Below are 140,340 nucleotides of genomic sequence, written 5' to 3' on the forward strand. Positions count from 1 at the left end.
AAATATATATCTGAGCAATAGCTCACCATTATTAAACTGGTTCACTGTTTTTTTAAGGTTAGTGACCCAATATTGGAGCATGCAAAACACAGATTTACCTTCACAGCCTCAAAAGGGCAAGATTTATGTAAAAAGTAAACCTGGACAGGAAATAATGTAAATATAAAGTGTTTTTATGATGCTTTTTGTTGTTGGCATTTATATAAATATACTAGTGTGATAACTTAGTGCAAGTTTGATTGGTTTTGGTATACCTCTATTTTGAATTTATAGCCCCCCCTGGAGAAAACTCCCTGGGCTGCCACTGCCAACCACAGGTCTGACTCCAGAGAGATCCTAGAGGTGCTGTAGCGAGCATTTTCACTCACCTTGGTTATGTTTTCATCATAAGGGCTTCAAGAACTGCTCTCTTTCTGACCCATCGCCTGTTTGTCCCTACCATATTAGGGCTATTTACCCTAACCCTAGCGTCGTTGAGCTATTTGGTCTGGGGATGCTCTCTAAAGATTGATCTGAAGCTGATGAAGATCATCATCCATCTGGCCATCTGGTCCACTTTATGGCATCGAAAAGGAATGAGCATCACTCATATCATCTCAACAGCCAACAGTTTGTTTTACGCCTTTTTTCCACTTCTGTTCATCCGTGCAGAATGTGTCCTCGCTTTTCCCTGTCCCACTGCATTCTCAACCTGGAAACCTGGAAAATTTTATCCAATTATTAAACAATATTTCCATTTTGTCAAAAAGAAAAATGCAATTAACATGAAAACCATCCGCCTGTAGCTTCCACAGTCTTGCAGCAGCGTAGCTGCAGGATCTGGCTTGCCCTGCAACGCATGAACAGTCAGATGTTTGTTTTTCACCTGAAATCAAAACTAAAGCCCAGTTTCAATGATGTGGAGCTTTAAGGCTTTGGCTGGGCTCTATGTCTCCTCCAAGGGAAAAACGATGGTCTCCAACCTCTAACAAAAACACAAGCATTGGTTTTATTAAACAGATGCTGTTACACCTCAGAGCTTTACTCATCACTTCACCATCTGAACAGTCAGTAAACTACTGTAGTGAATGTTAGTAATATCTGTAGGTACATTTTCAGGTAATTCTCCCAACCCTAAATAGCAGTAGCAGCAGTAATATTGCCATATCTGAGCTGTGAAAGCTGTAGTTCCAACATAATCCATGTTAAAAATGCTCAAAGAAATAGCACTCGCTCTGAATGCAGGTACAGAAACACCAGTTCTAATTAGCGACCCCTAGTCTCACCCATGCAAGGCATTGTGGGGCTGGGAATGAGCTACAAAGGTTGTTTAATTAACAATCTAATGTAGGTAACTTCGATTTAGCAAGGTTACTACCAAACTTACCGCTGCGAGGATTAGGGCAAGTGAAAAAAAAAAGAAAAGTTAACTGATTTTTAAAAATTATTGCAGTTTAATATGGGAAAAAAGTATTTAAGCTGTTAGAATTCTGACGTTTTTCTGAGAATTTATGACACCTGATTCTTTCTTCCCATTTCTTTTCTCATAAATGAATCATAAATCTAGTGACCAGAAATGCCAGCATGTGTGGTTTATGCTACGTTCACACCGGACGCAGCTGGCGCAGCAAAATCGCGTCTGCTGCTTCATTTTTGCTGCTTGTACCAGTTAGTGCTGACGTGCGGCTGAAGCAGCTTTGCTGCTCTGGCTGCGCGGTGCAAAGTGTGTCTGACGCGCGTTGGGCGGAGCTTCACTATCCTTTCTCTGCCTTGCAGCTATATTTGCTGTGATCAGTGGGAATAAAGTAGTTTTAATATGTTTTTAAGTGAGAAAATCCACCTGAAAACTTAATCAGTGCAGTCAGTTCATACAGATTATCATCCTGCCTTCCAATATTATTTCTGTCGGAGCCGCTCAGACCCCCCCCCCCATACCAGCGGTGCGCGGTCAGTAGGATCCCATTCATCAGCAGCCTCTGGCCGGGTCGCCTCCTCGCGGTTCACCGCGGCGGCTGGTAGGTGTTTTTCATCTAAATAATCCGATCTTCAGGCACCAGAATAATAAAAGCGAACATATTCTGCCGGCAGGTTTCTGCATTTTAAGTTCATTTATGCGTCAATAAACTGTTTCAGAGGAGTGATCACAGCGCTCTGTATCATCAGCGATGTGTCTGTCTCCCTGTCAGCTCCCAGATCAGCTTCTCTGATTGGTTGACGCGGCGCGTCGAGCAGCAAAAGTTCAATTTTTCCATCTCGAGCAGCAGCGCGTTTGCGGCGCGTCACGCGCGTCAGATGTTTAAACGCTCCCGACGCGCTGCGCCTGCTGCTCTAAAGGCACTGCGGGACCTTTTGCTGCGCCTTGACGCGCGTCAACCATTGACTTTGCATGTAAACTCGCTGCTTCTGCTGCACCTGCTGTGAACGTAGCATTATAGCCAACCATACTGGGGCTGCTCAGTGGAGCAGTGGATAGCGCTGCTGCTTTGCAGTGAGAAGATTCTGGGTTTGATTCCCAACCCGCTGTCTTTCTGCATAGAATTTGCATGTTCTCCTTGAGCAAGCGTGGGTTCTCTCTGGGTACTCCGGCTTCCTCCCACAGTCCAAAAACATAACTGTTAGGTTAACTGGCTTCTCTAAATTCTCCTTAGGTGTGAGTGTGAATGGATGTTTGTCCTTCGATTGACTGGTGACTTGTCCAGGGTGAACCCCGTCTCTCACCCGTAGACAGCTGGAGACAGACACCAGCATCCCTCAAGACACCAACTGGGATTAAGAATGACAGAAAATGGATGGATGGCAAATGAATCCCAATGTTTGAAACTTTGCATGCATGATATATTAATGCAATATTAAAACAGAAGGAAAATTCATAAATGCAATATGCACTGATGTATAATGAATAATATTATTGTTATAGTTAGTGTTTGCAGTCCTTCGTCATGGACTCTAAAGACAAAGGCTGGCAAGCATGGCTTTTTCCAGTGGAGGTCGGGTGCAGAGGATTCCCAGTACAGTCACTGTGGTCTGTGCTCTCTGCACTGGGAATATCTGGCAAGGAGAGGAAGACGGCTGCGCGCAGGATTGGGGAGGCAGCAGAAAGAGCCTCACGCTGGCTGTGGTTTAAGAGGGAGGATGGGGGCTGTAGGCCTGGAGATTTTGGGCAGTGACCTGGCCACCTCTGCTGACCCGCCAGCTGGAGGGCAGGGCCGGTTCTAGCCCTTTGGTTGCCCTAGGCGAGATTGAGATTGAACAAAATTTTCCTCTAAATAAAATATATCAGGTATATTTACCCTGATTTCTGACATTGATTAGTGATTAAAGAAAGGATTAACCCTCTACAAACAAAAGTGCTTTTATGAATACCATTACAAAATTTAAAGTTTGAAGTTGTTGTTTTTTTTTTTGTTCACATATTCTATGATGAACAGCCATAACTTCATATATTTTGATGATTATTTGTACATCCCTTTTGAATACTCAATGCAGATAATCACTACAAAATATTTTATTTATATTAGTATCTTCTACCCATTCTCAAGCTAATAATATAGCACATAATTCTGCTGCATATATACTGAGAAAAAAATGATGTCAACATTAGGGATGGGGATCGTTAATATTTATTGATATCGATACCTTTATCGATACTCCTTATCGATCCGAGTCTTTATCGATACCACTATCGATACTTTTCTGTTATTTGGTGGAAAGACGATGCAACAAAGTTTTATTAACAGAACTGGTATTGCTTCTATTGCTTAACAAGTGAGCATAACAAAAACGTTTCTAGCCTTCAATAAACATGGCTAATGTAATAGGCCACTTCGAAATGACATAAAACTAACTAGAATATATTTTCACAATTGTTGGTTAATGTATTGTCTACTGTCACTTTTCATCATGTTTTTAGTGATTAGGAAAATATTTAACAAATAAATAATTGTATTTTAAATTAAATGTAATTTTTAATAAATGTTGGCATCAGTAGTTTAATTATATATAGAGCAATATACAACTGTATTACTCATGTTTCTCGCCAAAAACAAAATTTCCCGTTTTCTTTACGTTACACTTGAACGCATCATGATTGTCGTTTTACTGAGCCAATCTGAACACATCATCACGCAGCACGTCTGAAACTTTATTTACTTTTCAAGCTAACTAGCTTGTATGCTTCCGATTACAACACGGATTTCACAATTAATATTTTTAACTGACCGGACAAGCTACAAAGTCTGTGTGCGCTGACCAGTGGTACTCTGAGTGGATGATTAAGACGGGCCGACTGCGGCGGCAGGAGGAGGAGGCAAAGTTAACTGCCAGACTTCACTTGTTTTACTTTTAATATCTGTTTGCTTACAATTTCATTCCAAAATATTGGTGTACATGCTGCAGTGATTGACGTCACGACTTCTGGGTTGGAGGGCGCTTGAAAAGTGATCAGAATCTTTTCCGATTTTCTCTTAAATGTGAAAAAATAAATAAAAAAACGGTGGTATATTTATTTGTTCATATTTTGCTATTTATATATACGTAAGGTTAAGTCAAACTGACGGACGCTTCATAACCGGTTTAATTAGCTTTTTTTTCTAATTCTATGATTAATGGGAAGTAAGCCTAAGGGCGACGCTAGAGGGCGCCCCCAACACATTTGTCGCCCTAGGCAATTGCCTAGCTCGCCTGTAGCAATCGCCGGCCCTGCTGGAGGGTGTAGCGGTTAAGGGTCGAAATCATAGATATCCATAATAAAGGCTAGATGTCTCGTCCGCGCTGCTGGCCAATGGGGGTCGACGTCCGCACGTGGCGGCCATCTTGCCACAGGCAGCTCGCTCATTCGTAACATTGTGTTTTAAAGGCGCATGTACTTAAATAACCATAACTTCCTGAATTGTCTAATTGTTTGGTTTGTTAAACAAAAGTCAGACATGTAGTTATGATACTGCACACTTATGAATAATTATAACCATGGTATTTCATATGAAAAGAACATTGAATAGAACATACAGGTGCAATAAATATACACATGCACAAGGTATTTATGTTAAATCAATATATGCTAATAAAACTCAGTGTACTGAATGGCAACATGATATAGATATATCTATAGATATCTATATAGATATAGATACCTATATATATAAATATGTGTATATATATATATAAATATGTATATATACATATTTATATATATATATTTTAATATGTGTATATATATATATATGTATGTATATATATATATATATAAAAATATGTATGTATATATAAATATATATATATAAATATGTATATATATAAAAATATGTATATATAAATATATATATATATATATATAAATAAACACTTTTATTTGGGTGTGATTAATTATTTCACAGTCCTAATTTATTTATATTTACATACATACTTTTATAATATGAATATTATTGTTATAATAAAATATGAAATACTGACAGAAAAGATTTATTGTGTGGCAACCTCTTGGTGTAGCAGCATAATCCAGGTTACAAATTAAAGGTAACACTTTGAAGTTTCATGTAGACTATTCGGATTATATATCAGGGGTAATTACACAAAAGTTCCTATTTTTAAACCATTATAAAAGTGACATTTATTTGCTATTAAAATTGGTACAATAGTCCCCTTCACAAGTATATATAGATGTAGCATGTTGAAATCCCCACCTACACTACTGTGATGGTATACACATGGAAGACAGAGATTTAAAAAATGACCCAAAAAACATAGCTTGGCTAATGCCCTTTTAAAAGGAAGGTTTTATTGAGCTTCTGTATAATGTACAAGAGAGCGTTGTCCACAAGGCCATCAAAGCGGACAGGAAGGTAGCTGTGGTCATGTACCAGCGCAGGAATGTCAGCAAACGGGGATGGAAGATCTTCTCCTCCTCCTTACACATTATATAACCTGCAGAAACAAAAACAAAAGTGACCAACAACAATTCACAGTGTATAAGATTGGTATATCAATATGTGATTAAATTTCAATGATACACATGCCCTTTGAAGATGAGCTGGAAAGTTGAAAATGTTTGGCACAACACCATCTTTAAGTTGTCCAAATGAAACTAATACAAACTCATAAAAGCTTTGAGTCAACAACAATCTTGTAATACTATTATGTCATAGCAAAAGTTTGGCATCTTCCTTTTAATAAACCCAGCAAATTCCTGTAACATAATGTAAGATGTTTTGACAGACCAAATCGATTGGAAATCATGTGCAATTCTGCCTCTTCCACTGATGTAAAGTTGCTGGTTAACGTTAGCAGCTAGCTAAACTGTAACGTTAGCTGCTAACTTACTAACGTTAGGTCTCACTTTGCAGCTTCTTGTTATTAGCCAGCTAACGTTAGGCTAATAATGAAAATACAACAACACTCAGATTATTGTTATTAGCCAACTAATAACTACAACCACATCCACAAAGATTGTAATTTACACCGAAGATTAATTGTCATACAATCGTTATTAGGGACGGGCACAGCGCGTTGCATTCTGGGTACCTCGCCATATTGACAGCTAGTTGCTACGGTAAACAAAGAACTAAAACAGCACAGAGAAAGAGCACAAAGACGAGTAAACAGCGATGTTAAAAGCGAAGAAAGGATGCGGAATATACCGAGACACACTGCAGAGGGAAGCCAGGGACCGTTATCTGCAAAAGATGGGCTTCATAAACGGACTTGATCCCTACGAAGTAGCAAGCAAGGAGTGGTGCGTTGGGGAAGAATTTCTACCGCCGTATGCGAGGGAGGACATATTTTCCTATCTAGTGTGTGGCGTCAGTGCCTACACACATGAAGAATTTCGCTGCTACAAGTCGCTAGAGGCTTACAAACAGCTGACAGATGGAAAAGTTCACGACATGGAAGTAATCAAACCGAATGAGAACACAGTCATTAGATCCAAGGTAAGCTACCGTCTCAACATGGTGTGGTGTTTGTTGTGGTGATAAGACTAGGTGCAGGCACTAACGTAAAACATCAAAAATGTATCTAAACAAATCTTGTGCTGACTGTACGTGTCCTGGGATACTGTAGTTACATTCTGATGATATATGACTGTCCTACCATGGTACTCCATTGAGACGCCTCCAGGTTGGAAAACGGTAAAAAGACAATCCATTTGGGATTTTTTTCCCCGTCCAGTCACAGCTTGCGCTACTAAACCCTACGACACAGCAACGGGTGACCATAACGACAGCAGAGGTAAAATGAAACGGCAAAAAACTAAGCAAACTACTAGCAGAAGAAAGCAAGTCCTTACAGGCGCGAAGTCGAAGTGTAAACAATGGGCTGACCAGCTTTCAATATGGCTGCCGCGCAATGTGTGACGTCATGTGCCCGTTTCTAATTGGTGGCAGTAAAACCTATATAATTGACTAATAGTCTCAGCCTTGATAACTTGCGCAAGTAGCCGTGAAGCACAACTATGCTGCATGATTAAGTCATTTTTCGACAAGAAAATCTGCAATTTCGACATGTTCAAGCATCTAGAATTATAACCACGTTCATAATGTTTGTAAGAAACCAAACTGTTTGTAAATCCGTCAAGAATTCAGTGAGATAAGAGTATTTGTGTTCGTGCTGATCACTCACCTTACATTAGGTACCACAGAGCACAACAGAAAGCCTGCCTGAGGCAAGATGGCCGCCGGTGATGCCGTTTGAGACTCCGCCGTAAGACATCTAGCCTTTATTATGGATATCTATGGTCGAAATACCCCGTGAAGGTTGGGCGCCATCTGATGACATCACCTCCAGGCCAAAACCAGAGTCACATTAGGGAGTGGCTGTATGTAAAGCATCACGTGATGAATTCAATAAGTAATATCGATCTTTCTTTCATGTTCGCCTATGCTACCTATTTTTGACAAAGTTAGGTTTTCTCAGCAACAATGTCTATTATATGATTTTATTACAATCAGTGCCAGGTAATTCAGAATCAGAATCAGAATCGGGTTTATTGCCATTGTTAGTGAAGGAGTTCACAACTAGGAATTTTTTATGGTACTATCGTGCAACATGAAACATATATGAAATAGTAAATAAAATTATAAAAATCTCTAAAAACACTGGGGTATAAGGCATGCAAAAAATATACTAATATATACACTTAGGATACAAATATGGATAAATAAATAAAAAATAAAATAAAAAATGTATATAAAAAGTAAAATGTAGTGGGCAGTGTAATGCAATGTAATGTTCAAGCAGTGGTATACATTTAAAAATAAGTTCTTGACGTCAGAATTGTCTGTTTATATCTTTTAGGCGAGGTTAACATAATCGAGCTGCTCATCTGAAAAGAGCCGCGTTTTTATATGAAATTGTAGCATCTTGGTGAAAAATCAAAAGAGAGCACATGAACAGTCTCCCCCTAATTCTGCTGTTACCCTTATTTTTCTGGGGAACACATACAGGCACGAACACATTACAGAGATCTGATGTCATTGCACAATCTACAAGCTATGTTGGGAACCAGCTGGCACCGTTCAGCTCGCAGATTAAGATAACTGTGGAGCCAGACCTGTTGCTGTTTGTCTTAGACCACAACAAACATGACATATGAAAACACTCAGTGTGGGTTACTATGGATCCAGTATCTTCTGCTTCCCTTTGAGTGTTCTGACCAACTTTATCTGGACTTAAGCTGTCTTATCCTTTGAGCCTCGATTTTCTGTTTGAGCACTTCTAGAATAGAATAGAAAATCCCTTTATTGTCCCACAGTGGAGTAAATTCTGGTGTTTACAGCAGTAAAACTATTATAGAAAAAATGCTCACACAAATGTATAAGAATAACATAATATTTTAAACACTAAAATCCTGTAAAGTGTTTTAACAATATATATGCTGTAGAATAAATAACCTATATGCAGCTATGGACATTTTTCCAGTAATGGATATTTGAAAATAGCAGCAACATCAGAGATGTGTAGAATGACAGCAGCAGGTTATTTAACTGACTAAGGTAGAAACTGAGCAGAATCAGCATGAATGGAAGAACTTATTGAGGTTGTTGGGAACAGTGGTGGTTCTAGAGTCTTCCAGCTGCTGGGAGGAAGGATCTGTGATAACGCTCCCTGGTGCATTTAAGGTGCAGCAGTCTGTCACTGAAGGAGCTCTCCAGTTCAGCACCAGCTGACATTATGGGGGACATTATCCAACAAAAGATTCGATTTATAGGATCTAAAGTATCTCCTTTTTTTTTTGGAAGTGCCTTTATTTCAGGGTTAATCCAGGGTTTGTTATTGGAGAAGTGATAAATCTTTCTGATAGGCACAGAGTTGTCAACACAGACGTTAATGTAATCAGTGATGCAGTCTGTTATATTTTTGATGTCCTGTTGATTAGGAGCACAGAGCTATTCTATTCAGTTTATTTCTATAGCTCCAATTCACATCATGTCATCTCAGGTCACTTTCCAGTTCACCAGATCATCCAGTCAGATTGATTCAAAGTTTTCTATCTAAGGAAAACCAGCTGATTGCATCGACTCATTGACTCTTCAGCAATCCCTCACACTAAGCATGCTTGTAGCGACAGTGGAGAGGAAAAACTCCCTTTGAACAGGAAGAAACCTCCAGCAGAACCAGGCTCAGTGTGAGCGGCCATCTGCTGAGGCCCACTGGGGTTCAAGGAGACAGAAGCAGACATAGAAAAAGAAGCATAGATACAAAAGGCAACTGTCAACACAGTATTGGAGAGACAGTCCCTGAGAGCTTCTTCAGCTTTCTCAGACCATCTCATCTCTGCGTTTCTCAACTTGTTCCCTGCGCACCAGATTCTTATTTTCAATAAATACTTTATTTAGTATTATTTCAGTTAAAATGATAGCAAGTGCAAAAAAAATTCTTAGTGGCGGCCTAAAGGTTAGGTCAGAGGTCACGGATTAGCGGACCGCGGTCCGGATCCCGACTCACCTGCTGGCTAATCCGGACCCAACCTGATTTAAAACATTTATAAATTACCGCATGTTGTCCAACAGTGTCTAATTTTACTTGCGCCTCTTCTCCAGTTAATACGGTAAAGGCCTGGGGAGCGTCCGGCTCCAGGCTGCACGTGATCCAAATGAGCCAATGAGCTGTCAGTCTGGGTTGCTGCTGCTGCTACTTTTAGACACAGCAGGCAAACCTGTGGCAAGCCGGGCGATGGGAAAGAAGGAGAAGACCATGAGAAAAAGAGAGCAGAGAAAGTGTGGACTGCTGGAAGAACTGCGGTGAACTGGTGAAAGAAAAGTGAAATGGCGTGCTCAAAGATGACCCTGCACATTTAGAGGATGTTTGGCTCAACCTGCTGCTGTGAAGCAGGATTCTCCACCATGAACAGAATCAACAATAAATCTGGATCCAGGCTCAAAATGAGCTCCTTGATATGTGCTTGAGAATGGCTTAGTCTCTGGTTAAACCCAGGTTTAAAGCCTTGCAGGGCAGCCTAAAGCCCACTGCCAACATTAAGACAGAAAAAATAAAGAAAATAACAAACGCTCAGTTCAGGGGTGTGAGAAAATATGGGAATCAGGAAATTGTCTATAAACCAAACTGAACGATTGTTGTTCTCTACTTCAAAAAACACTTTAGATTTTAAAATGAAAAAGTGTTCTATTTTTATCTTTTTTTATATTTTCTATTTTAAAAGTCAATGTATAACATTGATGCATAAAAATCCATTTTATTTCAGTTAAATTCTGTTCAAAGTATTTCTCCAATTTGAGTTAAATAAAGTTCAATATATATTTTTTTCTATATAACAAGAAGTATTGAATCTTCTGCTCTTCCCTAAAATCAAACTACTGACTGTTTCTGTGGTTTTCTGGTGCTTTCTACGCCTACATTTTCTCCTCATTTTTTGACAAAGGGAATCTTTTACCATATAATCCTAAACCGAATTAACACTGCTTTTTATTACTGTCCTTTGTATTACCTCCTATTTTCAAACGACAGAATCATTCTCACTAAACAGAGTGAGTTCTTTCACAAATTACCGGTACTGACGTTCTATCAATGCTTTTAATCTTTTTCATAATTTTCAACCAAAAGAGCCAAATGCAATTTTTTGATATGCTATATCACAGTTATATAAATCCCTTATCCATTAGGGAACAACTCTTATGGCTGATGTGTCTGAATTTATCAACTGAAATAACACAACAGGCATTTGAAATTGATATAAAGAGGGCATCAGATGACATAAACACCCTCTCTGTGCTCCTACACCGTCCTCCCTCAGGGTGTTTATCATTTACTGCTGCATCCTTTCAGTTTCCATGCAAACACAAACAAGGAGATAAACAGCGGTTAAAAATACAGCATCACTGACCTCTGAAAGGCAACTCAGCTTGGTTGCCAGTCACTACTTCATATTTCCACTTTCTTTGTGTGTGTGTGTCGGGTTTTGCCAGTATAGCTCTGGGAATCGGTGTCCCAAAGCTAGCTGATAGCCCAACAGATATCAACATGTCAACAGATGACCAGTATGACTATGCCATAAGTTTCAGCTTGGTACTTTTATAGGAAAAGTGCACAACAGAGATGGAAGGGAGGGAGGGAGGGAGGGAGGGAGGGAGGGAGGGAGGGAGGGAAGAAAGAAAGAAAGAAAGAAAGAAAGAAAGAAAGAAAGAAAGAAAGAAAGAAAGAAAGAAAGAAAGAAAGAAAGAAAGAAAGAAAGAAAGAAAGAAAGAAAGAAAGAAAGAAAGAAAGAAAGAAAGAAAGAAAGAAAGAAAGAAAGAAAGAACCTAGGGGAAACAGAACACTGGAAAAAAGATCTAGAAATAAGTAAAAATGTCTTAAATTAAGTGCATTTACCCTTAATTAAGGTGGGTTAATAAGATGGTTTGCCAATGGACTGAGTATTTTTACTCTTAAAATAAAATATTTAGACAAAATGCACTTAAAATAAGACAATGCGATTGCGTTTTCTTACTTTAAACGTAAATTTTCTTGTTCCATTGACAAAATCTCTCTTTTACCTACTTAATCCAAGAACAAATGCACTTATTTTAAGAAAAAAATGCTTATCTAGATTTTGATTTTTTCCAGTGAAAGAGATAGAGACAGCAAAAAGAGTTAACGAAAAGAGAGTAAATAAAACTGCAAAAATACAAAGAAGATCTACAGTAACTCCTACAAGCCTGCTTCCTCATCTGCACCCAGCAGCAAAACCGCCAAACCCAAATGTCACCCTACATTAAATAAATGAAAAGGAATAAAGAAAGAAAGCAGGTTTCTGGTGTCAGCAGATTGAGCGTCATGTCTGCTAGGAAGTGTGTTGGTGGTGGGCGTGAACGCAGGGAGGATCCATCACTCACCTTCTGGCTCACCCTATGATGGGGATGAAGTCTGGAGGACAACTGACGGTTTCCTCCTGTGAACCCCCTTTATACCAAAACGCTGCCAATACGCCATTATACAGTAGCTGGAAGTTAGAAACACGTTCAGCGCTCGTCTGGAACACGTCAGATATGCTGATATGTGTTGGAGAGAAGTTCTGGATTAGTTAAGCAGAGGTTTAAGATCAGCTAGACGCCACGACTGATGAGGAACTGACACTGAACGGACGTCAGCCATCAGATAACTGACCTGGAACTGATGGTTCACGGATGGCAGACACTGGAATACGGCTCTTTTCAAGGCAGTCTGAACAACACACATGATTTTTTTCTAATGTGAACCAGGCCACATGGCTCTGTGGTCATGTGATACAAATCTGATCTTTTCAAATGATCCTGTCTGAACGGCCAAGTTACATTCATCCGACCTGTACACCATTAATACCCAACAAACGTCACTATTCTGCTTCTTGCTACACACAAGCAGCAAGAACAACAACAACCATGGCATATAATAATGCAGAGAGTAATATTTATGTTTAACCATCCTGAAAGGATTGCGTTTTTAAGATTGGGAAAGATCACATGAGGTTCTGAGGCGCGTGATGCACTTCAGAGAAGCAGCTGCTGGAGTTGGAAAATTTTTACTTTTGCTGCTCAACCAGTCAGATGAGCTGATCTGGGAGCTGGCAGGGAGTCAGACGCAGCACTGCTGATGCAGAGCGCTATGATCACTCCTCTGAAACAGTTTATTAACGCCTAAATTAACTTCAAATGTAGAAACCTGCCGGCAGAATATGTTGGCTTTTATTATCCTGCTGCCTGCAGTTCGTAGCACAGACCTGAAAAACGCTAACATCTACTTCCAGCCGCCACCAACAGGAGGGGAAAACCCTGGAGAGGCGAGCGGGCCAGAGGCAGCTGCTGCTGGGGATTCCCAGTGACAGCGCAGCGCCGGTATGTGGGGGTCTGAGCGGCTCCCACAGAGAAATAATCTTTGAAGGCAGGATGGTAATCTGGATGAACTGACTGCACAGACCATGTTTTCAGGAGGACTTTCTCACTTCAACATAGATTCTAACTACTTTCTACCTGCTGATCACAGCTAATATAGCTGCCATTGTTCCAGGCAGAGAAAGGATAGGGTAGCTCCGCCCACCGCGCAGCTAGAGCAGCAAAGGTGCTTCAGAACTTCAGGACTGAACTTGTACAAGCATCAAAAACGAAGCAGCACGCGCGTTTTTGCTGCTCCTGCTGCTTGCGATCTAAACGTAGGATTAGATGCATGTAACACAGTGTTTTAAAAAAGCAGTGGATAAAAGCACTGATGTTCCACAGCTGTATATTTGGATGAGTTTCCTAAAAAAGTACATTTGGGGTTTTTTTGTTCTTTTTTTCAAGAAAATCCTCTAATTTAGTCAAAACTTGCATTTGTTTTTTGTTGTTAATTGTAACTCAAGCATGCAAGGCAAGGAGAAAATACATGTTGGTCTTGTGGAAAAAGGAGACAGAATCTACTTAGAGTCCTTTGCATCAAAGCTGAGAAACAACATTTTCTAGAATGTGATGTAAAGTTTTATGCAGGAGGTAAATAATTATGATTCCAGAGCACTTAACAACACACTGATCAGACCGTTAATTGAAGACACAGAGAACACAGAATTAACTTTTTTTATGCTTTTCCTGAAAAACATCTCCACCCAGCAAAGATTTTTGCCAGGTTTGACGCTGTAAGCATGAGCTCATGACCTGCTGCTGAGTGTAATTTGTTTCTTTGTTATGTGCTAAAATTTCATGTGATGTGATCTGGGCAGTAAAACAGGTGGAGGAGAAAGTTGAGTTAAAAATAAACCATATGAATGCAGATCTGGTACTGATATCAGCAATACAATCATACACCTTCTGTCTTTCCAGGGGTCTCAGTTGTGTAGGTCGTAAAACAAACATCTGAAAATGGTGTAGGCCCCAAAAAATAACAATAAAAAAAAACAAGCTCAGACACCAAACTGAGTTTTTTCTTTTATAAACCCGAGTTGTACCTCAGAGCTCGTGTCCAAGGCTCCACTTCATGTTGGACGTTCTAAAGGAAGATTGGATATAGGTCTATAATTGACCAAGTCATCTGGGTCAAGAGAGAGTTTCTTAAGCAGAGGTTTAATTACAGCAAACTTAAAGGCTTTAGGTACATATCCCTGTAACAGAGATAGATTAATCACATCTAAAATGGAGGAGGAGATCAAAGGGAATACCTGCTTAAATAAGCTGGTTCAAACTGGATCCAACATCCAAGTTGAAGGCTTAGATGAAGACAACTCTGAAAGTTCAACTGGATCAAAGACGTTTCGCCACCTCTCCAGGAATCTTTCTCAATTCAAATGAGTTGAGAAATCTTCCTGGAGAGGTGGCGAAACGTCTTCAAATCTTGGAAACCAAGTCCAGTGGATATTTTTTTTACAAAATCCATTTGTCATGCCCCCCCTTAGAATCGTCTTGCCATTGAAAGATGCATCATGAGTAGACTGGCCTTGAAATGCCTTGACTTGCCTTACTGCGAAATTGGTTTGAAGAGTAGGCTAAATTAATTTCATTCACTGCAAATTTAATGCAGCATACATAGAGATGGCGCTGGTCAAACTCATCAATCTGGAAGACGAAGAAGTGCCCTGTTTGCACATGCACAGTAAGCAAGGTTCTGATAAATTGGTAGTATTATACTAATATTGTTATCCATCTCGCTGTGCCGGTAAGGAGCACAGACAGAATGCCTTAACTTTCTTGGTTCTTTAATTGTAATCAGGTGATACACAGCAGCCTGTCCATATTCACACTGATACAGATGTCAGCCTAGGTGAAACACTTGTGAATATTATTGTGTGGTCCACAAAGGAAAGGAATAAACAAATCAGAAAGGCCTATTGTATATATTGATAAAAAAATAATAAAAACTAATTAGAATATCACTTTACAACATTTGCATCAAGAAAGTGTGATATCTTATCATAACCAAACCTTAAACACTGTGCTTAACAAGGTTCACTAAACAAACATTGCATCGCATTAGCCTGTAGCTTCTAGCATTGAACGCTCTCAAACATTACAGAACTATCAATTATATGCAACATGGATTGAACATGACGTATCTACAGTTTCAAAACATAAAATCTATGTTTCTCTGATCGTGTTACACTTAGGTTTTGTCATCTGCACACACAAGTTCAGCAGCACATGCTGCTCGGCTCCGTCTTCAACTAATTAAAGTGCTGCACAGTTCTGAACAAAAAGCGCACTTACAACTTTTCGCCACTAGATGTTTCAAAACACCTTAATACAGATAAGTGTCTCTGGATGTTTCACTGCCTTTCCAACAGTTTCCTTTTCAAATACTAGGGTTGTTTTCTGTTTAAAGCAACCACGAAGGGACTCGAACCCTCAAACCCTCAAACCCTCAATCTTCTGCCTAATAATCCCTTCTTATCGCCTGTATACTACAAAATGTAGGACAAAAGATGAGGCTTAAAATCAGCTTGATCAACAAGTTTCCAGCACAACTGCAGAATGGGCCTGTAAAGGTCAAAAAGCCGTAAAGTTTGTGCCCACTTTAAGGCAGCTTGATAACTGAATTTTTATGTGGCATTGGCTCCAGGTAACACCACTTGTGTTGCTATAGCCTTTCAATACCAGAGTGCCTGCATATACACCAAATGAAATTCCTCAGTACAATAAGCCATTCTTTCCATACTGTGACAGCATGGATTGTTTCCTTTTCAAATACTAGGGTTGTTTTCTTTTTAAAGCAACCACGAAGGGACTCGAACCCTCAATCTTCTGATCCGAAGTCAGACGCCTTATCCATTAGGCCACGTGGTCCCTGACTTATGATTCTTTGCATCAATGGCCGTAAAACTAATGTGTTGACCCCTCACAAACACAAATTGATGGTATTTAATGTACTTCATGAGGACATTACAGTTAGCTGAAGGATGACGGGTACTCTTTATGTGTATTAAACATAAAATCTTGAAAGGGCATAAGACTATTTGAAATGAGTGACTGTCAAAACGTTTCTTCATTAAAGGAGTTATTGGTAGAAGATATGTCATCTTGTAAACGTCTACAAGAACTAGTCCTTAATTACATAAAGATCTACCTCACATCCAAAAGCCCAACAATGTCTTTTGACAATTCAAGGCAAGCCAAGGAAAAAAATGAAATAAAATACTGTTATAAAAGACTACAAATTCAACAATATTAGGTAAGTTTCCAGTCTATTTTCAATATAATTTTTATCTTGATAAAACTTCAACAGCAGGATTTGCCCAAAAAGACCTTATGAAGTTGAAATGAATTTCAAACATCTTTGATTTTCTTCCGATCTTACGATTCCTGATCGGGAGAGCCTAATAATCCCTTCTTATCGCCTGTATACTACAAAATGTAGGACAAAAGATGAGGCTTAAAATCAACTTGATCAACAAGTTTCCAGCACAACTGCAGAATGGGCCTGTAAAGGTCAAAAAGCCGTAAAGTTTGTGCCCACTTTAAGGCAGCTTGATAACTGAATTTTTATGTGGCATTGGCAGTGATGGGACTAACGGCGTTGAAAGTAACGGCGTTACTAACGCCGTTACCTTGTTTTAGTAACGAGTAATCTAACTAATTACTTTGACTGTAACTATAACGCAGTTACCATTCCATACACCCCGTTACTGCGCGTTACTCAGGTCGCACAATTAACCTTTTTTCATGATAGGTCTCGTGCGCAGCTGCGTGAAGCTGACACCCCACCCACGTCAAAAAAAACTCTGCAAATAGACTGAATGGTTAGTGCAACGTTAGTGCAGATTTGTGCAGAAAAAAATATTGTTTGTGCTACTTTTGTTTAAGAGATATTAAAGATTATTTTTAGGTCATCCAGAGGTGCGCGCCTTGTCATGAGAGAGGGGAGGATGAGAATGGCTGATGAATAGTGAGATTCCATCTGTCAGTTGGGTAGGTGGGTGTTTCCGCTGGCGGGTGTTAACGTACAGCACACACAGAGAGATGGAGAGTGAGGATGACTCCAGCAGCAAAACAGCGTTTTCCTGATAGAAATACCGGTGTTAGGTCGAGCTGCGTTTCCCCATCACATACGGTTTCCCCTGCATCTCCGCACAGCGCAGGTGGCACGATTCACCGCACACGCGACAGGAAACGCGCATGCTCGCTAAAGGCGCGCAACAGTCGCCCTGTGCTCACGCCACAGGAGAACTATGGAGAGCGTGAACGATCAAATGATAGCCTATATGGAGAAAGGGAGAAATCTGGATGGATGGATGGATGGATGGATGGATGGATGGATGGATGGATACTCTGCCTTCTCAACCTACTGTATTTTTTATTTTAAACATTATTTGATGGCCTTTGTGGCAGGGATGGAGATCCATATTTTATGTCACACACAGAGTATAGATAGATAGATAGATAGATAGATAGATAGATAGATAGATAGATAGATAGATAGATAGATAGATAGATAGATAGATAGATAGATAGATAGATAGATAGATAGATAGATAGATAGATGTTGCAGTACACAGGATTTCAGAATTAGACATCCCCAGTTATTAATTTCCTATACTCACCAGTTGCAATAAATGCAAAACTCTCTGCAGGTTCTTGTCTTTGTCGTTCGCTCTATTCAGCTGGCTTTGGAAACACACGGCAAGAAGATGGGGGCTGGGTGGTGAGGGTTACGGGGGCGAGAAACGCAAAAGTAACGTAATAGTTACTTTTTCTAGTAACTAGTTACTTTTATTGTGGAGTAACTCAGTTAGTAACTCAGTTACTTTTTGGGAGAAGTAACTAGTAACTATAACTAATTACTTTTTCAAAGTAACGTGCCCAACACTGGGTATTGGCTCCAGGTAACACCACTTGTGTTGCTATAGCCTTCCAATACCAGAGTGCCTGCATATACACCAAATGAAATTCCTCAGTACAATAAGCCATTCTTTCCATACTGTGACAGCATGGATTGTTTCCTTTTCAAATACTAGGGTTGTTTTCTTTTTAAAGCAACCACGAAGGGACTCGAACCCTCAATCTTCTGATCCGAAGTCAGACGCCTTATCCATTAGGCCACGTGGTCCCTGACTTATGATTCTTTGCCTCAATGGCCGGAAAAGTAATGTGTTGACCACTCACAAACACAAATTGATGGTATTTAATGTACTTCATGAGGACATTACAGTTAGCTGAAGGATGACGGGTACTCTTTATGTGTATTAAACATAAAATCTTGAAAGGGCATAAGACTATTTGAAATGGGTGACTGTCAAAACGTTTCTTCATTAAAGGAGTTATTGGTAGAAGATATGTCATCTTGTAAACGTCTACAAGAACTAGTCCTTAATTACATAAAGATCTACCTCACATCCAAAAGCCCAACAATGTCTTTTGACAATTCAAGGCAAGCCAAGGAAAAAAATGAAATAAAATACTGTTATAAAAGACTACAAATTCAACAATATTAGGTAAGTTTCCAGTCTATTTTCAATATAATTTTTATCTTGATAAAACTTCAACAGCAGGATTTGCCCAAAAAGACCTTATGAAGTTGAAATGAATTTCAAACATCTTTGATTTTCTTCCGATCTTACGATTCCTGATCGGGAGAGCCTAATAATCCCTTCTTATCGCCTGTATACTACAAAATGTAGGACAAAAGATGAGGCTTAAAATCAACTTGATCAACAAGTTTCCAGCACAACTGCAGAATGGGCCTGTAAAGGTCAAAAAGCCGTAAAGTTTGTGCCCACTTTAAGGCAGCTTGATAACTGAATTTTTATGTGGCATTGGCTCCAGGTAACACCACTTGTGTTGCTATAGCCTTCCAATACCAGAGTGCCTGCATATACACCAAATGAAATTCCTCAGTACAATAAGCCATTCTTTCCATACTGTGACAGCATGGATTGTTTCCTTTTCAAATACTAGGGTTGTTTTCTTTTTAAAGCAACCACGAAGGGACTCGAACCCTCAATCTTCTGATCCGAAGTCAGACGCCTTATCCATTAGGCCACGTGGTCCCTGACTTATGATTCTTTGCCTCAATGGCCGGAAAAGTAATGTGTTGACCACTCACAAACACAAATTGATGGTATTTAATGTACTTCATGAGGACATTACAGTTAGCTGAAGGATGACGGGTACTCTTTATGTGTATTAAACATAAAATCTTGAAAGGGCATAAGACTATTTGAAATGGGTGACTGTCAAAACGTTTCTTCATTAAAGGAGTTATTGGTAGAAGATATGTCATCTTGCAAACGTCTACAAGAACTAGTCCTTAATTACATAAAGATCTACCTCACATCCAAAAGCCCAACAATGTCTTTTGACAATTCAAGGCAAGCCAAGGAAAAAAATGAAATAAAATACTGTTATAAAAGACTACAAATTCAACAATATTAGGTAAGTTTCCAGTCTATTTTCAATATAATTTTTATCTTGATAAAACTTCAACAGCAGGATTTGCCCAAAAAGACCTTATGAAGTTGAAATGAATTTCAAACATCTTTGATTTTCTTCCGATCTTACGATTCCTGATCGGGAGAGCCTAATGATCCCTTCTTATCGCCTGTATACTACACAATGTAGGACAAAAGATGAGGCTTAAAATGAGCTTGATCCACAAGTTTCCAGCACAACTGGAGAATGGGCCTGTAAAGGTCAAAAAGCCGTAAAGTGTGTGCCCACTTTAAGGCAGCTTGATAACTGAATTTTTATGTGGCATTGGCTACAGGTAACACCACTTGTGTTGCTATAGCCTTTCAATACCAGAGTGCCTGCATATACACCAAATGAAATTCCTCAGTACAATAAGCCATTCTTTCCATACTGTGACAGCATGGATTGTTTTCTTTTCAAACACTAGGGTTGTTTTCTTTTTAAAGCAACCACGAAGGGACTCGAACCCTCAATCTTCTGATCCGAAGTCAGACGCCTTATCCATTAGGCCACGTGGTCCCTGACTTATGATTCTTTGCCTCAATGGCCGTAAATCTAATGTGTTGACCACTCACAAACACAAATTGATGGTATTTAATGTACTTCATGAGGACATTACAGTTAGCTGAAGGATGACGGGTACTCTTTATGTGTATTAAACATAAAATCTTGAAAGGGCATAAGACTATTTGAAATGGGTGACTGTCAAAACGTTTCTTCATTAAAGGAGTTATTGGTAGAAGTTATATCATCTTGCAAACGTCTACAAGAACTAGTCCTTAATTACATAAAGATCTACCTCACATCCAAAAGCCCAACAATGTCTTTTGACAATTCAAGGCAAGCCAAGGAAAAAAATGAAATAAAATACTGTTATAAAAGACTACAAATTCAACAATATTAGGTAAGTTTCCAGTCTATTTTCAATATAATTTTTATCTTGATAAAACTTCAACAGCAGGATTTGCCCAAAAAGACCTTATGAAGTTGAAATGAATTTCAAACATCTTTGATTTTCTTCCGATCTTACGATTCCTGATCGGGAGAGCCTAATAATCCCTTCTTATCGCCTGTATACTACACAATGTAGGACAAAAGATGAGGCTTAAAATCAGCTTGATCAACAAGTTTCCAGCACAACTGCAGAATGGGCCTGTAAAGGTCAAAAAGCCGTAAAGTTTGTGCCCACTTTAAGGCAGCTTGATAACTGAATTTTTATGTGGCATTGGCTCCAGGTAACACCACTTGTGTTGCTATAGCCTTTCAATACCAGAGTGCCTGCATATACACCAAATGAAATTCCTCAGTACAATAAGCCATTCTTTCCATACTGTGACAGCATGGATTGTTTTCTTTTCAAATACTAGGGTTGTTTTCTTTTTAAAGCAACCACGAAGGGACTCGAACCCTCAATCTTCTGATCCGAAGTCAGACGCCTTATCCATTAGGCCACGTGGTCCCTGACTTATGATTCTTTGCCTCAATGGCCGTAAAACTAATGTGTTGACCACTCACAAACACAAATTGATGGTATTTAATGTACTTCATGAGGACATTACAGTTAGCTGAAGGATGACGGGTACTCTTTATGTGTATTAAACATAAAATCTTGAAAGGGCATAAGACTATTTGAAATGGGTGACTGTCAAAACGTTTCTTCATTAAAGGAGTTATTGGTAGAAGATATGTCATCTTGTAAACGTCTACAAGAACTAGTCCTTAATTACATAAAGATCTACCTCACATCCAAAAGCCCAACAATGTCTTTTGACAATTCAAGGCAAGCCAAGGAAAAAAATGAAATAAAATACTGTTATAAAAGACTACAAATTCAACAATATTAGGTAAGTTTCCAGTCTATTTTCAATATAATTTTTATCTTGATAAAACTTCAACAGCAGGATTTGCCCAAAAAGACCTTATGAAGTTGAAATGAATTTCAAACATCTTTGATTTTCTTCCGATCTTACGATTCCTGATCGGGAGAGCCTAATAATCCCTTCTTATCGCCTGTATACTACACAATGTAGGACAAAAGATGAGGCTTAAAATCAGCTTGATCAACAAGTTTCCAGCACAACTGCAGAATGGGCCTGTAAAGGTCAAAAAGCCGTAAAGTTTGTGCCCACTTTAAGGCAGCTTGATAACTGAATTTTTATGTGGCATTGGCTCCAGGTAACACCACTTGTGTTGCTATAGCCTTTCAATACCAGAGTGCCTGCATATACACCAAATGTTACGTTTTTGTGGTCTCCTCCTGCAGAGTTACCTGCCTTAGATGGTGACACATTTTCACTGTGGCTCTGTTTCCAATAATTGTTTTGAGAAATCTTTTTGTCTGCCATGAATACTGGATCCTAATGTTCTTAGCTTGACACTTTGGGCTGATGTTCTCCACTTTCTTAGTTTTAGTGAGGACAGCGGCAGCAGCATTCTTGATCAGTTGCAGCTGTCTGATTCACTTTTTAGGCTGTGATGGAAAAATTCAATCTATCATTAATTCCATTTTACATATATTCATTTGAGTGCTGAATTTACACTTACTTATTTATAAAGGCATTTATTCAGGCCTCAGATGGTTTGGATTAAAAATGGTTGTTCTCATAACAAGCTAGATTTTTTCTTAGGGTTTATTGACAATATTTTGCTGTAATCTCCAACTGTCTGTAATTGTTTTGATTAACTGTGCTCTTAAAATCTTCAAAGCTTTTCTAAAAGTTTTAAGTTAAAAGAGGAACTTTTGTCTAACCAGAACAGGGTAGAACATTAAGCTATTAGAGCTGCTGTAATGGTCTTGGTCTTTCTTTAAAAAGAATTATAATAAAATGTAGACTGAGGGAATTACCATCGCTCTCCTGTAGTAAGTGGTTTGCATAGTTGACATTGTTTTCCCACAACAAGGGTGACCTGTGGAGACGCCGCTGCAGGGATCAATTCTACTAAAGATGAACAAAGCAGGAAGTAGTTTTACAACATTAGTCCTTTGATCCTGGAGATGTTCTTCAGGTGGTAGAAGGCCCACTTTGTTCCTGTCTCTATGAGCCTCTGCAGGTTCAGGTCTGAGTCCATCACTACACCCAGATTAAGAGCCTGATGCTGGTTTCTAACTGGATTAACTGAAGCTGGGTGCTAACTTTGAAACAATCTTCCTTTGGTCCAAAAACTGTTAATTCAGTAAGATTAGATTCAGCTGAAGAACATTTTGTTCACCCATAAGTGGATTTCTTCCATGCATTTACGCAGAGCTGGAAAGTCACCCGCTGACTCGGTGATGAACAGCATGATGTCATTATTTTCTGTTCTCTGTGAATTAACAGGACACCACCAGCTTTTGACCATACTTAAGATGCCATCTTGTATAAGAATGGTAAAATCAATCAAAGTAGTATCGCAATTTGGAGACATTTTACACTAAAGTTGCAGGACTGGAATTTCGATGACAACATGAGCCTCCGGGAAAAAGAAAAAAGTGTCAAACTAACATACAGTAATAAGATCAAAAGTGGCCGTTTTGATTATGCTAACCCACATGCAGACTGACTCATTTTCATGTTTAGACAAGAAATTGTTTAGTAGCATATTTTGGCACACCTCTGCTTTTTGCATGCAATGTTTGGATCTGTTCATGCTACAGTGTGTGTCTGTTTATGGAGGTCTGAGGGCTTTGTAGGCATATTTGTGTTGTGTTTAAAAGCTGCACTGACGTTCACAAATCTCTGAACTTTAACTCTGCATCCTCTTGTTAATGTTTATAGTGTCTCACAGTAAGTGCTGCAAGTAGGAGTATTACTGATGGGAAGGTTTAAGAAGAGCTAAAAAGACTGCATATAGCATAACCATCATAGTTTGGTATAGGATGGATAATTGTGGAGCACAAATTAAAGTGATAAAGTTTGGATGGAGCTGTGCTCCATCACTGTATTGTGCTATTATACCTTTAAATAACAGTTTAGAATTACTATAATTATTTCAGTGGATTTGAATTAAGATTAATGAAAATACTTTTATGAATTTAGATAGTATGTATGTAAAAAACAAACAAAAAAAGTATGTAAAAACATTTTTTTAATTAAAAGCCAATTTAGACAGGTTTATTTGCCGTTACTGGATAAGAGCCAGACATTTTGTAGACACCTGGTTCAGTACGATTTAATTGTAAAAACTAACCCTAACACTAGTTTCTGTGAAGGATAGTAATCAGTGAATCACACATGGTTTTGGTTTTCCTGTAGATCCCACAGAGATAACAGTGTGAGAATGTTTCAGTGTCTAAAGAGGGCTCAGACAGTTAGACAAGGAAGAAAAACTCATTCTGTGGTGGAGTGTTTTGGCTTGTTTTATAACATGCATGCACTTGATTGGACAGATGTGTTATGTTCTAGTTTAGTTTAACTGTTGCAATGTTTAATGGCAGTCAGAGACAGGCCAGTGAAATACCTTCCACAAAAAGAAGAGGAAACTGAGCATCACATAGCTTATAACTTTAAACTTTCGTTTTGATAAAGCTTCTAGTTAGAGTGGCTCAGGTTATCCTGAGCTATCTCTATAGTTCTGCTGCTATAGGCTTAGACTGCTGGAGGACATAGGGACCCCTTTTTCATCATTCTGCTTCATTCTATCTCTATTCTCCCACTCTGCAGAATCTGTTAGTTCAATCTCTAACGTTCTGCTCTCTCTACTTTTTCTCATAGTAGCTTCATCTGGTCTGTTCCTGTTTGGCTGTGACTCCATCCTGGAGAGAAATATCAGCTGTGCTGCTGCCATCAACACCTTTGTTTCTAGATGTTGGAGCTTGGCCTGTTTTCCAGTGTAGTCCTGTTTCTCTGACTGTGACTAACTGGATGTGCTCTCTTCATCCTCTGACATGGGAGCTGGCTCGGAGCTCGTCTGCCTGGTTGTGTGTTTCCTGGACGGGGCCGCCTGTGGAGCTGGTTGACAGTTGCCTTTTGTATCTATGCTTCTTTTTCTATGTCTGCTTCTGTCTCCTTGAACCCCAGTGGGCCTCAGCAGATGGCCGCTCACACTGAGCCTGGTTCTGCTGGAGGTTTCTTCCTGTTCAAAGGGAGTTTTTCCTCTCCACTGTCGCTACAAGCATGCTTAGTGTGAGGGATTGCTGAAGAGTCAATGAGTCGATGCAATCAGCTGGTTTTCCTTAGATAGAAAACTTTGAATCTATCTGACTGGATGATCTGGTGAACTGGAAAGTGACCTGAGATGACATGATGTGAATTGCAGCTATAGAAATAAACTGAATAGAACTTGTTGGTCATAATTTCTCCAATGTGAGATCAGTAAAGTTCAACATTTTAACACTTCTCCTATAAATGTCTTCCTTCTGATTTGTTTGCAGTAGTTTTTATTATTCATAAAACACTTTGAGTTCTTAAACTAATGAATGTGAAACACGTTTACTTCGATGTTAATTATAGAAAGTTTGTCTGTCTTTAATTTCTATTTTATATACATTTAGGTCGTCAGTTCCAATGTTTTCCTTGATGTTCAAACACTTAAGACATTTAAATGACCTAAACTTTGTTAGAGCTGGAGAGCATAGATGCTGCAGCGCGGCTTCAGGTTCCCACAGACTCACAGCTTCCTGGACTCCTGCTTGTTTAGCTTCTTTTTTCTGCTATTATTGAAGAATAATGTCATCCAGGTCAGAAGTCTTATTTATTGGGTCACATGTTGAAATGAAATAATTATCATAAAATATATTTTTTTTTACAATAAGATGAGAATTGAACTTTCTTTCAGTAGACTGAGTAAATTCTGGGTCATCATGGTGGAAACCAGAGCAGGCATCCAGACAATCAGCTGGTTTTCCTTAGATAGAAAACTTTGAATCAATCTGACTGGATGATCTGGTGAACTGGAAAGTGACCTGAGATGACATGATGTGAATTGGAGCTATAGAAATACACTGAATAGAATTTAATTCTCCAAAGACAAGCAATTCAACATGTTGCTTCCATGAAACCTCTCACTGAAGTTTCATGGAAGCAACATGAAACTTGCTTCACCAGTAAGCAGATCACAGGGGGTGCACCAGGGGGGCCATGATGTCCTGTAGAGGGAAAGACGACCCTTAAAGATTTCAGACGACAGGTATTAGAATGCAGGCTTGTTGTGATCTGATCCTGTGTTAGTGTGTTTCATAGGGATGTTGGAGTGTTTAAAACAGGAAGGATTCCCACATCGTTCCAAAGAGTTGTTAAAGATATTAGTGAATAAGGGGGCGTGTTAGTCAGAAAGCAGGCTGGACTTTATTTTCCAAGTTTTAAGACGTTTTGCTTCCCATCCAGGAAAATTAAATTCTAAATGGAAAAGGGGAGCTACCATTAGATCCTGGAATTTGAATTACATCTTTCCTATTGTCACCGAGAGGAAAAAGAGGGGGGTTGTAAAATAATTTGTTGCATCGTATTTGGATGTGAATTGCATCACATTCAAATGCGATGCAAATGTAAAAAAAGAAAAGGCCATTATATGTGTTTCCATCCACTGGAAGACTTTATGAGAGAGAAGTGTGATTCTATGTTGCATTCAGGATGCCAGTGGTTGTGGAAACAACTGATCAGTCATGTGAGATCAGAACTTATACAGCAAATATATATATATCCATCTCCATCCATTTCCATCTTCCTTGGAATCTGTTGCCCTACAAGAAAGCACTACAGCTGCCTCACCTTCCAGGCTCTTTCTAGTTCCTCCCTGAGGCTGCAGGGATTTCTCCAGTTTCCCATCTTCTTTTTTCCCAATGTTTCCATCATATGGGATGACCACATCAACCATTCTGAAATTCAATTTTTGCTGCAAAATTTTTATTAAGAAAATATATTATTACAGATCAGTCTAGGATTGATAATTTGACCAGAAAGAATCTCATTTTATACAAATGGAACAACAGAGAGGAGAGTGATTTTAATAAATGTAAAAACGGTTCACTTCATATAAACGTAGGCATTAACTCAAACAACAATCTTCTCAATTTCTGCATTAAAATCTCTAGTTCCAGTGGGGTGAATAGGCACTTCCTGTTGCTTGTTGTCATGGTGACAGTGGCGCCTCCAGAAATTTTTCATAGGGGTGGCCAGATGGGGCCACTTAAATTCTTGGGGTGGCACACTGAAGCTAATGGCCATATTTTCAGGATTTTAAGACTTAAATAAACACCTATTGATATATTTTGGGTTATTGTGTGATTTTTAATGTTACTAATGATCTAATGTGCATAGATATAGACCAGGGGTCTGCAACCTGTGGCAAGTGGCTCTTTGGACCTTCCACAGTGGCTCTTAATAACTTTGGCTACACATTATATTTTTATTGTGGTAATTAAATGTAATAATGATAATAAATACAGGTTTTAGCAGTTTTTTTCTTGGAATAATTTCTATTAATCTTCACAACAGAATGATGGTGAAAGTGCCAGTAATATTTAATTTTAAATCCATATTTTTCCATTATGTTGGAAACTATGATTTATTTTACATCCTTATCCACAAATGTCAGCATCCCATCCACCTCAAAATAGACATAAAAGGGCGTTTCTTTAACAATGACAACATATTTCCTACAGCAGATCTTTATCTAAAATATAACTTGTCCTTTTTCAAAAGGCCAGGCAACATTTGGGGCTCTGAACAAGTTTAATTCAAGTGGACTGAAGGCAAAATGGCTCTTTAGACTGTAAAGGTTGCGGCCCCTGATATAGACCAATAACAGTACAGTTAAAATTTTGAGTTGAACAATAATTGCTTTGTATTATCTAATCACATTAGGAATAAGGTGTAATTTTATTCATTTATTGAAAACTAAATTATACTGGGGAAAAGCAGATACTGGCAGATAAAAATAAGAAATTATATCTTTATTTATGTAACAGGAATTTCCCAACAGGGAACAACGGTCATATAATGATTACAAGGATACAAAAAAAAAGATTACAAGAAACACTTATATGTTAACTTATTCTTAATATATAAAAATATATATTATATATATATTATATAAATATACAGAGTCTTTACTCTAAGAATATTCGAGCCATTTATATCTGCTGTACCACTCTTTAGAAAAACATATTTTCCTGTCCCCATGACAGGTTCTAGGGAAGATGTTTAGTTGTGGCTGCTTGGGCTGTTCTGCTCTTGACTGGGAGATATCTGCAATGAAACAGGAGCAAAAGTCCGTTATTCTGAAATCAAAATGATGACACTAATAATAAATGATAATAATACCAGAATCTCCACCGTAATGAATAATTATAGCTGTATTATTGGCCTACAGGCATTTTGATTCAGAAAAATGAAAACTAACCCATCAACATTTTTTTTTTTTTATTAATCAAAATGAATAAAAAAAACTTTAAGTGAGTCCTTATTGATTTGTGATTTAATGGAAACACAAACAAAACATACATTTCTTTCGAGGATATTATTTTCTAGACAATTCACTAATTTCATTTTTATGGCCACATGGTCATAACTTCACCTGTCGGTCCAGGAACACCTGCTTTTGCTGAATCCTACCATGTTTCACTGATCAGTGGTGCTGGCTGTTCCTGCTCTGCTGCCTGATGCTTTTCCTCATCACTGTCTACTATCGCTGACTCTGTTTCCTCGTCATGCTGCTCTATCTGTTGCTTCCCTCCATCCACCTCCTCTTTCTCCTCCTTCTCACTCGCTCTCTGTTGATCCCCTGTCATCTCTTTATCTCTTTCCACTGTTATTTTCTTCTTAAAATAAGAAGATATATCTCTGGACTTTCTCTTCATTGTCTGGAAATTGACAAACCATACATAAGCACAAACAACGTTAGCTACGTAACTCTGTCAAAAAGACACTCAAAGTCGCTGTAACAGGAGCTGATACAGTTCATTTATGCCCCTCTTCTTTTACAAACGAACGATTTGACTTATTTACTTACCGTTAGTCTTGTTCGCTTTCTCTATGAGTTCTTTTAATCACTGTTGAAGGCGGGCACGCGCTAAACTGTAGCTGTCTGAGAACGCAACTGCTGCTCGATGGGACGGAGTGGGGGCGGGAGGGGGAGGGGAGCGGCTGGTGAGCTACGGTGCGCGAGAAGGTCTAGAAGAGCGGCAGTGTTGCTGGCTCTGCATAATGGGATAAACCGCTAAACTGACGCTACTACCATTTACACTGGCGAGTGGGGTGGCCAGTGGGGTGGCCAGCAAATTGCCAGGGGTGGCCGTGGCCACCCCTGGCCACCCCCTGGTGGCGCCCCTGCATGGTGACTCATTAAATCGGGGCTCTACTGATAACGGCTTTTTATATTTGTTATGCTGGTTAAGCTAACTCACAGCAGCTTTTATAAAACAGAAAACTCAGAGTTTCAGAGTTGAGGATTTGAGTCTGAGTTTGTTAAACCTGCTTTTTGAAACAGACCTTAGAACATTTGACTCTCTGGTCACTACTGGTTTAAACCAGATTGGAACGGCACGTCATCCACAGACTCACATTCACTCACATTCTGCCTCACCAACGTTTCCTTTCTTTAGTTCTGCCTCTAATCTCATCCACACCTTGGAAGATATATTGAAATGTAATATATGTAAGTTTGTTTTCACCAGAGTCGTTCCTAAAGCAACATAACAGTCTGGTGTTGTTTGGCCATCTGCTCCCAGAGCTGCTAACTGACCATTAAGACCAATTATAAGTGAAGGGATTAACCTGAAGAAAAACACTATCCCCAAGAGGAATGCTCTGGATGATATAATTCTGTCAGCTGGGATTACATACAGTGCAGTGTGCTTTGCTCCAACCAAAGGACAGTGAGAGCCAAGCAGATATGGTCATAAAATCAGCTTTTATCCATTAAAACGGGCAAAATACTTTTTCATTAACTGCATCAGCTTTCCTTGATTTAACCTCAATTAATCTCAAGCGTGTCGTCTGCTTGACTTCACTCTCCTAAACACTGAAACACACTGGGTTAGAATTGGTGGAGAGCTCCTTCGTTCGCCCATCCAATGGTCTCAGAGGCAAAACTGTCAACGTAGCAAAAAAATATAAGAAAAACTCTTCCGTATTTCAAAAGACTCTCATCTACGTTTACAAGATTTCATTCCGAAAACAGTCAGAATCACATCTTAAGGGCTGTTTATCCTCCAGCAGCAGTGTGTAGCAGTTAGCTTGTCGCCGGTATGATGCAGATATTTTTGATTTATGCCCAATATTGAAGTCTACGCTCTGCTATTCTACACTAGAGACTGACACGGGAGTGGATTTTCACTCCTGTCCCGTCCCACTCCCACAGAAAAAAATTGTGTCCCGTCCCGATCCCGGGCCAGAGTAGAAATTTAAATCCTGTCCCGTCCCACTCCTGGTGAAATTACTCCCGCTCCTGCACCACTCCCATTCTTGTTTTTGAGCGCGGGTGAAAAACTTTACTATTGGTTTGCTCCCGCTCCCGTCTGCTCCCGTTAATGTTTAATCCTGTACCGTCCCAATCACGTGATTGTTACTAATACTGACCATCTGGTCCCACGGAAAAAAAATGTCAGTCTCTATTCTACACCACAACGCAAGAGGGACAATCAGGAACTAGCTAGGATTGTGGGTGTGGTGGGGTGGCGTGTTTCTCTTCCGGTAACGGAGGTCATTCAACAGCAATGATCACCGGACCAACGCGCACTATGAGCTGTCCTTTTCGTTTGGAGAACAGGACGCGTTCAGATGTGCGTATTTCCTCACTTCTTCGCACACTCGCTCTTCTAGCTGCTCCATCTTCACCACTCGTTTTCCACAATAGAGGTCATACAAAACAAGCTAGTAAGGTACCAAACAGGAACTACGCATATTGCTGCTGTCTGTTTGGAGTGCAGCTAATGGACGGATCCAATATGGTGGACACAATAGAGGCCGACGAGAACGCGAGTACATACTCGCGTTCTCGTGAAGTCCGTTCTTGGCGAGAACGCAGGAAGATCGGACTTGACGAGAACGCGAGCACGCAAGCACGTATGTGTATTGGAACAGAAGCGTACTCGTGATGTCATAACATGCGACGTTCTTGAGCATTTCTTTAACAGTCAAAACTATTTATTCCCTACACAAAACATTTTGAAAATAATATTTTTAATTTCTAAAGCTTAAAAAAACATTAAAAAAATTGGACGTTTGGCCGAATTAAAGCAAAAAACCGCCATCAGAACGAGCGGTAGTTAACACATAACTAGACCGAGAGAAGTGCACTACAGACGGGGTAACATTAGCCCTGGCTGCGGTCACTCTGGTCCGCTCAACGTCTGACTTTTTTTTTAAATTTCGCACTAACTCTGTAAACAGGCCACACAGGGAGGCTTCAATGTATAATGTTATCGCCTCAAACGATTTCAAAACGTACTTTTGAAGAACAACAGCAGCAGAAAAGTGAATGTTTAACTTACCACTGTGAGCGCTGTCTGGAATCAAGCTGCGGCCGCGGGGCATTCTGGGGAAGCGGTCAGTCTGAAGAACGCACAAGTCTGCTCTGATGCATGCTCGATAAAGAGGGCGGGGCGAGAACAACATCCGGAGATTTGGTGCGTTCTCGATCTGACGTCCTCGCAAGTACATCCCGCTGCAGCCTGGCTGCAGCGGGATGCTTCTCCGTTCTCGAGAATTGGAACGGTACTCGGGCTGAGGCTGATGACGTGTCACGAGTACACGAGAACGCTCAAGAACGCATATTGATTAACGGCCAGAGTTTTATGGGGGCCCAAGTGTTTCTTGGAGGATGAGAAAATGATTGTGATAGAGCGGAATACTATATAGTTGTGGCTGAGATCTCAGATAATTCGTAGAGATAATGTCTCTAGTCTGCAGGAAACTCCCTCAGACTCACTCAGAGACCTGAAATGTGTGTCAGCGACAATCCCAGCAAGCCCCCCCCCCACACACACACACCTACATACCCCCATGTTGACAGTAATCAGGAGGTCAAAGTGTTTTCATGGCACACATTCCCTCTGGTTGCTCAGTTCTACATTTCTTATCATCACCTTTAAGCTCTAATATCTGAGCATCTAAATAAACTGACCTCAGCTCTTTAGGTGCACTTTTCACATCAAATGTTTATTTTGCCATTTTGACTATTTCTAAACACCTTTATATTGTTTCCTCATTCTATTTTTCTGTTTAAGGAAATGTTCTTTGGTTGTCTTTAAGTTTTTTACACCCCCCCCCCCCCCCCCCCCCTCCTCTCCCTTCACATTTCCTACACTTTCCAGGGAAGTTAACCACCAAAGCACGCCCTCCTCCCTAATACCTCCCCCTCTCCTCCCTCCTCTGTGCCAGAGGAGAGGAGATCTCAACCAGAGAGCCGACAAAGCGCAGCAGAGCTGAGCTGGCGGCCCCAGCAGCACATTCCTACAGCTGTTCAAAGCTGAGGAAATCCTCAGGGCTGAGGTAGGCTTCCCTGCAGCTGGGAGTCAAAATGACTTCAGTGTAATGAAAGTTTTCTAGCCTGACATTACGGCTGACTTTCTCCTCTAGCTGTGAGTATTTATGTCTTTTATACTCAGAATATAGCTTGAAGATTTCAGGGTTGCAGTGTTGAATGCAGTTTGGGTTCAGTGCAAAACTTTTTAATGTTCTTTACACTCATTTTGCTTTTAGGTAGAATCCAGCAGGAGACATTGATTCTTGGAAATCAGTGATTAATAAAGAGGACAGACGTCAGGAAGTCTCCTATCAGGACAGAGCTGAAGGAGCGGGTCTAACGCAGTCCAGACCTTCAGCATTTCACCCCTTAACCTCTGTCCATTAATCCCTCCCCCCTCAGTAAACTGACTGGGGGGCATCTCCACAGGAACTCAGCCTCAGACATTAACTGAAACACCGTGCGCTACTTTCCCTACTTGCCCCCCCGTGGCAGCTGCTGTGTGGATGGAAGGTCAAACTCAGGCTCCAATGGGGGAGTCGTGTCACCCCCGTTCTCCCTCTCCAGAGGGGGAGACTGTGTGTGCAGCTCTGGCTCGTTTTGAGAACACTTTGCAGGATGCAATCAGGAACATCCAAGCGGAGGTTAGCACTTTTAAGCTGGATATAGAGCGGCGCTGTGAGGAGACGGCCAACCTGAGCGGCCCCCTGGGACGGGCGGTCCTCCAGCTCCAGCAGGAGAACCAGCAGCTCCGGAACCAGCTGGAGGCTCTCACAAGGCAACTAGAGCTCCTTAACGGTGGAACGTGTGAGTGGAACATGATAAGCAATAACCACAATCACAAGAATGAACTGCATGATGCCCAGAGGAACCACCAGGACGTGAAGGAGGTGATTCATGGCAAAGGTCAAGTGAGCACCCAGAGCCAGGCTCCTCACCACATGCAGAACTTCCCTGTGGAAAACCTGGCGCCGTCCTACAACAGGCTCAGCAGTCAGTCGAACCGTGCCACCCGGTCCTCTTCCCCCACCATATGCAGCAGTCCTCCAGCTGCTTCCAAAGGATCCTCCATGGTTCTGAGCCCGGGGACGAGCAGCAGCCCCTCCATCACGCGCTTCTCCAGCAGAGCTACCTTCGCTGTTTCCAGCATGACCAACGTAAGACAAGCAAACCTTTACTTTACTGCTGTGTTTTAAAACTAATGAATCCTGCAATTATGATAAATCTGTTTTAATCATCATTCATGTCATGTGACAATGCCAATTAACTTTAAATCTATTATTCTAGTCTCACCATCTAGGTCACACATTCTAGCCTAAAATAAGAATGTAACACACTGGAGACCCACTAAAGATACATGGAATTATTTAATTCACCTTTTTAGATGTATTTTTTAATTATTCAATGGGTCAGTTTGAAATTTAATGGTAGATTTAATGTTGTAAGGAAGAGGATTAGGGCCACTAAAGAAATAAAAAACAGTTAACTGAAGTTTTTAAATATTATTTCAGTTTAATATGGAAAAAAAGTCAGAATTCTGACTTTAATCTGAGAATTGTGGATCTTAATGTAGATGGGCCCCATGAGTAATTTGGAAGGAACAGGAACACATTGATTGATTTCATGTATAAACATGCATATCTTTATCCCGTGCGGGCAGTGCTTTTATTTTATTTGATTTATTTTTATTTATTTTAGTTATTTTATCTTATTGTGCAGCACTTTGGAAACCATGTGTTTATTGAAATCGTGCTATATAAGTAAAGTGGATTGGACATTGATGGAAAATGATGGAATTAGGCGAGTTTTTCCATCCTTGGTGATGCTACTTCATTAATGGAAGAGCAGAAGGTGAATAAAACCAGAGAGATAGTCTCTAAAACAGACATGGCTACGGCTGGATGCTAACATGTTTGTTAGCTGAGATTAAGGATAGATTAAAGTCGGAATTCAGACTTTTTACTCAAATTATACTGAAAATCTAAGTAAGTAAGTTATAATAAAATCAGTTAACTTTTTTTTTCCCCAGTGGCCCTAATCCTTTTCCTTAGAATTGTGTATTACATAAATAAATAAAAGTAAAATCTACTTAAGGCCGGCATACATTGTGCAATATTTGTTTTATTAAATTTTTTATTGTGCAATATTTTCGATTGTTGCTCGCAGCTACAGCTCACGCTGTACGATGAAAGGGCAGAGTTTAAAAGTTCACAGCTACTGATGGCGCTACTCGGACTCGTCTATCTGGAAGCCAAACGATTAGCAGAGGAACATGAAGCTCACTAGAGAGAAACGCGCTGCCTTGGATATTTGGACAATTTTGTGCTTGGAAAATTCTCGCATGACAGGAGAATCGTAGCCTCGTGAGACCATCCTGATCTCGTGAGCTTTCAAGGTTTCACTCCCAGATCAGTCTGGAGACTCTCCGTTAAAGAAAATTTAGAGCCGTTCACCAAACGAACGTCCAATCAGCGTTGGCTTTGAGGCGGGTTGAGGTGTGACGCAACGAGAAGCGCGACAGTTCAGTCTAAAGAACATGGCAGCTTCAGCCGATGAAACTAGTGTTAACATGGCTATCGAGCAAGTTTTATCGGAATTACAGAGTATTTCTTCACTGAAAGAAGAGCAAAACACTGCTCTGGAGGCTTTTCTCAGAGGAAAAGATGTTTTTGCTCTTCTCCCGACTGGTTTCGACAAGAGTAGCCTGGCTGTTAGTACGTCATATGCTCCGTTGATCTGATTGGTTTATTTGGCCCGTCTATCACCAACATAGGCCAATCAGCTAACCAGTATTTTCGCCCCTTCCCAAAATTACTTCAATGGAAGGTTTCCAGATGGATATGCGGAGCAAATCCATCTGGCGGAGTCAGGTTAGGAATTAGGAGACTTTTCTTTATTGTCATTGTAAACAATACAATGAGATTTGGAGAGCAGCTCCGTAAAAATGTAGCCTGACGTAGTCCTACTCAATTCTAGTCAGAATGAGTCTGATGCTGCTCCATAGAGCTGTGATTATGGGGCGTGTTTCGAACGAACCAGGAAAAAAAATGCCTCTGCACTCAATTGGATAGACCTACAACCAATAAGAGCAACGAAGTGCGTGACGTATGTTAAGCCACGCATAGTTGTTGTCCACAAAAATCAAAGCGTGCAGTTGCACGCCTAGAATAAGAAGATGAGACTTGATCGCGTTTCTCTGTTCCTCTTTTAAAATTAATTTGCTGTCGATATCTTCTAGAACAGACCTAATAGCAGAATCTACTCACCTCAACTCTCCAGCGGCAGCCATTGTTGTTGTCACTCAAGCGCGCATTGGTCACGTGGTTGATTACGTTACTGTTGGTCATCTGTCCATCATCGTATAAAGCCCGCCCTGACAATTTGATTGGATCGCCTGACAGTGGGCGATAATACTGGCGCTACTATGGAGCAATGCCAGACCGAACTTCCCCGACCTCAAACTTTGTGGGCGGGACTAAGTTCGGAATGGCACCCAGGCTAGTAAAAATGCACACATAAATAACATATACAATACATTAGTGCAAGTACGAAACGTAGGTTGAGTATGGTGACAGCTGGAATGAAAGAGCAGAAGGTGATTAAAACAAGAGAGCTAGTCTCTAAAACAGACATGGCTACGGCTGGATGCTAACATGGTTGTTAGCTGTCAGAATTCAGTCAGAAATCTGAGATTAAAGTAAGAATTCAGACTTTTTTCTCAAATTATGCTGAAATAAAATGTTTAAATCCGTTAACTTTTTTTTTTCCAGTCGCCCTAATCCTTTTCCGTAGAATTGTGTATTAGATAAATAAATAAATGTAAAATCTCCTTAAGGCCGGCATACATTGTGCAATATTTTTTTTATTTTTATTGTGCAATATTTTCGATCGTTGCGCGCAGCGACAGCTCACACTGTACTCAACTCAACTCGACTTTATTGTCAAATGTGCTACATGGTAAACATACAACACAGTTGAAATTGCAGTCCTCTCAACCCCACAGTGCATAATAAAATATAAAATATAATGAACCATAGCATAAAAATAAAAAAAATTATATATATAAAAAAAATAGAAATAAAAACCTAAGATATAAAAATAAATACTAACTTTTAATATTAAACATTAATTGTACGATGAAAGGGCAGAGTTTAAAAGTTCACAGCTACTGATGGCGCTACTGGGACTTGTCTATCTGGAAGCCAAACGATTAGCAGAGGAACATGAAGCTCACTAGAGAGAAACGCGCTGCCTTGGATATTTGGACAATTTAGTGCTTGGAAAATTCTTGCATGACTGGAGAATCGGCCCGAAGGGGCAAAGGTCATACAGTGTTTGCCCGGCATTACTCTACGGTTATTTATTTCATGGGACATTCACATGTATATATTTTAAAATATATTTCGGCCCTTCATATACCACAGGGATCCCATTACAGTGATTAATAAAAAGCCTCTGACGACAGTGGAACCCCTAATCAATAACTTAGCAGATGTATTCACCCAATATTTCCAAAGCAATCAGCAGAGATGTGTATTTTTTTTTATTAACTATCAAGTTTTTAAGCTAATTAAATGTTTATGTTCGCAGATAAATTCCTTCTTTTGTTTCCTTTTCTTTAATCCTGAGCTGTATCACTTTTCACCAGGCTGCACTTCAGGTTACAGGTGTCCTCATTGATCACCTTTCATTCATAATGTTCGTTTAGCTTGAGCCAGTATAAGTCTGCGTGTTATTCTATCACTTTTCTTTCAAACAGCAAGAATTTCCCTTCTGGGCAGATCCTGCTTTATGTCTCCAAACGCTGAAGTGTCCATCCGTACACATCCTTTGCTCCATAACTCAGCTGCTTCTTATGCAAACGCCGTTGCTTTTTTTAACTTAGAAGGAAAGAGAGGATTAAAAAGCCAAAAGGGAAACTTCAGCATGTTGAGCAGAGAAATATTGCATTTAGAATGAAGCGATCTGAGCCGTGTTTGCACAACAGCTCTCTGCCAGGATGCTTAAGGATTTATGGAGCGCAGTAATATGAGTCGCAGCTCTTGGGAGGTGAGATTGGTGTGGTTGAGTGGGTTTTCAGACCTGATGTGAAATCAGTGTTGTGAAATGCAGGCAGTGGTTGGTCACTGTTACGTTTGTCCTGCCTGAACCATGTGGGTCCAGTTTAAATGAGTTCTAAAGGAAAAGTCGCTCATTTTCAGAAGTTAAACTTCTGAAATCTGGAATTATTCCATCCTGTTCAATAATTCAGAGTAATTTTCATGTGAATGTGCTTTACTGGAGGCATCCATGTTTGTCAAAGAACACTACTGCCACCTACTGGTTAGTGACATTGTCACGGTGCGGTATCGGCTGTTGATCAAGTCCCAGTGCTGTATCTGGTGTTTGTCACAACGCGCTATTATCCAAGTCATCTTGAAAACATTCTTCTTCCAAATGTTGGCTACATATTACGGGTTTTTTCTCTGGCCAGAAGTTCGATGGCAAATCCTCCCTCTTCAAGTTGGCGATCCAACGACCAACCCGTCCGTGGAGGATCAGGAATCAGAAAGGTGGAATAACTCTTTTTTTCACTTTTACCCGATGTATTCCAGCATCCAGCTGCCATGCACGTGGGCATTGTCAGTTTCACTATAGCTCTGGTGAATTTCAATGGTGAAGTCCTCTGGAAATCTTCAATAATTGTTGTTGATTGCAGATGTGTCTAGTAGTTCCCATTGATTTAGCTTGGAAAGCGGGGAGAATGGCGCTAGGCTTACCGCAACGTGACGTCACTGCTGGAAGATGGCAGGAGGGAGGGGCTACTATATTTGGGCTAAAATGGCCGCTCCCAGTGATCAGTGATCGCCACGAAAAAAATTTATTTTTATTTTATTTTCTGTGATTAACGCTAAACTCATGAAATCGCAGCGAACATATTAGTTTTACGTATCAATAATGATCCATTAATTATTGCTAAACCTTATGACTTTTCCTTTAAGTGATTTAAAAAAATGACTTTTAATGATTTTATTCATCATAATAAATGTTATTTGACTATTTAAATTATTAATTTAAATAAAATATTTATTTATTGATATATTTAATATTTTGGTATTAGATCAATAAATAAATGTATAATTTCCAATGATTGTGAAAATCATCTAATCCTAAATCGGTGTCTCCAGACGTCCCAGTTTAGGAACTCCTGACACACCTCATGTTCTGACACCGAAGATAGAAATCTATTTCTAGTTTTTAAACCACAGAACAAGCTTTCTACATAAAAACCAATACAATCCATTTGCCAATGGAATGAGGATTTCTACTCTTAAAACAAGATAATTAGATAATATACACTTTAAATAAGACAATGATTTTTTTTTCTTATTTCAAATGTAAATTATCTTGTTCCAAATCTAAATAAGTCCTTTTTTCTTAAAATATGTGCATTTGTTCTTGAATTGAGAACGTAAAAGAGACATTTTGCCAATGGAACAAGACAATTTACATTTAAAGTAAGAAAAAGCAATTGTACTGTCTTATTTCGAGTGCATTTTATCTAATTATCTTATTTTAAGAGTTAAAATACTCATTCCATTGGCAAATCATCTCATTTACCTGCTCAAAATAAGGGTAAATACATTTAATTTAAGAATTCCTTACTTATTTCTAGATCGTTTTTCCATTGTACCTCCTCAATACAACAAAAAAAAAACTCACTTATTTTAAGAAAAAAAGAATGATCTAGATTTAGACTGTTTTCCAGTGCACTGGAAAAACGATCTAGAAATAAGTAAAAATGTCTTAATTTAAGTGTATTTATCCTTAATTTGAGAAGGTAAATGAGATAGTTTGCCAATGGAATTGGTATTTTTATCCTTAAAATAAGATAATTAGATAACATGCACTTTAAATAAGACATTGCAATTGTGTTTTCTTATTTAAAGTGTAAATTTTCTTGTTCAATTTGAAAAGTGTCTCACTTATCTCCTCAATCCAAGAACAAATGCACTTATTTTAGGAAAAAACGACTTAACTAGATTTAGATTTTTTCCAGTGTGTAACTTTATTCACACTTTTTTATCAAATATTCAGTAAAAAACAAAAACAAAAAAACGAGAACTTGTTTGGCATCAATCCTTCATAGTGAAAGACTCTTGTAACCAGAGGATATTAATAATACTCAGAAAAAGGATTTTATAAACGCATGGGCCCACAGGCTGACATTATGCAAACAGCTTCTCTCTTGTCTCTGGCAGACAGAGGAAAGAATGTTATTGTATGAAATCAGTTGATCGGAGCCAAACCCACACAAGGCCACCTTTGTTTCACTCGGTCTCTGCAGTGGAAGATCCCTGCTGTCAACTTAGCACAACACACAGCGTCACCGTCAGTATCAGAAGATATGCAGATTCATTACATCTGTGGACAAAAGTCTGCACCAGAAAAACCATCTAGAAATAATTAAGTGTATTTACCCTTCGTTGAGCAGGTAAATGAGGTATTTTGCCAACTCACTCTTAAAATAAAATAATGAGATAATATGCACTTGAAATAAGACAATGAAATTGTATTTTTTTTATTTTAAGTGTAAATTGTCTTGTTCCTCTGGCAGAATGTGTCTTTTACCTCCCGAATCCAAGAACAAATGCACTTATTTTAAGAAAAAATTAGATTTTTTTCCAGTGTGCTGCTCTGATCTGTCAAACTGCTGTTGTTTATATCAGCGCAGTCAGGATGAAACCCTAAGCCCAGCCGACTGCATCTTCATCCGTCAACATGATGACCTACATCAGTTCTATTGATGCAACATGGAGGCCAGTTCTTATCGTACGTAAAGGTTATTGCTGCCGGAGAGCAGAGGTGTCCAAATTATTCATGTTTATTACTCCACACTGCAAAAAATGGAAATCTAAATAAGTGACTTTTTTCTTGGAATAAGGGCATTTTGTTTTGAATGGATTTGAGTCATGTTTGAACTGATGCAGCTTAGTCTGTGTTCTACTCACTCAATTTTAATTTGTATATTCAGAAACTATACGGTGTTGGCTTTCAAATATGTATTGCACATGTAATTTTTTTTTTGGCTTAAATTATTTGCTTTTTTATTTGGGAATGCAAAATAGGCGAGAATTTCCAAAAACCAGGTGGATGTAAAGAGGTTCATATACAGGTGTGTATATGAAGGTCTGTTAGTTTGCTGCATGTTGCTGATTCTCTGCAGAATAATCCAAATATCATCTCCATCAGTTATTGCTGTAGTATCTCTTTGTTACCAAGCAGCTGGATTAGCTGGAGTTCGGGGTTCTTCCTATGTGGCGTGTGGAGGGATAACAGCCTTCCTTACATCCCTCTTCTCTCCATAGTTCTTATCTGACATCAGAAAGTGTTTCCTGGAAACTAAAGCTTCTGATTACTCACCATGAAAACCAGAGCGGGATGTGAAGCGTCCCGCTGTCAAGCTGAGGTCTTTCCTCGGAGCATGGTGAACTTGTCCATCAGCTGTTTCCTGTCAGGCTGGTTCAGAGCGTTTGCTCCGCCAGCTGCTCTCCACACCAGATCTTCTTATTTAAATCAGAGTCCTGTTTAATCAACTGGTCTCTGATGCTGTCATGTTTCCGGCCAGCGTCTGCTTCTCGTCTCCCTGCTTAATGCATTCCACATGTAAGAGAAAGAAGGTCACATGATGGTCATCCAGCACACTCCGTGTTGATTGGAGTCACTGGCCGTTTCTCAGTTCACTAGAACAGAAGTACGGACTCTTGTCCTCGGCAAGTCTGTTCTTGTTCAAGAACCCAGGAAAATCTGAACTTGGGGAGAACGGGAATAAATCTGGGTCAATCAGAACAGATGCGTACTGATGACATCACCACATTCAAAGCTAGCCTGGAGTTGCATTTCACCTCCTGTTATTAATAGAATTTAAATAATAATAAATTTTTTTATGTATTCGGGGAATAATAATGAACACAGTCAGATAAACACGAATCAAATAAACATTTAGCCAAATCAAACATTAAAACCTCGATCAGCTACATATTCTCATTATCAGTGCGTATGAAATCGTACGAAAAGTTATGCACACTATTTCGTACGTTTTGGACGTTTTTCCTCAAAAAACCACATCAGTGCGCATGCGCTGGCAGACAGAAAAAAAAAGCAGATCTGCGGACGGACAGAAAACTGGGAAAAACAGTGCAATCAGCACTTATTCATGTCTCTAACTACGTTGCTTGCTGTTTTATATATTAGGGTTAGGGTTAGCCTCAGGGTTAATTGTATGTTAAATTCTATGTTATTGAATGGTGCGTAAGATGCGCATGCGCATACGACGAAAAAAACTTAAAAAATGTACGAAATTACGGTGCATAACTTTTCGTACGATTTCATACGCACTCATAATGAGAATAGGTTGCGATCAGAGCCAGAGGTACTTCACACATGGCTATGCAGACAGAGGGCTGCTGCAGACGGGCTAACGTTAGCCTTGGCTGCTGCAGACGGGCTAACGTTAGCCCTGGCTGCTGCAGACGGGCTAACGTTAGCCTTGGCTGCGGCAGCCGGACGTGGCGTTAGCCTGTCCGCAGCAGACGGGCTAACGTTAGCCCTGGCTGCTGCAGACGGGCTAACGTTAGCCCATCTGCGGCAGCCGGACGTGATGTTAGCCTGTCCGCAGCAGCCAGGGCTAACATTAGCAACTTAATACTCCGAGCTCTGTGAGCGCTGACCAGGAAACTGCTGCTGCCGCAGTGCATGCTGGGACAGCTGTCAATCTCAAGAACGGACAAGTTTGCTCTGATGCATGCTGGGTAAAGAGGGAGGGGCCAGAACAACATCCGGGGACTTTGTTCGTTCTCGGTCTGCTGTTCTAGTGAACTGGAACAGTGCTAGGGTTGAGGATGATGACGTTTCACGAGGACACGAGAACGCACAATTATGCTTATTGAGAAATGGCCACAGTCTGTCTGTTCACGTAAAAAAAACGCATATTTGTTGATGGTTAGAAAGGTCAGTGTATGAAAGGGAACATTTATTTTTAAGGTTCTTTAGTTTCATCCAGCAGGTAACCAGATCCGATCATCAGGACTGAGGACCGATTTGATTTACCTTTATTCACTCATCGGGCCTCTTTAGCTGCGTAAGGACTTCTCTACGGTTTCACTCTGCAGCATAAAGGCAGCAAATTAATCCCCAATAAATAATCATCGGCTCACTTTAAAGCATTTTCTCTGTCTGCTGCAGAGTCACCAGAGGTTGTTATTGGAGTTGGCAGACAGACGAGGGAATGAAAGAGAAAATCACCTTTAAAAGCCTGGAGCAGCAAGAAGCCAGATTTACGGGAAATGTGGTTTTAATAGTGAGGAATCGTCTGCACTTTCACTACCTTCTGCTGAGAGCCTGAAGATGACAACTACCTAAAACTTCATCAAAAGCTTTCAGAGTGATGTAATGGTGAGGTCACTACTTTTAGATGACATTGTTCGTTTGGGTTTAAGAATCCAAACGGAAGAAAGTCAGACTGATTGAATCATTTCTGTCGCAGTAGTTGGAGCTCCGTCTCCTTAGATTCCCTCGTCTTCAATCGTTACTCAACTTAAACCTGATGTTCTCGCTGCTTTGAGACTGAGACAGCTTTTATTGTCATGTTGTATACACAGACTGCGTACGAAAAGAAATGTCGTTTAGCACAGCTTCCAGACAGTAAATGAACATTTCCATCCATAAAATTGATGATGTCACAGGCTCGGGACACGCAACGTTGGGATGAAACGTCTTTAAAGGACTAGTTATCCTCCCGCAGTGTGGAGCAGTTAGCGTTGCAGGTATGATGCAAATATTCTGGATTTCTGCCCAATATTGAAGCGTGGTCTGCGCTGTGCTATTCCACGCCACAACGCCAGAGAGCTAATCAGAAACTACCTGTGAGTCTAGATACAGATGAGGCGGTGAGGAAGTGGGGGCAAGTTTGTCCGACAATGGAGGGACATGAGGGCCAAAAAGAGCGGGGATCCAAGTGGATTTCTAAAAAGCTCCTAGCGCCAAATCTAGAGACTTTTTTCTGCTACTGGAGACTTTGGAGACAACATCTAAAAGCAGCGAACTCTGCTCTCCAGAGCGAGTAGATTGGTAACCCCGCCTCCTGCTCTCCTCTATCTTGTCTGCTGTCATGATTCATGCAGCTATTATTTCATCCAAATGAAAAATGGAGAACAGATAAGCAGATCATGGCTTGTCTACAGTGAAAAGAAGGACTGGGTTATTTACTTTGGCCTTTTTGGAAACACAGGAAGGAGCAATCAGCTAAGTGAGCTTAGTGCTTGGAAAAAATCTTTCATTCCTTTAGAGACAGCATGAAAAGTCAGCTGAGTACAAAACATAGAGAGGAAAACAAGAAGAAAAGGGACAAGAAGAGAGGGACACAACCTAGAACAGATAATGGATGTCTATTCTATTAACATTTCTACATCTGGAGAATGGGGCTGTTTATGTGTTGTCCTCTCCATTCAGAGGGCCCCCTGCCTGTCGGCCCTAAATTCCCTAAATCCGCCCCTGCACATCAGCCCACATCGACTCTCCTCCTCAGTGTTTAGCTGAGAAAGTTAAGGAAAGTGTGGATTTCCAGCTGTTTCCACAATATCTAAATGTCTCACAGTTTCCGTCTGTTTGATAAAACTGGCAAAAAAATCCTAATCTGACGTCTATTTCTTCATCCACTCTGTGGCTCCATGCCCCCCCACCCCAACCCAAGCCCCCACCTAGCAGCTAGGAGACCGATTTCTAAAATCTATCTGTGTTTTTTATTTACAGTCATTGTTTAATGAACAGAAACTCAGAGCTGATCTACGATCCTGACCGGATCTCAATGTGTGTCTCTTCACCACATGCCATAAAGTTTCTCCTTGGTTGTTCTTGGTTGATGCATTTCCGCTCTGAAAGGATGGTTTAGCAGCCTGGGTTTGCTTTAAACTGTCTTTTATTTCTTATTGTTAGACTTTAAAACAGACCAATAATGATGAGAAGAAAAGATGAGTTGAGGTTTAAAAGGCCAGGGCTGTAACCAGGGTCTGTGTGTTCATGCTGGGGGGTTTACAGAGGTATGCAGCCACTCCCAGCTGCCCCTGGCTCTCTTAATGACTTCCAGACAATAGACCATGTTCCTGTCATCATCTCTGTGGAAACAGGTTAATAATACATGACCAACCAGTGGGACGGCTCTCCCTCGCTGCCCTGCAGGACCCAGGAGACTCGCCGGCACTCAGCTTCAGGAGATGATAGATTTCTAGGATGCCTCCTTGGCAACATCAGCTAAATCCACCCTGGGAACTCTGGGATTTCTTCATTGTTTCACAGCTGCAGTATTTTGAAGTCATGCCCTGAGTGTGTTGGGAGGAAATGTTGCTGCTGAAGATGGGTGACACACTGTGCATGGTTAGTGCCTGGAAAGATGGGACCATAGGAGCTTTTAATCAGGCTTTAAATCTCCCTCTGCAAGACGATGAAGCTGATATAACATCTTCTTTGGAAATGAAAGTTGTAGGGAAGTCAGATTCAAATGTCAAATCATTCTGGCTTAATATGCATGGGTCCTCTTCCACAACATCTTCGTCCCCGCTTTCCTCCTCTAAATAAAAAATGGATGACGGAGGAGACTCATCCACGACCTCCGACACTAAACTCTCCTCCTCTTGCATGTTTCCTCTGTCCATAGCGTTCCTTGACAGCGTCGTTTCTAAGTCACCAATTTAGTGCTACTTGGTCCCAATGGAATTTCCCATTGGGAACCTGCTAGCACTAAGATGCTAACTGGTCAGCAAGATGCTTCCCACAAACCGGCCACAACCAAACGTGCTTGCGAACCTTCCCGCCCCCTTGATAATCGACCAATCAAATTCACTTTATTCACTCATGTTAAGTAGAGCACCACTGGGAGAATTCAGAAATGCAACAGAAGTTAACTCCTTAAAGTTACCCTACGAATTTAAGGAGTTAAGTTATCTTCAGAGTTTATAGATGTCTGGAACAGCATTTTCTATCATGCCTCATTGATCACGAGGGGTGATGGTTCCTATCTCCAACTGTCAGTAGGTGAGAGGCGGGGTCCACCCTGGACAGGTCTCCAGTCCATTGCAGGGCAACACTAGCCTGGTGAGACCATCCTGATCTCGCGAGCTTTCAAGGTTTCACTCGCAGATCAGTCTGGAGACTCTCCGTTAAAGAAAATTTGGAGCCGTTCACCAAACGAACGTCCAATCAGCGTTGGCTTTGAGGCGGGTTGAGGTGTGATGCAACGAGAAGCGCGACAGTTCAGTCTAAAGAACATGGCGGCTTCAGCCGATGAAACTAGCGTTAGCGTGGCTATCGAGCAAGTTGTATGGGAATTACAGAGTATTTCTTCACTGAAAGAAGAGCAAAACACTGCTCTGGAGGCTTTTCTCAGAGGAAAAGATGTTTTTGCTCTTCTCCCCACTGGTTTCAGCAAGAGTTTGATCTATCAATTGGCTCCTCTTCGTCGTCGCTCTGTTAGTACGTCATATGCTTCATTGATCTGATTGGTTTATTTGGCCCGTCTATCACCAACATAGGCCAATCAGCTAACCAGTATTTTCGCCCCTTCCCAAAATTATTTCAACGGAAGGTTTCCAGATGGATATGCGGAGCAAATCCATCTGGCGGAGTCAGGTTAGGGCAACACAGACAAGCAGGACAAACTACCATTCAAACACACCTGAAGCCACTGTACAATTTTGTCCAGAGAATTTAGAGAAGCCAATTAACCTAACAGTCATGTTTTTGGACTGGGGGAGGAAGCCGTGGTACCCAGAGAGAACCCACGCATGCTCAGGGAGAACATGCAGACTCCATGCAGAAAGACCCCAGGCCAAGAATCGAACATAGAACCGTCTTGCTGCAAGGCAGCAGTGCTACCCACTGCTCCACTGAGCATCCCTCGCTCTCCTCCTTTTAAAACAAATAACCTCTCACTGAAGGCTACAGTTGCTGGTGTACTCTCACATATCCTGTTCCTGTTCGCTTAAAAAAAACACACAAAAAAAGGGAAATTCACTATTCTGGAGCATCAGATCTTGCCGTAATTATAAGTTAAGTCTGAGTATTTCCCTCGCAGCTGGATGAATAAACCCTCAAATGTAATCTTCAAGGTTTTAGACATCGACTTCTATTGCATGCAAGCGAAACCCAACCCCAGTGCAGAAGTGGCTTTTTTGAAGTTTTAGAAACTTTGACTTGACCAACAACTGCCACTACAGATAATATAACGCTTCTTTTCTATGAGGTAGATGATCTGGGTTAGCATCTTTTTCTGAGACACATTGGGCTTCATGCAAAAAGAGTTCCCATGTTCAAATCCTCCTACCTGTGATCGCTCTCTGAGTTGCTCCATGACATCAAAAAATGATGAGCTGATATAAACAGAAAGTAGATGAGCTCATTATTTACATGTTTTATGTTTTAATGACTCGGTGATGTAAATTCAGGTATCAGTTGATGTGTTGCTCTGCAAACAGAGAACAATGAACCTTTTGTCCTCGTGGAACATCTTCAGCCTCATCCATAATACTGTTCAAATTCACTAGAACAGCAGACTGAGAGCGGACAAAGTCTCTGGATCTTGTTCTGGCCCCTCCCTCTTTACCCAGCATGCGTCAGAGCAGACTTGACGAGTCAGATTGACAGCTGTCCCAGCATGCACTGCAGCAGCATGGTGAGTTTTTTTGTTTTATTTGGTAAAATGTTCATTTGATTTGTGTTTATCTGTTTGTCCCCAAACTGAGGATAAACAGCTTGATAGAAGTAACGCTTGAAGCGACAGTCATCCAGACCGCGCCTCTGGAGGAGGTGGTGATTCTCCACATACTGATTAAGTCTTTGGGAATCTGGTGAATCTAGGAACGCTGACAGCTTAAAAGTCAAAAACTTTGCAGGTTGCTTTGTAAATCTGTGTCCGCCATGATTAGGCGGACCAACAGACTCCATGACGTAGGAGGCTTTGGCCTACACTGCAAAAAGGATCTAGAAATAAGTAAAAATTTCTTAAATTAAGTGTATTTACCCTTAATTTGAGCAGGTAAATAAGATGATTTGCCAATGAAATTAGTATCTTCACTCTTAAAATAAGACAATGCAATAGTTTTTTCTTATTTCAAATGTAAATTGTCTTGTTCCATTGGCAAAGTGTCACACTTTCGTCCTCAATTCGAGAAAAAATTTACTTATTTTAAGAAAAAATTACTCACTTAGATTTCCATTTTTTGCAGTGCAGACAGGCAGATTTCAAGGCGAGAAAAAAGCAGAAGAAACTGGCAAAACTTTTGCTTCTGCTCAGCCTGGATCCAAGTGAAGCTGCAGGATAAAGAATAAAGCAACAATTAGATTAGATTTAAAGGTAAAAGCTTGAGGTCAGAGTCATAGTCGCTCACATTACTTCTAAACTTTTTGCAGAGCAGCGGCCATGCTGGCTAATGCTGGCCAAACCAAACATTTAAGGAGGAAAATAGCCCGTCTTTGCTCCTTATTGAGCTCCTTCGATTCCATCAGTCGACACCAATGTTTTGGAGCATCACCAATGTTCTCTTCATTTTGGTTCTTTTAGTTTGTTTCAGCTTAAATCTGAAAAAATTAACGCAGAGAAAAAGAAGAAGAAGAAACCGTTTCTTAGCTCCATGGTGGAGCCACTAGGATCTGGAGACACATGAGCTCCGTGTCACATGACTCCCTAATGCTTCCCATTGGCGCTCCATCATTTCATCTCTGTGTTGCCATGGTAACCACAAGTAAATATTTATATATTTTGGACCCGTCAATATACATTAAATAAATATTTAAATCCTATTTTCTTTGAAAAAATTATTATTTTTTTGTGCACCACTTCAGATGTTCTGGTGAAGCATTATTTTTTTTTTTACTGATCGTTGTGGCTATGACCTTTAACCCCAGGCTTGCTGAGTGCACTATCATGTTTTCCTCCTCAATACAAAGGATAAAAATTAAAACAAAGGTGTCGCCACAGCCCAGCTTGTCTCGTCTGTCATTTTCATCAATGCCGCCTGAAACGACAGCTCCGCACTCCTGAGCTCCTCCAGTCGACTACATTCTCCATTTTCCCCTCATTTAACGAGTTCGCAGCCCTTTAAACAACAGCAACATCTCACCACAGACGCTCTCAATTCCACACGCTGTGTCTCATCTTGCCGGTTTTTAACACTCATGACCCGCCAGCATTCCTCCATGATGAGATAAACCAAATCCTCTCTACAGCGCCAGCAACGTGTTGTTCTCTGTTTTAGCTTTCGGTCCGTTTCTTTCCAGACAGTCATGTATAAAAGTATTAAGCTGGTTGTTGTTTTAGCTCCAACCTTTACTTTTTTCAGAGATTTGCTTTGTTAAGTCTTTAGTTTAGCATGTGGGAGCAGGAGCACGTCTGACTGAGCTCATTACAGCCGAATGATGCCAGGTGATGGGCGGGGCCTGTTCTATAGATAGAAAATAGATTTTTTTTACTTCCTTATAAACTAGTTTTATACCTGACCTTAGATGCCATAAAGGATGTTTTTTGGGGGGAAACTGCAGCATTATCTCGGTGTTCCTGGGTCGGTCCTGGCACGGCTCCTCGTTACTCGTGCCACAGCCATAAAACGGTGAGGCAGTCAGCCTGTGGCTGGATGCCAAAGCTTCTGGGATCTTTTCATTTCATGCTTTCTGACCAGATGCTGCAGCTACAGACCTTCCAAAACACTAAACTAGGTGGTGAAATAAGGTGATCAAGTGATGCATTTGCTCAAACATGTGAGGAAACAGAGTGACGTTCACCATCTGTTCCTCCACATGTTTTTATTTTAAGTCAGAAAAAGTTGGTCTTTTTCATGTGGTTTGATGAGGGCAACATTAAACCTGTGAACATCCTGATTCTGGATCTGTTTGTGTGCTTTGGGTCTTAGTATGAGAAAACGTGCACAGCTTTCACCAGTGCACTTTTGACCCAGTGGTGTTGTTCTTTTGTAAGTGAGCTGGTTAGCATCTCTGGCTCTGTGTGACGGACTATAGAGGAAGCAATTGTCAGCAGCTCTACGTGGGTTTGAGATGCAGCTGTCTCTTCCGGGTTTAGATTAGCAACCCAGAGCAGCAAAGAAAGTTTCTCTTCAATGCAAACTCAAGCTTCTTGTGTTAGAAAATAAAGCCAAAAATTGAGCTTTAAGAACAAAATAACAACCTCCTGGGTCGTATCTCCACAATGTGGTGCTTTTCTAAGCTTCAGAGGACACTTCTTTGAGGACAACAACGTCCATAATCTGGCCAAGAAAGACAGATGGTTTGAGAGACGGGTTAAGGAAGCCATCTTTGTTAACCTGGAAAAACCATCTCTCAAGAGAGGAGGTGGTCTCAGACATAACCTGCCTAAAAAAAACTTCAATGAGGCATGTGACCGAAACCACTCTGACAAGGGAGTTAACGACCCATTAGAACCCCCAATGGGTGGATTTAGGAAATTTGGGGCCCTAGGCAAAGACATGCATGGGGCCTTCTGAATTGAAAAGACGACACATAAAACAGACCCATTATTCAGATACAGAATTTAATTTGAAATTTTATTATTTATAAATAAGTGGTTTTCAAAAAGTGCTAGAGGGGTCTGAAAAGTGGCTAAATGTAGCGACTAAAGCGCTAAGTTGGCAACACTGCTCTTTGCATGGTTTGTTTTCAAATGGTTTGCTGCTCTCTGTTTGGACCTTTCTGAACATGTGCAGCAAATGGACTGATCCAATATGGTGGACACTGAAGGGGGGGGCTGAGACACACTTAATATTATCAGCGTTCTGATGGTGTTTTTGTCACAGTCTTGGTTTAGTTATGTTTATTTAGAGTATTCAGCTTTACTTTGCTTCTTGTTTTAGTGTTTAATTATTATTTTCTTGTTAGTTCCTGTCTTCCTGGTTTTCCATTTGTTGTCCTCTGCTGCCCTCTTGTGTCCTCTTTCCCTAGCTCTGTTTTCTGCTCTGCCCTCACCTGTTTCCAATTCCCTCGTTAGCCCTCTCTTTGTCTCTGTCCCCTTTAAAAGCCCTCCCTCTTCAGTTCCTGTTTGCTGGATCCTCGTCTAACGTCTGTCTGCTTACCTCGTCTCTCCCTGGCTCCTAGAGTTTGGTTTCCCCTGATGTCTCCTTGGTTCTGGTTCGTTGTTATTTTTTGTTGGATCTTTGATTGCTGCCTCCGTACCTGTAAACCTCATTAAACCCACCAAAATTCACCTCTGCCAACTTTCCTCTGCATTTGGGTCCTCCAAACCAACACCGAATCCTGACAGTTTTAGCCAAAGGATTTTTATCAAAAACATAATTAATGTGCATAAACAAGGAATAGTTGTATTAACCATACATGGAAACAGAGTTTTATGGGGCCCCCAGGAACTTGGGCCCAAGGCAGCTGCCTAGTATTGCCTGATGGTAAATCTGCTCCTGCCCCCTAACGACCATTAACCACCCAGATGACCTCCATGTTAATCGGGACCAGAGCTACCTATTGTTCCCCCTAATTCTTTGTTCCAGCTACAGTCAAGGTTGAATGGAAGAAAATAAAAAAGTCCTGGTTCTTGATATTATTGAGAACTGGGATAGTTCCATTGAAAAGTTAACTCACTATATCCACAAAGCTACATAAGGTGAAATATTTAATAAAATACACACAGTGACACAAATCAAGAATGTATGTAAATTATTGAGTGTATGTTATACTATATATTCCAAGTTTCTTTCGGTAGCAACTAGAAGGACCAAGGGTCAAACATGCTTCGTTGTCCCATTTAAGGTCTTACGGAAATCATATTTAAATGTCAAATCATTCTGGCCCTAACATGTATATAAATGTTCTCATTATCAGACCATATTGTCCCAAAATTTAGAATTTCTATTTTTTTAAACAATACTGTCTTAAAATCTGTGTTTTTTCCTGTTATCTTCTGCAGGCCAGTTAGTTCTACGTCAGCCTGAACACCTAAATTCAGCCAATCATATATCAACGGTCATCTGTCAATCAAATGTTTTCTGTCATAGCATCTTGATTCATGTGTCTCAGCTAATATACGCAACGGTTGAAATCAGAATCCTTTCCTTTCCCATTGAGTTGCGTCCCAGTGTTCACGGGGATGGACGTCTGTGTCTTCGGCAGGCGTAGAGCTAACAGAACTGGCAGCGTTGCGAGGCAAGGGCTCAAACATGTACGGCTGGAAGCCTTCTACACCAAACCAAGCTTCTGCCGCCCTGGCGTCCTCTTCCACAACATCTTCGTCCCCGCTTTCCTCCTCTGAATAAAAAATGGATGACGGAGGAGACTCATCCACGACCTCCGACACTAAACTCTCCTCCTCTTGCATGTTTCCGCTGTCCATAGCGTTCCTTGACAGCGTCGTTTCTAAGTCACCAATTTAGTGCTACTTGGTCCCAATGGAATTTCCCATTGGGAACCTGCTAGCACTAAGTTGCTAACTGGTTAGCAAGATGCTTCCCACAAACCGGCCACAACCAAACTTGCTTGCGAACCTTCCACCACAACAATCCGCCCCCTTGATAATCGACCAATCACATTCACTTTATTCACTCGTGTAAAGTCGGGCACCACTCGGGAGATGTCGGAAATGCAACGTTTGGAACAGCAGTTGTTTCCTGCGTCTGTAAGCCCTGATCAGACTATCATTTGTCGTATCCACTTCCCAAAAGCCGACTCTGTTGAGTAAATTCACCAAAGCGCTGCCTTCTTCGCCTGACTCTCGCAAACTTCCTGAATGCTAGGGGTGCCGCCATGTTGGATTGCTTGTTTCCCTCTAGAGGGCAGTAGTACCGGAGATCGCCACCAGGAGGCGATGAACCGTGTTCATGTGGTGTGTAAAACGGTCATAAGGAGCCGAGCTCGCCACGGTTAAATGATCCAAGGTCGGTCTGAACCTGGCACAGATCGGTTTCAGAGGAAAGTGTAGATGGTGCTTATATGTTTCTAACCTAGCCTTTGTTCCAGAGCATCGAGCGGGAGGAGCCGATAGAAGTGGACCCGGCCCCGATGCACCCTGGACTGGAGCCTGGGCCTGCTGCTGCTACAGGTACCTGAATCTCCCATTTGATTTTAGATTCAACTTGCTCAGAGCCTGATCTAAACCTAGAATGATTATTCTTGCAGAGGAACGTTCCGTATCTCTGCATGGAAAGATCCCCCCCCCCACAGACGGCCTTGTTGAACATGCAGCTCCTGTCACGTTGCGGATGCCCCATCTCCCCATCACAGCTACAACCAAGACGGTTGAAATCAGGCCTTCTCCCGGCAGCCCCGTTGGCTCCCTGTCCTCCCCGCTCTCTGAGGATTCTCCCAGCAATAACTCCGCTCCCACTTCCTCTCAGCCAGCAGACGACTCTGGCCTTCAGCAAGGTGTGTTAAGCTTCATCAAATGTATTTTCACAACACATGTCATCTCAAACCAGCTGATTGCATCGACTCATTGACTCTTCAGCAATCCCTCACACTAAGCATGCTTGTAGCGACAGTGGAGAGGAAAAACTCCCTTTGAACAGGAAGAAACCTCCATCAGAACCAGGCTCAGTGTGAGCGGCCATCTGCTGAGGCCCACTGGGGTTCAAGGAGACAGAAGCAGACATAGAAAAAGAAGCATAGATACAAAAGGCAACTGTCAACCAGCTCCACAGGCGGCCCCGTCCAGGAAACACACAACCAGGCAGACGAGCTCCGAGCCAGCTCCCATGTCAGAGGATGAAGAGAGCACATCCAGTTAGTCACAGTCAGAGAAACAGGACTACACTGAAAGTTCACTAAAGGTTCAAGTCCCTGCTCATGCTTTCAGTGTTGTTGTGCCCTTGGGCAAGACACTTCACCTGCATTGCCTGCTCCCCTCGGAGGGACTGGTGGTGCCTGGATGTTTGATGGACGTTTTCCCATCTGTCAGTGAGCCCCAGGGCAGCTGTGGGTGCGTGAATGGATGAATAACTGAATGTAGTGTAAAGCACTCCAGTGCGCTATATAACTTCAGGACATTTACCATTTTCCTCCTTCATATAATTCATGTCTGCTTTTGGACGACAATCGAACCCAAACTGATTCTGGTCTCCCTTCTGTCAGCCTCTGTCTCCAAGACATGGACGTCTACACCTGCAGGAGCTCTGGGATCAGCAGATCTCCAGGGTGAGTGTTAAACAGCGTTTTAATCATCCATGCATTAAAAGAACACCACAGCTGATTTCCTCTGATGGATCTCTGCACCAGAAAAAGCAAACTCAGCTCCTGCAAAGTCTGTGACCTACTCAGGGCTGCCGCAGCCCGACAGGTGAGTGTTTGGAGTAAACAAACCTTTGGGAAAATGTCCTTGGTACTGCTTTATATGATGCTGGTGAACCCCACAGAGACGACAGAGCCTTGGGCCAGGTGGGAGAGCGGAGGCGGGAGCTGGTGAGATCTCAGACTCTCCCTCGTAGCATCGGCGCTCAGACCCGTCGATCTCTATTCGAAAGATTAGACTCTGAAGCCGGGAAGAGGTGAGACTAAAGAAGCGCTGAGCTGTTGTTTCTTTGGGACAGAAGTGCTCTGACGTCTGATGGGTCTCTTTTCTCTCCTCTGCTCAGCCGCCCTAAACAAGCAGGGCTGAAGCGCTCGCAGAGTTTCGGCGTATCCAGCGCCAGCAGCATCAAGCAGATTCTCCTGGAATGGTGCCGTTCTAAGACTGTTGGCTACCAGGTGAAAGATTGGCACCAGTTTGATCCAAAACAAATCAGATCAGCTGCATTTTGTCTCTGTTACGATCAGTTGTCGAGTTGTTAAAAGAACGAAGAGGGATGGTGGATTTTTTTTTCTTTTTCTGAAGCATACATAGCCTGATGAATATAGTCTGTTAACCTAAAGCAATATGCATGGTCTGATTATTCCATGTCAGGTACGCCGGTCACTGACCTTGACCAAGGCACCTTACAGTAGAACTGCAGTCAGTCCATGGACTGGCATGGCTATCACTGCCCCTGCACAGTTAGCATGGCTACCTCTGCCCCTACATAGCATGGCTATCATTGCCCCTACAGAGTTAGCATGGCTACTTCTGCCCCTACATAGTTAGCATGGCTATCACTGCCCCTACATAGTTAGCATGGCTACCTCTGCCCCTACACAGTTAGCATGGCTACCTCTGCCTCTACATAGTTAGCATGGCTACCTCTGCCCCTACATAGCATGGCTATCACTGCCCCTACAGAGTTAGCATGGCTACTTCTGCCCCTACATAGTTAGCATGGCTATCACTGCCCCTACATAGTTAGCATGGGTATCATTGCCCCTACAGAGTTAGCATGGCTACCTCTGCCCCTACATAGCATGGCTATCACTGCCCCTACAGAGTTAGCATGGCTACCTCTGCCCCTACATAGCATGGCTATCACTGCCCCTACAGAGTTAGCATGGCTACCTCTGCCCCTGCACAGTTAGCATGGCTACCTCTGCCCCTACATAGCATGGCTATCACTGCCCCTACAGAGTTAGCATGGCTACCTCTGCCCCTACATAGCATGGCTACCACTGCCCCTACATAGTTAGCATGGCTATCACTGCCCCTGCACAGTTAGCATGGCTACCTCTGCCCCTACATAGTTAGCATGGCTAGTACTGCCCGTATATAGTTAGCATGGCTATCACTGCCCCTACATAGTTAGCATGGCTATCACTGCCCCTACATAGTTAGCATGGCTACCTCTGCCCCTACATAGCATGGCTATCACTGCCCCTACAGAGTTAGCATGGCTACCTCTGCCCCTGCACAGTTAGCATGGCTACCTCTGCCCCTACGTAGTTAGCATGGCTACCTCTGCCCCTACATAGCATGGCTACCTCTGCCCCTACATAGCATGGCTATCACTGCCCCTACAGAGTTAGCATGGCTAACTCTGCCCCTACATAGCATGGCTATCACTGCCCCTACAGAGTTAGCATGGCTACCTCTGCCCCTGCACAGTTAGCATGGCTACCTCTGCCCCTACAAAGTTAGCACGGCTACTTCTGCCCCTACATAGTTAGCATGGCTATCACTGCCCCTACAGAGTTAGCATGGCTACTTCTGCCCCTACATAGTTAGCATGGCTATCACTGCCCCTACATAGTTAGCATGGGTATCATTGCCCCTACAGAGTTAGCATGGCTACTTCTGCCCCTACATAGTTAGCATGGCTATCACTGCCCCTACATAGTTAGCATGGCTACCTCTGCCCCTACACAGTTAGCATGGCTACCTCTGCCTCTACATAGTTAGCATGGCTACCTCTGCCCCTACATAGCATGGCTATCACTGCCCCTACACAGTTAGCATGGCTACCTCTGCCTCTACATAGTTAGCATGGCTACCTCTGCCCCTACATAGCATGGCTATCACTGCCCCTACAGAGTTAGCATGGCTACTTCTGCCCCTACATAGTTAGCATGGCTATTACTGCCCCTACATAGTTAGCATGGGTATCATTGCCCCTACAGAGTTAGCATGGCTACCTCTGCCCCTACATAGCATGGCTATCACTGCCCCTACAGAGTTAGCATGGCTACCTCTGCCCCTACATAGCATGGCTATCACTGCCCCTACAGAGTTAGCATGGCTACCTCTGCCCCTGCACAGTTAGCATGGCTACCTCTGCCCCTACATAGCATGGCTATCACTGCCCCTACAGAGTTAGCATGGCTACCTCTGCCCCTACATAGCATGGCTACCACTGCTCCTACATAGTTAGCATGGCTATCACTGCCCCTGCACAGTTAGCATGGCTACCTCTGCCCCTACATAGTTAGCATGGCTAGTACTGCCCGTATATAGTTAGCATGGCTATCACTGCCCCTACATAGTTAGCATGGCTACCTCTGCCCCTACATAGCATGGCTATCACTGCCCCTACAGAGTTAGCATGGCTAACTCTGCCCCTACATAGCATGGCTATCACTGCCCCTACAGAGTTAGCATGGCTACCTCTGCCCCTGCACAGTTAGCATGGCTACCTCTGCCCCTACGTAGTTAGCATGGCTACCTCTGCCCCTACATAGCATGGCTATCACTGCCCCTACAGAGTTAGCATGGCTAACTCTGCCCCTACATAGCATGGCTATCACTGCCCCTACAGAGTTAGCATGGCTACCTCTGCCCCTGCACAGTTAGCATGGCTACCTCTGCCCCTACAAAGTTAGCATGGCTACTTCTGCCCCTACATAGTTAGCATGGCTATCACTGCCCCTACATAGTTAGCATGGGTATCATTGCCCCTACAGAGTTAGCATGGCTACTTCTGCCCCTACATAGTTAGCATGGCTATCACTGCCCCTACATAGTTAGCATGGGTATCATTGCCCCTACAGAGTTAGCATGGCTACTTCTGCCCCTACATAGTTAGCATGGCTATCACTGCCCCTACATAGTTAGCATGGGTATCATTGCCCCTACAGAGTTAGCATGGCTACTTCTGCCCCTACATAGTTAGCATGGCTACCTCTGCCCCTGCACAGTTAGCATGGCTACCTCTGCCCCTACAAAGTTAGCATGGCTACTTCTGCCCCTACATAGTTAGCATGGCTATCACTGCCCCTACATAGTTAGCATGGGTATCATTGCCCCTACAGAGTTAGCATGGCTACTTCTGCCCCTACATAGTTAGCATGGCTATCACTGCCCCTACATAGTTAGCATGGGTATCATTGCCCCTACAGAGTTAGCATGGCTACTTCTGCCCCTACATAGTTAGCATGGCTATCACTGCCCCTACATAGTTAGCATGGCTGGGCGGCCGGTAAGGCAGGCAGGCGGGGGGTAGATCTTTTTTAGAAGGGGGATGCCATTTTTTTTTATCTAATTTCCTTTTTTTAAGAATAAAAATACTCATTCCATTATCAAAGTATCTCATTTGCATACTCAAATTAAGGGTAAATACACTTATTTAGGGTTTTTTTCCCTTATTTCTAGATCGTTTTTCCAGTGTACTAACCAAATTAAAGGCATGTAAAAACAAGTGTAGGTTTCAGAACAGCTTCAAGTTAGCAGCTTTTTTTTTTTTTTTTTTACATTTCCTAAAACCTTTTAAATCAGCCTTTAAAAGCAGAAAATCAAATTAACAATAAAAAATGAAATGGCTATCAGATATATATCAGATGGTTGAACCCAGGTCCTGCAGGGAAGTCTCAAATCATCACTCCTCCACCACTGTGCTTGACCACTGCCTATGTTTGGTTTCCTCTAATGATGGAGGGAAAGCATCTCTCCTTCAGGATCTAAATCATTTATAACCCGTCCTGCGGTTTATTTATCCTTGAAAGCCTTAGAAGTGCCGCCAAAATGTTTTTTATTATTGTTTTGTCATGAACCTAAACTTTAAACCATCAAACGGAGAATTTTATAGTCACATTTTTTTCTCGTCTGTCAGTGTGGTCTAAACTGCCAAGGGTTGAATGTTTCCAGTTGGGGGGTCTTTCTGTGTCAGACTCAGAGGAAGGTTTTTAGGTTGTGTTTGGTTCAAACCTCATAGAAGTTTACAGATGATCAGTTTTTGAGTGACAATTCCCCTTCTGGTGAAGTCCCTTCAACGCAGAAAGGATGTACTTACGTTTTTACAGAATTTTTTCGATGGTCTGGAATCTGTTTTGTGGTCAGGAACAGTTTAGATTTAAAATCATTAGACTTCAGTTTTGTTTTTTTTGTCCTGATCGTTTCGAAGCTTCCATGAACAGCAGTACCTGCTCTTCCTTTTTGCTCCAGCAGATTTTATTTCCACCTCTGAGACAGAAGCTGATTAGCTTACATTGAAAATCAATATCATCATAAAAGTCTGATGAAAGCTTGCAGAGAATTACTTTTCGTCTCAGGTTGCATTTTCAGCAAATCACCAGACTAATAAAATGCAGCCTTTGCGTTGCAGCATTTCAAAGTTCTGAGAGAGTCGGCAGTGGAGGAGAGGATGTCTGGTTTACGCATCATCATTATGGGCCAGACAGTCGGCGATGAGACGGCTTTAATGAAACTACGACAGGCTGCCTGTCTGGTTTGAATGCATGGAGGATTTTCCTTCCTCATCCTTAGATCTTTCTGCTGGTTTCTGTGCAGAACATCGACATGCAGAACTTCTCGTCCAGTTGGAGTGACGGCATGGCTTTCTGCGCCCTGGTCCACTCCTTCTTTCCCACTGAGTTTGATTACGACGCTTTGTCACCTGCCAATCGCAGACACAACTTTGAGCTGGCCTTTGGGACTGCAGAGTGAGTATGAAGACAAACAATGGCAGGAAATAGAAGCATTTATTTAGGGTTGCCAACGGTAACCAACAGAAGCACCGTTCTCGTATTTAGTGGAAAATTACTGTATTACTGTAAAAACATTATCAGTAAAAAGCTCATTGAAAATGAAGAACAGGAGCTTGTTGGTTACGGTAATCTTGTTCCCGTTCTGTCCTGCGTTCTGACCAATGAGCTAAATAAAAATAGGTAAAAGTATTCTATTACGACATAACGCGGCATTGAGCTAATTGTATTTTTCAGTTTTAGAACTGTAGTCTACATTTATTGCATTAGAGGCACAAATATGTTTACAAGTTTGCTGTTGAAACAAAAATGTGCTATTTATTTATTTATTTATTGTTTTATGTTTACTATCAAGTGAATTAATGGATAATAATTTGTTTTCCATGTGTTCATATTGCTCACAAATATGAATCTAATTCAATGCAGATTTGAGTCAAATCACACAAAGGGAGGCTAAAAAAAATCATCACCACGCTAGGAGGGATGAAGGCAATCGGGTCAGCTGGGACGCACAGGAGGCATCCCTTTTTTTTAGGGAGTTAGCTACCCTAATTTGATTATGAAGTCATGTAGATAAAAAAATAAAAGATTGCGGTGATTCAGATTCAGAAAACCAAACATCACAAACAGTCCCTCCCAGCAGGTTAAGCTGATGTAGGAACCAGATCTGCTCGGGTCCTGCTGCATGCCAGTGACTTTACGCTACATGATTAGCTGTACGTTGCCACATGATGTAAAACATTGTGGTTGCCCAGACAACGGTAATAACATCGCTCAGCGTCCATGTGCCGAGTCGGGAGAATCTGTAGTGTTAAGGCCGATTTATGCTTTGAAGCTAGGTCATCTTAGTAGGTATCGCAGATAAGAAACAGGTGCAACACAGTTTGTCCGAGTGGAGTTGCCATATAGTGAGGTCATAAGAAGGTCATGACCGCAGACAGCGCCGCAGACAGGAGGCGGGCTTGTTTTGTTCTTATGACCGAAATTGCAGGAAAACAACTCATGAAGTTTGACCCGCTAGCAGAGCGAGGTGCGCGAGAACGATGGGAGCCTCATGTCCCTCCGTTGACGCCCAGGAGCAAATGGATAAAAATAGACAGGAGGAAAAAAAACACAGGAATTGATACTCTTGCAGACGTGTCGATGCATCGGATCGTCGGCTGTTGGATCGATAGGAAACGATTATTATTTACATCCTTACAGGATACAGTTTGAGATATCAATAAACCTCGCACAAGAAAGCACAAGACAGACATTTAAGCAGAGGCTCACATCGGAGGCTTGGTCACATGAAGTCAATCTGACACATTGAGACATTAGTTGTCTCAATATGATGATCTGGTTAACTGCCCCTGAGATGACATGTGTTGTGAATTGGAGTTATAGAAATAAACCGAATTCAATTGAAATTATATGATTCAAAATGGCCTTTTACTGGGAAGAAGTACATGGCGAGTTAAATGTTCTCATAGATGTGGCAGCATCATGCTGTGTGGGGGGGGGGGGGGGGGGGGGGCATACTTCAGCTGGAAGCTCAAAAAAGAATTTGTAGGAAGATAATTTCAGCTAAATTAAGGAAAATCCTGAATGAACACCTGTAGAGTCTGACATAATAATAATAATAATAAATTTAATTTATAATGCACTTTTCACCAAAAAGGCCTCAAAGTTCTACAAAAAAGCATTTAAAAAAGCATTAAAAAAGAAAAACATAGAGATGAAAGAAATAAAATAATAAAAGCTGTTTTAAAAGAGAAAAAAGAAACTTCTAAGGGGAACCAAACGTTTTGCAAAAAATAAATGCTTAAGGCCTTTTTTAAAACACTCAGTGGACTGAGGTGCCCTCAAGGTGTCTGGGAGGGAATTCCACAGACATGGGGCAGCATTGACATTACTAGAGAAGGAAGCAGAGGTTGATCTTTTACTGGAAGAGAACCCAAAGCAAAGTTCAGCTGCTGAGACCTAACCCCAAATTAAAATCTCTGGTGATTCTTAAAAACAGATCATCTCCTTCTGTCTAAGCTTCAGCCTTTTTTCTTTTCCGCATGTTGAAACAGTCCGGTCTTCAGATGTGCAAATAGAGCAGAAACAATCCTCCAAACACCTGCTGCTCTGATTGGGGGGGGGAGGTGGTGTTCTGTCAGACTAGCATACCTATAGTCGATACGCAAGCACAAGACGGGAGACATCAGATGATTTAAGATGACGGCTATTAGAGCATGAGGGTGTTTTAAACATTGTTCCAATGGATACGGGGGCGTGTTACTCAAAAAGCAGAGTTCCAGAAAAGTTAAAAACAAAAAAAAAAACACTCAACTGGACTTTATTTTCCAACTTCAAAGACGTTTTGCTTCCCATCCAGGAAGCTTTTTTAAAATCAAAATGGAAAGAGGAGCTACCATCAGATCCTGGAACTTTTTTTTCCCCATTCATACAATGGATAACGCTGATTACATCTTTCCTTCAGTCTGACTGGATGATCTGGTGAACTGTAAGGTGGCTTGAGATGACGTGTGTTGTGAACTATAGAAATAAACTGAATTTAATTGAAATGTGAAAGATTCCAGGTGGTATTAGAAGATTTGCAATGAACAGTAGGTTCAATCATCCTCTTTTTTTATTTCACCCTGCAAACAGAAAAAGATTCAAATTCTCGGTTGTATTTTAGCTCAGTCCTCTGACTGTCCTTCCTCTGTCTCTGTCCCCAGAGCCAAGGCAGGCTGCGACCGGCTCATTGAGGTGGAGGACATGATGATCATGGGTCGCAAGCCAGACCCCATGTGTGTCTTCACCTACGTCCAGTCCCTCTACAACCACCTGCGCAAGTTTGAGTGAAGCTCAGGAACATGGCCAGCTTCCTGACGTTCAACCTTTCTTTGCTGTCAACCTTGTTGGCTTCAGAGCCATTTCCAAAGCCAGGATCGCCCTCTAGAGGTGAACTGATGCACTTCCCCTCCAGCTCACCACTGAAGCAGACTGAAAGTGGTGGGAGCTGGAATGACGGTACGCCTTGGACGGATTTATTGGGAATGAGCAACACAGAGATCTGTTTTTCTTTTTTGTTTTAACGTTTTATTGTTTTTATGATGTTTATTGGTGTGTGAAAAAAAAAACTGAAGATGTGAAGATGTGCTTTGTTTCATGAAAGACACCAGATGTCTGCGACAACAAAAAAACATGATGAGCTGCTGAGTGATATTCTGGGGGATGTTTTGTTATCAGGAGGAGAAGAAAAGAACAGAGCCAATAAAGAATTCTGTTATTTGGGGTGTAATAAAAACACTGAGCAAACATTAAGAGCAGTTTTATCACAGCTATGGGGCCCATGGCCGCCCCTGTAACCCAACAAGGTCATTCTTGTTCTCATATGGATGTAAATCCCATCCTCCTTAAAGGAAAAGTCGCTCATATTCAGAATTCAAACTTCTGAAAGTTCTTTAAATCTGAAATGATTCCATCCTGTTCAATAAATGATCAGTGTTTTTAATTCAGAGTAATTTTCATGTGAATGTGCTTTACTGGAGGCATCCATGTTTGTCAAAGAACACTACTGCCACCTACTGGTTAGTGACGTCACGGTGCGGTATCGGCTGTTGATCAAGTCCCAGTGCTGTATCTGGTGTTTGTCACAACGCGCTATTATCCAAGTCATCTTGAAAACATTCTTCTTCCAAATGTTGGCTACATATTACGGGTTTTTTCTCTGGCCAGAAGTTCGATGGCAAATCCTCCCTCTTCAAGTTGGCGATCCAACGACCAACCCGTCCGTGGAGGATCAGGAATCAGAAAGGTGGAATAACTCTTTTTTCCACTTTTACCCGATGTATTCCAGCATCCAGCTGCCATGCACGTGGGCATTGTCAGTTTCACTATAGCTCTGGTGAATTTCAATGGTGAAGTCCTCTGGAAATCTTCAATAATTGTTGTTGATTGCAGATGTGTCTAGTAGTTCCCATTGATTTAGCTTGGAAAGCGGGGAGAATGGCGCTAGGCTTACCGCACCGTGACGTCACTGCTGGAAGATGGCAGGAGGGAGGGGCTACTATATTTGGGCAAAAATGGCCGCTCCCAGACTCAGTGATCGCCAAGAAAATTATTGTTTACATTTTTTTTTTACTGATTAACGCTAAATTCCTTAAATAACTGCAAACGTTTAAGGTAGTTTTAGGTATAAATAAGGATCCATTGATTATTCCTGCTGACTGAACTTTTCAGCAATGATATTTGACTGTTGGTATATTAACAATAACTCAATGACAAAAATGCAGAAATCAATTAATTAACTATTTTCCAGAGTTAATGGTGACAAATGCATAGTTTGTGTTTCATGTGGGGAACATGTAAAATAAGTTATTACAGATAAAGATCAAACCATTTTCTGTTCATAACAGATTTATCTGGGCAGCATTGATGGATTAACGAGTTGCTTTGGTCTCATCAGGCATTTATTTGGAAAGACAGTTGTTTGTTCACCTTCCTGTTGGTACAGCCTGATTAGTGTAGCCCAGGGGTCGCAGCTCTTTAGCGCCCCCTTGTGGCTCCCTGGAGCTTTTTCAAAAATGTATGAACTTTTTAAATTTTTTTTATATGGTGTGCAGGAGGTCAAACAAACATTCATTATGTTTTCCAATGCTGTAAAGATTGTATAATAAATGTAAATGTAAACATTACTTTAAATGAAAATTTGCATCATAGCCATAGAGATCAGTGGTCAAAGGGTAAACAGGTAAGATGAGAACAGAGGATTCAAAGAAGAATGGAGTTAATCATTTTGGGAAGGATCGCCTGCATGTTTGCTTTGAATGAGAAGTTGTCAAATAATAAAAAGAGTGATTGCAGAACTTCTGGATAAATTAGAGGAGAGCAAAGATAGATTGAAGAAGTAGATTGCATCTCCAAACTTCGCTACTGCTGCTAGTTTGGTTTCAAGCATAGAAAACCGTTCATAGATTAAACAGGTAGCGCTCTGATGCAGGGATGGGAACTTTGTAACATTTTGTCTCCAAATCCTAAAAATATAAATCCCACCAAGGAACGCTGGTGACGGAGGATGTGGGACTTCAGGGTTAGAGAGCTCTGCTCTGATGATGTCACTTCCTGCTTGGTTCCTCGTGACTCCATCAATCCTCCCAACAGAAACACGTCCACCATAGAAAGATTCCTTTATCCTGTTTCTATTATTTCATCAATGCAACAAAACCTAAACCGCGCGGTGAAGCGTGGTGAGAGCGTTGACTGCTCCTACCTCACCTCATGCTGCTATTTAGTTTCTATTCAGTTTATTTCTATAGCTCCAATTCACATCATGTCATCTCAGGTCACTTTCCAGTTCAACCAGATCATCCAGTCAGATTGATTCAAAGTTTTCTATCTAAGGAAAACCAGCTGATTACATCGCTCATTGACTCTTCAGCAATCCCTCACACTAAGCATGCTTGTAGCGACAGTGGAGAGGAAAAACTCCCTTTGAACAGGAAGAAACCTCCAGCAGAACCAGGCTCAGTGTGAGCGGCCATCTGCTGAGGCCCACTGGGGGTACTATGTGACATTTTCTCCAGGATAAACATTTAATCATGAATTTACATTTTTGCGCCTCCAGACAGATTCGTTTTTTTTTTATTTTCTGGTCCAATGTGGCTCTTTGAGCAGTCTGCGTTGCCGACCCCTGGTGTAGACTGACCTAGCCAACCACGCCCTCTCTGAATATAGTAATAAAAAAACATTTCTAAAGATTCTAAACAGGTTTACCGTACACTTTCTAGTTTCTTTAACAGCATTTTTATTTCAGGAAAATATTACTTCGTTGCAGGTTAAAGATATTTTTCATTAAAACTCATAAAAGTACAATTTATCAAAACAGATTAATCACTGAACTTGTGTCTTTCTGTCTGTGTTCTTTGCCCCTAAAGCTCTTCTCACACCTTGATGATTTAAACCAGCGTTTGCCTGACGTACGGAAAATCTGGCAAAAACGCTGCCATACCTTGGATAACTTATGGGTTCGTTTGGCATAAGTTATGAGCGCGCTGAAACACGGTGAAAAACGCAGAAACACGGTGAAACACGATGAAAAACGCAGAAACACGGTGAAACACGCAGAAACACGGTGAAAAACGCAGAAACACGGTGAAACACGGTGAAACAAGGTGAAAAACGCAGAAACACGGTGAAACACGGTGAAAAACGCAGAAACACGGTGAAACACGGTGAAAAACGCAGAAACACGGTGAAAAACGCAGAAACACGGTGAAAAACGCAGAAACACGGTGAAACACGCTGAAACACGGTGAAAAACGCAGAAACACGGTGAAACACGATGAAAAACGCAGAAACACGGTGAAACACGATGAAAAACGCAGAAACACGGTGAAACACGCAGAAACACGGTGAAAAACGCAGAAACACGGTGAAACACGGTGAAACAAGGTGAAAAACGCAGAAACACGGTGAAACACGGTGAAAAACGCAGAAACACGGTGAAACACGGTGAAACACAGTGAAAAACGCAGAAACACGCTGAAACACGTTCACATACGGCAAGTATGTTGAGAAGTTTTGAGCATGTTCAAAATGTATCTCGTTTGCTCATACGTGGGCCGTAAGTTACAGGTAAGTTATCTGATGGTTGACATAGTTAAGTGTAAGTTACTCACAAGTCACGGCGTCAGACTTCACCCCCATCATAGGGTGAGCCAGAAGGTGAAGGATCCTCCCTGCGTTCACGCCCACCACCAACACACTTCCTAGCAGACATGACGCTCAGTCTGCTGCCACCAGAAACCTTCTCCTTCTTCTTCTTCTTGTCGAGTTTTATGGCGGTTGGCAACAAACTGCTAGTAGCATTACCGCCACTTACTGGTATGGAGTGTGGTTCGTGATGGTTTAAATATCTATCCTGATACATTCTACCCTAACTTCTTCTAAACATACATTCACACATTCATTTAAAAATATATACATATTTGTGCACAGCTTTGTATATCATTCCTTCACTCACAAACACACTATAATTAAATTCTATGGAATAATTTCGTTTTCTTTAGAAATCGAAGAATTATTTGTATGTGTTTACTCCCTAAATTTTTCCTCAGTATATCTAATAAATTAACCTTCTCCTTAATGTCTTCAAACTCTCTTCTCATACATCTTCTCTCTCTTTCATATTTATGACATTCTAATATAACATGTTCTATGGTTTCATATTTATCACAGAAATCACATTTGCCCGTTTTATGTTTTTGTATTTTAAAAAGTGTATAATTAAGTCCTGTATGACCAAATCTTAACCTTGTTATCACTCTTTCCTCCTTTCTATTTCTCCTACCATCTTCTGAATTTTATAAAACCATCTTCCGGTTTTATCTTCATCCCACCTTTTTTGCCAAATTTCCATAAGTTTCTCTTTAATAATACTCTTTCCTTCTGATTTACGTATTTTAACTATAAAACTAATAGAATGTTTAATTGCCCTTTTTGCCATTTTATCTGCCCTCTCGTTTCCTTCTACCCCAATATGTGCTGGAACCCACACAAATGTAACTATCAGCCCCATATTTCGTATTCTGAACAGTGTATGATTTATTTCTAATAAAATGTCCATCCTACTATCTGTTTGGTTATTTTTTAAACTTAACAATGCAGAGCTTGAATCTGAACATATTATTGTTTTTAATGGTTTTATGTCTTCTACCCATTGTAACGCTAATAATATTGCCAACATTTCTCCTGTGTATACTGATAATCCATCTGTAATTCGTTTATATTGAATTCTGGTACTACAAATGCTATTCCTAGTTTCTCAGTTATTTTTAATGCATCAGTATAAATTTTAATATATTGATAATAACTGTCTAAATGTAACTGTACTAAATTAATATCTACCGTGTACGATTTATCTTGTTTCTTTTCCTTTAGTGACATATCTACTGTTGCTTCTGGTAGAATCCAGGGAGGTATCATTGATACTGGTGTTGTTTGACTCATTTCTAAACTATTCATTTTAATTTTTTTTTATTTTATTTTCAATTGTCCATCCAAAACTCCTCATTTATTTCTTTTCTTTTTCCCAGCATGGATTTAAAATGTCCAAAGTTGAGTGATCCCCATTATTTCCTTGTAAATTTAACCAGTAATTGATTTCTAATTTTGTTCTTCTTAAATCTAATGGCATTTCTCCCATTTCTATTTCTAATGCTGCTGTTGGTGTGGTTTTAAATGCTCCAGTACATAATCTTAGTGCCTGATGTTGGATAATGTCTAATTTAACCAAATGTGTTTTAGCTGCTGAACCGTAAACTAAACAACCAAAGTCTATGTTGGATCTTATCATACTTGTGTAAATCTGTTTTAGTGATTTCCTATCTGCTCCCCAGTCACTGCCAGCCAAACATCTCAAAATATTCAAGATTTTCTTACATTTATCAACAACTTTTTGTATATGTATATGCCATTTTAATTTTTCATCAAACCATAATCCTAAAAATTTTATACACTTTACCTGCTCTAACTCTTGTTTATATAATTTTAATTTTATTTCCTTGTTTATTTTTTTCTGAGTAAATAACATTACTTTCGTTTTATCAACTGAGAACTCACCAGAAACCTGCTTTCTTTCTTTCTTTTTCTTTTTATTTATTCATTTTTTTAAGTGGTCGGGCGGTAAACAGCAGTTAGGTTAATACCACAATAAAATAGATCTTTTTATACAGACCAGGGGCCTGTTTCAGAAAGGAGGTTAAGTGAAAACTCTGAGTTTGTTAACCCTGAAATGAGGGAAACTGTAGGTTTTCTGTTTCAGAAAGAGAGGTAAGTTAAACCTGAGAAAGCAGAGTAAGTCAAGCCCGTTTCTGAAAGAGAGGTAACTTATACTCAGAGTCAGTTACCATGGCAATTTACTCTGTGAACCTAACCTGGTCGGGAGCAGGTTTTCTTCAGAAAATCCAGAGTTTATTTTGGGCTCCTCCCCTTTTTTAAAGAGGAAGTGGTGTTTAAACACCTCATTGATTCTTTGGGGACATACAGTATTCATTGCACACATTTCAGTCACTTAGAGCGCATCAAAGGGAATGAAATGGCATGTCCTTTAATGGATGATCCTGTTTGTAAAGCCAGGTAGCTACTCTACTCCCATGATGTGCTCAAGGCTTACCTGCTTGAAGTATGTTTTTATATTTCATTTTCAGCTGCTGCCATGTTCTTTTGATGCCTGCAGGATTGCACCTATCCATGAAAACTAAATTAGGTTTAATAAAATACCGTTCTTCCAGTTTCACCTCTGATATTATAACAGTTGGGTAAGTTACTCTAAAATAGTTCTTAATTAATAACTACAAATTTTATCTTCAACAAGTCTAATTAGATTAATGTAATAATTACTGTCTCTAGAAAGTATTGGTCTACTTACTAATTTGTTTTACTTACTTATTAATTACTTTCTAAATCCCAAATCAACCTCAACAACTTGAACAATACAAGGACAGACAAGAAACTGCACTTCTAATGCTTTCAAATAAACAATATTCAATTGCATGAATTAATCTTAAATTGACCAAGGTGTGTAACTAGAGGGAGAAAGTTCAAATCAAAATATACCTTTTAAAATTTGATATTAAATCCACTATTGTTTTATAGTCTTTAATTTAATTACAGTATTTATATGACTTAAGTAACTTAATTTATTACACCCAACACTGTATAAAAGTAATTAAAATGTAAACTTACGCATTGACTCTAGCAGCTATTTTCACCCAAGCTAACTCTCTCTCCTTCGCCGCTGCAGCCGTGTTGCTTTTTTTTTTTAAATACATGCTCAAATTCTGCATATGCTTGCATAAGCACATCCAGTTCTGCTGGTGAGAAATATGCACACCTTTTTTTGTCTGACGCTGTTGCCATGGTGACTCGTAATATCTGTGCTCCATTGATAATGGCTTTTTATAGTTGTGGTGCACGCGCTTAACTCAGAGTCAGTCAATTTAGAGTTGATTGAACTAACTCATTTCAGCTGTTCTGAAACCCAAAACTCAGAGTTTCCAATCTCAGGATAAGTCAACCCAGAGTTCAAGTTTTAACTCAGAGTTGGTTGAACTTCCTTATTGAAACAGGCCCCTGGTGCCTCCGGGCGCACCACTGCCCCCTCTGGAGCAGCTTTAACCAATGCGTCTTAACGCTCATGAAATGATGCTTGTGCAAAAACTAAATCCCAGAACATTTCAAAGCAAACAGACCCTGAAACAGAGACTAGTTCATCCTAAAGACCTAATGTGAGCAGAGTTTCTGCAGGTCAATGCAGGGAGGAATGATCTGATCTTTGGAGAAACCAAACAACCTCTCCACAGACGCATGGCCCAACACAGAAGAGCGCCCTCCTCTGGACAAGACTCTGCACTACATCTACACCTGATGGACAAAGGACATTCTTTGGAGGACCAGAATGTTCACATTTTGGACAAAGAAGACAGGTAGTTTGAGAGGAAGGAAGCCGTCTATGTTAGGAAAGAGAAAACAACCTTCAAGTCGTAGGGAAATCATATTTAAATATCAAATCATTCTGGCTTAAACATGTATATAAATGTTCTCTTTATCAGACCGTATTGACCCAAAATTTATATAAAAAAAAAAAATCCTCTCTTAAAATCTGTTTTTTTTTCCATTATCTTCTGCAGGCCAGTTAGTTCTACGTCAGCCTGAACACCTAAATTCAGCCAATCATATATCAGCGCTCATCTGTCAATCAAATGTTTTCGGTCAAAGCATCTTGATTCATGTGTCGCAGCTAATATACGCAACGGTTGAAATACAATTGGTGACATGGGAGATCCCATGGCACAACATGCTTCTGTCTATAAAAATGCTCCTTGAACTTGAAGTAGGTTGAGATCTAGAATAGATCTGTACCCTACTAAAGGGCGGATCTGTTTTTTGGTTCAATTTGCGTGTTTTCTAATCTATAACAAAGCTTTTGTTTGGGTTACTCACCTCATAGCCTGGAACTCAACGCTGCTCCAGACATTTTGAATTGAAAAAGCTACCTGAATGTGAAGCGAAATGCAGGGGCGGAGCTAGATGGGGGGCCATGGCCACCCTTAGCCAATCATTGGCCACCCCTACTATTTTCCCCCTCTAATACAGATGGTGGCAGCAGTAATGCTCTCAAGTGGAATATTCCTTTTAATTTTTCATTTATTACTTACTAGTTTTTCATGTATTTATAATTACTTGCAACAAAAAGCACTTTGGTTAATTATACACATAAATATACTATCATTAAAGACGATAAGAACAGAATTTATTTTCTTTTCAGAAGTAGATTTTGTGTTATATGAGGTAAAGAGAAAATGGTGCGTCTCTGCAGGTCATCTAGGAGTCTTCAGTGAAATCATAGATAAATAACTGTTTTAATAAAAACATATTAATCAGTTTATGTAGGTATTAGTACTTGTAAATATTAATTTTATGCAGAATGATTATCGATAAAAGTAGGTAAGTAATGACAATGGAAAAGATGTTTGCCCCAGAACTCAAACCTGAAAATATTGTATCCACTATACCTTCTATCTAGAACGCATGGAAGTTTAAATATATGCGTCTGTTTGTTAGCAAAGGCAAGTATAGTTAGTCTTATCTTTTGCCCGACCCTGAGGTTCTGGCACCTATCCACCTTCAGTCACCCCTCAGTGAACATTGGTTATTGCCTGGACACCCTTATAAACATTCCTGGCTACGCCTCTGGTGAAATGTCTGCAAACATAGAAACAAAGTCCAGCGGATGGTTTATGAACTTTTTTGGAAAGTTAACTGAGTTCACTATAAAGTCCACTATATAGATATATAGATAATATAAATAAATAAAAAAAACCTACATTTTGTTTAGTGTGTTTTTTACTTGTATGGTTTAATTCATATTTTATATTTATATATTGGATCTATCTATCTATCATCTATCTATCTATCTATCTATCTATCTATCTATCTATCTATCTATCTATCTATCTATCTAGATCTATATTACAGACAGGTGATCTGTTTGATCCATCCTGTTTCCAAGGTTCTGGTTCAGAAATGAAACTTGCTGAAGTTTCCTTCCGTGTCTGAATCATTTCCTCATTAAATGAAACTCCTTCTAGTTTAGACTGGAAACGCCGTTTAATCCATGATGTCAATAAAGGTTTGGAGAATGTTGGTCAGTCGATGTGGCTCAGAAATGACATGATGTCATGTTGATCTCAAAGATTATCGAGGCTCTTAATCTGGGAGTTATTTGTGGGGAAAATGGGGTGTTTCGAGTTTGCTAGATTAAAAAGCCACATGACCTACTTCAGGAAAAATGTGCTATAGAATTCAAAATATCCAATTATGTTCAAAATAAAGACTTTTTACCATGTAACTGTTCAAAGATCATTTTTGCCAAAGGTGAATATTCTTGGTCTCGTTAACAAAAATAATCAATATATTCTGGGTTATATGTGGGTTTTTAACAAAGGAGCAGCTGAAGAAGTGTTGATGTGATGAAAGGAGGATTACAGACGTCCGTGGAGCACCTTTACTTTCCGTCTAATCTGAGTGGGATGGAACGAGCCGGGACTCCTCCTCGCCATCCCATGGGCTCTGGGGACGGCGAGCGGCAGAACTTCACTCATCAGCGAGGCTGAACCCATGGCGCTGTTCCTGCACTCGGATTTCCCTTTGATCAAGCAGCAGAAGGACGTGGAGATGTTTGGAGACCAGGAGGTCTGTAAAGGTGAGAGGAGGTGAAGGAGGAGCAAACTAAAGCAGTTCCTCGTTCTGCAGGTTGGAAACAGGAGAAAATAGGAATGTTTTAAAGAAGAAACAACATTATGGTCGCTATAAATGTCAATTTGTTTTGATAACGACTCTTTCACTGCAAAAAAATTTAATCTAAATAAGTCATTTTTTCTTGAATTAAGTATTTAAGTGAGACACTTTGCCAATGGAACAAGACAATTTACACTTAAAATAAGAAAAAAACTATTGCATTGTCTTATTTTAAGTGCATAATGCTAGATACATTCTTTTAAGAGTAAAAATACTCATTCCATTGGCAAATCATCTTATTTACCTGCTCAAATTAAGGGTAAATACTCTTAATTTAAGACATTTTTACTAATTTTGAGGTCGTTTTTGCAGGGTTGCCTGACCTCCCTATAGAAAAAGTTGAAACATGAGACTGGTTTCCTTAAACTGATATGACATGGAAGAAGGGCAAGGAACGTTCATGTGCACTGCAAAAATTTTTTAATCTAAATAAGTGATTTTTACTTCAAATAAGTGAGAGATTTTGCCAATGGAACGAAACAATTTACATTTAAAATAAGAAAAACAATTGAATTGTCTTATTTCAATTGCATATTATCTGATTATCTTATTTTGAGAGTAAATTCCTCATTTAATTGGAAAATCCTCATATTTAACTGCTCAAATTAAAGATAAATGAACTAACTTTAAGAAATGTTGACTTATTTGTAGATGGTTTTTGTGTGTTTTTTCTCTTAGTCACTGTAGACGAGCGGATTTGTGTTTTTGTAATGGAATATGGAGACTGTAAAACGTGCCTTTAGCTGACAGAGCAGGAATAATAAAAATATTACATACCTCTATATTTGGTCTTATTAAATTTTAAACAGTCGATGTTTGTGTGGAGTTACTCAGTAGCTGAACACCAAATACTTTATACTCTTAAGTCATTTCTTGGGTGGCTACACACTGGAAAAAATTGCAATCTATATAAGTAATTTTCTCTTAAAATAAGTGCATTTGTTCTTGGATTGAGGAAGTAAAGGAGACATTTTGCCAATGGAACAAGAAAATATACACATAGAATAAGAAAATACAATTTCATTGTCTTATTTCCAGTGCATATTATCTAATCATCTTATTGTAAGAGTAAAAATACTCATTCCATTGGCAGACTATCTCGTTTACCTACTCAAATTAAGGGTAAATACCCTCAATTTAAGACATTTTTACTTATTTCTAGATTGTTTTTCCAGTGAATTTTACTATTACAAACAGCAAAAATAATAAAATAAAATGCGTTATTGTCCTTGAACTGGTATATTTTATTTGATTTTAGCAGGTAGTTCAGATGTTTCACCACCGACTAACTTTATTTACATTTTAAACAAGAAGAAAAAAACTCCATTATCTTATTTCAAGTGAATAATATGTAATTCTATGTATTTTATTTTACAGTGAAAAAAATAGAAATCTAGTTAAGTCATTTTTTCTTAAAATAAGTGCATTTGTTCTTGGATTCAGGAGATAAAAAGAGACATTTTGCCATCGGAAAAGGACAATTTACATTAAAAATACCAAAACACAATTGCATTGTCTTATTTCAAGTACATTTTATCTAAATATCTTCTTTCAAGATTAAAAATACTCATTCCATTGGCAAATCATTTATTTTATCTACTCAAATTAAGTGTAAATACACTTAATCTAAGAAATGTTTACTTATATCTAGATACTTTTTGCAGTGTAATGGTTAAAAATACTTGTTACCTTTCCAGCTCTTTTTATTTACCTGCTCAGATTAAGAGGAAATATACTAATTTTAAGAAACTTTTACTTATTTTAGGTCAGATTTTTGCAGTGTGGTGAAGTAGTGAGGCTCTTATTTGAGCATAAATGTTGGACAATCTCTGATCAAAGCTAAACAAAAGCTCACAGATCTTCTAAAGGAAATAATAACGCATAAAAACTGATTATTTCCCTGCAGCTTAACGTCATCAGATCAATGATTTCACTATAAATCCGTAATTCAGTCCCTGTTAATTAACCCTGACTGTGTTGCTGGTTTTCTGCGGCCCTAAGAGGGTCTCAGCGGGGGGGCCGTGTCCCCTCAGGAGGCGGACAGAGGCGGCGCTTTGACGGAGGGTCAGAGGAAAAGGAAGAGGACAATCTTCAGCCGAGCCCAGCTGTCGGAGCTGGAGCAGGCCTTTGCAGTGACTCCGTACCCCGACATCACCCTCAGGGAGAGGCTGGCGGCGCACACACACTTACCTGAGAGTAAGATACAGGTGAGAGTAAGATACAGGTGGGAGTAAGATACAGGTGGGAGTAAGATACAGGTGGGAGAAAGATACAGGTGAGAGTAAGAAGCAGGTGAGAGTAAGATACAGGTGGGAGTAAGATACAGGTGAGAGAAAGATACAGGTGAGAGTAAGAAGCAGGTGAGAATAAGATACAGGTGGGAGAAAGATACAGGTGGGAGAAAGATACAGGTGGGAGAAAGATACAGGTGAGAGTAAGAAGCAGGTGAGAGTAAGATACAGGTGAGAGTAAGATACAGGTGAGAGAAAGATACAGGTGAGAGTAAGAAGCAGGTGAGAATAAGATACAGGTGGGAGAAAGATACAGGTGGGAGTAAGATACAGGTGGGAGAAAGATACAGGTGAGAGTAAGAAGCAGGTGAGAATAAGATACAGGTGGGAGAAAGATACAGGTGGGAGAAAGATACAGGTGAGAGTAAGAAGCAGGGGAGAGTAAGATACAGGTGGGAGTAAGATACAGGTGAGAGAAAGATACAGGTGAGAGTAAGAAGCAGGTGAGAGAAAGATACAGGTGGGAGTAAGATACAGGTGAGAGAAAGATACAGGTGGGAGTAAGATACAGGTGAGAGTAAGATACAGGTGAGAGAAAGATACAGGTGAGAGAAAGATACAGGTGAGAGTAAGATACAGGTGAGAGAAAGATACAGGTGGGAGTAAGATACAGGTGAGAGTAAGATACAGGTGAGAGAAAGATACAGGTGAGAGTAAGATACAGGTGAGAGAAAGATACAGGTGGGAGTAAGATACAGGTGAGAGTAAGATACAGGTGAGAGAAAGATACAGGTGAGAGAAAGATACAGGTGAGAGTAAGAAGCAGGTGAGAGTAAGATACATGTGGGAGTAAGATACAGGTGAGAGTAAGATACAGGTGAGAGAAAGATACAGGTGGGAGAAAGATACAGGTGGGAGTAAGATACAGGTGAGAGTAAGATACAGGTGAGAGAAAGATACAGGTGCGAGAAAGATACAGGTGAGAGAAAGATACAGGTGAGATTAAGATACAGGTGAGAGTAATATACAGGTGAGAGAAAGATACAGGTGAGAGAAAGATACAGGTGAGAAAAAGATACAGGTGAGAGTAAGATACAGGTGAGAGAAAGATACAGGTGAGAGAAAGATACAGGTGAGAGAAAGATACAGGTGAGAGAAAGATACTGGTGAGAGAAAGATACAGGTGAGAGTAAGATACAGGTGAGAGTAAGATACAGGTGAGAGTAAGATACAGGTGAGAGAAAGATGCAGGTGGGAGTAAGATACAGGTGGGAGTAAGATACAGGTGAGAGTAAGATACAGGTGAGAGTAAGATACAGGTGAGAGAAAGATACAGGTGAGAGTAAGATACAGGTGAGAGAAAGATACAGGTGACAGTAAGATACAGGTGAGAGTAAGATACAGGTGAGAGAAAGATGCAGGTGGGAGTAAGATACAGGTGAGAGAAAGATACAGGTGAGAGAAAGATACAGGTGAGAGTAAGATACAGGTGAGAGAAAGATACAGGTGAGAGTAAGATACATGTGAGAGAAAGATACAGGTGAGAGAAAGATACAGGTGAGAGAAAGATTCAATTCAATTTTCAATTCAGTTTATTTATATAGCGCCAAATTCACAACACATGTCATCTCAAGGCACTTTACAGTTCAACCAGATCAAATTGATACAAAGTTTTCTATCTAAGGAAAACCAGTTGATTGCATTGACTCATTGACTCAAATACAATCCCCCACACTAAGCATGCTTGTAGCGACAGTGGAGATACAGGTGAGAGTAAGATACAGGTGAGAGTAAGATACATGTGAGAGAAAGATACAGGTGAGAGTAAGATACAGGTGAGAGAAAGATACAGGTGAGAGTAAGATACAGGTGAGAGAAAGATACAGGTGAGAGTAAGATACATGTGAGAGAAAGATACAGGTGAGAGTAAGATACAGGTGAGAGAAAGATACAGGTGAGAGTAAGATACAGGTGAGAGAAAGATACAGGTGAGAGTAAGATACAGGTGAGAGTAAGATACAGGTGAGAGTAAGATACAGGTGAGAGTAAGATACAGGTGAGAGAAAGATACAGGTGAGAGTAAGATACAGGTGAGAGTAAGATACAGGTGAGAGTAAGATACAGGTGAGAGAAAGATACAGGTGAGAGTAAGATACATGTGAGAGAAAGATACAGGTGAGAGTAAGATACAGGTGAGAGAAAGATACAGGTGAGAGAAAGATACAGGTGAGAGAAAGATACAGGTGAGAGAAAGATACAGGTGAGAGTAAGATACAGGTGAGAGAAAGATACAGGTGGGAGTAAGATACAGGTGAGAGAAAGATACAGGTGGGAGTAAGATACAGGTGAGAGTAAGATACAGGTGAGAGAAAGATACAGGTGAGAGAAAGATACAGGTGAGAGTAAGAAGCAGGTGAGAGTAAGATACAGGTGGGAGTAAGATACAGGTGAGAGTAAGATACAGGTGAGAGAAAGATACAGGTGGGAGAAAGATACAGGTGGGAGTAAGATACAGGTGAGAGTAAGATACAGGTGAGAGAAAGATACAGGTGCGAGAAAGATACAGGTGAGAGAAAGATACAGGTGAGATTAAGATACAGGTGAGAGTAATATACAGGTGAGAGAAAGATACAGGTGAGAGAAAGATACAGGTGAGAAAAAGATACAGGTGAGAGTAAGATACAGGTGAGAGAAAGATACAGGTGAGAGAAAGATACAGGTGAGAGAAAGATACAGGTGAGAGAAAGATACTGGTGAGAGAAAGATACAGGTGAGAGTAAGATACAGGTGAGAGTAAGATACAGGTGAGAGTAAGATACAGGTGAGAGAAAGATGCAGGTGGGAGTAAGATACAGGTGGGAGTAAGATACAGGTGAGAGTAAGATACAGGTGAGAGTAAGATACAGGTGAGAGAAAGATACAGGTGAGAGTAAGATACAGGTGAGAGAAAGATACAGGTGACAGTAAGATACAGGTGAGAGTAAGATACAGGTGAGAGAAAGATGCAGGTGGGAGTAAGATACAGGTGAGAGAAAGATACAGGTGAGAGAAAGATACAGGTGGGAGAAAGATACAGGTGGGAGTAAGATACAGGTGAGAGTAAGATACAGGTGAGAGAAAGATACAGGTGACAGTAAGATACAGGTGAGAGTAAGATACAGGTGAGAGAAAGATGCAGGTGGGAGTAAGATACAGGTGAGAGAAAGATACAGGTGAGAGAAAGATACAGGTGGGAGAAAGATACAGGTGGGAGTAAGATACAGGTGAGAGTAAGATACAGGTGAGAGAAAGATACAGGTGAGAGAAAGATACAGGTGAGAAAAAGATACAGGTGAGAGTAAGATACAGGTGAGAGAAAGATACAGGTGAGAGAAAGATACAGGTGAGAGAAAGATACAGGTGAGAGAAAGATACTGGTGAGAGAAAGATACAGGTGAGAGTAAGATACAGGTGAGAGTAAGATACAGGTGAGAGTAAGATACAGGTGAGAGAAAGATGCAGGTGGGAGTAAGATACAGGTGGGAGTAAGATACAGGTGAGAGTAAGATACAGGTGAGAGTAAGATACAGGTGAGAGAAAGATACAGGTGAGAGTAAGATACAGGTGAGAGAAAGATACAGGTGACAGTAAGATACAGGTGAGAGTAAGATACAGGTGAGAGAAAGATGCAGGTGGGAGTAAGATACAGGTGAGAGAAAGATACAGGTGAGAGAAAGATACAGGTGAGAGTAAGATACAGGTGAGAGAAAGATACAGGTGAGAGTAAGATACATGTGAGAGAAAGATACAGGTGAGAGAAAGATACAGGTGAGAGAAAGATTCAATTCAATTTTCAATTCAGTTTATTTATATAGCGCCAAATTCACAACACATGTCATCTCAAGGCACTTTACAGTTCAACCAGATCAAATTGATACAAAGTTTTCTATCTAAGGAAAACCAGTTGATTGCATTGACTCATTGACTCAAATACAATCCCCCACACTAAGCATGCTTGTAGCGACAGTGGAGATACAGGTGAGAGTAAGATACAGGTGAGAGTAAGATACATGTGAGAGAAAGATACAGGTGAGAGTAAGATACAGGTGAGAGAAAGATACAGGTGAGAGTAAGATACAGGTGAGAGAAAGATACAGGTGAGAGTAAGATACATGTGAGAGAAAGATACAGGTGAGAGTAAGATACAGGTGAGAGAAAGATACAGGTGAGAGTAAGATACAGGTGAGAGAAAGATACAGGTGAGAGTAAGATACAGGTGAGAGTAAGATACAGGTGAGAGTAAGATACAGGTGAGAGTAAGATACAGGTGAGAGAAAGATACAGGTGAGAGTAAGATACAGGTGAGAGTAAGATACAGGTGAGAGTAAGATACAGGTGAGAGAAAGATACAGGTGAGAGTAAGATACATGTGAGAGAAAGATACAGGTGAGAGTAAGATACAGGTGAGAGAAAGATACAGGTGAGAGAAAGATACAGGTGAGAGAAAGATACAGGTGAGAGTAAGATACAGGTGAGAGAAAGATACAGGTGGGAGTAAGATACAGGTGAGAGAAAGATACAGGTGGGAGTAAGATACAGGTGAGAGTAAGATACAGGTGAGAGAAAGACACAGGTGAGAGTAAGATACAGGTGAGAGAAAGATACAGGTGAGAGTAAGATACAGGTGAGAGAAAGATACAGGTGGGAGTAAGATACAGGTGAGAGTAAGATACAGGTGAGAGTAAGATCACTCTAATTCATTTAAATACAGTGGTGAAAAAAAATCTGTACAAATTAGTAAATTAACTTGAATTTATGGATTTTTATATCCGTTTCAGCAATGCTGTAACGTTCAAGCAATTTAAATAAAAATTCTCATAAAATCCAAACAAGAAAAGGATATTTTTTATTAGATTTAGACTATTTTATTACAGTGTTGTTGAGCTTTTTGAAGGAGGTTTAAACCTCAGATTATTTTAGTGTAATTAAAGGAAAAGTCCTTTCAGCAAATAGTAATCCACCGATCATTATTTATACCTAAAGCTTTCGCAGTGATTTAATGAATTTAGTGTAACTCAGTAAAAAAATAAAATTTTCATGGCGATCACTGAGTCTGTGAGCGGCCATCTTTGCCCAAATATAGTAGCCCCTCCCTCCTGCCATCTTCCAGCAGTGACGTCACGGTGCGGTAAGCCTAGCGCCATTCTCCCCGCTTTCCAAGATAAATCAATGGGAACTACTAGACACATCTGCAATCAACAACAATTATTGAAGATTTCCAGAGGACTTCACCATTGAAATTCACCAGAGCTATAGTGAAACTGACAATGCCCACGTGCATGGCAGCTGGATGCTGGAATACATCGGGGAAAAGTGAAAAAAAGAGTTATTCCACCTTTCTGATTCCTGATCCTCCACGGACGGGTTGGTCGTTGGATCGCCAACTTGAAGAGGGAGGATTTGCCATCGAACTTCTGGCCAGAGAAAAAACCCGTAATATGTAGCCAACATTTGGAAGAAGAATGTTTTCAAGATGACTTGGATAATAGCGCGTTGTGACAAACACCAGATACAGCACTGGGACTTGATCAACAGCCGATACCGCACCGTGACGTCACTAACCAGTAGGTGGCAGTAGTGTTCTTTGACAAACATGGATGCCTCCAGTAAAGCACATTCACATGAAAATTACTCTGAATTAAAAACACTGATCATTTATTGAACAGGATGGAATCATTTCAGATTTAAAGAACTTTCAGAAGTTTGACTTTTTCTTTAAAGCAGAGAGATGATAGAAATGGACTTAATAGAAACAGACTGATGGTAATGTTAAATTCTGTTGCACCATAAAACAAACAGTTAAACTTAAAATAATGATGATTTACAGAGGCAGCTTTCTAATGATGCTTCCAGGTAGAAATCTTTTTCTTTAAATCAAATTTAAATGATTTCTGCAGAAAGCAGAACATGTTAACTTTTCCTAAGACGTCACAGACGACCAAACGACTACAGGAAGTTTCTGACTAGAAAATGTATTATTGCTGCTTTTGTTTGGTTAATAAGTAAAAGAAAATGTTTTTTGATTATTTGTGTGTTATTCATTTATACTTTTCTAGCAGTTAATATGAAAATGTAAGATCAGATGTTGCTATATTATCTATTTTCTTAAAACTCACACTGGGTAATTCCGTAAAAATTCAAAAAATATCCACTGGACTTGGTTTTCAAGATTTGATTTCAAATCTTGAAAACCAAGTCCAGTGGATATTTTTTGAATTTTTACGGAATGACTTTGACCTGGATGACTGAGAACCTTCATCAGCATATCACACTGGGTAACTTTTAATGTCACCCAGTGGGGAGTGTTGACATGGCGGTTAGAGCAGGGGGATTGTGCTCTGAGAAGGTTGCTAGTAGCGGGTTCGATCCCCACTCTGGGTTCCTGAGACAGACCCTTAAAGGTATACTATGCAAAACATGTAAAACACGTTAAATTTTCTTTGTAGTAAATTGTGCTACACAATTAACTCGCCTTCCTTTGCACTTCCCTTCTCCGCTTGGTTTTGTCATGATTTAATTAAAGGTCTGACCCAAAATGCAGAAGACCAAACCGAGAGACCAGGGAAAAGTTTAACAGGTTTATTTAGAATATATAGATGAATCCAGTGCTGCTCTGAACACTGTCAAACCGGAACTGGAAAGTGAGGGGAAGACACTGCGGTTAGTTCAGGCCCAGTGAGAAATTTGATTCTTTGACTTGAAGAAGATGAATAGGTTGCAGACTCATGTTTCCAGAAAAAAGGTGTCTTTATTGAATCCAGTCTGTGTGGGATGTTCCAGTGATTGTCTTGTTTGATGGTGGGCGGACGGGGTTTACTCAGTCTGTGGTTGTTCCTTGGGGAATGGAGAAGCTGACTGCCACTCAGATCTCCTGCAGTACTTGAACGGGCTGCGGTGCAAATGAAACCTTTGCTCAGTGTGAAGCTCAAACGACCTCTTGAGGAAAGTGGATCCAAACCTCCTGTTTGGAACCCAAACTCAGTTAGAAGCTCAGTTGATCCTTCCAGAGAGAGATGGTCCAAAAAAATCCAGTTTGCAGGATGACTTCCTGCCGAGAGGCAAAGAACAAAAAACAAAGTTAAGACTCAGGTTGACAAAAACTCAGTTTAACTCAGCAAAACTTAGCTTGGCTAGAGAAACCAAAACTGGCAAAACAAAAAACTCAGGTTAGACTCTGCTAAACTAAACATGGCTAGAGTACCCTATATTGGCAAACACTCTGGCGACGAGGTAGTGGCAGTCAGCACCTTAAGAGTCCTCCACAGGTAATGAGGCAACGAGCTGCAGGTGTGCAGGGAGGCTCAATGAGGACGGGGCACCACTTGGTGGAGGAGGAAAGGAAACACTAAAACAGACCACACAAACTGGATTCCTGACAGGTTTCATTTTCAAAGTTACAAAAGTTGACCTTAACGTACGGTAACAGCTTCAAATTCAGTTGGGAGGCTTTTAGAGGAGCAGAGAAGCAGCATGGACTGATGGTTGGGACATATTGGGGGTCATGGTATTGAATGTTTACACATATAAAATTGAAAATACATGCGAGACTAGTTTAGGTGTCTGTGTTTCAAATAAAATGGCTCGGATGATTACCGTATTTTCCAGATTATAAGATCCTACTTTTTTCCCCACGCTTTGAACTATGCAACTTATAAGAAGGTGCAGCTTTTCTGTGGATTTTTCCTAACCGCCAGAGGAAGAAGTCAAAATTGGAAATGAAAGCGGCTAATTTTCATTTAGCACAGGTATATGCTAGCAGCAGGAATGACAGAGAGCAAATGTCCAGAATTCACGCATTTTGACATTTATTTGCCGCCTTAAAGCTGCTGAATCAATGAAGAGACAGCTCTAACCGCTGGTCACGATCCGATCCGTTCTAGAAACACGACCCGTCCTGCACGAACTTCGGGGGAGGCAATGCTTTGTTTTTCTTACTTTTTTTATTCCTTTGTCTTTTTTCTGGCAGTGGGATGCGTTTGATAATTTTGAAATTTGCGTAAATATCGCATATTTAAAAACAAAAAAGCAATACACTCAAATAGCCTTTGGAACGTTACTGTGACTGCGCTTAGCGTGTCCGATGATGATGTCACGCAACTCAATGGAGAGAATGAGAAATCTGGGACGGATCGGCTAGTGACACTGCTGCGAGCTAACAAGCTAATGCGAGCTAGTATTCTTCTTCGTCCCTACTCCAGGGGTTATATGTAGAGCTCGCCCTAAAGGTTTATTGGGAGACAGTTCGGTAGATATCAGCGGCTTATAGCCCGGTGAGGCTTATAGCCAGGTGAGGCCTATAGCCCGGTGAGGCTTATAGCCCGGTGAGGCTTATAGCCCGGTGAGGCTTATAGCCAGGTGAGGCTTTTAGCCCGGTAAGGTTTATAGCCAGGTGAGGCTTTTAGCCCGGTGAGGCTTATAGCCCGGTGAGGCTTATAGCCAGGTGAGGCTTATAGCCAGGTGAGACTTATAGCCCGGTGAGGCTTATAGCCAGGTGAGGCTTATAGCCAGGTGAGACTTATAGCCAGGTGAGGCTTATAGCCCGGTGAGGCTTATAGCCAGGTGAGGCTTATAGCCAGGTGAGACTTATAGCCCGGTGAGGTTTATAGCCAGGTGAGACTTATAGCCCGGTGAGGTTTATAGCCAGGTGAGGCTTTTAGCCCCGTGAGGCTTATAGCCCGGTGAGGCTTATAGCCACGTGAGGCTTATAGCCCGGTGAGGCTTATAGCCAGGTGAGGCTTATAGCCCGGTGAGGCTTTTAGCCAGGTGAGGCTTATAGCCAGGTGAGGCTTATAGCCCGGTGAGGCTTATAGCCCGGTGAGGCTTATAGCCCGGTGAGGCTTATAGCCAGGTGAGGCTTATAGCCAGGTGAGGCTTTTAGCCAGGTGAGTGTCATGATGGGTTCCCTAATAGCGACCCAAGTATGCAGAACACCACTGACGGACACAGGAATAAAAGTTCAACAAGTTTATTTTGATACAAGCACACTGAAAGTACTGGTTCTGGTTCGGGCCTGGACACTGGTTCACCGGAGTCTGCGTGAGAGACAGTTCAGTTAGCGTTGCAAGCAGGAGCTTGATTTCTAGATGATAACTGATTGTACCTTGAGGATTCTTGAGGTTAGCTTTGGGAGAGTCACTGTTGGATCTGGAGAGGAGTTGATCAGCAGAGTCCGCTTGCTGCTTCAGCATCTCACGTCTAATCATGAACAGACCTTGGCTTTGGGTTTTCCAGCTCTTAGTCCTGAGCTGCATGGAAGTTCTCTATGAATCTTCAGGTTTGGCTCAGAGGGTCGGCTCGGCAGGTTAGCTCTTCCTGAGCTTCACAGAGGAGACACTGGTTTCCCTGAAGACAGAGATAACGGTTAGAATCCAGGCTGGATTCAAAGTCACAAAGTTACACTGAAGATCTAGGCTTAGGCGCTGACCAACTGGATCAACACTGCGGCGTTGAGGCAAGGTCTGAAGACAGCTTATATAGTGGATCCTCTGATGATCTTGATGAGCTGCAGCTGTGCAGGAGGCTCACTCAGAAGGATCCACGGCGGACTCTGCTGGAGAAAGGTGGAACTTCTCCAGCTCCCAACAGTACCCCCCCCTCAACGACCGCCCCTTGGCAGTCCGGAAGAGGTCGAAGGGCAGGAACGCTCGTACTCCTCGATAAGGGCAGGATCGAGGATGTACGAGCCCGGAACCCACTGGCGATCCTCCGGTCCGTAGCCCTCCCAGTCGACGAGGTACTGCCAGCCGCGACCTCGTCGACGGGAGTCCACGATGCGTCGAACGGTGAAGGCTGGATGACCATCGACCTCCAGGGCGGGTGGTGGGGAGTCGGAAGGCGGGGACAGAGAACTCGAGACGACAGGTTTGACTTGTGACACGTGGAAGGTTGGATGAATCCGGAGAGACTGAGGCAGTTGGAGACGGACGGCTGATGGGCTGATGACTCGGGAGATCTTGTAGGGGCCTATGAATCTGGGCGAGAGTTTTCGGGACATCCCCTTGAGGGGAATGTCCAGAGTGGATAGCCATACCTCTTGGCCCTCTGTGTACTCGGGGGCGGGACGTCTCCTGGAGTCGGCGAAGCGTTTGTTGGTCTCTGAAGATCGGTTGAGGGTGGCGATGGTTTCTCTCCAGATTTTCTGACAGCGGCGGATGTGTTGGTTTACTGACTGGACCGAAATCTCTCTCGTCTGCGGGGAAAAGTGGAGGTTGATAACAGAGACTAACCTGGAAGGGAGATTGACCAGTGGAAGCAGATCTGAGGGAGTTGTGCGCGTATTCGATCCAAGTGAGAAATTGGCTCCAGTCCACGGGATTGTTAGAGGTGAGGCAACGAAGAGTTGATTCCAGCTGCTGGTTCATCCTCTCTGTTTGTCCGTTTGATTGAGGATGGTAACCAGAGGTCAGAGAGGGTTTACAGCCGAGAGCAGAACAGAATGCCTTCCAAACCTGGGAAATGAACTGAGGACCCCGGTCCGAGAGGATCTCTTGGGGAATGCCGTGTAAACGGAAGACGTGTTTGACGAGGAGCTGGGCTGTCTGGAAGGCCGTGGGGAGTTTCCTAAGGGGAATGAGATGGCAGGCCTTCGAAAAACGGTCTACAATGGTCAAAATGGTGGACATACCTCGAGAAACGGGGAGGCCTGTGACAAAGTCAATGGCGATATGGGACCAAGGGCGCGAGGGAACTGGAAGCGGCTGAAGCAGGCCAGAAGGAGGTTGGTGTGAGGCTTTATTACGGGCACATGTGGAGCAAGCCAACACATACTCCTTGACATCTCTATGGAGGGTGGCCCACCAGAAGCGTCTTGAGATCAAAGCTATTGTTCTGCTGACTCCTGGATGAGCAGAAAACTTGGCAGCATGCATCCATTGGATGAGACGGGACCTGACGGAAGATGGAACATAGGTTCGGTTAGTGGGACCGTTACCTGGATCGGGTTCAGTGGCCAGGGCGGAGTTGATAAGGTCAGTGATTTCCCAGTTAACCCCTCCCACTGTGCAGGAAGGCGGAAGGACAGGTTCAGGTGTCTCGGGGTGATCGACGGAGTAAAGACGAGAGAGAGAATCGGGTTTGACATTCTTGGATCCGGGTCTGTAGGAGATGATGAGATTAAACCGTGAGAAGAAAATGGACCACCTGGATTGGCGAGGATTGGCTTGCTTGGTTGATTGGATGTAAGCCAGGTTCTTGTGGTCAGTCCATACAAGAACCGGATGCTCAGCTCCCTCCAGCCAATGTCTCCATTCCTCCAATGCTAGTTTGATGGCCAACAGCTCTCGGTCTCCCACATCGTAATTCTGCTCAGCGGAAGAAAGTCTACGGGAGAAGAATGCACAAGGGTGGATCTTTTGATCCGTGTCAAGTCTCTGGGATAGGACAGCTCCAACTCCAGAATCTGAAGCGTCCACCTCAAGGATAAACTGTTTAGCTGGGTCAGGCTACATTAGCACTGGTGCTCTGGAAAATAAAGATTTTAATTTATCAAACGCAGCTTGCGCCTCAGGAGTCCACTGAAAAGTGCATTTGACAGAGGTCAGAGAAGTTAGTGGAAGGGTGGTCTGGCTATAGTTCCGGATGAACCGACGATAAAAGTTTGCAAAGCCTAGAAATCTCTGTAGCTGTTTGCGGTTTTCTGGAACTGGCCAGTCTAAAACTGCCTTTATCTTGTCCTCAGATGGTTTTACCTGGCCGCCCTCGAGCACAAACCCCAAAAAGGTGCCTGAAGACTGGTGAAATTCGCACTTCTCTGCCTTTACGAACAGCTTGTTCTCCAGCAGTCTCTGTAAAACAAGGCGGACATGTTTCTTATGTTCATTGAGGTTCTTGGAGTAAATGAGTATGTCGTCAATGTAAACGAAGACAAATACATTTAAAAAGTCTCTGAGAACATCATTCACAAGGGCCTGGAAGCAGGCTGGAGCGTTAGTTAGACCAAAAGGCATTACCAAATACTCAAATTGGCCCAATGGAGTCTTGAAGGCTGTTTTCCATTCATCTCCTTCTCGGATCCTAAGAAGATGATATGCGTTCCTTAAATCCAGTTTAGAGAAAACTGTGGCTCCCTGTACGGGTTCGAATGCAGAGGCGAGTAGAGGAAGTGGGTATTTGTTCTTTATTGTGATCTGGTTCAAACCTCGGTAATCAATACATGGTCTCAGAGAGCCATCTTTCTTTCCAACGAAGAAGAATCCAGCGCCCAAAGGAGAGGAAGATGGGCGGATTATTCCTGCAGCTAATGATTCATTAATGTATTTTTCCATGGTTTCTCTTTCAGGCTTGGAAATATTATACAATCTGCTGCTAGGTAGTGGTTCACCAGGTAATAGTTCAATGGCGCAGTCATATGGTCTGTGTGGAGGTAGGGACGTCGCACTGACCTTACTGAAGACAGGTGCTAGGTCATGGTACTCGGAAGGAACAGAAGAAAGGTCAGGAGAGTCCATCTCCCCCCCACCTCTAGGAGACCCCACCAAGGGGGCAGCTGAACGGAGGCATGTTTCATGGCATGAAGTGGACCAAGATTCCAGGTGACGCTCTGTCCAATTAATGTGAGGATTATGCTTCTCCAACCATTCGAAACCAAGTACCAGAGGGGAACATGCAGAGGGAAAAACAAAAAATGTTATTGTCTCTCGGTGGTTACCTGACAGAAGTAGCTCGAGGGGCTGAGTTTGATGGGTAACTTGGTGAAGTCTCTTTCCGTCAATAGCAGAAACACTAAGAGGCTGAGTCAGAGGAATGGTTTCAATTTGGAGCTGTTGGACGAGGTTAGAATCGATTAAGTTCCGTTCACAGCCTGAATCGATGAATGCAGAAAAAGAGAGGCTTTGGTTAGAACAAAACAACGTGGCAGGAAGTAACAGTCGAGGAGATTTCTTAGTGTTAATTTGGCCCGCCAGACTCCTCAGATCCTCTGGCGGGCCCAGGCTTTTGATTTAGCCGGGCAGGAAGCGATGAAGTGTCCACTCTCACCACAGTAAATGCATAATTTGCTTAGAAAACGTCTTTGTCTCTCCTCTGGGGTGAGCCTCGTGTGTCCCACCTGCATGGGTTCGACATTTCTTTCGCCCGAATGAGAGGCCTGAATGGGCAGCGGTAGAGACTGGGACTTAGGTCTCTGAATGGGCAGCTGCTCTGTAGAGGAAGAACAAACAGTCACGTTATGTGAGGCAGAAGAAAGTGTCCCCTGCCTTTTAGAACTGTTTCTGGCACGGATTCTATTGTCCAATCTAATGGTAAGACGAATTAGATCTTTGAGGGTAGCTGGTTCGTCGAGGGTTGCAAGCTCATCTTTAATGTGCTCATTTAAAGCCATGAAATAGGCTCCCTTCAGAGCGCTTTGGTTCCAACCGGAAGCTGCCGCTTTAACCCGGAAGTTGATGGAGAATTCAGCCACAGAAGAATTTCCCTGTTTTAGATTGAAAAGAGCTCGAGAGTCAATGGTTTGATCTGTCTCTTGGTTGAATACCTGAGTAAATTCAGAGAGGAAATCAGAGTAATAACAGTTAAGGCTATCGTCGGTGGCAAATCTTGCCTGAGCCCACTCCAAGGCTCTTCCTGTTAGCTGAGAGAGGATGAAGGTTATTTTCTTGTAATCCGTGGAAAAGCTGCCTGGGGAGTACTGAAAAATCAAACGACACTGAAATAAAAATCCTTTGCAATCTTTCATGTTACCAGAAAATCTTTCTGGAAGACTTGGGCGGAACTCTGATGACGTCACCGCTGGTGACCTCGGAGGTGGAACTGGACCCGGATATGGTTGTGGTGCTGGTGCAGCATTAGCGCTGTTCAAATAGTTAGCATAGCTCTGTAGCATATGGTTATGAGTATCAACCAGGCGGTATAACTCACGGAGCGTTTGGGTTTGTCCTTGAATTTGGGCATCCTGCTCCTCCAATCGACGGGTGAGGTGATCTGCTGGGCCTTGAGTTTGGCCGCAGTGTTCTGTCATGATGGGTTCACTAATAGCGACCCAAGTATGCAGAACACCACTGACGGACACAGGAATAAAAGTTCAACAAGTTTATTTTGATACAAGCACACTGAAAATACTGGTTCTGGTTCGGGCCTGGACACTGGTTCACTGGAGTCTGCGTGAGAGACAGTTCAGTTAGCGTTGCAAGCAGGAGCTTGATTTCTAGATGATAACTGGTTGTACCTTGAGGGTTCTTGAGGTTAGCTTTGGGAGAGTCACTGTTGGATCTGGAGAGGAGTTCATCAGCAGAGTCCGCTTGCTGCTTCAGCGTCTCACGTCTAATCATGAACAGACCTTGGCTTTGGGTTTTCCAGCTCTTAGTCCTGAGCTGCATGGAAGTTCTCTATGAATCTTCAGGTTTGGCTCAGAGGGTCGGCTCGGCAGGTTAGCTCTTCCTGAGCTTCACAGAGGAGACACTGGTTTCCTGGAAGACAGAGATAACGGTTAGAATCCAGGCTGGATTCAAAGTCACAAAGTTACACTGAGGATCTAGGCTTAGGCGCTGACCAACTGGATCAACACTGCGGCGTTTAGGCAAGGTCTGAAGACAGCTTATATAGTGGATCCTCTGATGATCCTGATGGGCTGCAGCTGTGCAGGAGGCTCACTCAGAAGGATCCACGGCGGACTCTGCTGGAGAAAGGTGGAACTTCTCCAGCTCCCAACAGTGAGGCTTATAGCCAGGTGAGGCTTATAGCCCGGTGAGGCTTATAGCCAGGTGAGGCTTATAGCCCGGTGAGGCTTATAGCCCGGTGAGGCTTTTAGCCAGGTGAGGCTTATAGCCCGGTGAGGCTTATAGCCCGGTGAGGCTTTTAGCCAGGTGAGGCTTATAGCCCGGTGAGGCTTATAGCCAGGTGAGGCTTATAGCCCGGTGAGGCTTATAGCCCGGTGAGGCTTATAGCCCGGTGAGGTTTATAGCCAGGTGAGGCTTTTAGCCCGGTGAGGCTTATAGCCCGGTGAGGCTTATAGCCAGGTGAGGCTTATAGCCAGGTGAGACTTATAGCCAGGTGAGGCTTATAGCCAGGTGAGGCTTTTAGCCCGGTGAGGCTTATAGCCAGGTGAGGCTTATAGCCAGGTGAGGCTTATAGCCCGGTGAGTCTTATAGCCAGGTGAGGCTTATAGCCAGGTGAGGCTTATAGCCAGGTGAGGCTTATAGCCCGGTGAGTCTTATAGCCAGGTGAGGCTTTTAGCCCGGTGAGGCTTATAGCCCGGTGAGGCTTATAGCCCAGTGAGGCTTATAGCCAGGTGAGACTTATAGCCCGGTGAGGCTTATAGCCAGGTGAGGCTTATAGCCCAGTGAGGCTTATAGCCCGGTGAGGCTTATAGCCCAGTGAGGCTTATAGCCAGGTGAGACTTATAGCCCGGTGAGGCTTATAGCCCGGTGAGGCTTATAGCCCGGTGAGGCTTATAGCCCGGTGAGGTTTATAGCCAGGTGAGGCTTTTAGCCCGGTGAGGCTTATAGCCCGGTGAGGCTTATAGCCAGGTGAGGCTTATAGCCAGGTGAGACTTATAGCCAGGTGAGGCTTATAGCCAGGTGAGGCTTTTAGCCCGGTGAGGCTTATAGCCAGGTGAGGCTTATAGCCAGGTGAGGCTTATAGCCCGGTGAGTCTTATAGCCAGGTGAGGCTTATAGCCAGGTGAGGCTTATAGCCAGGTGAGGCTTATAGCCCGGTGAGTCTTATAGCCAGGTGAGGCTTTTAGCCCGGTGAGGCTTATAGCCCGGTGAGGCTTATAGCCCAGTGAGGCTTATAGCCAGGTGAGACTTATAGCCCGGTGAGGCTTATAGCCAGGTGAGGCTTATAGCCCAGTGAGGCTTATAGCCCGGTGAGGCTTATAGCCAGGTGAGACTTATAGCCCGGTGAGGCTTATAGCCCGGTGAGGCTTATAGCCAGGTGAGGCTTATAGCCCGGTGAGGCTTATAGCCAGGTGAGACTTATAGCCCGGTGAGACTTATAGCCCGGTGAGGCTTATAGCCAGGTGAGGCTTTTAGCCAGGTGAGGCTTATAGCCAGGTGAGGCTTATAGCCAGGTGAGGCTTTTAGCCAGGTGGGGCTTATAGCCAGGTGAGGCTTATAGCCAGGTGAGGCTTTTAGCCAGGTGAGGCTTATAGCCAGGTGAGGCTTATAGCCAGGTGAGGCTTATAGCCAGGTGAGGCTTTTAGCCAGGTGGGGCTTATAGCCAGGTGAGGCTTATAGCCAGGTGAGGCTTATAGCCCGGTGAGGCTTATAGCCCGGTGAGGCTTATAATACGTACGTCTCAAGTTTTCTTCTGAAAATTTATTGGAAGCAGCAAACAGTGAGGTGTCTCTATAGTCTGGAAAATATGGTATTTATGATGCGAATTCTGACTTGATAGTTAGAAGATGAGCTTAGCTCTGAGACGATGAGGATACTCAGCAGTGATCTGCCTCGTTTCTCCCCCCCCCCCCACCCCCCCCCCCCCCCCCCACCAGGTCTGGTTCCAGAACAGAAGAGCGAGGAGCATTAAAACAAGCAGACTGAGCAGGCCCACCAAGTCTGATGGAAGAGGTCCATGTCTCCTGGAGCCTTCTGCTGGACTCGGGAGCTCCACCTACCCAGCTACAACCACCCTGGCAGAGATATTCAGGCAGGACCAGAACCAGTCCTGTGAAGAAATGCCTCAAATTTACTCTGATTTGATCCAAATTTATAGCAACCAGGTATCGTACACCGCTCCATCTTCTTCATCGCTTCATCAGCAGCCTGCACCAAAGCTCCTCCAAAGCTGCTCCAAAGGGTCAGATGGGCACCGCTGGGAGGAGGAGCAGCAGCTGGGGCCGAGATTCAGCCGCATCATTTCCGGATCTTTTCCTCAGCCAATCAGCAGGCAGGGTCACCACCATCCCTCCACCCGCTCATACCAGGCCTTCACCAACTTCAGGCCTCAGAGCCTGGCTCCGCCTGGGAACCATCAGCCCGTGTACGGAGCCAGCGTTGGCGGTGGAGCTCACGCTTCAGCGGACCAAACTTCCCATCATCAACCAGTGTGCTGGGAGGTAGCCCAAGGGCAAGGCCACCACCACCACCACCATCATTCCCAAATGGGACCTCAGACCTCAATGGGATACATCTCCGATCTGATCTACAACGCCGCCATCGTGACCAACTTTCTGGAGTTCTAATACGGAACAATAAGAACATTTCTAACCACCATGTTTTACTTCCATCCTCTGTGTGGAATGTGTTGATGTTGTCTTTTAGTAGAGTAACATAGAGACCGTTATCCCTGCACGCCGTAGCTACTGTTGATGTTTAGAAGGTATCTTTGGTTTTACCTCTGTAGTTATTCCTTAGGATGGTCGTTACCAAGTATTCCTGAACAACCGTTTGTCTTTAAGATGCGGGTGGAGGAGATAATCTAAACCTAAAGACCGAAAGCAAAACCAGACCCCAGAAACGGGTTTATACGGAGCAAAGATTACTATTTTACTGTCGGACCAAATTAACAACTGCTCGTTAAGGAAAACTAGAAAAGCAATCCAAGAACACAGACCTCCACCAAGCTGACCTCTTCCATGCAGACCTCCGCCAAACAGTCCTCCATAATGCAGACCTCCACCATGCAGACCTCTGCCAAGTAGACTTCCACCAAACAGTCCTCCATAATGCAGACCTCCTCCATGCAGACCTCCACAAAGCTGACTTTCGCTAAGCAGACCTCCACCAAGCTGACCTCCATAATGCAGACCTCCACCATGCAGACCTCCTCCATGCACACCTCCACAAAGCTGACTTTCGCTAAGCAGACCTCCACCAAGCTGACCTCCATAATGCAGACCTCCACCATGCAGACCTCCTCCATGCACACCTCCGCCAAGCTGACTATCGCTAAGCAGACCTCCACCATGCAGACGTACTCGATGCAGACCTCCGCCAAGCTGACTATCGCTAAGCAGACCTCCACCATGCAGACCTACTGGAGGCAGACCTCCGCCAAACAGACCTATGCCAAACAGACCTATGCCAAGCAGACCTATGCCAAACAGACCTATGCCAAACAGACCTATGCCAAGCAGACCTATGCCAAGCAGACCTCCGCCAAGTAGACTTCCACCAAGCAGACCACAGCTAAGCAAACCTTCACTAAACAAACCTCCTCAAAACAGTCCTCCATAATGCAGACCTCCGCCAAGCTGACTATCGCTAAGCAGACCTCCACCATGCAGACGTACTCGATGCAGACCTCCGCCAAGCTAACTATCGCTAAGCAGACCTCCACCATGCAGACCTACTGGAGGCAGACCTCCGCCAAACAGACCTATGCCAAACAGACCTATGCCAAGCAGACCTCCGCCAAGTAGACTTCCACCAAGCAGACCACAGCTAAGCAAACCTTCACTAAACAAACCTCCTCAAAACAGTCCTCCATAATGCAGACCTCCTCCAAGCAGACCTCCATAATGCAGACCTCCACCATGCAGACCTCCTCCATGCACACCTCCGCCAAGCTGACTATCGCTAAGCAGACCTCCACCATGCAGACGTACTCGATGCAGACCTCCGCCAAGCTAACTATCGCTAAGCAGACCTCCACCATGCAGACCTACTGGAGGCAGACCTCCGCCAAACAGACCTATGCCAAACAGACCTATGCCAAGCAGACCTCCGCCAAGTAGACCACAGCTAAGCAAACCTTCACTAAACAAACCTCCTCAAAACAGTCCTCCATAATGCAGACCTCCTCCAAGCAGACCTCCATAATGCAGACCTCCTCCAAGCAGACCTCCATAATGCAGACCTATGCCAAGCAGACCTCCGCCAAGTAGACTTCCACCAAGCAGACCACAGCTAAGCAAACCTTCACTAAACAAACCTCCTCAAAACAGTCCTCCATAATGCAGACCTCCTCCAAGCAGACCTCCATAATGCAGACCTCCTCCAAGCAGGAGGGAAGCTGCTTGTTCTTTCAGTAAGTTAAAGAATCCTTTAAAAAAAATCCTGTATCCAGATTACAAACTGGATCATCACCAGAATTCAACGGATTGTTTGGTTGCATGAGGACCACCTCCTGTAAAAATGTTATTGAAATCAGTTCTTTACTTTTTTAAGTAATTCTGTTAACACAGACGGATCCGGTTTCAGTTCTGGTTGGACCACCAAGGACTTGTGGTGTGAAAACTTCCCCAACTCTGTGAGCAGATGTAGTGAGATTTGAATATTATTGTTTTATCTGTGAAGCTGATGAATCTATATTGTGGATTAAGATAAAGTTTTCACTCCCGTACTGAGATAAAATAACAATATCCTTTAATTAAATAATAAAACCACCTTTATGAAGATGTATTTATTTTCAGTTTAACTATTCATTTTACTGGGCAACAGAATTCGATAATGTAATGGATTTATTTTAAAAATGGGTAAATAATTCTGGTAATTCTGGGGGCCCTGAAAGGGGCCCCGCTGTGGGAACAACTGGTTTATCCTATTCCAGCACGTCTGTGGATTTCAGCTGCATTTTTGTTTTTCTCATTAACTTTTATTTTCTTTTCTAACCATTATTTTCTTTGCTGTTACGTTCTGTAAATAAAAAATGCAAACTCTCCTTCTCATTTAGACTCACTCATCGTCTTATTGTAATTAGCTTTTGCTAACACAACAATGGTAAAAACTGATCTAAATTACCGTATTTTCACGACCATAAGGCGCACCGTACTAAAAGGCGCAGTCTCAGTTATGTGTCCCATTTCTGTATTTAACACACACATAAGGCGCACCGTACTAAAAGGCGCAGTCTCAGTTATGTGTCCCATTTCTGTATTTAACACACACATAAGGCGCACCGGACTATAGGGCGCATTTTTTATATACAGGGAAATGTCCTCTACTACCTTTAAATACCTCTACTGCGTATTTTAAAAATACAGCGGGCCCAAAACTGAGTATGACTGTGCTTTATTCATGTATTTATTACAAATTAATCAAACCTGCGTGCTGGCCATGAGACAGACACATCGCAGATGACACAGCGCTGTGATCACTCCTAAATTGACTTAAAATCCTGAAACCTGCCGACGGAATATGTTCGCTTTTATTGCCGGTATCCTGGTGCCTGCACTGTAAATTATTTAGATGAAAAACACCTGCCAGCCACCGTGTGAGGCTGCTGTTGAAGGGATTTACTGTCGGTGCACCGCTGGTATGTGGGGGTCTGAGCGCCTCCGACAGAAATAGATAATCTGGATGAACTGACTGCAATTAAGTTTTCAGGTGGACTTTCTCACTTAAAAACATATTAAAACTACTTTATTCCCACTGATCACAGCAAATATAGCTGCAAGATTTAGATTATTTAGATGAAAAAACACCTGCCAGCCACTGCGGTGAAGAGGAGGAGACCCGCCCAGAGGCTGCTGTTGAATTAAGTTTTCAGGTAGAAAAATAGAGCGGGAGCAAAACTGAGTATGTTTGTGCTTTATTCATGTATTTATTACAAAGTATTAATCAAACCCATCAAAGTCATCATCCTCTGTTTCTGAATTAAACAGCTGCGCTAAATCAGACATGCCAGTTTCCCCTTCTTCGCTGTCAGAGTCACTTTCCGTGCAGCGCGGCTCCTCAGAAATAATGCCGGCTTTTGCGAAAGCTTGAACAACAGAGCCAGCAGACACATTAGTCCAAGCATCTACAATCCATCCTCAAACTGTGGCGTAACTTGCCCGGCGCTGCCTTCCACTTATCGTGAAACTGTGGTCTCCGTCTGTCATCCATCGCTCCCACGCCGCTCGCAGCCTTACTTTGAACGGCCGCTTCACACCGATGTCGAGCGGTTGAAGTTCCTTTGTCAGACCCCCGGGATAACGGCGAGCACAGCGTTCATTTGATTCCCCTTTTTTTTTCACATCGGCTGTGAGATGGGCACGCAGCGATGGTGATGCGTGGAAAAAAGCACCTGGTCTCCTCACATACACCTGCCTTTCATCATCTCCCCAGCCCGTTTCATTTACGTTAATATCATATGTCATCAGAGCGCTGTGTCTGTCTCGCTGTGAGCTCCCAGATCAGCTTCTCTGATTGGTTGATGCGGCGCGTCCAGCAGCAAAACTTCAATTTTTCCATCTCGAGCAGCAGCAGCGCGTTGGCGGCGCGCTCCCGACGCGCTGCACCTGCAGCTCAAAACGCGCTGCAGGACCTTTTGCTGCACCTATACGCGCGTCAACCATTGACTTTGCATGTAAACTCGCTGCTTCTGCTGCACCTGCTGGGTCCGGTTCACACCGATGTCGAGCGGTTGAACAGCGAGCACAGCGTTAATTTGTTTCCCCATGTTTTTCACATCAGCTGTGAGATGCGCACGCATGGAGTCACATATTAACAGCGATGGTGATGAGTGGAAAAAAAAACACCTGGTCTCCTTACATTAAGCCACTCTTTCATCATCTCCTCAATGAGGTGGTCTCAAAAGTCGCAGTTACAACACACATAAGGCGCACCGCACCATAGGGCGCACCGCACATTTTGAGGGAAAAAAAAGACGTTTAAGTGCGCCTTATAGTCGTGAAAATACGGTAAAATCTAACTGTCCTCAATGAAACAAATATTTGATATGAAATATTTTTCATTAACTTGGTTTTGATATGAGGCCTCTGTGGATCTCATGACGACAAGCTAGGCTAATATTAGCCTAGCATCTGCCATTAGCAGGGTGATGTCAGCCAGGTGTATATAATCTATTGTATAATATAATATATTGTATTTTTTAGCTTCTCCAATATCTTCAAAAGTAACCCTTTCTATAATGTTTGAGTCATAATTTGAAGCACATATCTGTGACTTTTGTTTATCCTCATGGCAATAGGGTTGCCAGCCGTCCGTTGAAAAACGGAATCGTTCCGTATTTAGTGGAAAAGGAACGAACTTTGTCCCGTTTTACTGGGAGAGTAAAAAACAGTCAGTAAAAAGCTGATGGAAAATGGAGAACAAGGGCACGTTAGATACAAAACTTATGGTAAACTTGTTCCCGTCCCTGTCTTGTGTTGTGACCAATGAGCTGACAGCATTTATGTAACGATCCAGAATCCCCTCATCCTATTGGTCGAGCCAAGTGTTGCTCATGGAGAAGATAGCGGGAGACAAAAGAGCAGGATGGAGGACGAATGCAGGAATTTAATTTAAATGCTAAGGCTGCTTTTCTCAGTTTTACTGTCGCATACGACAGAGTATTAGGGCAAGGATAGAGATTTTTTTCTTCTATTTCGAAAATTAAGTCGTAAAATTACGAGAATAAAGTCATCATAAAGAAACCTGTTTCAGAAAGAAAGCCTGGAGCTCCGCCCAGCAGATGACGGCCAACCAGCTCCACCAATCAGCAACCAGAGTCCACTTTGACATCCTGCCCAGTTTGATGCTGCTGATAAATGATTTCCTGATTTGTCAAACCGATGCTAAAGTAGAACTTCCCATGATGCTCCACATTCCTCATTTTAGGGAAGAAAGGGCTTCTGGTCAGAGTTGTCATAAAATACAACTTGTTTCTCGTAATTTAAGGACTTTATTCTCTTAATATTACAACTTTATTGTCCTAATTTTAGGACTATTCTCGTTGTGACTTTTTTTTTTGTTATATAATGACTTTATTCTCGTAATTTTATGTCTTTATTCTCATAATGTTACGACTTTATTCTGGAAACTAACCGATGCTAAAGTAGAACTTCCCATGATGCTCCACATTCCTCATTTTAGGGAAGACAGGGCTTCTGGGAAGAGTTGTTATAAAATACAACTTGTTTGTTGTAATTTTGCGACTTTACTGTCAGGGACCACGTGGCCTAATGGATAAGGCGTCTAGAAGATTGAGGGTTCGAGTCCCTTCGTGGTTGCTTTAAAAAGGAAACAACCCTTGTATTTGAAAAGAAAACAATCCATGCTGTCACAGTATGGAAAGAATGACTAGTAGTTAGGGAATCCTGAGGTTTTGAGGTTTGATCTCCCACAGGCTGCCACTCTGGGTCCCTGAGCAAGACCCTTAACCCCATGCATTGAGCTAATTATATTTTTTTCTGTTTTACAACTGTAGCCTACAGTCATTGCATTTAAGGCACAAATATGTTTATAAGTTTGCTGTTGCACCAAAAATGTTCACTATTAATGTATTGTTTTATAATAATTTTTACAGTTTGAAGTTAAACTTAAGTCCATCCTGCTTAAGATAGAAGTTATTCAGCAAAGTTTGATAGGCAGCCGGGTCAGCTGGCACGCACATGACGGGTCCCTTTTTTTCAGGGAGTTGGTTAAAAATCCCAATTATCAGCTCAAAATAATTAAATGAGGAGCTTGTTAAATACACTGGAAAAATGATATTTACACTTAATTTGAGTAGGTCATTTAGATAGTTTGCCAGTGGAATGAGTATTTTCACTCTTAAAATAAGATAATTAGAATATATGCACTTGAAATAAGCCAATGAAATTGTGTTTTCATATTTTAAGTGTAAAATGTCTCTTTTACCTCCTCAATCCAAAAACAAATGCACTTATTTTAAGAAAAACAGTGTAGTTGTCTTTCATCTCAGACATACATGTTGTTAAAACCTCACAGTTGAATAAAATCCTCCATGGAAAAATGCTGTCCTGGATTTTGCAGGAGGCTAAATACAAGAAGTAGAAAAACATCCCTGTTTGTTTCTATGTTTTATTTGTTAGAAAAGGACAGAAAGAACCATTTTATCCTCCTGCAGCAGAGCTTCCAGGTGCCAGCTTGTGTTTTCCTGCTCCAAGATGAAAGCACGGCATGTTTAACTACTGTGACCCATAGGTATTATCCCTCCAAAATAATACCGATTAAAATGATTGCTCGGGTAAGATACCATGACTGAAATAATTGTTTTTCTAAATCTAAATATTTTCTATATATCTGTATTCTAAGAATCGGGGGGGTTTAGATGGACAAGAGGAAATGAAAAGAAGAAAAATAAGAACTAAATTAAAGCCAGAGCTCAAGGTCTATCAGCTTACAGACAGAGTAATTTGTCATGGATTTAAGTTTGGAAATATTACATGAGAGGTATAATACTGAGGCAAACATGGTGCATCCAGCTCCGGACACAGATCGCTCCATATCATAATCATCTTTAATACCAAATAATCTTTGGATAAACCTTTAATCCGGTGTCAAATCTCAGATCTTAGGAAGGTACTTTTTTTGTTATTCCAGATCCAGATTAATCCGTGCGCTGATGTATCAGGAGTTGACAACAGCGGTGTGGTTTTCAAAAACATGAAATTAATTCATATGAGGAGGAAGGATCAGTGACGGCGATCTTCTTTCACAGCCGTGGATCAGATTTTAAATAAGATTTACGTTGTTGATCTTTGGAGCAGAGCAGTCTGACATTACAGCTAATTTATGCTTTGTTTTTGTCTCCTCTATTAATAAAGGTGGATTCAGGGACATTTGAAAAAACAAAAGCAATAAAAGAAACATAAACCAGTTTTTGTTGTTCTCAACATTTCAATATATTCATTTGAACTGTAAAAGCAAAGAGGCATTTTTTTCTCTTGTCAGTAGCAGGGGGGATTTACTATTAGGCAATACTAGGCAGCTGTTTAGGGCCCCAAGTTCCTGGGGGCCCCATAGAACTCTGTTTACATGTATGGTTAATATAACTATTCTTTATTTGTGCACATTAATTATGTTTTTGATAAAAGCCTTTGGCTAAAACGCCATCAGAAAAAAGAAAAAAGCTCCTAGCGCCAAATCTAGAGACTTTTTTCTGCTACTGGAGACTTTGGAGACAACATCTAAAAGCAGCGAACTCTGCTCTCCAGAGCGAGTAGATTGGTAACCCCGCCTCCTGCTCTCCTCTATCTTGTCTGCTGTCATGATTCATGCAGCTATTATTTCATCCAAATGAAAAATGGAGAACAGAGAAGCAGATCATGGCTTGTCTACAGTGAAAAGAAGGACTGGGTTATTTACTTTGGCCTTTTTGGAAACACAGGAAGGAGCAATCAGCTAAGTGAGCTTAGTGCTTGGAAAAAATCTTTCATTCCTTTAGAGACAGCATGAAAAGTCAGCTGAGTACAAAACATAGAGAGGAAAACAAGAAGAAAAGGGACAAGAAGAGAGGGACACAACCTAGAACAGATAATGGATGTCTATTCTATTAACATTTCTCTATCTGGAGAATGGGGCCGTTTTATGTCTTCTCCATTCAGAGGGGCCCCCTGCTGTCTTTGCCTAGGGCCCCACATTTCCTAAAGTCGCCCCTGGTGACCAGGGTTACATGTCTGCAGGTGTGTATGGATGCATGTGACTTGAGCTGAATGAATATCACCTGGATCTGCCTTGGGGGTTCTGGTCTTTTGTTTGATACAGAGAGAAGCTAAGGCAGGCTGCAAGTTTAAAGTTTTTAAGTCCATCAGGAAAATGTTCCCAAAGACAAGAGTGATAAAACGTATTTGTTATTTCAAGGCTGGACTATTGTAATTCTTTACTATCAGGAAGTCCACAAACTGTAGTTAAAAGCCTTCAGCTGATCCAAAATGCTGCAGCCAGAGTTCTAATGAAAATGAAAAAGAGAGATCATATCTCTCCTATCCTGGCTTCTCTTCATTGGCTTCCTGTTAAATCCAGAATAGAATTTAAAATCCTCCTTCTCACATATAAAGCCTTAAATGGCCAAGCTCCATCTGATATCAGAGATCTGATTGTTCCTTATGTTCCTAACAGAGCACTTCGCTCTCAATCTGCAGGTTTACTAGTGGTTCCTAGAATTTCTAAAAGTAGAATGGGAGGCAGATCTTTTAGTTCTCAGGCTCCTCTCCTGTGGAACCAACTACCAGTTTTAGTCCGTGAGGCAGACACCCTGTCTACTTTTAAGGCTAGGCTTAAAACTTTCCTTTTTGATAAAGCTTCTAGTTAGAGTGGCTCAGGTTATCCTGAGCTATCTCTATAGTTATGCTGCTATAGGCTTAGACTTTTGGAGGACATAGGGACCCCTTTTTCATCATTCTGCTTCATTCTCTCTCTAATCTCCCACTAGTCCTGTTTCTCTGACTGAGACTAACTGGATGTGCTCTCTTCATCCTCTGACATGGGAGCTGGCTCGGAGCTCGTCTGCCTGGCTGTGTGTTTCCTGGACGGGGCCGCCTGTGGAGCTGGTTGACAGTTGCCTTTTGTATCTATGCTTCTTTTTCTACAGGTGCTGGTCATAAAATTAGAATATCATGAAAAAGTAGATTGATTTCAGTAATTCCATTTAAAAAGTGAAACTTGTATATTATATTCATACATTACATACAAACTCATATATTTCAGATGTTTATTTTGTTTAATTTTGATGATTACAAATGACAACAAATGAAAATCTCAAATTCATCATATCAGAAAATTAGAATATTGTGAAAAGGTTCAAAATTGATGGCCCCTGGTGCCACACTCTAATCAGCTAATTAACTCAAACCACCTGCAAAAGCCTTTAAATGGTCTTTCAGTCTAGTTCTATAGGCTACACAATCATGGGGAAGACTGCTGACTTGACAGTTGTCCAAAAGACGACCATCGACACCTTGCACAAGGAGGGCAAGACACAAAAGGTCATCGCTAAAGAGGCTGGCTGTTCACAGAGCTCAGTGTCCAAGCACATTAATAGAGAGGCGAAGGGAAGGAAAAGATGTGGTCGAAAAAAGTGTACAAGCAAGAGAGATAACCGCACCCTGGAGAGGATTGTGAAACAAAACCCCTTCAAAAATGTGGGGGAGATTCACAAAGAGTGGACTGCAGCTGGAGTGAGTGCTTCAAGAACCACCACACACAGACGTATGAAAGACATGGGTTTCTGCTGTCGCATTCCTTGTGTCAAGCCACTCTTGAACCACAGACAGCGTCAGAAGCGTCTAAAGAGAAACAGGACTGGACTGCTGGTGAGTGGTCCAAAGTCATGTTCTCTGATGAAAGTAAATTTTGCATTTCCTTTGGAAATCAAGGTCCCAGAGTCTGGAGGAAAAGAAGAGAGGCACTTCATCCACGTTGCTTGAAGTCCAGTGTAAAGTTTCCACAGTCAGTGATGGTTTGGGGTGCCATGTCATCTGCTGGTGTTGGTCCATTGTGTTTTCTGAGGTCCAGGGTCAACGCAGCCACATACCAGGAAGTTTTAGAGCACTTCATGCTTCCTGCAGCTGACCAACTTTTTGGAGATGCAGATTTCATTTTCCAACAGGACTTGGCACCTGCACACAGTGCCAAAGCTACCAGTACCTGGTTGAAGGACCATGGTATCCCTGTTCTTAATTGGCCAGCAAACTCTCCTGACCTTAACCCCATAGAAAATCTATGGGGTATTGTGAAGAAGAAGATGCAATACACCAGACCCAACAATTCAGAAGAGCTAAAAGCCACTATTAGAGCAACCTGGGCTATCATAACACCTGAGCAGTGCCACAGACTGATCGACTCCATGCCACGCCGCATTGCTGCAGTAATACAGGCCAAAGGAGGCCCAACTAAATACTGAGTGCTGTACATGCTCATACTTTTCATGTTCATACTTTTCAGTTGGCCAACATTTCTATAAATCCTTTGTTTTTATTGGTCTTCAGTAATATTCTAATTTTCTGATATGATGAATTTGAGATTTTCATTTGTTGTCATTTGTAATCATCAAAATTAAACAAAATAAACATCTGAAATATATGAGTTTGTATGTAATGTATGAATATAATATACAAGTTTCACTTTTTAAATGGAATTACTGAAATCAATCTACTTTTTCATGATATTCTAATTTTATGACCAGCACCTGTATGTCTGCTTCTGTCTCCTTGAACCCCAGTGGGCCTCAGCAGATGGCCGCTCACACTGAGCCTGGTTCTGCTGGAGGTTTCTTCCTGTTCAAAGGGAGTTTTTCCTCTCCACTGTCGCTACAAGCAGTGACGTGCGGTCAGGGGAGGCAGGTGAGGCAGTGCCTCACCAGCCATCATGGAAAGAAAGAAAATATATAATCATAAAGTAATTTAAATTGTTATATTCATCCGGTGGTTTGTACTACAAAATATTCATTTTTCATGTAGCTTCACCAATTTCGATTTTTATTTGTTCAAAATCGCTGAATTTTCTTATTTTCCCATTCAAATGCTTGGAAGCGATGCCGGTGAGGCAGCAGCGAGCTCTGCCTCACCTTGGATTGCGCAACCCCTGGCTCTGCGCTGGCTGCAAAGCGGAGAGAGCATGTTGCTGTACGGCGTCAATAAAATGGTTTAAACAAATGTAATATGTGAACTTATTTCTAATAATTTGGCTTATGTATATAATGTACAGAGCTTTTTGTCACCAACTGTGTTTGTGTAACGTGTTTCGTGTAATGAGCGATTATAAACGGCAGAGAACAAGTTCGAGGTGAGGCAGGCAGTTCTCTTGCCTCATGGCAGGGGGTGCTCAAGAGACTGAAAACATAAGGCAGGAACAGGACGGATCAAGGAAGGCTTTCTTCCCTGGCAGTGATCTCCATTGAGACAGAGAGACTTTTAAAACTGAAGGAAGATAAGGAGGACTTCTATTCATTTATAAGTAAAGGTAAGACAGTAATAACATTTATTTTGTTTTGTTTTTTAAGGAAATGTGTGTTTTGTGAGCTACAGTTTGTATGTGTAAGGATGCAGAAGTGAAACATAACCTGTAAACTGCTGTCAATCTATGCATCTATTTGCAAATCTGATTCTGATGACGTCAGTGCCTCACCAGCTATGAACCTCACCGCACGTCACTGGCTACAAGCATGCTTAGTGTGAGGGATTGCTGAAGAGTCAATGAGTCGATGCAATCAGCTGGTTTTCCTTAGATAGAAAACTTTGAATCAATCTGACTGGATGATCTGGTTGAACTGGAAAGTGACCTGAGATGACATGATGTGAAATGAAATAAACTGAAAATAAATAAAAAAGGGGAAAATAAACCTCCTAACTGCAGAAAAGCTTTCTGTCCTCCTTGGATTCAGATCCCAACTCTTCTTTCTCTGTGACTAATTTTTGGGTGATAGTCACCTTGTATCAACCATAAGAAAAATATCACATTATAAAACAGAAGAAACAGAACTGGAGGCTGAAGCTTAAGGACAAACATTTAATAATTATAATCAAAGTTTTTCATATTTAATTTAATAAAGATGAAGAAAAAAAACACATTTTAAATAAATACCCCAAACTAAATAAAATCCCAACATGTGTTGCTACGGTTCCCCTAACTCTCCCTCCACGGTCCGGACCAGAACGTAGAGCTCAGCCAGGCCCACCACAGACGCAGCGATCACAGCGGAGATCACCCTCTGAAACAAACAACAACAACCAGGAAGTGACGGCAGCCTCAGTGGGACAAAAACAATACGGAGGAGATGTTAGATGCACAGAACCTGATGATGCATATCAATAACAAACCCTGAATGAGCTGCAGGAAGGAGGAGCAGGATGACTTTCTGTAGCGTAGAAAATGTAACATAGAAAATGTTCAGCTGAACTTTATCAGTTTAGTTCCTTTCCGTGAAAGTATTGGACTTTCCTGTTTCTATTTAAGCTCATGAGAAACAGGCGGAAAATAAAAAATATTTAACTCTTTTCCTGAAGATCCTCAGAAGGAAACAAACATTTATTTTATTTCAGCCCCGTAACTATGACAACCATTACCGGTAATAAAAACGTGTTCTTTTAAACCTATTTCGCTGTATCGGTGTTCCGTAAAAGTTTAAAAAACAATCCACTGGACTTGGTTTCCAACGTCTGAAGACGTTTCGCTTCCCATCCAGGAAGCTTTCTCAATTCAAAATGTCTGAATTCGCAGTGAGAAAGTTTCCTAGATGGGAAGAGAAACGTCTTCAGATCTTAGAAACCACGTCCAGTGGATTGATTTTTAAACTTTTTTTATGACTGGGAATCTTCACCAGCATACTGTATTGGTGTATTCACACCTTTTGAACTTTTCCATGTTTTTCCACATTAGAAACATAGACTTGTTTTATGTGGTATTATGTATTGCTGTATGAAGAAAATAAATCATTTAAAATATGTTTTAGTGCGCTGTCTAAAAGTATTCAGCCCCTAGAGTTTGTCATCTGCTCCATGGCACCTCAGAGCTTAGCTAGGGGAAGATCTGGAGCAAACAGCATCAAGGTCAGAGGTCAAAGGTTGTAGAGTTTATGACATCATGAAGTCTCACCCGTCCATCTGACTGCGTGTCGGATATGCGTCTTTTATATTTTGTTTGCTTGTAACTTATTTTTTGTGTTTATCCTTCATGCTCATAAATAAAGTTGTCTGCAGTGTCTTGATGGAGAGTGAGACCAATGTTCCCATCTAGATGCTATCAGCTAGTCCAGAGTTCTGATTGGCTCTTAGAATAATAGCCCCTCCCACCACAGGTCAGTTGCCTTTTCTTGGTTGGTTTGCAGTTTATCCAAACTAGGGTTAGCCGTAGCCCAGACGGCTAACCCTCCTTCAAACATCTCCAATACTTTCCGCCGCCGGTCTTCTGATGTTGCCTGTTCTAACCTCTAAAGCAGTGAGGGCAACACACCTGAATCCAATATGGCTGCCAGAATGGCTCCTCCCTGTTCCACAGCAGCTGGATTCATTTAAAGATCAAACACACTGAGTCTGGTTCTACTGGAGCTTTCTTCCTGTTCTAGAAAACTTTGAATCAATCTGACTGGATGATCTGGTGAACTGGAAAGTGACCTGAGATGACATGATGTGAATTGGAGCTATAGAAATAAAATTGAAACTGCAGGCGAGTGTTAGGAGCAGCTGGCTGCACAGCATGTAGTGAAGTAGCTGACATCAAAGTAAAGATGGTGAATAAATATGAACACAACACATTGCTTAGTCTTTTGTAAAAAAAAAAAAAAAAAGAAAACTAATGGATTACTGTCATTAACCATTTAAATCTACTGTTATTAAAGTCGTAGAGAAGCGGCTGTTCCAATAGTTGGAGTTTCCGAATTCTCCCGAGTGGAGCACGACTTTACACGAGTGAATAAAGTGAATGTGATTGGTCGATTATCAAGGGGGCGGGATTGTTGTGGCGGAAGATTCGCAACCAAGTTTGGTTGTGGCCGGTTTGTGGGAAGCATCTTGCTAACCAGTTAGCAACTTAGCGCTAGCAGGTTCCCAATGGGAAATTCCATTGGGACCAAGTAGCACAAAATTGGTGACTTAGAAACGAGGCTGTCAAGGAACGCTATGGACAGCGGAAACATGCAAGAGGAGGAGAGTTTAGTGTCGGAGGTCGTGGATGAGTCTCCTCCGTCATCCATTTTTTATTTAGAGGAGGAAAGCGGGGACGAAGATGTTGTGGAAGAGGACGCCAGGGCGGCAGAAGCTTGGTTTGGTGTAGAAGGCTTCCAGCCGTACATGTTTGAGCCCTTGCCTCGCAACGCTGCCAGTTCTGTTAGCTCTACGCCTGCCGAAGACACAGACGTCCATCCCCGTGAACACTGGGACACAACTCAATGGGAAAGGAAAGGATTCTGGTTTCAACCGTTGCGTATATTAGCTACGACACATGAATCAAGATGCTATGATGGAAAAAATTTTATTGGCTGAATTTACAGGTGCTGGTCATAAAATTAGAATATCATGAAAAAGTAGATTGATTTCAGTAATTCCATTTAAAAAGTGAAACTTGTATATTATATTCATACATTACATACAAACTCATATATTTCAGATGTTTATTTTGTTTAATTTTGATGATTACAAATGACAACAAATGAAAATCTCAAATTCATCATATCAGAAAATTAGAATATTACTGAAGACCAATAAAAACAAAGGATTTATAGAAATGTTGGCCAACTGAAAAGTATGAACATGAAAAGTATGAGCATGTACAGCACTCAGTATTTAGTTGGGCCTCCTTTGGCCTGTATTACTGCAGCAATGCGGCGTGGCATGGAGTCGATCAGTCTGTGGCACTGCTCAGGTGTTATGATAGCCCAGGTTGCTCTAATAGTGGCTTTTAGCTCTTCTGAATTGTTGGGTCTGGTGTATTGCATCTTCTTCTTCACAATACCCCATAGATTTTCTATGGGGTTAAGGTCAGGAGAGTTTGCTGGCCAATTAAGAACAGGGATACCATGGTCCTTCAACCAGGTACTGGTAGCTTTGGCACTGTGTGCAGGTGCCAAGTCCTGTTGGAAAATGAAATCTGCATCTCCAAAAAGTTGGTCAGCTGCAGGAAGCATGAAGTGCTCTAAAACTTCCTGGTATGTGGCTGCGTTGACCCTGGACCTCAGAAAACACAATGGACCAACACCAGCAGATGACATGGCACCCCAAACCATCACTGACTGTGGAAACTTTACACTGGACTTCAAGCAACGTGGATGAAGTGCCTCTCTTCTTTTCCTCCAGACTCTGGGACCTTGATTTCCAAAGGAAATGCAAAATTTACTTTCATCAGAGAACATGACTTTGGACCACTCACCAGCAGTCCAGTCCTGTTTCTCTTTAGACGCTTCTGACGCTGTCTGTGGTTCAAGAGTGGCTTGACACAAGGAATGCGACAGCAGAAACCCATGTCTTTCATACGTCTGTGTGTGGTGGTTCTTGAAGCACTCACTCCAGCTGCAGTCCACTCTTTGTGAATCTCCCCCACATTTTTGAAGGGGTTTTGTTTCACAATCCTCTCCAGGGTGCGGTTATCTCTCTTGCTTGTACACTTTTTTCGACCACATCTTTTCCTTCCCTTCGCCTCTCTATTAATGTGCTTGGACACTGAGCTCTGTGAACAGCCAGCCTCTTTAGCGATGACCTTTTGTGTCTTGCCCTCCTTGTGCAAGGTGTCGATGGTCGTCTTTTGGACAACTGTCAAGTCAGCAGTCTTCCCCATGATTGTGTAGCCTATAGAACTAGACTGAAAGACCATTTAAAGGCTTTTGCAGGTGGTTTGAGTTAATTAGCTGATTAGAGTGTGGCACCAGGGGCCATCAATTTTGAACCTTTTCACAATATTCTAATTTTCTGATATGATGAATTTGAGATTTTCATTTGTTGTCATTTGTAATCATCAAAATTAAACAAAATAAACATCTGAAATATATGAGTTTGTATGTAATGTATGAATATAATATACAAGTTTCACTTTTTAAATGGAATTACTGAAATCAATCTACTTTTTCATGATATTCTAATTTTATGACCAGCACCTGTAGGTGTTCAGGCTGACATTTAACTAACTGGCCTGCAGAAGATAACGAAAAAAAACCCACTAATTTTAAGACAGGATTTTTATTTAAATAGAAATGTTCTAACTTTTGGGACAATATGTTCTGATAAAGAGTACATTTATATAAACGTTTAAGCCAGAATGATTTGACATTTAAATATGATTTCCCTATAACTTTAATAAGTATGGAAAAATGAAAGAATCAGTGTTTTCTTACCGCTGCCGTTTCAGTAAATAAATACTGACTTCCGATGTAGGAACAACCAAAAGTGGCGACTAAAGTCACCAGGAAGTTGAAAACCGTCACCACCACGGTTTTTACCGACCGCACTGAGAAAATAGGAAATAAAACCAGTTTAGGTGACAGAATTAAACTCGTTTCAACGTGAAACAGAATCAAGCATCAGAGTCTGACCTTGATGACCCAAATCTGCGAGCGTTCCATTTCGGTTCATTTCCTGATCATAAAAAAATAAAATAAAACAATCATTAAAGTAAAACTGATCCCAGATCTCTGATCCCAGATCAGCGCTGCGCGTTAAAAGGACCTGGGTGTTGACGTTACGCGTCATCCTGTTGTATTCTTCATTGGCCAGTTTGGCTTTGATCTTCTCCAGGCGAGCCACCAACTCAGGGTTCTGAAACGACAACCGCAAAGTCCGACTTCATTAACACGGTTTTTAGAAAAATTTTTTTTAAAATGAAACGTTCAAACATCTAAAACATCCCGCCTCCTGGACGCCTTGGCTCTTTGGGTCCCTTTGGACGTCTGGGTCTTTGGGTCCCCCTCGCACTTGCTTCGGTGCTCTGGGGGGGGGGGGGGGGGGGGGGGGGGGGGGGCGCGTCTTTGGCTCCTCACAACCACTATTGAGCATTTTTCCCTTTGGATAAACTTTACATGCACAACTGCACTCTCACAAACATCTACAGGTGCTTGGTTCCAGGTAATTAAGAGATTCACTTCCATACAGAAAGCCCATATTCTGATCTTCAGGTAACACAGAGTACAGTCCCAGATCAGCTTCTCTGATTGGTTGATGCGGCGCGTCCAGCGGCTAAAGTTCCATTTTTCCAACTCCAGCAGTTGCTGCGTTTACAGCGCGTCAGTTGCTCAGACACGCTGCACCTGCTCCTGGAAACCTGCTGCGTCCCCACGTGATTCAACGGTAAAACACTGCAGCATTTCCCATTGGCTGCTCAGTAGTAGAGTACAGCAGGCCGTTTTGAACTTTATTAGCTTAACCGAATATGTAATCCAGATGTCTCAAATGCATTTCTTCCTTCTCAAAATAAAAATTTTAAATATCTGAAAAGTACTTTTTACTAGTAAACATGACGTCACGTTTCTCATTCATGTGTTTTGTGCTTTTACTTCCAGATATCTAAAATAATATTCTTCTGCTGTAAAAATGAATTCTGACAAGGATAAATTCTAATTTCAGATCTCTATAATAGAGTTACTGCTAGTCATAATGACAATGTCAGATATAAAAAATTAGTACAACACGGATACGTGTTAGAAATCATGAGTAATTGGACCAAGTGGCTTTCCATATTTGCTCTCTGGGCTCCATGGATGCACCATGGGGGTTAATGGACCCATCTCTAGTTGAACATTTTTATTCCTATAGTTTTAGTTCTTATGGGTAAATAATCCAGTAACAGCATGAGGCGTGTTGATGATGTCAGCATGAGAAGCAGAGCTGTGTTCTTACTCTGGGAGGCTTCTCTACTTCAGGCAGGTGCAGGGAGCTGTCCTCCAGCAGCTGGTGCAGATAGAAAGGCTGGCCTGTCAAAAACACAATCATTAGATTAGCACTGAAGCCTGTTAGCAACAGGAAGTGATGCTATTAGTGAACCTTTGTCCTGAAAGTGTTTCTTCAGTTTCCTCGCTGCGCTGAAAGGCAGGATTGTTGGGTTTTTTCCCAGAATGCCCTGCAGCTCTGCTTTCAGTTCTCCGCTCAGAGGAGAGTCTGAGGTCTCCAGCAACAACCTCACCCGACTTCTGAATGTCTCCCCCACCACAAAAGAAGACGCCATGATGCTAAAGCAGCTAGCTCACGCTGAGGAGACCGTTGCTAAGCGACGAAGCGGCGGAAACAGATCCGCTCTGAGTTCAGAGACACGCGCAGCTTTTTATTCAATGTCCTCTCCCTTTGATGTTGGTGTTTAGCAATAACGTAAAGCCGACATAACAAAAATGTAAGCCGCCATATTGACTGTCTTGTGACATACTAGAATCACGTGACCAGTGTTGTCGTCTTCTTCTTCTTCTTCTTCTTCTTCTTCTTCTTCTTATGGGGTTTTATGGCGGTTGGCAGACTATTTAAAGTGCATTACCGCCACCAACTGATGAGGAGTTAAACAAGGAAACAAGACTCACCCCCAGAAAAAATAATGATAATAAATAAACAATATATATATATATATATATATATATATATATATATATATATATATATATATATATATATATATATATATATATATATATATATATATATATATAAATAATACTACTACTACTAATAATAAAGAAAATAATATTTTCCGAAATGTTTAACTTAACCCAACATAATAAATACTTAATCACATTCATCCTCATAATTTCTAATTAATCTTTAAGTTATCGTCACCCTGCCATGTCCTTTGGGTCTCTGCTCCAGAGGTTTGAACTTTTCATTTGCTGAACTGTTGGTTTGGGTTTTTCTGACTGTTATTAAATAATTTTTGCATCTTTAGCAGAACTTATTCTGAGCTCTAATTTCACTTTTCTGATCTCTTCAGATCTTTTACTCACTTTACATCCTCGATATGCAGCAGAATGATCTCCACCACAGTTACAGCATTTCATTTGAACTTCTTTCCCACATTTTCCATGTTCCTGCTCTCCAGCAAACCTCCCACGTCATTGTTTTCCCTTACATGCTGCTGCTATATGACCACATTTTGGCATTTGAAACATGTTAGAGGTGGAGGATTACGGAAGAACATTAGGGCCACTGAAAAAATAAAAAAGGTTACTGGTTTTTAAACTTCATCTCACTATCATATGAGGAAAAAAGTCTGAATTCTGACAGATAACAGACATGTTAGCATCAAGCTGTAGCCATGTCTGTTTCAGAAACTAGCTCTCTTGTTTTAATCACCTTCTGCTCTTCCATTAATGAAATTATAAATGTATAAATATTTCACTCTACATGACATGTGACCGCTTTTGATGATGCATTCATGGTCCGTTGCTCATCTGGACCCTCATGTTTCCTTATCGGTATGTAGATTAATAGTCTTTTATTTATTTATTTATTTATTTATTTATTTCAGGCAATTACAGGCATTAAAACATGCAAGTGAATGACACTTCATTAATTCAAACTTATGAGACATATTATAAATAACAAAAAAAAAAAAAAAAAAAAAAACAGGCCTGAAAGGGAGTGGGAGAAAACATATATATATATTTATTATTTTTTTTTCCCTTAAAAATTATAGGAGCCAAAGCAGTTAAAAATAATTATACTATAATGTTAAATAAATAATAATACAATGTAAATGTTGGTAGTCAAAGTATGTATTGCTAAAGCTTCACAAATTAAAAAAGTGAATTTATTTAAAGGACAAACTGTAGAAGGGCATGAATTTTAGCGTTTAGCTGTCAGGGTTTTACTATATCTGTTTTTACCGAGCCTGCCCTGAACGCACCACCCGGACTCAGCTGTAGGTTCGTGCGCGCGCTGCGTCGTACTGCGCAGGCAGAAAGCAAAGATGGCCGCCTGTGCGCTACGAAGGGGCTTGCTGAGCGGTGTCAGCAGATACAGCAGAAAAGCCTCCCACAGAATACTGAGCGTCTCCGACATTAAAGGTGGCGCTGAGGCCAACAAGCCGTGGCTACAATGCCGAGCCTGCGGCCTGCTGGGCGGCGTCCAACAGAGCAGGTTAATGTCGTCACGGTAAGAGACACAGTCCTTCTAAGCTAGCACTCACGCGCGCACCAATGGCTTTAGCTTTAGCTAGGTGCGATGAGCTTTCTGTGGCACCAAGGAGGCTTTGGTTGTTATTGCAGAGCAGAGCGCTGGATCTGACCGTGTTGTTGTCTTGTTTTGTTTAAAACGTTTTAATTTGGCACCAGAAGAAGAAAGTTGTGCTAGTTAGCCAAGAAGGCAGCGCGTGTTGAGCAACATCTCCCTGATCTGCAGCCTCCGACCTGCTGAGTGGAAACGTTGGATAACATGAAGATCACACCCACCGCTTTATGAAACCAACCTGCTTCACTTTAACGTTTCTCCTCAATCAGGAAGTCATTCTAGGACACTGAGCTGCTACTTGGATCCTCTAAATACTTTAGAGACTTTTTAAAATGTTAAATGTTGGTCTGGATATCAGTTCTGCTGCTGTTTTTTTTTTTTTATTTCTCATAAATCATTTAGACTTTTTTAAGCTCATCATTCTCAAGTAAACCTTCAGATTATTCATCTCTGTTTATTTGGGAAACGCTGTTGAAACAATGCTGCTTTGTTAGTTATACATATGCATATATATATGTATGTGTGTGTATGTATTTATTAGGGCTGCAACTAACGATTATTTTAAAAATCGATGAATCGGCCGATAATTTTTTCGATTAATCGATGAATCGGACAAAAAATATTTTTTATATTAACCTCTTTATTCCAAAATAAACATTTTAGACAGAACAAACAAGCACACAAGTACAGGTTTCTCATTAACTGTACTGCTGCAATATGAAAAATAAATGTTTGTGTTAAAACTATGCAAACTTACATGAGAAATGTAGCTGTACATCCACAACATATAGGCTACTTTGTTGCATGTTACGACTTTTTTCGCTTTACAAAGCGCAGGCTGTCTGCGAATTAAGACACAGCTTGCGTTTGCGGTATCTGTCATTAGAACAGTTGACGTTTCTGCCTTTTGAAAACAGCCTTTGCTCGCCTGCGGCGCTGGCTCGCTCTGCCGTATTTTTTTTTCATCCCCCGTTTCAATCAAGTGGCAGTGATGACGACGGCGGTGGACGACGCATAAATCACGCAACACAACTAATCGATGATGAAATTCGTTGCCAACGCTTTTAAAAATCGATTTATCGATTTTATCGATTCATTGTTGCAGCCCTAATTTATATATATATAAATATGTTTGTATCTGGAGCATGTAACCAAATAAATTTCCCTCCGGGATTATTAAAGTATGTCTGATTCTGATAGCTTAGCTTATTAGCAAATTTAAAGGGGTGATAGAATGCAGAGTTTCCATGTTCATAGATGAATAACGATAGTTCAGTGGGTGAAATAGACGTACAGAGAAGTTCAAACTCCATCAACTCCTCCTTTCTCTGCAAATCTCACAATTCTAAACTTCCACCATAAAACAGTGAATCCAAACGAAGGAACGAGTTGATGTAAACTCTGGGATGTTGCCTTATTTGGTTCTGGCCTGGACTTTTATCATGCCCTGAAATGAACACCCAGACCAGCCCACTGGTTCACGGCCCAGGAACTTGAATAGAGGAAGATGGAAGATGGCAGTTTAGCCTACAGGTGGGTTTACTGCTACAAGAATTACATAGCAGGAAGTTTCTCTATAGAAAATGATCCAGAACCAGGGGACCGGAGGAAGGGGAACGTTTTCAGTCTTCCCAAGGATCCGACAGGCAGGGATTATTTTAGTCTATCAGAAGATCGCTGCAAAGTTTGATGCTCAGCTGTTCATTTGCTCGAAGCATTTTACTGAAGACAGCTTTCAAAATGTTGGACAGTTCAGGGGGGGCTGCTGGGCCGCTAACTGGACCGGACCTCAGCAGACAGCCATCAACCCCCCATCCTCAGGAGGCTGGAAGGCAGGCAGGGAGAAGCACGGGTCCGCCAGTTTCCAGGCTACCATCACCCGGTGGTGTTCGGTTGCTCCGTCCCCCGCTGGCTCCCTGTTAGCACTACGTCCTGGACTGTTGTCGGCCAAAATCCCGGATGATTTTGAATCACCAGGACCAGATACCCTATAGAATCATTCTATCACTGCTTTAAAAAGCCCGATGGTATCCTGAGGATTTTACTACCCATCACCTGATGTTAACAGGTGGAAAATTTTTTATTTTTTTATTTTTTTATTATTATTTTTTATTTATACTCTAATAATTCCAGAGGGAAATTAATTCTCTGCATTTAACCCCTCCCCTTGGGGAGCAGTGTGGGGTTAAGGGTCTTGCTCAGGGACCCAGAGTGGCAGTCTGTGGGAGTGGGAGATTGAACTCACAACCTCAGGATTCAAAGCCCTATGCCCTAACCACTAGGCCGTCACTTCACTTTTAGAAATGTCAAAGTCCTCTTTTGTTTTGATTATTTTTTATTTTTTAAGCAAATGTTAGAAGTTATTTGAAATAACTAGCAGGCTAGCAACTATATTTACTGCTGTGTTCGGATTAGCTTACATCTCTGTTCCCCTAATAATCACTCTGGTTCTATGTGCTGGTGAAGATCCTCAGTCATCCAGGTCAGAGTCATTCAAAAAAAATCAAAATCAATCCTCTGGACTTTGTTTCCAAGTTTAAAGACGTTTCTCTTCCATCCAGGAAGCTTTTTCAATCCAAATGTCAGAAATAGCGTTTAGTTCCAGGTTTTATCCAGCAGCCCAACAAAGCCTGGTTTTAGTTTAGAAAACATGCAGATAGAAACGGATGAACGGGTCCCCCCCTTTGGAATGGGGGTCGTTTGGCTTCTTGGTTAGCCTGCAATGCCCCATACCTGTCTATGTCTCTGAAAGGGGGGTCGTTAGGATCATCCAGGAAATCAACCCTAACCTTTCCTTTTTCTTTCCTCTCTCCTCATCAGGTCATGTGATCAAAGTTTAAACTTTGGGGCTATTGGTAGAAACAGTGTATTTGTTTTATAATCTGCTCTCTGTACAGAGAGTTTTGGCGTTTTCCAGGTCGAGTCTTTGTCTCTGCAGCGTGACGGAGAACAGCTGGATCATCACCAGAACATGAGGCTGCATTGAGCTCCCTCTGATTTAGCTGTGCTAGCATCAGTTCTGCTACTCTGTTCTGTAATGAGTGACGCTACCTTCTTCCAGATGTTCTTCCAGCTTTCAGGGTGCAGTTATGCCGTTGAGCCTCCATTGGCTGCATTCAGGGCGCTGACCTACAGCGAGCTGCGGCCATTTTTCACAATATTCCCAGTTCTCCAGAATAATGTGGAAAAGTCCAGAACATTTAGCATCATTTGCTGGGAAAACATACATTTAATTTATTCCTCAGTTGTAAAATAATGTAAAGTTGTTTTTATGTCAACAGGTTCACAGATTTCAGGCAAAATCTTCCTCCTTTATTTCCTATCAATGAAGAGCTTTTGGTATTTAGTATCGCATGTCACTGAAAGGTTTAACATTTGACCTTTAGCCCAGAACAGTGGTTAAAAATAGCAACACAGGAGGGAGACTAGATCCAGAAAACAAAACAGGACCTTTGGCAGCTGCCTTCACGTCGCTGCTGAGCCTTTCCTCCTCATAGAAACTGATCAGTCGCTTCGCACAACTATTCACACTTTTTGAGCTTTTTAGATGGGATCCCATTATAAACAAAAACTTTATTGAATCATGTAAAAATGTGATGTTAGGTCCCCGTCACACCTGGCTGATTTAGCCAGCGTATGCCCAACGTCCTAGAATCTCCTAAAACGCCGGCATACGCTGAAGTTTTTATGTTTTTTTTTTTCAATTTTGGGCATATAAATAGAGCAGGGGTAACCAATTAAAATCATCGGGGTCCGAATAAATAAAATCATCAACCAGTAAAGGTCCGGAGATATTTTTAATTATAATAAACAGAGTTTAACACTGAAATAAAACGCGGTGTTTGTGCTTCCATGTTATACATTGTTTTGTTTTTTTTAAAGAAAAAAATAAGAACAAATTAGCATTTTAAAATCTAAAGTGTTTTTTGAAGTAGAGAACAACAATCGTTCAGTTTGGTTTATAGATAATTTCCTGATTCCCATATTTTCTCAAACCCCTGAACTGATGGTTTGTTATTTTCTTTCTTTTTTCTGTCTTAATGTTGGCAGTGGGCTTTAGGCTGCCCTGCAAGGCTTTAAACCTGGGTTTAACCAGAGACTAAGCCATTCTCAAGCACATATCAAGTAGCTCATTTTGAGCCTGGATCCAGATTTATTGTTGATTCTGTTCATGGTGGAGAATCCTGCTTCACAGCAGCAGGTTGAGCCAAACATCCTCTAAATGTGCAGGGTCATCTTTGAGCACGCCATTTCACTTTTCTTTCACCAGTTCACCGCAGTTCTTCCAGCAGTCCACACTTTCTCTGCTCTCTTTTTCTCATGGTCTTCTCCTTCTTTCCCATCGCCCGGCTTGCCACAGGTTTGCCTGCTGGGTCTAAAAGTAGCAGCAGCAGCAACCCAGACTGACAGCTCATTGGCTCATTTGGATCACGTGCAGCCTGGAGCCGGACGCTCCCCAGGGCTTTACCGTATTAACAGGAGAAGCGGCACAAGTGAAATTAGACACTGCTGTTGGACAACATAAATGTTTTAAATCAGGTTGGGTCCAGATCTGGACCACAGTCCACTAATCAAAACTATGAATTAAAATGTAGAATTATGTATTTAACAAAAAAGTGTTAAACAACTGAAGATATGTCTTATATTCTAGGTTCTTCAAAGTAGCTCCTTTTGCTTTGATTGCCAAGAGCGTGCGAAGCAGTAATCCAAGCAAAAGGTGTTTCAGTGAGTTTCAGCTTGTTTCGGTGAGCATCGGCTTGTTTCGGTGAGCTTCGGCTTGTTTCTGCGAGCTTCGGCTTGTTTCTGCGAGCTTCGGTGTCCCGATAACTTTATCTAACGTATGCCAGCGTTTTAGCCAGATTTTCCGTACATCAGGCATATGCTGGTTTAAATCTTTAAGGTGAGAGAGGAGCTTTATTGACCCGTCCGGTGGTGAATTCTGATCAGAAAATGTTGAAATGTCCTTAAAAACGTGCAGCTGCAGGCCTCCAGAAATGAGCTCAGTAAATTCATTCCAGGCTTTAACTTTTATTCCACTGATAAAATTCATCTGAAACTGTCTTTGAATTCATTTTGAATCATTTTTAGGGGGAAAAGCAGTAGAACTCAGACTGTGGAGCTCATGATGATTAATCAGAGGAGCAGAAATCAAGAGGAAAAACCATAAGAATGGAAAAAAGGTTAATTCTGCAGAATAGAGGCAGTTTAAAAACAATTATTTTATGAAACTCTGTAAACAGATTGTTTCTCTGCTGCCCACTGAAAGGTTTTCTATCAGTTTGGATTTTGTTTATATCCGACATATTTAGAGACGACCTGTGGTTATCCTGTTAGCTCGACGCACGCTAACAGGAGAACATATAAAAGCTTCCCTTTAGGGAACAATGTGCTGCTTTTGTCCAACAGGAATAAATCGGACCTTTTCTTATGAAAGGATTTTTAACTCTGCTGCTGTTCCTGGATCAGCCGCTGATCTAAGCCTTTATTTTTCTGCTCCTCTGTATAAAATCCGTCCATCTTCTCTGTTTTGTTGCCATATTTCTCCCAGCTAACCCTCTGATGATTGTTTTGTGATATTAATAAAGGCTTGCTGTGATATTAAATCATCCCCTTTAATCCGCGCTGCGAAGATTAGCCGTTAAAGCAGACCCAGGCTGGGTTTCTGTAGGCGACCAGCTGCTGTCATGGAGTCTCTGACCCCCCGCAGGTTGTGATAAAGCATCGTTTTTTCCTGTGTTTTGGCAGAAACAGGCCTGAAGGGAAGATTCTGGAGCCTGTCGGTGTGTTTGAAGCAGTGAAGCAGCACGGCAAATATGAAACGGGACAGGTAAGAGGGCCCACACTGCTAAACGTTTACATCCACACAGGTCATTTTTTCTTTAAATAACTGCATTTTTTTCTAGAATTGAGGAGGAAAGTGAGACATTTTGCGAACGGAATGAGACAATTTATATGTAATATAAGTAAACAATTGCATTGTCTTATTTCAGGTGCATATTATCTAATTATCACGGACTAAAACTGGTAGTTGGTTCCACAGGAGAGGAGCCTGATATCTAAAAGATCTGCCTCCCATTCTACTTTTAGAATTTCTAGGAACCAAATAATCATCAACTAATTTAGTAATCGATAACTGGAGCGACTCACTTAGAGCAGGAATTATACCAAGATTGTAAAATAATAATAATTTTGCATTTAAATAAAAATATTTTAAATTTTTCAATCTGATCTATCCAGAACTCCTTAAGGGAAAATGTTTTATCAGGGCTCGATGTTAACCATCGCCCGGGGAAAGTCGTTTTTATTGTCGGGAGAGAACAAATTTCATTGCATTTGCCCGCCGAGAAAGTGCAATGATCGCAAAAAAAATTACTTATCACTCAAACTTATTTTAAAGTAGCCGACATTCGATGAAAACGACCCAGAAGTGTTGCCGGCACCATTTTTGTTGTTTTGTACAAATTCTTGCGTGATTTTCCGCCAGATGGCGTGATTTTTGTCCACCTAGCGGTAATTTTGATCTAGTTACCAAAACGACAAACGGCTGCATTTATTCTGTCAGGGAAAACTAATCCTGAGTAGGGATGGGGTTCGAAACCCGGTTCTATCAAGGACCCGGTTCCACTTTTTTCAAAACCTGAAAATCAATAACGTTTGGGCTTATCGATACCACTATCGAGTCTGGTCGTTTTTTTGTTTTTTTTTCTCCTGGAGGTCCTGTAACTCCCTCGACTCGCGTCACAGCATTTAAATCTAATCAATCCAATCACTGCAGCATGTCCACCAATGTTTTGGAATGAAATTGTAAGCAAACAGATATTAAAAGTAAAACAAGTGAAGTCTGGCACTTAACTTTGCTCGCGACTCGAGGATGGCTGAACGTACGAAAAGGTCTAAAGTTTGGTTTCATTTTACCGAGCTCAAAGATAAAGAAGAAGCGAAATGCAACTTATGTTGCAAAATCATCTCTTGTAAAGGGGGGAACACAACCTCAATGGCCAACCACATTAGTATTGTGCATCAAATAAAGGCCAAATTCAGTACCTTCGACTGTCTCCGGGTTGAAAAGACTCCTCCTCCTCCTGCCGCCGCAGTCGGCCCCTCTTAATCATCCACTCAGAGTACCACTGGTCAGCGCACACAGACTTTGTAGCTTGTCCGGTCAGTTAAAAATAGTAATTGTGAAATCCGTGTTGTAATCGGCAGCATACAAGCTAGTTAACTTGAAAAGTAAATAAAGTTTCAGACGTGCTGCGTGATGATGTGTTCAGATTGACTCAGTGAAACGACAATCATGATGCGTTCAAGTGTAACGTAAAGAAAAGGGAAATTGAGGTTTTGGCGAGAAACATGAGTAATACAGTTGTGTATTGCTCTAATTATTTTAGAATATATAATTAAACTACTGATGCCAACATTTATTAAAAATTACATTTAATTTAAAATACAATTATTTATTTGCTAAATATTTTCCTAATCACTAAAAACATGATGAAAAGTGACAGACATGTTAATTTCTCTGCAAAAAAATACCTGTTAATTTATGAGCTGATATTTTATTTCCTTTTTTGTGACACAGCATATTATTTATTTAATTTATATACATTATGACATTTTATTTTTCATTTGGTGCTGCTGATATATTCTAGTTAGTTTTATGTCATTTCGAAGTGGCCTATTACATTAGCCATGTTCATTGAAGGCTAGAAACGTTTTTGTTATGCTCACTTGTTAAGCAATAAAAGCAATACCAGTTCTGGTAAAAACATATTGTCGCATCCACCAAATAACAGAAAAGTATCGATAGTAGTATCGATAAAGACTTGGATCGATAAGGAGTATCGATAAAGGTATCGATATCAATAAATATTAACGATCCCCATCCCTAATCCTGAGTCAGTTAAAAGTCAGGGAATTCTCAAATGATGTCAGACTGTGGAAACCCTGAATAAAATAACTATGTAGAATGATTCTCTAGAAAAGTCTCATTATATTAATAGTATTATCTTCTATAAACATACCGTGACTCTAAAATAAAAGTTATTTATTAAAAGTTATACTTCTGTCTTGTGATTTATCTTAAGTTTTTAACCTGTCAAGTTTTTTTTAGATTTTTAACATTACATTTTATATTTTTCCAAGCACACAACAGTTTAAAGCAGATTTTAGTTTGAAAAGAATGTGCAGGAAGGATTGAAAAGCATGTTAACACGGTAATGTAGGCTTGAGTTCATTATCTGACGCATGCAGATACACACCAGGAACCTGGAAACTTAAAAAATACTGAATTACAAAAAAACATTTAAAAAACCAAACATGTTTCATTGATATATATATACAAAAATGAATATTAGGAACTATGTTTATCAAACATTATACTGGGCAAGTAAAAATTGTTTCTGGGCAAATGAAATGTGAAAGTCAGTAAAAATCCTTAACGTCAACCCCTGTTTAGATTCACCTGGTTTAATCTTTGAAAAGTTTTCTTTAAGCAACCTTTGGCTATCAGATTATTAAGCGATTAATCCAAAAAATAACTGGCAGATTATTGTTTAGCTGCAGCTCTACGTCCAGGATCGACCGATCACCGATCTTCCAGCATCAGCAGGTTGATCAACGCGCCCCATACTGAGGGAACGGATGTCACTGAGCTACGGAAGCCCAGGAGGCTCCATCAGGGGCAATAAAAAAACAAAACAAAAAAAAAACTAAATTTTGTGTGAGAAGATCTGTTCAACCAAAGGCTCAGATTAATTTAAACCAAAGTGTTTCTGTCAGGATTTTAGATTTATTCCTCTAACAGTTTTTAGTTGATATCTGATCAGAAGATTCTGGTTTTTAATCCCAGCATCGTCTATAGATTCAATTCAATTCAGTTTATTTATATAGCGCCAAATTCACAACACATGTCATCTCAAGGCACTTTACAGTTCAACCAGATCATACAGTCAAATTGATACAAAGTTTTCTATCTAAGGAAAACCAGTTGATTGCATTGACTCATTGACTCAAATACAATCCCCCACACTAAGCATGCTTGTAGCGACAGTGGAGAGGAAAAACTCCCTTTTAACAGGAAGAAACCTCCAGCAGAACCAGGCTCAGTGTGAGCGGCCATCTGCCGAGGCCGACTGGGGTTCAAGGAGACAGAAGCAGAGATACAAAAAGCTGTAAAAGGCGGCCCCGTCCAGGAAACACACAGCCAGGCAGACGAGCTCCAAGGCAGCTCCCATGCCAGAGGACGAAGAGAGCACATCCACTCAGTCACGGTCAGAGAAACAGGACCACACTGGAAAACAGGCCGATCTCCAACATCTATTAACAAGGGTGTTGATAGAAGCAGCACAGCTGATGTTTTTTTCCAGGATGACGTCACAGCCAAACAGGAACAGACGAGGCAAAGCTACTCTGAGGAAAAGCAGAGAGAGCAGAAGGTTAGAGATTGAACTAACAGATTCTGCAGAATAGGAGAACAGAGAGAGAATGAAGCAGAATGATGAAATGGGGGTCCCTATGTCCTCCAGCAGTCTAAGCCTATAGCAGCATAACTATAGAGATAGCTCAGGATAACCTGAGCCACCCTAACTATAAGCTTTATCAAAAAGGAAAGTTTTAAGCCTAGCCTTAAAAGTAGACAGGGTGTCTGCCTCACGGACTAAAACTGGTAGTTGGTTCCACAGGAGAGGAGCCTGATAACTAAAAGATCTGCCTCCCATTCTACTTTTAGAAATTCTAGGAACCACTAGTAAACCTGCAGATTGAGAGCGAAGTGCTCTGTTAGGAACATAAGGAACAATCAGATCTCTGATATAAGATGGAGCTTGGCCATTTAAGGCTTTATATGTGAGAAGGAGGATTTTAAATTCTATTCTTGATTTAACAGGAAGCCAATGAAGAGAAGCCAGGATAGGAGAGATATGATCTCTCTTTTTCATTTTCATTAGAACTCTGGCTGCAGCATTTTGGATCAGCTGAAGGCTTTTAACTACAGTTTGTGGACTTCCTGATAGTAAAGAATTACAATAGTCCAGCCTTGAAGTAACAAATGCATGGACTAGTTTCTCAGCATCACCCCTGGACAGGATATTTCAAATTTTTGCAATGTTCCTCAGATGAAAGAAGGAAATTCTAGAAACCTCTTTGATATGGGATTTAAATGACAGGTCCTGATCAAAAATAACACCAAGATTTTTTACTTTATTATCTGAAATCAGTTTAATCCCGTCCAAATGAAGTGACTGGCTAATCAGTTTCTTTTTCAGAGACTCTGGTCCAAAGACTATAACTTCTGTTTTGTCTGCATTCAGAAGCAGAAAGTTAAGAGTCATCCAGGTTTTTATGTCTTCAAGACATGCCTGTAATCTATGTAATGGGTTAGCTTCATCTGGATTTATAGACAGATATAGCTGGGTATCATCAGCATAACAGTGGAAATTAATCCCATGCTGTCTAATAATTCTACCAATTGGGAGCATGTATAAAGTAAAGAGAATTGGTCCTAGCACTGATCCCTGTGGTACTCCACAGGTAACCTTTGAGCGTGTTGAAGATCTATCATTAACATGAACAAACTGAATTCGATCAGATAGATAAGATTTAAACCAGTCTAGTGCTGTTCCTTTAATTCCAACAAAATATTCAAGTCTTTCTAAAAGAATATTATGGTCAACTGTATCAAATGCAGCACTAAGATCCAACAGGACGAGCACAGATACAAGTCCATTATCTGAGGCCATGAGAATATCATTAGTGACTTTCACCAGAGCTGTTTCAGTGCTATGATGAGCTCTAAAGCCAGACTGAAACTCTTCAAAAAGTTCATTATGGTGGAAGTGATCGCAAACTTGTTTGGCAACTACTTTCTCAAGAATTTTGGATAAGAAAGGAAGATTGGATATAGGTCTATAATTGACCAAGTCATCTGGGTCAAGAGACGGTTTCTTAAGCAGAGGTTTAATTACAGCAATCTTAAAAGCTTTAGGTACATATCCCTGTAACAGAGATAGATTAATCACATCTAAAATGGAGGAGGAGATCAAAGGGAATACCTCCTTAAAGGAATAGTACACCCAAAACATGATTAGCCTTCATTTTCTACTCACCTCCATGCTGAACAACACTCTGGAGTACTTTTTTGATATCTCAAATGCATCTGGAGATCTGGGAGGCTTCTTGCTGTCTGCTGACATTCAAATAATGGAGGTCCATGGCGCCCGAGACAGAAAGGTCCATAAAAGTCCACAAAAACGTGTCAATATTCCTCCATACTGCTCGTCCAATGTAATCCAAGTGTCCTGAGTGGGTAGCATCCAGAATTTACTCGAAACGAAGTCATTTAGAATGTTTTTAGAGCATAAACAGTAGTGTATAGGATTTCCTAATAGCGCCCCCATGCGCGCTCACGATTCTACGGAAGCCGGCAGACCAAACCGGAAGAAAGTGCGCATTCAGCGTCTGGTCTGCCGATAATGCAAGCGTAGAAGAAGAAATGTGCTGTTTACCTGTGCAAAGAAAGAAACAACGAAAGAAAAATGTCTGAGGACTTCAGTGTTGAGGAAGAGCATGAGTTCTTTGCCGAGCTGAATGCGCTGGTTTGGTCTGCCGGCTTCCGTAGAATCGTGAGCGCGCATGGGGGCGCTATTAGGAAATCCTATACACTACTGTTTATGCTCTAAAAACATTCTAAATGACTTCGTTTCGAGTAAATTCTGGATGCTACCCACTCAGGACACTTGGATTACATTGGACGAGCAGTATGGAGGAATATTGACACGTTTTTGTGGACTTTTATGGACCTTTCTGTCTCGGGCGCCATGGACCTCCATTATTTGAATGTCAGCAGACAGCAAGAAGCCTCCCAGATCTCCAGATGCATTTGAGATATCAAAAAAGTACTCCAGAGTGTTGTTCAGCATGGAGGTGAGTAGAAAATGAAGGCTAATCATGTTTTGGGTGTACTATTCCTTTAAATAACCTGGTTGGAACTGGATCTAACATACAAGTTGAAGGCTTAGATGAAGACAATAATTTTGCTAATTCAGAGAGTTCAACTGGATCAAAGCAGTCTAAACCCGGTTCAGATTCCATGACTACCTCAGGTACAATCGCGGATAGAGGAGTGCTTATGATCTTATTTTTAATAAGATCAATCTTATTTATAAAGAATCCCATAAAATCATTGCTGCTAAGAGCAGGTGGAATGGACGGTTCAACAGAGCTATGGCTCTGGGTGAGTTTGGCAACTGTATTAAAAAGAAATCTAGGATTATTCTTATTCTCCTCTATTAATGAGGAGAAGTATGCTGCTCTTGCTTTACAAAGGGTCCTCTTATACAGCAGTAAACCATTTTTCCAGACTAGGAAGGACTCTCGCAGGCCTGTGGAGCGATATTTTCTCTCCAGTTTCCTAGCATTTTGCTTCAAAGTACGCAGCTCTGCATTAAACCAAGGAGCAAGCTTTCTATTTTTAACGGTTTTCATTTTCAAAGGAGCTGCGTTGTCTAAGGCAATACGCAGAGAACTAGCAACCCCATCAACAAAATCATCAACCTGTGAAGGGGAATAAGCTAAGCTTTTGCACTCTGCAGCACTGCTCACTGACACAGAGCAGAGAGAAAGTGAAGCAGATTCTTTAAAATTTATAACTGCACTATCTGATAAAGATCTACTAAAATTGAACCTTCTTTTGGGGGAGGAGAACTCTGTTAAAGTAATCCTGAAGGTTATTAGAAAGTGGTCAGAGAGGACAGGGTTGTGAGGAAATACTGTTATTTCTTCACATTCTATGCCGTATGTCAGCACAAGATCCAAAGTATGAAGATGAGAATGCGTGGGACTATTCACATTTTGAACAAAGCCAATAGTGTCTAAGATAGCATTAAAGGCTGCTCTTAAGCTATCGCCTTCAATGTCAGCATGGATGTTAAAATCTCCCACTATGATGACCCTGTCAGTATTTAATACCAAATCAGAAAGGAACTCTGAAAACTCATCTAAAAATTCAGAGTAAGGATCATCGATCTGTTTCTTCGCGCTGTAGCCTGATCCCATTCCGTCTGTAATCCCATCTAAACCGCCGGTCCTAATCTGTGGGATTGATCTGTTTTCTCTCCTTTCTGTTCTCAGCTGTTTCTCCACAGTGTGTTTGGCTACAGAGGTATCGTTCTGTTTCCGTGGCACGCCCGCCTCTATGACCGAGACATCACCCCTCCAGTGTCTGACAGGTAACCTCCCCCCTCCCCACATTGTTTCTGCCTCCAGTTCTGTGGCGTTGAGACGATGTTGAAGCTCTGATGTTTCCTCTCTAAGCCAACCGGAGCCGCCGCCCGGAGCCCACGGCTCCAAGGAGGTGAAGGGGAAGACTCACACCTACTACCAGGTCCTGATCGACACCAGGGACTGTCCTCACATCGTAAGTCTGTTTGACCTTCAGAGAAACGCTTTAATCCAAACCTGCGTTCACGGAGGAGCGTTCAGCTCAGCAGCGAATCCGTTCGGGTGAAGACGCCACCCATCCATCCTGATCTAAGATTTTCATCCGGTCTGTTTGGATCGCTGTTCCCAGAATTGTTTTTAGTTGTTACCTGAGTCACATGGCAACATTTCATGCTAGTATTAAAGGAAAAGTTCGGTCAGCAGGAATAATCAATGGATCATTATTTATACCTAAGGCTAATACATTCGCAGTGATTAAAATAAAATAAGAATTTTCTTGGCGTTCATTGAGTCTGGGAGCGGCCATTTTTGTCCAAATATAGTAGCCCCTCCCTCCTGCCATCTTCCAGCAGTGACGTCACGGTGCGGTAAGCCTAGCGCCATTCTCCCCGCTTTCCAAGCTAAATCAATGGGAACTACTAGACACATCTGCAATCAACAACAATTATTGAAGATTTCCAGAGGACTTCACCATTGAAATTCACCAGAGCTATAGTGAAACTGACAATGCCCACGTGCATGGCAGCTGGATGCTGGAATACATCGGGTAAAAGTGGAAAAAAGAGTTATTCCACCTTTCTGATTCCTGATCCTCCACGGACGGGTTGGTCGTTGGATCGCCAACTTGAAGAGGGAGGATTTGCCATCGAACTTCTGGCCAGAGAAAAAACCCGTAATATGTAGCCAACATTTGGAAGAAGAATGTTTTCAAGATGACTTGGATAATAGCGCGTTGTGACAAACACCAGATACAGCACTGGGACTTGATCAACAGCCGATACCGCACCGTGACAATGTCACTAACCAGTAGGTGGCAGTAGTGTTCTTTGACAAACATGGATGCCTCCAGTAAAGCACATTCACATGAAAATTACTCTGAATTAACAACACTGATCATTTATTGAACAGGATGGAATCATTTCAGATCTAAAGAACTTTCAGGAGTTTGAATTCTGAATATGAGCGACTTTTCCTTTAACACTTTTAGTCTCATTAGCAGTTAGCATTCTAGCTCGACTTTCTTAAAGTCTAAGATTTGGAAAATGTTGGCAGGAAATCCAGGGTGTTTTAGAACCGATGTTCAAAGTTTAGAGAAAATTCTGCATTTATGTCTCTTTTTCCACCCAGCAGAGTCTCATTTGCTTCCTAACTTCCTCACCATCTGTTATTTCCTTCTGGAATCTGGATTATTTTACTTTTTAACTCCTAATTTGCTAATCAAGCTGAAATCCTGACCAACTCTGGTTCATTTCTAAAGAAATCTCCTGGAAACATGAATCAAAGACCATAAAATGTTTTTACTTCCACTTCTTTCCAACTCTCAACTTCTTTGATTCTAGTTCTGTCAGTTTTTCTCTCGATGCTACAAACATTTTACCAAAGACTGGTAATGATTTTACAGCAGAGGAAATATTAACCTATTTATTCTTCTCTATAGAATATCTGAACTTTCTGCTCCTTTCCTCTAGTTTTTAACCCTAATTCCTTTTAGTCTAATTTAATAAAAATAAACCCAGATCTTGTGGTTCAGAGGAAAAACATCTCATCAGTGGAAAAACTGTGCTGCCATCTAGTGGTTGAAAATATTCAAGGTCCAGGCTGCTGAAATAAACAGTTAATTACTGATTTTTGCCACTGAAAAAAAAGAAGTTAAGTGATTTTTAAATATTTCAGTTTAATATTGGAAAAAGGAATTCAGACTTTTTTCCACAGAGTTCTGGCAGCTAACAAACATGTTAGCATCCAGCCGTAGCCATGTCTGCTTTAGAGACGCTCTCTTGTTTTAATCACCTTCTGCTCTTCCATTAATCTGATAGCATCAGCAGGGAGGTCTATGTTAGCTAAGCTTCATGTGTGACGGTTTGTTCTGTCCGACAGTCCCAGAGGTCTCAGACTGAAGCCGTGACGTTTCTGGCCAACCATGATGACAGCAGAGCGCTGTACGCCATCCCAGGTATGAAACGATCCGATCAGCAGCTTCAGCCTGAACACCTTTGGGAGAGTAAAACGTTTATCATGTTTAATTTACATAAATCTGGAAAAAAAAGGAAAAACTGTTTGATTTTTGATGTTTTTTCCTCAAGTCAGGTCAACATTTAATTAAGAAAAATGTATAATAATTCTTTTGCAATGTCAGCTTTGCTGCTGGGTCTCAGTCATCAGATAAACTTTATATTGAAATTCATGAACTGTTGGTAAGAACATCCAGGCCAGAATGTAGCAGCGGACATGACTGCAGAAGAAGACGAGCTACCTGATCGTCCCGGAAGCTCATTGGCTCATATTCATCCAAGTCACCATAAATAATATAATTATATACTAAAAGTACTTTATATCTATCCTTAACTCACAAAATTAATGCTAATACACAAATTTTAAAAATTATTTTGATGCTTTTTATGTTTTCTTCATTGAACTGCTTCTCTGACGTCATCATGGGAAATGCTCAGAGCAGTAAATCCGATTAAACCATCTTTATCTGCATTTTAGTATTTTCTCTCTTTAGATTAGACACTATATACCGTAATGTTAACACGAAAGGAAAACATAAAACTCAGAAAGACTAGATTGATGTTTAAATCCAAAGCTGAAACGGTTATCTCCTGGTAGTAGCGTAGCATCCCATTTCCTGTGCAGATCAGACAGACGACTGATAAAATAGGATTTAAATGCATTTATTTTCTCAGGAAATGTATTATTAACCTTTAACACGTTATAGTTTAGTAGGTAGGAAGGGAAAAAACTTAATTTAGATCTTAAAGTGGAGGGCACTGAAGAAGAAAAGATGGAGACAATCAGAAAATAAAAGCGGCTAATAGACGATCGGTGTGATTAGCTGATGCCTGGAGTGTCTGAGCGGAGCTGGACAGACAGACAGACAGATGAAGGTGTCCCTGTCCCCCCCACCAGGTCTGGATTATGTGAGCCATGAGGACATCCTGCCGTATAACTCAGCAGAGCAGGTCCCCATCCAGCACGAGCTGTTTGAGCGCTTCCTCATGTACAACCCTACCAAAGGTAAACGCTCTTCCTCACTCTTTGCTCGTCTTCGCTCTGATGCTGGAGCTCTCTGAGGGAACCTCGTTTTCTTCTTCTTCTTCTCTGCACATCCCAGCTCCTCCGTTTACGGCCAGAGACACCCTGAAGGCCTGGCAGGAGAAGAACCACCCCTGGCTGGAGCTGTCAGATGTCCACAGGGAGACGACGGAGAACATCCGGGTCACCGTCATCCCCTTCTACATGGGATTGAGGGTGGGTGCTTCAGCAGCACGCTGCTCTGCCTTCTGCTCAGCTTTATTCCTTCTCTTCTAATGCGTTTGTTTTTATTCTGCTTCTCAGGAAGCACAGAACTCCCACGTTTACTGGGTGAGTAACAGGAAGCCGCCGTTTGGTCCAAGCTTCATGCAGACCAACTGAAAATGTGTGGTTGTCCTGCAGTGGCGCTACTGCATCCGTCTGGAGAACCTGGGCAGCGAGGTGGTGCAGCTGAGAGAGAGACACTGGAGGATCTTCAGCCTGTCGGGAACCTTGGAGACGGTCCGGGGCCGAGGCGTCGTAGGAAGGGTCAGTACGCTTCTGTTACGCCGTAGCTACCACATCTGCTCAGGGCCCGCCACTTCTTATGACATCATCATACGGCAACTCCACTCAGACAAACTTTTTTATGGATCAAATCTCTTCCGGAGTCTAAACTTATTATTCCCTATATTTGCTATTATTTTGCATTTCATTGATGATCTAAAGCAGCTGAAAGTAGAAAACAATCATCGTCAGTCTGGAGGGAAAGTTCTGCTTCTAAGGCTGAGCTCTGCTGCTTAACAAGGAGACAAAAACAGTCTGTTTATTTTTATTCTTTTTATGAAGATCTGAGGTCAGAGGAGGACGGATGGAACATCCTAAAAATGACTTTCATAGAGATTTTAGACGAAGAAAACAAGTTATTCTTCTTGTAGAAAACAAACGGTTGTTTTTGACACAAATTTATAAATATTGTAGCTCAATATGGCAAAGAAGCTAACCTGTTAGCTACAGCTAGCCACAGCGCTACCCAGCTCTTTATTTCACAGTCTAACGGTGACTTTGTTCACCAGAAACAGATTTATTTCAGTTTTGTTATCGATCAGGTGAAACTTCATCGGTCATTAGACGCGCTAACGCTACATCATGTGGAAACGTTCAGCCAGTCATGTAGCGTCGCTGGCAGGAAGCAGGACCCGAGCAGATCTGGTTCCCTCTGCGGCGCCACTGATCATCAGAAAACAAAAGCTCTGATGCTGCGTTCAGAGCCAAGCGCCAAAAACGCTGAAATCTGGACTCTGGATCAAACTGTGGTCGGTTCCTTCGACGCTTTGGTTCATCTGCTCTGATCTGCAGCTTCAAGCTAGAGAGAAGCCTGGCGTTAAATCTTTGTCGTTTATGAAATAATGTTTTTAATTTTTATCCATTACCTGAATTGACTGCATGAAGTTTAGCGTTGATTAATCAGAAGCTTTGGGAGGAGAATCTGATCGTAGCTGTTTGGTAATTAGTTTATTATTTTAAAGCAGTTTCAGAAAAGAATAAAGACTGGATTTATCAGAACGGTCCCTTTGAGGTGGATATCGGTCTCTATTAATGACATTAGACGACCTTTAGTGACTAATAAAGGTTAAATGAAAGTACTTATAAACAATGATCTGAAGTTTCTGAACTAAATATATAAAAGGCGTCTCTCCTCTGACTTTTGTTCTAGTTTTTAATATCTAACAGGATCAGACTAAACATTTTGATGCTGACTGATTTATTATTAAACAGTTTTATTATTTGCTGTTGACTCTACAGCGCCTCCTGTTGACTGGCTGTTTTCTGTGCTTCCAGGAACCCGTGTTATCTAAAGAACAGCCAGCCTTCCAGTACAGCAGCCATGTCTCTCTACAAGCTCCAAGCGGCCACATGTGGTGAGGAAGCCGTCCTCCGTCCTGCTAACCGTTAATAGTTTACAGACAGAGTCCTGCTACAGCAGCCATCACACCTGAGCCGCTGCCCGTCCAGGTTAAACACAAACCTTCCAGTTTCTGATCCTTTGGATCCTTCTTGGTTTCATGCTTCTTCTGGATTCTTCTGTAATATTCTGGGTCACTGAGTTCAAAAATGATTCCTGACCCAGAAGCCTCACCTCCAACCAACTGGATGGAAAACTCTGCTGTTTAGATGATCCCTGATTGGATGATTGATCATATATGTTATTAATATACAGTACAGACCAAATATCTGGACACACCTTCTCATTCAAAGAGTTTGCTTTATTTTCATGACTGTGAAAATTGTTGATTCACACTGAAGGCATCAAAACTATGAATGAACACGTGGAATTATATACTAAACAAAAAAAGTGTGAAACAACTGAAACCATGTCTTATATTCTAGGTTCTTCAAAGTAGCCTCCTTTAGCTTCGCTCACTCTTGGCGTTCTGTTGATGAGCTTCCAGAGGCCGTCCCTGAAATGGTTTCCATCAGTCCTGAAGGAGTTCCCAGAGAAGCTGATCACCTGTTGGCCCTTTAGCCTTCACTCTGTGGTCCAGCTGACTCCAAACCATCTGGACTGGGTTCAGGTCCAGTGATGGTGGAGGCCAGGTCATCTGGAGCAGCAGCCTATCACTCTCCTTCTTGGTCATATAGGCCTTCCACAGCCTGGAGGTGTGTTTGGGTAACCTGACTCCCCCCGAGATTTGCTCCACATATCCATCTGGAAACCTTCCGTTGAAGTAATTTTGGGAAGGGGCGAAAATACTGGTTAGCTGATTGGCCTATGTTGGTGATAGACGGGCCAAATAAACCAATCAGATCAATGAAGCATATGACGTACTAACAGAGCGACGACGAAGAGGAGCCAATTGATAGATCAAACTCTTGCCGAAACCAGTCGGGAGAAGAGCAAAAACATCTTTTCCTCTGAGAAAAGCCTCCAGAGCAGTGTTTTGCTCTTCTTTCAGTGAAGAAATACTCTGTAATTCCGATAAAACTTGCTCGATAGCCACGCTAACGCTAGTTTCATCGGCTGAAGCCGCCATGTTCTTTAGACTGAACTGTCGCGCTTCTCGTTGCGTCACACCTCAACCCGCCTCAAAGCCAACGCTGATTGGACGTTCGTTTGGTGAACGGCTCCAAATTTTCTTCAACGGAGAGTCTCCAGACTGATCTGCGAGTGAAACCTTGAAAGCTCGCGAGATCAGGATGGTCTCACCAGGCTAGTGTTTGGGGTCATTGTTGAAAAATAAATGATGCTCCAACTAAATGCAAACCGGATGGAATAGCATGACGCTGCAGGATGCTGTGGCAGCCATGCTGGTTCAGGATGCCTTTGATTCTCAATAAATCCCCAACAGTGTGACCAGCAAAGCTTCCCCACACCATCACACCTCCTCCTCCATGCTTCATGTGGGAACCAGGCATGTAGAGTCCATCCGTTCACCATTTCTGCGTCACACAGACACAATGGTGACACACTCTGGTCTAATGTCCATTCCTGGTCTTCTTTAAAGCTAGTCTCTCTGCTTGTTGCCTTAGCAGCGGTTTCCTAGCAGCTGTTCGACCATGAAGGCCTGATTCACACAGTCTCCTATTAGCAGATGTTCTACAGATGTTTCTGCTGCTAGAACTCTGTGTTTCATTGACCTGCTCTCTACTCGGAGCTGCTGTTAACCTCAGATTTCTGAGGCTGGTGACTCGGATAAACTTCTCCTCCGCAGCAGAGGCGACTCCTGCTCTTCCTTTCCTGGGGCGGTCCTCATGTCAGCCAGTTTCTTCGTAGCGTTTGATGGTTTTTGCGACTGCACTTGGAGACACTTTCAAAGTTTTACCAATTTTTCAGACTGACTGACCTTCATTTCTTAAAGTAATGATGGTCGCTCGTTTTTCTTTACTTAGCTGCTTTTTTCTTGCCATAATCTAGATTCTAACAGTCTATTCAGTTGGACTATCAGCTGTGGATCCACATGACTTCCGCTCAAAACAACCTCATTTATAAGCTAAGAAATCCCACTTATTAAACCTGACAGGGACACCTGTGAAGTGAAACCATTTCAGGCAACGGCCTCTGGAAGCTCATTAAGAGAACGCCAGGTGTGTGCGAAGCAGTGATCAAAGCTAAAGGAGGCGACTTTAAAGAACCTGGAATATCAGATAGATTTTCAGTTGTTTCACACTTTTTTGTTACGTATATAATTCTTCATGTGTTCATTCATAGTTTTGATGCCTTTAGTGTCAATCTACAATTTTTATAGTCATGAAAATAAAGAAAACTCTTTGAATGAGAAGGTCTTTTGGTCTTCTGATGCGCATCAACATTGACTTTGCATGGAAACCAGCTGCAGCTAGCGATCTGAACGTAGCTTTATTCTGTTGATTTAAGTTTTCTTTAATTTGTGATATTAAGATTTCAAATTCATAATGACGTCACATTAGACTGACGTTCTTATGTGACGTTACATAAAACCTGGTAGATTTAATGTTACGTCTTTATTTGGGTAATAAAAACAACACTTTCCCTTAGAATGTCCCTAATCCTTTACCATAGGGTGGAAACTTTAACATGTTTACTGATTTAAGGAAGGTTGAGTTTGGTTGAACCAAACCAGGGTTTAAAAAGTCATTAAAAATCATTAAAAGTCATTAAATAATTGTTTTAATTAAGGCCTTAATTGGCATTAAAATTCATTAAATGTGATTATTGTGGCATTTATAATACTTAATTTAAAATAAAAAAAAGTATAAAAACAATTTGGTCCGATATATCAGATATAACTGGTTCTTCAGGTTGATCGTAAAGCTGTATGTTTGGAAAAGAAGCTTCAGGCAGATTTTATCTATAGATATAAAGAAGCTTTTTGATGCCATTAAAATAATTTCTAAAACCGTTAAGTATTAAAAAGTGTTAGAGTCGGCTGTGGTTTGGCGGCACAGTGGTTAGCGCACACGGCTCATGTACGGAGGCCTTGGTCCTCGGGTTTGAATCCTGCCTGTGGTCCCGTCTCTCCCTCTCTCTCGTACAGTCGGTCTGTTCATAAAACAAACGAGCCACTAGTGCTGTAAAAAAATAAATAAAAACTGTAAAAATTAGAGATGCACGATATTGGGATTTTGGCCGATATCCGATATTTTAAAACTCATGTAGCCGATAACCGATATCGATACCGATGTTAAAGCTGGACAAAAATAAGTAGTCATTGAAAATAGCAGTTTTGTTATCCATTTCTGACACTTTGAAAAATAATATACTCAAATATATTTTCATATGCTGATATCAAATAGATTTTTAAAAACGCGGTATCGATCTATTTTACTTTCAAAATCTGGTGAAATTTCATCGTTCTGTTACAAACTCTCGTGATATTTTGCAAATTCTTGTGAGATTTTGTTAGTAAAATAGATCGATACCGCGTCAATATATCAACATATAAAAATATGGCAACATTTGGTGAATTTTCGGGGGATTTCGTAGCATAACGATGACATATAGCAATATTAGTAAAAGAGATTGATATGGTGTTTTTAAATGGCAATATATCAGCATATGAAGATATTGGGATATTTTAATGTATCAATATTTTTTCCCTCGTCTTTAGAAGTTTTTAAGTCTGTAAAAAAGAAGTTTTTGAGGAAGAAGAAGAAGTAGTATTTTATTTTTTTTTTAGACTTTAGAAACTCAGAAGCTGATCAAATATCGGGTTAAATATCGGTGGGGTGGCCGATGTCCGATATTAATTTTTAAGGCCGATACCGATAGGGAGCCGATTATATCGTGAATCCCTAATAAAAACTAATTGAGAAAGCATTAAGTTAGAGTTAGCCATTCCTGTATAAACCTGCTAACTTCTCTGAGTAAAATCCAAACCAGCTGTTTGAACATGTCTGAAGTTTATCGTATCTTAACACAAAACAGGAAAAGTTTCCGATGCCGATAATAAAAGCATCTGGTCTCTATATGGATCCTTTTGATGTCCTGCTGATGTTCTCCAGATGTTGTGAATCAGATCTCCTCAGGCAGCCATCTTCTCCTGGCTCCGCCTGCATCCAGATGTTCTCCACCACTCTAACCTGTTCTTCTTTAGGGGGACGTTTCGCATCGAGAGAACCGACGGCTCCCACTTCGATGTCCGGATTCCTCCGTTCTCCCTGGAGAGCAACAAAGACGACAAGGCGCCCCCTGCTGGCTACACGTTCTGAGTCCTGCCTGGTTCTCCCTGTGACGCTCGGCGGCGGCGGTAGACGATCCAACCTCTGGTCCATTTAGCTTCTGTTCTGTTCACCGTTTCATGGATTAAACCATAGAGTAGAAATCTGCTCTGCCGATCTCTGCGTTCTTCAGCCATGTTGTTTAGACGCCCTGGGTCAAAGGTCAAATGACTTTACAGATGCGTTTACTGAAATATTCAGCTGCTGAGCTCCAGACATAAACCAGTATATATCTACCAGTACAGACTGGTTCTCTGTATGGCCCTGTTTGGGTTTATACCGTTTGTTTTACTTCATAAGCATCAGCCCCCCCCCCTCCGGTTAGAGCGGACTGACTGTAGGACACGCCCTGCAGACGGATTCATTCTGTTTCTTCCTTCAAAAACAGGAAAGTTAATTTTAATGATCTGGTTTTCAAATTAAAAATATAAATGAATAGGTATTTTTAAAACCTAAAAGCAGCAGAAATAATTAGCTACATGTTTTAATCGGACGGCCCCCCCCGATGTGGAGAAGTGGTTGGATGGACATGAAGATGGCGGCTGCTGCAGTCGGCCCGTCCTCTGCGCCGCACTGAGCCTCCTGCTGAACGCCCAAAGGAGGCTAAAAGAGGGCGGAGCCAAACTTTCCCCTAAACACAGGAGCTGAACCTGTTGCTTTAGTGATTTGAAGCGATGGATGTTTGAAATACTGTAAATAGAGATGTAATTAAAAGCAAACGAAATAAACCTTTTCAAAAATGTCTGGACTGGTTTGTATTTTTCATACTTTTTCTCCTGCAGATGAAAGAATCAGAGAAAGGAGGTTTTCCTCTGAGGATGAGAACGGAGCATTGAGCTCTACTCCCACAGACTGACACTCTGGGCCCCTGAGCAAGACCCTTAACCCCACACTGCTCCCCGGGCGCCGCACAATGGCCAACAGCTTCCCTATGGAAGGAAAACGGATTCATTGGAATCGGCCTTTTTTTGTACACTGAATTTTAAACACTAGATTTTAAATTCAGCTGCAAAAAAATAGACTGCAAATGTGAGCTTGGTGAACTGAAGGCAAAACAATCTGCGCTCGATGCAGTGGAGCCGCTTCTAGCCAATGAAATGAGCTCATTTGGTCAGAAAGCGATCAAACCAAGAGCCTTAGCAGACGGGTGCCACGTTAGCTGTGAAGCTAATTATTAGCAGGTGAATTTTTACCAGATAAAAGTTGTAAATTATGTAAGCTATTCGATGTTTAAAAAAAAAAATCAGTGCTAAAAAAATTCACTGGTCACATATTGGCATAGTGATTAAAAGTGCAAACGAGGAAAAAGGTGCATTAAGAATAAACAAGCAAGCACTGTATATACAGTATATCAAGATAAATAAGAATTAAGGTGCAAGTGTACAGGTATCACACACAATGAAGAACAAAATAAAAATTAGAAATAAAAATAAAATGCGGTGTACAAGAAAGTCAGATTCTGATGAGACAGCATTTTTTCCATACTCGCCAAGGGGAGGGATTAAATGCACAGAGGGGATTTTATTGCTCTATACATGTGACAATTTAATGTACGGAAGATGATTAGGGCCACTGAAAAAAAAAAAGTTAACTGATTTTAAATTTTTACTTCAGTTTAATATGGGGGAATAATAAACCGGAACCAGACTAGAAAACTGATTAGTGAATCCGTTTAGACTATTTTCTTTTTTTTAGGATTAGATGCATGAGTTTGTTTTATTGGTTGACTTCAGATGTTTGTGCCCGAGTGTCTTGACTAATGGACTCTCTCCGTGTGGGGCTCATGTCTTTTGTCTGTTTCTCAATGAAGCGCAGTAACAGAAACCAGCAAACAGAGCAGGGGATCTTTGTTTGATTGACTTTAATGTTGCATTAGAGTGTGCATTACTTTCGCGAGAGGTTTTTGTGAGGCGTTTGTGCTGGGAGCTGGAGTTTTATTTCACTCTATCTGTTCTTATATTGATGGTACAACCTTGTAATGAAGCAATTATTCCGTTTGAATTTACTCTCAGCAACAGTTTGAATACTCATCTATCAGGACTTTTAGTGATTCTTCTGCAATGTTTATTGTTCAGAGTAGAATTATTCAACCAACAACTTTAATCTTTCTGATCTTTAGTTGAACAAAGGTCTCATCAATATATCGACACTCTATAAGTGTTTATTTCTATTTTCTATTGTCAGAATTCTGGCTTTAATCTCATAATTGTGGATCTTAATGTAGTTTGCCACCATGAAGGCAGAGATGTGGAGCTTCCTGCTCTTGTCCCTCCCCAGAATTGTTTTTATGTTGCTGTATTTTTATTTTTGTATATTAATTTTTATTTTTTGTAAAGTGACCTTGAGTGTCTAGAAATGTGCTGTTAAATAAAATGTTTTATTATTATTATTATAGCTGATTTTATAGAATCTACGGTTGTCTGTTTTTGGTAAATATTATTGTTTGAAGCTTCCTGCTGAAAGTGAAGCCATTTTTAAAATATTTCTTGCTCTGAGGTGAAGGAAGCGCTGCTTTCTGCCACCAGAGTTCTTATATTTCCTGATGACCTTTAGAAAAACTGTACGGTTATTTTTGCTCTGATGAGTCGATTACCAACTCGCTGATCCAGACTCTGCTGAAACCATTTTCTGTTGGAGTTCATAACTGGAAATAATGGGCGAAGGAAAAGCACCTTTTAGACATTTTTCCCTTTTTCACACTCCTGCTAGACTGGAGCACGAAACTAGATATATAATTATAGATGTCATTCCACACAATGATTGCATGTGTTAGATGTATTATTTACTGGATAAAGTCCTTCATTCATTAAACAATCATGAGAGGAACTTGATCAAATTCTGATGGTTTTCCAATAAAGGTGTAAATCCCTCCCTCGCCACCAGAGGGCGCTAAGAGGTTACAGCTAACCTGGAAAATATTTTTTCACCAAAGTTAATATTGTTTAACGTGTGGCTGTTGGGATGTTTTCCCCACAAAAGACGAAAGTATATATTCAAACCAACGTTTAAATGCATAAAAATAAACCAAATCAGTCTTTTTTTTTTAAGAATTCAGACCATCTAGCCTCAACTACTTTTCTGTAAATATGTTTAATATGACTTTAAAGGTATTAATATGCATTTTCAGCTATTCTGTCATTTTATCTTGTAGTCTAGTAAGGAAAATATTTATCGTTATTTTCAGGAGGTGGGGGGGACTTTGGTTTACTTTATAAATATGTTGTTGGTTGAACAAACATCCAGTGAAACCTTAGTAGAGAACTTTCCATGATAAAAATTGGACCCAAATTGGTGATATTTTTGCTTTAACTGATGTAATTTATTGATTTTATCCCTATTTGGGGTTTTCTTACTAATTTGTTTTCACTGAATTTCTACACAATTCAGTAAAAAATGTAAAATGATTCAGCATGTAATTTTATTGATTCATTATATGTCATTTTACTTTTATCATTTATTTACTTAATATTAAACCTAAAGTTATAGAGGAGGATGTTCTTTTTCAGGTGGATCATCTAAATAAGTGGTCCTCCTAACTGTCAATCATTCTGGTGATGTGTTAGGCCGTCCTACTGCTCGTCTGCCTTTTCTCTTAGCGGTGGTGAGTCTGACGTAGTGGAAAAAATTACAAATCTTTTGGAAAGTAAGCCTGTATGAGTGGTGCAAAGAGCAACTATTAAACAGAGCGTGCACCAGGAGAAATGCGTTTAATAGCCATCCCCTCTCGGTAGCGAATACACGGTTTTGCATGTGCATTTTTTTTTTTTAAAGGTGGAGAGGGCGGATCTTTTCTGAAGGGCAGATGTGATTTCTTCAACCGCACACATCAAATGTTGCTTGGGTCTGGCTGTGAACCAGTTTAGCTGGTATGCTTCCCCACCATCGGTCTGGAATTTCTAGGGATGCACAGCAGTTTCCCGCCGAAGCGCAAGGAGGAGGCTGTACGAGAACTCATGAGAACTTCAGTGGATGGTCACAAGAACTTTGGCGGCGGCGCTGGTGGGAGTGTTTATCTTCCAAGACAACAATGGCGCGTCTGCAAGATATCATGGTCATGGAGATAGATCTAGAGATGCTAGACACCGAAGAGAAGCAGGTTCTGTTAATGAAGTTAGCTAAAAGACTGATTATCCTTTCGTTGTCCATTGTAGTTGTTCCTCGGTTTTTAAAAATGGCGCGCCCCGGGACTGAATCGAGAAGGACGACCACACAGACAGCCGGAAAGGCACCAAGGACCAATCACAGCTGCTTTTTGTCTGCGCACGTCCGCTCGAGGTCTGTGCTAGTTTGCAACCGTCCGACGCGTAGACAGGATTTTTTTTTAGGTGCGTGACGACGGTTGCAGAACCTCTGGTGGGGGGCGTGGTCGCACACAAAGACAGATTTGACGGTTGCAGAGGCTAAGCGTCAGAAGTATAACTTGGCCCTAACCTGGCAGTAGATAGACTGATGTGTGTAGACCTGAGCTGAGTTCTAAGTGATTAATCTGGGATGGCTGCCGTTCAGTCTGTCTTTGAAAAGGAGGGACGTTTAGTACGATACTTTGAGCCGATATTGTGACGTGCCAGCTAGTACCCGCCTTCCAAAATGCGCTTTCAGCCAATCGTAGCAGCGAATCAGGGCGTTTCGTACTCTGATAAATCAAAAATTTTTCCGAATCCTGCCAGAAGAAAAGCACAGACATCTTTTCCATCAACGAATGCAAAAAACGCTTCTTTTCTTCTTTTTTAAACGGGAAATTGTCGCTATTTTAGCTAAAACCGTATCAGTTGCGCGGTCGATAAGTTTGTTATGCCCTAGCAACGCCTGACTGTCGTCATTCCTACATGCCCCGCCCCCTAAAAACACTGCTGGCATGTCATTGGTCCGACCCGCTGGGTTGTTACGAGACGGACATAATATATTGTTGTGACAGGCTGCAGCGCAAGGTTAGGGGAAATTCGTGAAAATCCTCCCCTGTACCTTTAATTTGTAAGTTTTTCCTGTTTGCGCTAGATGCCTGTATTTCCTTCGCCTTTAGTCGCCGTTTCCTCTCGGGTGGGTCTTTACAGAAATTCCTGAAAATCCTCCACTATACCTTTAAGTCTACTTCTGCAGATGTTGCTGGTTAATTAACAATAAATTTAGCTTATTTTGTTTTCTTATATCTGTGGAAACAGTAATAAATGAATTGATTCTAACAGTTTATATCATCATGTTTTATGTGTTTTAATTTAATAACAGAAAACCAAATATTCCCTCTCCACGTTGCTGCTGTGTTTTGCAGATTTTAGAGCAGTTAGATCTTCTCTGCTTTGATTTGTGTTCATTACATTAAATTAAACAGCCCCTCTGTTCACCACTCAGCCCCCTTTAGCGCCGCCCCTGCTCTCGTCTTTAATGCTTTCTGGGTTTAAAGCTTTTTAAAAACCTAAACTACAGCAACTAAAATGATAAATGAATCCTAACGTCGTTAAAAGCTTAAAAAAGTAAAATTTTCCTGTTTAAATGCGGTGAATTTTTTCCTAAGTGAGGATAAAGGAAGATTGATGGAGGAGATGAAGCGGAAATGATTTAAACTGTGACTCATCCTGTCAGTGAACGCACCATAACAGCCCCCCCTCCTCCGTCTGAAGGAGTTCGGTTCTGCACCGTCTCTGGCCGCCTCCTCTCAGCTCCCTGCCCGCTGCTCCTCAGCCTCGCCCTGCAGTCGGTTCGGATGGAGGAAGAGGAGGAATGATGAAGGAGGAAGAAGGAGGCGGATGCTCGGTGTAAACACCGCCATGCCCTGCAGCTCCGCCAGCCCGGGACAGCTGCTGGTTTAGGGGGGAGGGGGGCTCGGCTGGTTCCGGGACCTGCAGCGCACTAAGGTGTTCAGACAGCCGGACAGAGTGGAGCTGCTGCCGGGCGGCCATGCTGCGGTGATCCGCTTCCTGAGGTCTTTCTGTCTGAAACAGAAACTGCATCAACTTCTACTGCTGGTTGCTGCTCTGCTGAAGATCCTCCATCAGATCCTCCACCAGGTCCTCCACCAGATCCTCCATTAGGTTCTCCACCAGATCCTCCACCTGGTCCCCCATCAGGTCCCCCACCAGATCCTCCTACAGGTCCTCCACCAGATCCTCCTACAGGTCCTCCACCAGATCCTCCATCAGATCCTCCACCAGGTCCTCCACCAGATCCTCCATTAGGTTCTCCACCAGATCCTCCACCTGGTCCCCCATCAGGTCCTCCACCAGATCCTCCTACAGGTCCTCCACCAGATCCTCCTACAGGTCCTCCACCAGATCCTCCATCAGGTTCTCCACCAGATCCTCCACCTGGTCCCCCATCAGGTCCTCCACCAGATCCTCCTACAGGTCCTCCACCAGATCCTCCATCAGGTTCTCCATCAGACCATGGGGTCTCCTTCATGAGCAGATCTTCTCAGACTTTAACCAAAGCTGCCTGTGCAGGGAGCAGTGCTCCCCTCTAAGGCGGCATCATGGGGGCCAAGCAGACCAAAGGCCAGGAGCCCGCGGGGGCCAGTCCCCAACACAGCTGGAAACGGACACCCACCAAGGAGAGGGGGGGGGACATCTTGGCCTCCCTGATGCTAAAGTCTGGAGACCGGCTGAACCGCGGCAGGACGCCACCTCCTCCGTACCAGCGCCGCATCGGGATGATCCAGGAGATGATGATGATGGCCAAGCAGGGGAAGCAGGACGAAGCCACAGAGATGCTGAAGACGCTCAGACAGGTAGATGGATGGATGGATGGATGATGGAGGATGGAGGATGGATGGATAGATGGATGATGGAGGATGGATGGATGGATGGATGGATGGATGATGGATGGATGGATGGATGATGGATGGATGGATAGATGGATGGATGGATGGATGGATGATGGATGATGGAGGATGGATGGATAGATGGATGGATGGATGGATGGATGATGGATGGATGGATGGATGA

At 41.5% G+C, this 140,340-nt stretch overlaps 5 protein-coding genes, 1 long non-coding RNA gene and 5 other non-coding genes across 13 annotated transcripts in view; 4 read left to right on the forward strand and 7 right to left on the reverse strand.

Annotated features, from left to right (window-relative positions):
- Nucleotides 1–16,114: 16,114 nt before the first annotated feature.
- trnar-ucg lies at nt 16,115–16,187 on the reverse strand. The gene has a single exon. It is a non-coding gene; the product is annotated as a tRNA-Arg (tRNA).
- A 2,187-nt stretch (nt 16,188–18,374) lies between these two features.
- On the reverse strand, nt 18,375–18,447 carry trnar-ucg. The gene has a single exon. It is a non-coding gene; the product is annotated as a tRNA-Arg (tRNA).
- An 867-nt stretch (nt 18,448–19,314) lies between these two features.
- On the reverse strand, nt 19,315–19,387 carry trnar-ucg. Its single transcript has one exon. It is a non-coding gene; the product is annotated as a tRNA-Arg (tRNA).
- An 867-nt stretch (nt 19,388–20,254) lies between these two features.
- On the reverse strand, nt 20,255–20,327 carry trnar-ucg. The gene has a single exon. It is a non-coding gene; the product is annotated as a tRNA-Arg (tRNA).
- An 867-nt stretch (nt 20,328–21,194) lies between these two features.
- Nucleotides 21,195–21,267, reverse strand: trnar-ucg. Its single transcript has one exon. It is a non-coding gene; the product is annotated as a tRNA-Arg (tRNA).
- Nucleotides 21,268–27,663: 6,396 nt separating this feature from the next.
- Nucleotides 27,664–29,036, reverse strand: LOC119775458. Its single transcript, XR_005279653.1, has 2 exons — nt 28,737–29,036; nt 27,664–27,973 (listed from the first exon to the last, which is right to left on the reverse strand). It is a non-coding gene; the product is annotated as an uncharacterized LOC119775458 (long non-coding RNA).
- A 3,082-nt stretch (nt 29,037–32,118) lies between these two features.
- smtnl (smoothelin, like) lies at nt 32,119–61,977 on the forward strand. The gene is made up of 10 exons (XM_038273423.1): nt 32,119–32,307; nt 32,429–33,349; nt 52,194–52,275; nt 52,353–52,598; nt 53,304–53,366; nt 53,448–53,508; nt 53,585–53,716; nt 53,804–53,915; nt 58,291–58,442; nt 61,193–61,977. The coding sequence occupies exons 2-10, from the start codon at nt 32,699–32,701 to the stop codon at nt 61,317–61,319; spliced, it is 1,626 nt and encodes a 541-aa protein (XP_038129351.1). The 5' UTR covers nt 32,119–32,307; nt 32,429–32,698; the 3' UTR covers nt 61,320–61,977.
- An 8,800-nt stretch (nt 61,978–70,777) lies between these two features.
- On the forward strand, nt 70,778–91,001 carry LOC119775444 (homeobox protein SEBOX-like). The gene is made up of 3 exons (XM_038273427.1): nt 70,778–71,223; nt 73,320–73,525; nt 90,017–91,001. The coding sequence occupies exons 1-3, from the start codon at nt 71,139–71,141 to the stop codon at nt 90,704–90,706; spliced, it is 981 nt and encodes a 326-aa protein (XP_038129355.1). The 5' UTR covers nt 70,778–71,138; the 3' UTR covers nt 90,707–91,001.
- Nucleotides 91,002–102,622: 11,621 nt separating this feature from the next.
- tmem199 (transmembrane protein 199) lies at nt 102,623–109,004 on the reverse strand. Its single transcript, XM_038273425.1, has 6 exons — nt 108,593–109,004; nt 108,449–108,522; nt 107,282–107,371; nt 107,149–107,191; nt 106,951–107,063; nt 102,623–102,840 (listed from the first exon to the last, which is right to left on the reverse strand). Exons 1-6 carry the CDS (start codon nt 108,771–108,773, stop codon nt 102,745–102,747), a joined length of 597 nt encoding a protein of 198 aa, XP_038129353.1. The 5' UTR covers nt 108,774–109,004; the 3' UTR covers nt 102,623–102,744.
- Nucleotides 109,005–110,455: 1,451 nt separating this feature from the next.
- Nucleotides 110,456–133,513, forward strand: poldip2 (polymerase (DNA-directed), delta interacting protein 2). Of its 2 annotated transcripts, none has more exons than XM_038273446.1 (11): nt 110,456–110,683; nt 116,510–116,585; nt 123,884–123,981; nt 124,067–124,169; nt 126,071–126,146; nt 127,103–127,210; nt 127,308–127,444; nt 127,532–127,558; nt 127,631–127,756; nt 129,050–129,129; nt 133,282–133,513. In XM_038273446.1, the coding sequence occupies exons 1-11, from the start codon at nt 110,499–110,501 to the stop codon at nt 133,394–133,396; spliced, it is 1,131 nt and encodes a 376-aa protein (XP_038129374.1). In that variant the 5' UTR covers nt 110,456–110,498; the 3' UTR covers nt 133,397–133,513. The 2 variants fall into 2 exon arrangements, with proteins under 2 accessions (XP_038129374.1, XP_038129373.1); XM_038273445.1 differs by having other exon boundaries at nt 110,458–110,683; nt 116,504–116,585.
- Nucleotides 133,514–139,534: 6,021 nt separating this feature from the next.
- lrrc75a (leucine rich repeat containing 75A) overlaps nt 139,535–140,340 on the forward strand; it is a 63,711-nt gene continuing 62,905 nt past the window's right edge. Inside the window, exons 1-2 of one of the 2 annotated variants that reach the window (XM_038273450.1) lie at nt 139,535–139,551; nt 139,768–140,123. In XM_038273450.1, coding sequence (XP_038129378.1) covers nt 139,869–140,123 — 255 coding nt within the window. In that variant the 5' untranslated portion in view covers nt 139,535–139,551; nt 139,768–139,868. Of the gene's footprint in view, nt 139,552–139,731; nt 140,124–140,340 lie in introns of those variants that run through there. The other variant, XM_038273449.1, reaches the window with a different exon arrangement.

Source organism: Cyprinodon tularosa, unplaced genomic scaffold (genome assembly GCF_016077235.1).
Source record: "Cyprinodon tularosa strain WSP-4 unplaced genomic scaffold, ASM1607723v1 ctg871, whole genome shotgun sequence".
Classification (NCBI taxonomy): Eukaryota; Metazoa; Chordata; class Actinopteri; order Cyprinodontiformes; family Cyprinodontidae; genus Cyprinodon; species Cyprinodon tularosa.

Excerpts from the sequence above, each read along its gene's own strand:
- smtnl (XM_038273423.1), top strand. The coding sequence starts at position 32,699 with ATGGAAGGTCAAACTCAGGCTCCAATGGGGGAGTCGTGTCACCCCCGT. Across the intron at positions 53,916-58,290 it reads CTAAGACTGTTGGCTACCAG|AACATCGACATGCAGAACTT; the intron begins GTGAAAGATTGG and ends GTTTCTGTGCAG. Across the intron at positions 58,443-61,192 it reads CTGGCCTTTGGGACTGCAGA|AGCCAAGGCAGGCTGCGACC; the intron begins GTGAGTATGAAG and ends CTCTGTCCCCAG.
- LOC119775444 (XM_038273427.1), top strand. The coding sequence starts at position 71,139 with ATGGCGCTGTTCCTGCACTCGGATTTCCCTTTGATCAAGCAGCAGAAG. Across the intron at positions 71,224-73,319 it reads AGACCAGGAGGTCTGTAAAG|AGGGTCTCAGCGGGGGGGCC; the intron begins GTGAGAGGAGGT and ends TGCGGCCCTAAG. Across the intron at positions 73,526-90,016 it reads TACCTGAGAGTAAGATACAG|GTCTGGTTCCAGAACAGAAG; the intron begins GTGAGAGTAAGA and ends CCCCCCCACCAG.
- tmem199 (XM_038273425.1), bottom strand. The coding sequence starts at position 108,773 with ATGGCGTCTTCTTTTGTGGTGGGGGAGACATTCAGAAGTCGGGTGAGG. Across the intron at positions 107,372-108,448 it reads AAGTAGAGAAGCCTCCCAGA|AACCCTGAGTTGGTGGCTCG; the intron begins GTAAGAACACAG and ends TTGTCGTTTCAG. Across the intron at positions 107,192-107,281 it reads CGCGTAACGTCAACACCCAG|GAAATGAACCGAAATGGAAC; the intron begins GTCCTTTTAACG and ends TTTTATGATCAG.
- poldip2 (XM_038273445.1), top strand. The coding sequence starts at position 110,499 with ATGGCCGCCTGTGCGCTACGAAGGGGCTTGCTGAGCGGTGTCAGCAGA. Across the intron at positions 110,684-116,503 it reads AGCAGGTTAATGTCGTCACG|AAACAGGCCTGAAGGGAAGA; the intron begins GTAAGAGACACA and ends GTGTTTTGGCAG. Across the intron at positions 126,147-127,102 it reads AGCGCTGTACGCCATCCCAG|GTCTGGATTATGTGAGCCAT; the intron begins GTATGAAACGAT and ends CCCCCCCACCAG.